This window comes from Staurois parvus, unplaced genomic scaffold, assembly GCF_062004578.1.
Source record: "Staurois parvus isolate SC_StPar_1 unplaced genomic scaffold, SC_StPar_1.0 ptg000053l, whole genome shotgun sequence".
NCBI classification, from domain to species: domain Eukaryota; kingdom Metazoa; phylum Chordata; class Amphibia; order Anura; family Ranidae; genus Staurois; species Staurois parvus.
In genome coordinates this window covers 1,063,612-1,207,790 of record NW_028317849.1, presented here as the reverse complement: position 1 = coordinate 1,207,790, position 144,179 = coordinate 1,063,612, and the positions used below count along the sequence as shown (strand labels likewise).

At 44.8% G+C, this 144,179-nt stretch overlaps 1 protein-coding gene across 4 annotated transcripts; it reads right to left on the bottom strand.

Annotated features, from left to right (window-relative positions):
* Positions 1 to 29,235: 29,235 nt before the first annotated feature.
* On the bottom strand, positions 29,236 to 95,789 carry LOC149470061 (uncharacterized). Of its 4 annotated transcripts, XM_089667038.1 has the most exons (8): positions 95,706 to 95,747; positions 95,544 to 95,617; positions 94,873 to 94,968; positions 71,521 to 71,567; positions 70,217 to 70,283; positions 63,779 to 63,905; positions 62,165 to 62,348; positions 29,236 to 29,585 (listed from the first exon to the last, which is right to left on the bottom strand). In XM_089667038.1, exons 2-8 carry the CDS (start codon positions 95,591 to 95,593, stop codon positions 29,338 to 29,340), a joined length of 819 nt encoding a protein of 272 aa, XP_089523164.1. In that variant the 5' UTR covers positions 95,594 to 95,617; positions 95,706 to 95,747; the 3' UTR covers positions 29,236 to 29,337. The 4 variants fall into 4 exon arrangements, with proteins under 4 accessions (XP_089523164.1, XP_089523172.1, XP_089523178.1 ...); XM_089667046.1 differs by lacking the exon at positions 95,544 to 95,617 and having other exon boundaries at positions 95,706 to 95,789; XM_089667052.1 differs by lacking the exons at positions 95,544 to 95,617; positions 95,706 to 95,747 and adding an exon at positions 95,183 to 95,277.
* Between the last annotated feature and the right edge of the window lie 48,390 nt (positions 95,790 to 144,179).

The window sequence follows — 144,179 nt, the reverse complement described above, 5'->3', positions numbered from 1 at the left end:
GAAGTCTGGAACGCATAGACATCACCAGACGCTGGGTTTCATCCCTGGTGATGCTCTGCCAGGCCTCTACTGCAACTGTCTTCAGTTCCTGCTTGTTCTTGGGGCATTTTCCCTTCAGTTTTGTCTTCAGCAAGTGAAATGCATGCTCAATCGGATTCAGGTCAGGTGATTGACTTGGCCATTGCAGAACATTCCACTTCTTTCCCTTAAAAAACTCTTTGGTTGCTTTTGCAGTGTGCTTTGGGTCATTGTCCATCTGCACTGTGAAGCGGCGTCCAATGAGGTCTGAAGCATTTGGCTGAATATGAACAGATAATATTCCCGAAACACTTCAGAATTCATCCGGCTGCTTTTGTCAGCAGTCACATCATCAATAAATACAAGAGAACCGGTTCCATTGGCAGCCATACATGCCCACGCCATGACACTACCACCACCATGCTTCACTGATGAGGTGGTATGCTTAGGATCATGAGCAGTTCCTTTCCTTCTCCATACTCTTCTCTTCCCATCGCTCTGGTACAAGTTGATCTTGGTCTCATCTGTCCATAGGATGTTGTTCCAGAACTGTGAAGGCTTTTTTAGATGTCTTTTGGCAAACTCTAATCTGGCCTTCCTGTGTTTGAGGCTCACCAATGGTTTACATCTTGTGGTGAACCCTCTGTATTCACTCTGGTGAAGTCTTCTCTTGATTGTTGACTTGACACACATACACCTACCTCCTGGAGAGTGTTCTTGATCTGGCCAACTGTTGTGAAGGGTGTTTTCTTCACCAGGGAAAGAATTCTTCGGTTATCCACCACAGTTGTTTTCCGTGGTCTTCCGGGTCTTTTGGTGTTGCTGAGCTCTCCGGTGCGTTCCTTCTTTTTAAGAATGTTCCAAACAGTTGTTTTGGCCACGCCTAATGTTTTTGCTATCTCTCTGATGGGTTTGTTTTGTTTTTTCAGCCTAATGATGGCTTGCTTCCCTGATAGTGACAGCTCTTTGGATCTCATCTTGAGAGTTGACAGCAACAGATTCCAAATGCAAATAGCACACTTGAAATGAACTCTGGACCTTTTATCTGCTCATTGTAATTGGGATAATGAGGAAATAACACACATCTGGCCATGGAACAGCTGAGAAGCCAATTGTCCCATTACTTTTGGTCCCTTAAGGAGTGGGAGGCACATATGCAAACTGTTGTAATTCCTACACCGTTCACCTGATTTGGATGTAAATACCCTCAAATTAAAGCTGACAGTCTGCAGTTAAATCACATCTTGTTCATTTCATTTCAAATCCATTGTGGTGGTGTATAGAGCCAGAAATGTTAGAATTTTGTTGATGTCCCAATATTTATGGACCTGACTGTAAGTCCACTGCAAGTCCAGTTCATAGAAACATGTCAAGTGACAAGTAGAAATTCAATGTTGGTGATCCGTGAGGAAGTGGCTGAAAAACGCACTCACCAGAAAGAAGATATATATAAGCAGTATATATCAAAAGCCCATGGATCCTCAATCCAGAAGGAACAAAGCTGGTCTGGTCACAGAAAGTGGGTCCCTCCTTTATGGATGCAGCAACAGATCTTCCTCCTCCCAGTTTGGTATTGGATTCCAAAGTCAGGGTTCTGCAAACAAAGTGAGGATGCCGGAGCAGGACGTGCACACGAACGAGCCCATCGTCATATTGGCGTAGGTCGGGCCGCGCTGGATTGAGGATCCATGGGCTTTTGATATATACTGCTTATATATATCTTCTTTCTGGTGAGTGTGTTTTTCAGCCACTTTCTCACGGATCACCAACATTGAATTTCTACTTGTCACTTGACATGTTTCTGACATGTTTCTATGAATACTCAAGTTGCATCAAGTCACCAGCAAATCACCAGGAAGTAGCCTGACAAAGTTGCACTATAAGACCTGCGGCTTTCAGGTCACAGTAGCGTGAACCGAGCCTCAGGGAGGGTAATAACCCGGTCCTATACAGGAAGTGAAAAGAAATCCTCCCAAATTAAGGGAATCCTGGGGTGTCACCGGGGGCACCTCACTGGAAGATTTCCCCTCTATTACTGTTCTGGAGTCAACTCAAAGTTTGTGATTTTCTTTTACTTTCACTTTCAATGATAATGGTAAACAAGAAAAACAGAGAGGGGGATCTCCTAATGAGGGCACAGACAGCAATAAAAACAGACAGGGGTTCTAATCCCTCTCCACTCTATCCAAATCGGACAAAAAAAAAGAGGTTTAGCCTTTAGTTACACTGTAATTATTATTAACATTATTATGATTGCTTTAGTGAAATGATTTTAATGAAGTCTTGCTGTCATTTATCTCACACAGCTTTTCTTCTCTTTATTTTATTCTGGTGATGCTGCCAGTAAGTCTGTTGTTTTTCAAAATAATAAGCTCTCCTTCAGATATATCAGCAATAGGGATGAGAAAAACAATTTACTACTAACAGAGAGTTTACAATGATCAGCTTTTATTTATTCATGTAAAACCTTTATCCCAAATGAGAAAAAAACAGTTTGCTGAAAATACTTAAGTGTTAGCTGGTGTTTAGCTTCAATTTGTTAGTGTATTTAAATCTGCTAGTATATCTAACACTTCCCTCCCCCAGACTGACAATGCTGCTGTCCAAATGTGCCACCTGTGCATCTTCATCCAGAGTGGAGGCACTCTAATACAGGAGGTGTGTTACTAGCCAGATCCCCAGAAAAGAACAGAGGGTAAAAGGGAAACTAAGGCTGCTTTCACACTGATCTGTTTTTCTTCTGCTTTTGCTTTAAAAAAAAATAGAGGAAAAATGTGTGACTGTGTAATCCATTGCAGGTCCGCTGCATTTTTTAAAATCCTACTTACTGCATTTTTGGTGCAGGTTTGGCGCTGAAAAAAAAACTGCACCAAAATTACACCTCACCATTGAAATGAATGGAAAATGTGGCAAAAACGCATAAAAATGTACCCACATTTTTTTTGGTACGAGTCACATATCCTGTAAGAAATGCACCACAAAAGCAGTAAAAACGAGGCAAAAGCATTTTTTCTAAAGATCAGTGTGAAGGTTGCCTAATGCAGGCACTATATCTAATGATTGGCAAGTTGCAGTATATTAAATTTTTGGTTTAATACTGCTTTAAATTATTGCATGCAATTCATTATTAAAATATGTCATGACACTAATATCACATTGTAACATCACTGCTCCACCTTGTCCAATCAGACAATGCCTTGTTTTCCTAAAAAAAAAATAAAATACAAGGCATTTTGTGAATGGCGGGGATTCCAAGCCCATATGGTCAATATGCAGAAGGAAAGTAATTTGACACTGTTACTGGAAGACTACGGCAATCGCTGTAGTAGTGGTGATTACTACAGTGATTGTCACCATCCACAGCATGTATACCAATGTTAATGGTATGGCATGATGCAATAAAGATCATACTTACAGGTGAAACTCAAAAAATTAGAATATCGTGCAAAAGTTCATTTATTTCAGTAATGCAACTTAAAAGGTGAAACTAATATATGAGATAGATTCATTACATGCAAAGCAAAATAGTTCAAGTCGTGATTTGTCATAATTGTGATGATTATGACTTACAGCTCATGAAAACCCCAAAATCCACAATCTCAGAAAATTAGAATATTACATGCACACAATAAAACTAGGATTGTACATAGAACAATATCGGACCTCTGAAAAGTATAAGCATGCATATGTACTCAGTACTTGGTTTGGGCCCCTTTTGCAGCAATTACTGCCTCAATACGTAGTGGCATTGAAGCTATCAGCCTGTGGCACTGCTGAGGTGTTTTGGAAGACCAGGATGCTTCAATAGCGGCCTTCAGCTCTTCTACATTGTTCGGTCTCATGTCTCTCATCTTTCTCTTGGCAATGCCCCATAGATTCTCTATGGGGTTCAGGTCAGGTGAGTTTGCTGGCCAATCAAGCACAGTAATCCCACGGTCATTGAACCAGGTTTTGGTGCTTTTGGCAGTGTGGGCAGGTGCCAAGTCCTGCTGGAAAATGAAGTCAGCATCCCCATAAAGCTCGTCTGCAGAAGAAAACATGAAGTGCTCCAAAATCTCCTGGTAGACGGCTTCGTTGACCCTGGACTTAATGAAGCACAGTGGACCAACACCAGCAGTTGACATGGCTCCCCAAATCAACACAGACTGTGGAAACTTCACACTGGACTTCAAGCATCTTGCAGTGTGTGCCTCTCCATTCTTCCTCCATACTCTGGGTCCTTGGTTACCAAATGAGATGCAAAAGTTGCTCTCATCAGAAAAGAGGACTTTGGACCACTGAGCAACAGACCAGCTCTGTTTTTCTTTAGCCCAGGTAAGACGCTTCTGACGTTGTTTATTGCTCAGGAGTGACTTGACAAGAGGAATACGACATTTGAAGCCCATGTCCAGGATCCGTCTGTGTTTGGTGGCTCTTGATGCACTGACTCCAGCCTCAGTCCACTTCTTGTGAAAGTCCCTAACACTTTTGAATGGCCTTTTCCTGACAATCCTCTCCAGGCTGCGGTCATCCCTGCTGCTTGTGCACCATTTTCTTCCACACTTTTCCCTTCCACATAACTTTCTATTAATGTGCTTTGATACAGCACTTTGTGAACATCCAACTTCTTTTGCAATTACCTTTTGAGGCTTTCCCTCCTTATGGAGGATGTCAATGATGGTTTTCTGCATAACTGTCAGGTCAGCAGTCTTTCCCATGATTGTGATTCCTACTGAACCAGACTGAGAGACCATTTAAAGGCTCAGGAACCCTTTGCAGGTGTTATGGCTTAATTAGCTGATTAGAGTGGGACACTTTGAGCCTAGAATATTGCACCTTTTCACAATATTCTAATTTTCTGAGATTGTGGATTTGGGGTTTTCATGAGCTGTAAGCCATGATCATCACAATTATGACAAATCACGGCTTGAACTATCTTGCTTTGCATGTAATGAGTCTATCTCATATATTAATTTCACCTTTTAAGTTGCATTACTGAAATAAATGAACTTTTGCACGATATTCTAATTTTTCGAGTTTCACCTGTAGACTTCAGTTCAGCAGAAAAAGGCAATAAAGTCCCCATCCAAATAAATGCTTAAAAGAATGGTTGTAATCAACGTTTCCTGAAACAGAAAGAGCTGACGGGGAACAATTCCCATTTTAAACTGCTGCAAATATAGGTACATTTTCAGGTATGGTACAGAAACATTTTTTCACAGTAATTAAAGCAAAACCAAGTCTGTGGAATAAATGTTGAGGAGAAAAGGCCAATTTCTTTGTCATATCTCAAGAAACTCAGCTGGAGTTGAGTTATGCAAGACTGTAGAAGACAGCAAGGCAAACAAAGGGAAAGGGATAAAAAAAATATGGTGTTTGATAACATCCAGAAAATAACAGAAAGCTCTGTTGTAAGGCAGAACATTAATCTGGGAGAAGACAAGGCCAAATGAAAAGCAATGTTGTAAACAAGTTCCAGGTTTGAAGTTCACCAAAGGCTGCATGCAGTCCTGGTAGCGTTAATAGAGTTCACTCCTGAAGGTCTGTTGCTAGATTTGAAAGTTGAACAAACAAAAACTGCTCCTTGTAGAGAAGAGAATCATTATTTATGATATTTACTCTCTTAAGGAGCTTCAGCAGCCAACACTTCCATGCGTGTGTGATGCCTGGGCCAATGTGGTTCCTTCCACTGGCCTCTATGTCACTACTGGGTTCTATAAATCCATAGGGACCTGGGGATGAACTACAGAGCGCAGAGTGGAAGTGGAGTTATCTGCGGCTCCCAGGAGAGTTGGATGCTGAAGATTTTTAAACCACTGTAGCTCTTTAGGAGAGCAAAGATTGGCACCATGGGTAGAAACAGTTAGGTAACATAGACCCTAAACAGCAGTAAAGTCAAAGCATTAAAATGACAGACAGGAAACTACTCAAAGAAGAGTTGAGTAATTGCAGACGAAACTAGGTCTACTAATAGACTATTAAAAAGGAGTGCTTCGCTGACTTTGGAGAGATTTTCTTCTAAACCCTGCTGTGTCTCCAAGTCTGGCAGCAAAGGAAATATTTCCAACTGGATATAGACAAATACACTATATTGCCAAAAGTATTGCCTTCCTTTACACGCACATGAACTCTACTGGCATCCCAGTCTTAGTCCATAGGGTTCAATATTGAGTTGTACAAAAAAGAAGGGTTTATGAAAAGAAATTCACAGGAAAGCGGCTACATTATGAACAGAATGTGATACTCAGAAAAATTTCCAAAAATTATACTTTATTACATATAAATATTTGACATATGGGCAGTCGCCCCGGTTACCATCACCTCAGTATGAGACAATATACACACAGACCTAAAACCATATAAAATCACCAAGACCGGTCTAAATAAATGTGCTGCCAAGACAATGACAAAAATGTCTAAAGTCTTTGCAGCACTGGCACATAGATTAACACTTCCCAAGGGAGGTGTACACAAAAATTATACCATAGGTATACAGTGTCACATGTAATAAGTGTAAAAACATGTGTCATAACCATATAGGTTCTATCCCATAAGGGGAATTCCCAAAAATTATACCGAAGGTATGAAATATCACATGTATGCAGTGCGGCGAGCACAGTGTGCGTCAGAAGAGAGGCATAACCATAAGCCTATGTTAGGCAGCAAAAGGATATCACATATGAAATACAGTACAGTCCCATGCCGGCACATGTGGTTGGGGCCCATTCATCTGTAATAGAAGTGACTGATATTTAGGACTCTTTAGATGTAAATAACGCCCCGATTGTTGCCTGGATGGAGAAACAGATGCAGATAGCAGAACACTATTTTAAGTGATTACTTCACCACAGCATGTGGACTACACATCACTTGTTGTTGAAAACAAGATAAGGCCCAGCGGCTCCTCCGCCCGTTGAAATATATATGGCATGCCTTGTTTCCTATGTAAAGCACCATAGTGTCCCCATCCTGTAGTAAGACAAACAATATGAGGGAAGTCACTGTAAGAGCTTTCAACTCTATAATAGACGTTTATGCCATATAGGTCACAGAGGACCTTAAATCTAATGTCCTGTAACAGTCCACTCACCACCTGTGCAATGGGTAGTAAGAAAGAAAAGGATATCCTTCATGAGTACTGCCCTTCAAAAAAGTACTGCTGTATGGAGCCAGGGAACCACCGCTTACATCAGCCGACGCACCGCGGGTTCCGACCTCTCCATGGCGCCTGTGCCGCCTAAGCCTGCCTCATGGCATGTGAAGATGGCTACCTCCTTGTGGGTCAGCGTGCGTTCCACCTAGTGCGCATGACCGGAAGTGACGTATCTGACGTATGACGTCAACGCGTTTCGCCGATGGGCGTATCTCACTCAGCTTTGTCAGGACCAATTTTTCTGAGTATCACATTCTGTTCATAATGTAGCCGCTTTCCTGTGAATTTCTTTTCACAAACCCTTCTTTTTTGTATGCCTCTTTGGGCTACTGAATGGAAGCCATATTTTGGGTGATACAGTAATTCATCTTGTAACCTCTATATTAACTAACTATCTTTATTCAATATTGAGTTGGCCCACCCTTTGCAGCTATACCAGCTTCAACTCTTCTGGGAAGGCTGTCCACAAGGTTTAGGCGTGTGTCTGGGAATGTTTATAGAACAGTAGCTGATACTGAGCACTATTGGTATAGAGCCAAATTTATAGTGACCAGTAAAGTATTAAAAATTAGTAAGGATGATGGCAATGTTATACAGAGTAAAAAAGAAGGATTTTATTATCCACTTGAAAGGAATTAAAACCATTGTTCGTAGTCATATGTCCAATGTACATGAAGGAAAAAGTGGGTGGTACAGCCCAAGTGTGTGAATGTGGTAAAAAAAATTGGCTTACTGCTGAGGAAACAGGTACAGTTGTGTTAAAATAATAGCAGTCAGACATCACTAACCTGATCAATCACTGTTTTTGGTAGAAATGATATTTCTACATGGCAAATAATTTACTAGCAGGTGTAGTAGAGTAATAGAAATCCAACAGACCCAACAGTCATGACATGCATGCTGCTGATTCTGTGTAATTGAATCATTAATTGAAAGGGGCATGTTCAAAATAATAGCAGTGTGGAGTTCTATTAGTGAGGTCATTCATTCTTTGAAAAACAGGTGGCAATTATTGCTCTTATTTAAGGAAGGAAGGCAGCAAATGTTGTACATGCTGGCTACAGTGCATTTCTCTCTGTAATTCTGAGGAAAATGGGTCGTTCCAGACATTGTTCAGAAGAACAGTGTACCTTGATTAAAAAGTTGATTGGATAGGGGAAAACATATAAAGAAGTGCAGAAAATGATAGGCTGCACAGCTAAAATGATCGCTAATGCTTTAAAATGGCAACCAAAACCTGAAAGACGTGGAAGAAAGCAAAAAACTACCATAAGAATGGATAGAAGAATAACCAAAATGGCAAGGACTCAGCCAACAATCAGCTCCAGGAAGATCAAAGAAGGTCTAAAGTTACCTGCGAGTACTGTTACAATTAGAAGACGCATATGTGAAGCCAAGCTATCTGCAAGAAGCCCCCGCAAAGTCCCACTGTTGAAAAAAAGACGTGCTGAAGAGGTTATAATTTGCCAAAGAGCACATTGACTGGCCTAAAGAGAAATGGCGCAATATAAGGTGGACTGATGAAAGTAAGATTGTTCTTTTTGGGTCTAGTGGCTGGAGACAGTTTGTCAGACGACCCCCAAACACTGAATTCAAGCCACAGTACACTGTGAAGACAGTGAAGCATGGTTGCGCAAGCATCATGATATGGGGATGTTTCTCATACTACGGTGTTGTGCCTATTTATCGCATACCAGGGATCATGGATCAGTTTGAATACATCAGAATACTTGAAGAGGTCATGCTGCCTTATGCTGAAGAGGAAATGCCCTTGAAATGGGTGTTCCAACAAGACAATGACCCCAAACACACCAGTAAACGTGCAACATCTTGGTTTCAGACCAACAAGATTGACGTTATGGAGTGGCCAGCCCAATCCCCTGATCTTAATCCAATAGAAAACTTGTGGGGTGACATAAAAAATGCAGTTTCTGAGGCAAAACCAAGAAATAGAGAAGAACTGTGGAATGTAGTCCAATCATCCTGGGCTGGAATACCTGTTCACAGATGCCAGAAGTTGGGTGACTCCATGCAACACAGATGTACAGCAGTTCTCAGAAACAGTGCTTATACAACTAAATATTAAGTGATTCAAAGGAAAGCAAAATCTTTAAACATTTTTCAGTTTATATAGTGAATGTTTGAGTTTGTAAAGAAGAATACAAACACTGCTATTTTTTTGAACAGTCTAATATTCACTTTTCTTCAATTTTCTTAGAGGAGCAACACAAATTTGATATATTTTTCTTCATGTTTTGATTTGGAATAGAATGTGTAGTTTTCCCAATGCATTTGTGTATATGGAAATAAAAGCTATTAGAAGGATTTTGAGCTTTATTCACATTTTTCAACACACTGTTATTATTGTGAACACAACTGTACATCCGGACCAGGGTGCAGGAGGCAGTGGAGAGGAATCCTGTGGGCTGCTCTGCTAGAAGATCGGTCACCAATTATGAGAAGGTACCACTCACAGAACAGGATGTTGCCTCGGATGTCCCTGGAACCCGTGCGCCGGAAATTACATCTGCACATGTGCATTTATTATTTTTGTCTGCAAGATTCTGTAAAGCATTGCACCAGTGATCAGCAGATCACTGGTACCATGCAGGTCTCCTGCAGACCTATCAGTATATCTGCTTGCCCATACAGGATGTAAGAGCAAGCAAATATACTGGCATGAAGAATGAATTAAATACCACCGCGATCCACAGCGCCCTGGTAGCTCATTGGGGACTACAAGTCGACAGCCGCTAAGGTTGCCGGGACTTGTAGTCTCTCATTCACAGTTAACTATGAATGAGTGATGCAGCCGTGCGTGACAGCTAGCGAGGGGGAAGAATATCCCCCACTAGCTGTCAAAGCAGAGAGCGGGGGCTGGTCTGATCATAGCATGTTACACCCTGAATATGGGTGTAACATGTTATGAAAGGTGAACTTTAATACCACTTTAAAATGAAAATTAAATTCCTTGACAATGGCGTATTTGTTCAACAACAGTACAAATATTGCAGGCTACAAGTGAAAAATGAATAAGCCAATCTTATCCTTTATTTGAGGCAACATTCCATTGTGTGTATGTGGTGAAGTGGCAGTTGGATTAATAGTGCTGACTATGGTCAGCTTTGATGCACACTTCATCAGCATGGATGTAAAAGTTGGAGCTCATGCAGCAGGGGCAGACTGACAACTCATGGGGCCCCCGGCCAATAGGGGATCATGGGGCCCCTGTGTCCTTGCCCAAACTCAAAAAAGCCTATAAAAAAGGTACCAGGGGTATCTCATGGGGCCCCCTACTGACCCCGGGCCCTCAAGTTTCCAAATGGTCAGTCCGCCCCTGTCATGCAGATGCACTTTGTTGATTCGACACACCAAACATCTATTTCACTGATTTCCTGAAGGATCAACAATGAACATAGCCAATGGCAGTGGCTCTCTATCCATGGCATATACCACTGAAAGTGGCTGGTGGAATACATTAGCCTACTTATTAGTTGTATTACCGGATTGCCTGCTTCCTGCAATACACTTGCTCAGTAACTGATCTTTGCAATATTGTAAATGTTTTCAAGCATCCTTCAGAATGAATGCTATGATAGCCACCTGGTTGATTTATTTACTCTGAACTGTTAGCACGATTGACACCCGTAAGATTCTGTATTCTGAATTATTGTATGAAAAGTCTGGAAAAAGAGGTTTGTTGGTTACAGTCAGCCTTTTATGCTGACAGTACAAACATATATTTCATGACATCATAGATTTCCAATTGAAAGTGATTTGAAAATAACGCTGACCATACACATACAGATTTTTTCCAATCAGCCTGCAAGCTATACAGTATGAATGAATCTCCCATTGTGGCTAAAGTATTTTAACAGCTGGCCCTGCAAGCTGTTTAAAATACCCAAACAGTGTTGAAACAAAAATAGGATAGAGCATACCCATTCACAATATCAGTGCATAAAGGGTTAATTGTAAAAATGTAGGTAGTAAAACTATAAAATGGGTTTCCTGAAGGAAAAACCCAAATATAATATACTCTAGTAATATAAATACTAGGCAGCACTCCAAACAGCTAGCTTTTCAGATTTCATTTATTTATGAAAGGAGGCATCATATAAAGACATAATACATTACAGTACATGCACAGGATCTCACCTTTCAGTTCATTTAGCTAGACAGAAGCAGATTCTAAGCCACAGACTTCATATATACTTTCAAAGAAATGGGAGGTGATCTGGGCAGAAATTACAGTAATTAACAAACATCAATGCACGTTGGGGTTGATTTACTAAAACTGGAGAGTGAAAAATCTGGTGAAACCAGCCAGCAGTTTATTTGTCAAAGCTTAAAGTATTACTGAACCCAAGACCCTGCATTCACTATATCTGATCTCCCACAGTACACACAATATGGAAATGCAATTATTTTAGTAAATATAAACTTTCAAATACCTTTTCTCATCAGCAGTTAGAGTAGTCTTGTGACTTCAGCAGGAGTTTTCTTTCTGCTCTAGGAGGATGTGAAACCTCTGACCCTCTGTCTGGACAGTGCTGGACAACTAAATAGTTGGAGATGTGATATGCAAAGATAGATATCTAAATATTTCTAAATATTTTGGCCACAGGCTGTGCAACACCTGGCAGACAGCATAGTGAGGATCTTGGGACAATGGTGTTTTAGGTTATTATAACATATGCTCAGATGGGTTAAGGTAAGGTAACTATGTATAAACCTTACAATAAATCAGGGTAGAGCACAGCAGAGCATTCTTAAAGCAGATGGTGTCAGCATGTTCCTTGTTCAATATATCTTTATTGTTTTTACAAGACAAGAAAAGAATTTACACATCAGGACACCATGATACAACTATCTGTCTCGGAGGTGTATGCCTAAATTGCCTTGAGTGGTGACACTGATAATATCAATGATCAAAAACATATAGTAGGTCATAGCAGAATGAGCGAATTCACTAAAATGGTATGAGACTAAACAGTAGTCATATTGGGAAACAGGTATGTACAAAAAAGCAAAAAGCAGTTAATAATTAACATGGGGAACGAGTTGGAAGGGAGGAAAGGGTGTTTCGGGGGTGTACTCAGTCGATATAGAAGGATAACATTTAGGAAAGAAGACAATGTCTCAGACACTAATGGTTCCAAAAGTGATGTCTTAAAGCTCCGGGGGAGAAAATGGAGGTTCCAGAGACATTATACCTTATTTCTGTACCCTATCTTGCAGTGTGGATTTGATTTTGCCATGGATCATGGCTTGGGTGAGCCTGTGTTTTGTCTCTGTAAGACAAAGCCTGGAGGTCTTCCAATCCTTGGTTATGGTTTGCTTTGAAGTAGTTGTTATGTGAAGAAGCAGCTCAAATTGTGCCATGGTGAGTTCTGGGGGTTGCCTGTTAAGGAGAGCTGCAGTAGGGTCTAGGATAAGAGGCTTGTCAAATAGTAAATTCTGTTTGGAAATTTTCCAGATCCTTTGAATTCTAACTATGGAGCAAGACCACCAAATATGATGGTATGTACCTGCTTTGTGGCAGCCCCGAAAGCAGGATGGTGAGTAAGTGGGTATAAACTTACTCATCACAATTTCCAAATGTCAGTTGTTTACTGCAAATTTTAGTATACTGGCTTCATGCAAATCATACTATTCTATTCATTCCGAACTGCTTACATCTGTTTCAGGCTTGTTGGCTATCATCAGTGCAGTGTATGAAAATCATAACTTCAACTGAATAGGGCTAGTGGAAAAATGAGAAAAAAGCCCCTCTCTATTAAAGTCATGGTTTCCATACACGGCAGTGGTTCCATAATTTTAGGTTGTATCTGTGTTGTAAACCACTGATTCTGGATGTACAGTTGAGCCAAGGGTATAAAAAAATGATTTGCATGTCTCCACACACTGTCCTAAAATAGGAAATACATCCCCTCTTTTTTGAATATGTGATAAAAGTATGACATGCAGGTATCTTCTTTTTTAAGAAGACTCATCTATAATACAGTACATGCTGAAGTGGTGGAGAAGGGGAGACTTGGTTAGAAACGAGTAAGTGTTCTAAATGTGTTAGATATGTCTTAGACATGCGGAGAGACTCTGATACCTCCCATATCTATGTGTCAAGGTCCTACCTTTTCCCAGAGGTTGTGCTGCTCCATGTGCTGGCATCCATCTTGGGTTTCTGCAAAGAGCATGGTGGGAGTCTTTTGTGCCTTCAGGCCTCTGAGGTCCATCCCCCAGAGGGGTGTGGTTGATTACATATAAGTCTGTTGGCCGCACATGCCCTTTGCATTCATGTCTTGTGTGTTAGTGTTGCAACAGCTCTGTGTATACTCTTGTGACTCTCCTGGAATCTGACTCGGCTTGTGACTAGACCATTCTCTGCATTTTCCTTTGATCTGACCTCCCGTTGCTGAACCCGGCCTGTGACCTGTGATTCTTGTCTACTGTTCTGTACCGTTTGTCCCATTGTTGTCGACCTGGCCTGCCCGACTACGCTATTGTCTGATTCCTACCAGCTACACGCCATTGGCGGTGGCCATTACCACAGCTGGGGTGTCTCGGGGGCCGCGACCTGGTTCCTGGCTGCGTCAAGTCCATCCCCACCATCAGGGGCCCTGGTGAAAGGCAGCCTGGGACTTAGACTCCGCGCCCTGAGGGACTCCGGTCTGGGGGTGGTGGTTGTCGTCAGTCAGTGCGTGACCCTGCCTCTAGGCCTGCCTGTCCGTTCCACAGCTCTTGCCCTGACATTACACGAATGCCATGAATCCTGACGGTGCAGGTACGCCTTCGCTTCCCATGTTAGTCGCCAGACTTGATCAACAGGATCTCCTGTTGGATCAGTTCGCTCAGGCGTTGCAGACTCTGCTTGCACGCACCGCGCACCTTACTCCTGGTACTATTAGGCCGGCTGTCACTCTGCGACTGTTGCGGTACCCGCGGCGCCCAGAGGTATGACTGGTTCAGCCGCTCTTCCACAGCGCTTTGGGGGTGAGCCGAGTCAGTGTCGTGGGTTCCTCAACCAGGTGGGCATTTATTTCGAATTAATACCCCACGCTTTTCCGACTGAGAGGTCGAAGGTGGGTTTCCTAATCTCGCTGCTCTCAGACAAAGCCTTGGCCTGAGCAAATCCATTATGGGAGAGGAATGACTCGGTGATTCATGAGTTTTCCGGTTTTGTCGACGCCTTCCATAGGGTATTCGACGTACCAGCTCACTCCGCCTCGGCTGCCAAGCTGCTCATGTCCATGCATCAGGGTTCACAGACCGTTGCCAAGTACGCCATAGAGTTTCATACCCTGGCGGCAGAGGTGGGTTGGAACAATGAGGCTCTGGTGGCTGCTTTTTCTCATGGTCTTTTTGATGCATTGAAGGACGAGATTGCAGCCAAGGAACTGCCTGTGGAGCTGGAGGCACTCATTTCCTTCCTGATCCTGATTGACACCAGGCTCAGGGAGAGGCCTTCACTCAAGGAATGCCTGCGGAGGCCTCCCAATTGACTGGCACCTGCGTTTTCTGTCCCACCCATTCCTTCCTCTCCTCGCACGCCTCCTGGGGATGGCTTGTTTGGTGGTGAGCCCATGCAGCTGGGGTTTGCTCGCCTTTCCAAAGGAGGGCGGACCACTCAGCGCCGGGAGGGTCGCTGCCTGTACTGTGGCCTTGGTGGGCACTTTCGACAGTCCTGTCCGGTCTGTCCCGGAAACGCTCGCACCTGAGATCCTGTTGGGGACAGATCTTGGGTGGAGTCTCCTCGTCCCCGGCGTTCCGCAAAGATAAACCACTGATCACCGTTGTCCTCTCTTGGGCGGAAGGCTCGGTGACGGCCCAGGCGTTGGTGGATTCTGGGGCCAGTTGTTTATGGACAGCTCGTTTGCCGCCCAGCACTCCATTCCCCTGCAGGCTCGAGTTACCCCATTGGTTCTCGAGGCGATAGATGGCAGGCCCCTGCAACCGCCGCAGGTTACCCACGAGACTCTGCCGGTTGAAGTAGCTATTGGGGCTGTTCACAGGGAGTTGGCCTGTTTTCAGGTAATTTCTTCCCCGCATTATTCTGTGGTTTTGGGGTATCCCTGGCTCCAGAGGCACAATCCAACCTTTAATTGGCGAACGGCCGAGATTCTCTTGTGGTCTCCACAGTGTGGGGCCGGGTGCATCCGTGGGCCGGTTAAGGTGTTGTGTGCCTCCTCGGACTCTGCCTTGCCCACCGACTATGGGGAGTACCTGGATGTGTTTGATAAGGTACGCGCTGGTGCCTTACCTCCCCATCATCCTTACGACTGCGCCATATCCTTGCAACCCGGAGCCACTCCTCCGCGTGGCAGGGTGTATCCTCTCTTGGTTGCGGAGAATAAGGCCATGGAGGAGTACGTTGCGGATGCACTTTCCCGGGGGCACATTCTTAAGTCTACTTCCCCAGCAGGAGCGGGCTTCTTCTTTGTAAAGAAGAGGGGTGGTGAATTGAGGCCTTGCATCGATTATAGGGGTCTCAATCGAATCACTATTAAGAATGCCTACCCAATTCCATTGATTACTGAGTTGTTCGACCGCCTTAAGAGAGCAGCAGTCTTTACCAAACTCGACCTTAGGGCGGTGTACAACCTAGTACAGATCAAACAGGTGGATGAGTGGAAGACCGCGTTTAACACCAGAACCGGTCACTATGAATACCTGGTGATGCCCTTCGGGTTGTGTAACGCGCCCGCGGTCTTTCAGGAATTCATAAATGATGTCCTTCGTGACTTGTTGTAGCAGTGCGTGGTGGTTTACTTGGATGACATCCTGGTTTACTCTGCCTCCATGGAGTCCCATATCCAGGATGTTAAGCGGGTGCTGCAATGATTACGTGAGAACAAACTTTTTTGTAAGCTTGAGAAGTGTGAATGCCATCGATCCCAAGTTGCCTTTTTGGGCTACATAATTTCTGCGGAGGGATTCTCCATGGACCCTCAGAAGGTTGCGGTGGCTCTGCAGTGGCCTCGTCCCAATGGTCTTCGGCCCATTCAGCGCTTTTTGGGTTTCGCCAACTATTATCGGAAGTTCATTAGGAACTTCTCCACGCTGGCAAAGCCTCTCTCAGACCTAAGAAGGGCAGTAATCCTCACGAGTGGCCATCCGAGGCCATCGTAGCTTTCGAGGCTCTGAAATCCGCCTTCGCTTCGGCTCCAATACTGTCTCATCCCAATCCTGGGTTGCCCTTCGTCCTCGAGGTTGATGCATCCGAGACGGGAGTAGGCGCTCTCCTGTCTCAGCGTCGGTCGCCCGATGGACCCCTACTTCCCTGTGGGTTCTACTCCAGAAAGCTTTCCTCTGCAGAGTGCAACTACCAGATTGGAGATAGGGAGTTGTTGGCCATCATTCTGGCTCTCAAGGAATGGAGGCACCTGCTCGAGGGCTAGCGGTTCCAGTCCTCATTCTTACCGATCACAAGAACCTGACGTATCTTTCGGAGGCCAAGAGATTGACACCCCATCAGGCCAGATGGGCCTTGTTCTTGTCACGGTTCAACTATGTGGTTTCCTATTTGCCTGGTTCCAAGAATGTCAGGGCTGATGCATTGTCGCGGCAATACTCTGAGTTGTCCAGGGAGGACTCTGAGCCAACCTCGGTCATACCTCAGATCCTGGCTGCCATTCGCACCAGTCTGACTTCTCCCCTTGGGGAGCAGATTCTGGTGGCTCAAACTGACGCTCCTCCCGAGAGACCGGAGGGTAGATGTTTTGTACCCAAGGGATTGCACACCCGCCTGCTGCGTACCTACCATAACTCCAAAACTGCTGGGCATCCGGGGAGGAACCAGTTGTCCTGGGTAGTCTCTCGTTTATTCTGGTGGCCAACTCTCCGTGCCGACATCGCCTCTTATGTAGCGGCATGTTCGGTCTGTGCCCAGAATAAATCTCCACGGCATCTCCCATTGGGCCTTCTGCAACCCATTCCCAATGGGGAGCGTTCTTGGTCACACCTGGGCATGGACTTTATTGTAGACCTCCCGGTGTCTCGGGGTCATACGGTCATTCTCATGGTCGTCGATCGTTTTTCCAAAATGTGCCATTGTGTTCCGCTCAAGAGATTACCAACGGCGCAAGAACTGGCCACGGTTTTTTCCAGGGAGATTTTTCGCCTGCATGGGTTGCCCAGGGTGATTGTCTTGGACCGCGGGAGTCAGTTCGTGTCCAGGTTCTGGCGCGCCTTCTGCTCCCAGTTGGGTATCAGGCTCACCTTCTCTTCGAAAAACTGATCCTTCTCTTCGGCCTACCACCCGCAGTCCAATGGGGCTGCGGAGCGTTCCAACCAGGCCTTGGAACAATTCCTTCGTTGCTATATCTCGGACCATCAGGACGATTGGGCCGATCTCCTGCCTTGGGCAGAGTTTGCCAGGAACTCGGCTGTCAACTCCTCCTCCGGGATGTCTCCCTTCATGGCCAACTATGGGTTCCAACCTGCGGTATTACCTGAGAGGTTCTCACCGCAGGACATTCCGACTGTGGAGAACCATCTTGCTGCCCTGCGTTCTTCATGGGGGCAGATCCAGAAGTCCTTGAGGGACTCAGCACAGCGGCAGAAGTTCCAGGCTGATCGCAGACGGCTGCCCGCTCCTTCATACCAGGTCGGCGATCGGGTGTGGTTGTCTACTTGCAACCTCAATCTTCGGGTGCCCGCACCCAAACTGGCTCCCCGTTTTGTTGGTCCTTTTCGCATCCTCCGCAAGGTGAATCCGGTGGCCTATGCCCTTGCCCTTCCTCCTGGGATGCGGATCTCCAATGTCTTCCATGTATCCCTGTTGAAGCCTTTAGTCTGCAATCGCTTCACTACCCCTCTGACTCGGCCCCATCCCATCCGGGTTGACGGTCATGAGGAGTATGAGGTGAGCCGGATCCTGGACTCTCGATTGGTGTGCGGTCAGGTGCAGTTCCTGGTTCATTGGCGTGGTTATGGTCCCGAGGAGCGTTCCTGGGTTCCTTCCGCGGATGTTCATGCTCCTGCCCTCCTCCATGCTTTTCATGCCCACTTTCCTCAGAAGCCTTTTGTTGAGCCGCGGAGGGGGAGGGGCCCTTGAGGAGGAGGTACTGTCAAGGTCCTTCCTTTTCCCAGAGGTTGTGCTGCTCCATGTGCTTGCATCCATCTTGGGTTTCTGCAAAGAGCATGGTGGGAGTCTTTTGTGCCTTCAGGCCTCTGAGATCCATCCCCCAGGGGGGTGTGGTTGATTACATATAAGTCTGTTGGCCGCACATGCCCTTTGCATTCGTGTCTTCTGTGTATACTCTCGTGACTCTCCTGGAATCTGACTCGGCTTGTGACTAGACCATTCTCTGTTTTCCTTTGATCTGACCTCCCGTTGCTGAGCCCTGAGGGACTCCGGTCTGTGGGTGGTGGTTGACGTCAGTCATTGCGTGACCCTACCTCTAGGCCTGCCTGTCCGTTCCACAGCTCCTGCCCTGACACTATGCACTGGTAGAACAAAGGACCTTTCAGCTTGCTTCTGGTATGTGAAATTGCAGCTGACAGCCAATAACGAAGCCTTATAAATATGAGTCCATCAGCAACAAACTCAGGGGTTTGCAGCCAGATGGCACCAAACCCAAGTGAAGTCTCCACCTTTCTCTAGTGTTTTTACACAGATGCCCCTGGAATTTCATCCAGCTTCCATTTTCACCAAAGTGGAAGGTCTGGTGGAAAAATAACTTTTTGAAAAATTTCTCTCCATCTGTTAACTATGGGTACAAAATGCAGCAGTTTCATTCAGGGAAGATAACTGTTCTATTTGAGAAAGAGGACTTTGAGACCTGGATAGATCAGTCTGTGCAGGTCTTAGATTATATAAATGCAGTGGTCACTATGAGGAGTCACAGGATTGTAGAGAGAAACAACAACAGAGTAACCATACACTTACAATGCAAAGAATCCATGAAAAGTGAAATAATTAAATGTAGCCCCATCCACAAACTGAAGATGTCATCAATGTATTATATCCAATTAATTTCTGGAGATGTACGAGGAGTTGCTTGTTTATATGGTTGCATTCTGGCACTGATATTGCTTGCATATGGTTTGATGATTGAAGTCAGCACAGCTTCACTTCATAAGATAAGTACCTCCACTCAGTACCTCACTCACCACCCACGAGATTGCCAATCATTTCCAAAACAAGACTGACTGTCAGGGATCACGGCCCATGGAGCCGCGATCGCGGCTCCGTCCCTCGCGCATGCGCGGTGGCGGCAGATCGCGCCGGGACACAGGCACCAGGGCCCGGCGAGCCGCGGCTGACAGGACGCCGCGCATGCGCAGTAGGAGCCGCGGGCGCGCCTCAGGCGTCCAATGACAGCCGGGGGCGCGTCCTAGCCGGCCAATGACAGTGCAGGGCGCACTATTTAAAGATGCCCTGCACTGTCACAAGTTGCCGCAAGGTCTTCCTGTGATCCTGAAGTTCCTGTACCTGCCTGAGACCCTGATTGACCCTGACTACGCTGCCTGCCCCTGTGATTGACCCGGATTGACCCTGACTATTCTGCCTGCCCCTGCGTTTTGACCTGGATTGACCCTGACTATTCTGCCTGCTCCTGCGTTTGACCCGGATTGCCCTGACCATTCTACGGATTGATACCCCCTGCTGACCCTGCGTGTGACCCGACTACTCTTGGCCTACCGATTCTGTACCCCGCTTACCCTCACGGGCTCACGATCAGTTGTTACCCTGCTAGGGCCGTTAGCCACTTCACATCTGGCTCTCCCGGTACCTGTCCCCAAAGGTCTCCTCGGCCACTGGGGGGCCTGCTCGGAGGTCGTGACCTGGCCCGGGACTGTTTTAAGTCCATCCCCACCATCAGGGGCCCTGGTGAAAGCACAGCCCGGGCTTAGACCCCACGCTCTGAGTAGGTCCGCCAGTTGGCAGCCTGAGGCACCACCGGCGGATCATAACAGTACCTTGCGGCCATGACAGAGCCAGGAAGTGTACCGGCGTCCCTAGAGGATATTTGTCAGCACCTGGCAACCTTGACCCAAGCTTTCCAGAACTTCCACAGTCGCTGCGCCCGACTGGAGGACCGCATGGATTCATTAGCTCCCCTGACTCCCCCTGCTCAGAGTCCTCCACCTGCAGAACCTCCCGCTAACCCGGGATCCAGAGCGGTTGCCACACCCCTAGCTCCCGAACCCCGCGTTCCCCTGCCAGAGCGATTCCGTGGTGACCGGAACCGCTTCCGAGCCTTCCGAAGTGCGTGTACCCTGTACTTTGACTTACAGCCCCGCACGTTCACCACCGAGTCCATCAAGGTGGGGTTTATAGTCTCTCTCCTGCAGGATGAGCCCCAGGATTGGGCTCATCGTCTGATGGAGGGGCACGACCCACATCTTGACTCCGTGACCGAGTTCTTTCGGGCCATGGCCGTCTTGTATGACGACCCTCAGCGGGCTGCATCCGCAGAGACTACCCTATACTCACTGCGGCAGGGCCGCCGGGCAGCCGAGGAATATGCGGCCGACTTTAGACGTTGCATGGGAGACACCAGATGGAACGATGCGGCCTTATGTCACCAGTTCCGCATCGGGCTGTCTGAGTCTCTCAAAGACGAACTCGCACGAGTAGGTCTACCTGACACCCTGGAAAAACTGATCGAATTGGCCATACAAATTGACCGTAGACTAAGGGAACGTCGGCTGGAAAGGAGCAGCCAGGGTCAAAGGGTGGCATGGATTCCGTCCAGAGATACAGCTCCAACCCCAGGGAACCATCCGCGAAGCACGGAAACAGGGGACAACCCGGAACCCATGCAACTGGGATTGGCCCGTTCCCACTTATCGGTCGAGGAACGTCAGAGGAGACTATCACGGAACCTATGTCTGTACTGCGGGGAAGCTGGTCATCAGGTGCGCTCGTGTCCTGCTAAAATGAGTAAGTCCACGCCCGTTTCTCTTACTTTACCTGCAGGAAGGGATGATCAGTCGAGTTACCTGGCCATTCCTGTGTCTTTGCAGCTCCCCGGAGGAACATTGTCGGTGACCGCAATCGTTGACTCAGGAGCCTGTAGTTGCTTCATCGACCTGACCTTTGCCCACCGGCAAAAGATCCCACTCCAGACCAAAGAAAGGGGGTTCAACATCTTCTTGGCAGATGGGTCCCGTATAAAATCAGGGGTGGTGGACCAGGAGACACCACCCATTTTCACCACAATGGCAGACCATCACCAGGAGTTCCTCCGCCTGGATGCCATCGCATCCCCCCTTTTTCCAGTCATTCTGGGACTCCCTTGGCTGAGGGCCCATAACCCCCAGATTGACTGGGAAAGGGGGACAATTCAATTTCGCTCCCCTTATTGTTTGAGTCACTGCCACGTCACAGGACCCATGGTGCCCCGGTTCCTCCTGTGCTTGGATGGCGACACCAATCTATCCCAGGTTATTCCTCCGGCCTACCACGACTTCTTAGACGTCTTTAGTAAGCGAGGAGCAGATGTTCTCCCTCCGCACCGTTCCTACGACTGCCCCATAGACCTCCTACCCGGATCTGAAATCTCATTCGGCCGTATCTTCCCCTTGTCCGAAACAGAATCGGGTGTGCTGAGGGATTATATTGACGAAAACCTACGGAAGGGATTTATTCGTCCATCCACATCCCCAGCCGGGGCCGGATTATTCTTCGTAGAGAAGAAAGACAAATCGTTACGGCCTTGCATTGACTACCGTGACCTGAACAAAATAACAGTAAAAAATCGTTATCCTTTGCCCCTAGTCCCCGAGCTCCTCCAGAGATTGAGATCCGCAACGATATTTACTAAATTAGACCTGCGGGGGGCCTATAACCTAGTCCGTATCAGGGAAGGGGATGAGTGGAAGACGGCATTCCGTACGAGATTCGGCCACTATGAATATTTGGTGATGCCGTTCGGGCTCTGTAATGCTCCGGCGACCTTTCAGCACTTTATCAACGATGTTTTTCGTGATTTTCTCGACATTTTCGTGGTGGTCTACTTGGATGACATCCTAATTTTTTCCCCCTCACGGGAGGTTCATCGGGGTCACGTAATACGGGTACTAGAACGGTTGCGTCTACACGGGCTATACGCGAAGGCAGAAAAATGCTGTTTTGAACAGCACGAGATAACGTTCTTGGGACTGGTTCTCTCTTCCGCGGGGGTCGCGATGGATCCCCAGAAGGTCACGGCGATCTTGGATTGGCCAATACCCGCTGACAAAAAAGGGGTACAGCGCTTCATTGGGTTCTCTAACTTTTACAGGAAGTTTATTAGGAACTTCTCCGGTCTGGTCTCCCCAATCACACAACTGACGAAACTAGGGGTCCGCTTTAAGTGGACTCCCGAAGCGCAGACGGCATTTGAAAGACTCAAAGAATTGTTCACCTCTGCTCCCATTCTCTGCCATCCAGATTCTTCCCTCCCATATGTTTTGGAAGTGGACGCCTCCGAAAATGCGGTAGGAGCGGTGTTATCCCAAAGGAATGGTACCAAGGAACTACTGCACCCCGTGGCGTTCTTCTCCAGGAAGTTGACACCAGCGGAACGTAACTATGACATTGGAGATCGGGAGCTTCTGGCCATAAAAACTGCTCTTGAAGAATGGAGGTATTTATTGGAGGGAGCCACGCACCCAATTCTAATATTCACAGATCACAAAAACCTTGAATATTTAAGAACGGCGAAACGACTGAGACCTCGCCAAGCAAGATGGGCCCTTTTCTTTTCTCGATTCTCATTCCATATAACGTACCGACCCGGGTCTAAGAACACTAAACCAGACGCTCTGTCCCGCATGTTCGAGGACCCCGACGACGCTGTGCTGCCGGACACCATCTTGCCTTCTGGGAGTTTCCTCGCTCTACAAACGGAACTTCGCTCCCGGCTTCTCGATGCTTCCGTAGGATTGCCAGTTCCGTCTGGGTCACCCCTCCAGAGCCAGGGGGGGCTGTTTTGGAAGGAAAACCGGATCATGGTCCCAGAAGAAGTGCGAACCTTGGTCCTGGGGCACTGCCACGACCATCCAATGGCGGGCCACTTCGGGGTAACGAAAACTCTGGATCTATTACGGCGCTCGTTCTGGTGGCCAGACATGATCAAGGATTGTGAGCATTACGTCCGAACTTGTCCCACCTGTCAAAGGAACAAGCCCTCCAGAACTAGGGCATGGGGACTGTTACGTCCATTGCCCATACCCAAGCGGTCCTGGCAGATGATAGCCATGGATTTCGTGGTCGAACTTCCACCATCCCAAGGCTACACTGCAATAATGGTGGTCGTCGACCGCTTTTCAAAGATGGCACATTTCGTGCCCTTGGAGAAGACCCCATCAGCACCAGAAACGGCACGGATCTTCATCAAGGAAGTGGTGAGGCTTCATGGGGTTCCCGAAGATATAGTGTCCGATCGGGGGGTCCAATTCACCTCCAGATTCTGGAAAGCCTTATGTAAATCGCTGGGAATCAAGCTTTCGCTTTCATCCGCCTACCATCCACAGACCAACGGCCAAACTGAGAGGACCAACCAGACGATGGAACAATACTTGCGGTGCTACACGTCTTACCTCCAGGATGACTGGCTGTCGTTGCTGCCTTCCGCGGAATTCTCGTACAATAACTCGAGTCATTCAGCTACGGGTCAATCCCCGTTCTATGCCAATTACGGGTATCATCCCACATTCCTCCCTGACCTTATGCCTGAGAATCCGGTACCGGCATCTCAAGACATCTTGGAATTCCTTTCAGTCAATAACAAGACAATTCAGGAAGCCATCGCTAAAGCCCAAGAGGACAGTAAACGAGCATTCGACGGTAAGAGAAGAGGAGAATTACTGCTTCGACCAGGAGATCGGGTTTGGCTAGCAACAACCAATTTGAAGATGCTGTGCCCTTCAAGGAAGCTGGGACCCAAGTACATTGGCCCGTTTCCTGTAAAACGAGTCATCAACAGGGTGGCCTACGAGCTCGAGCTTCCGCAGACACTCAGGATACATCCTGTGTTCCATGTGTCCCTCCTGAAGCCATCTAGACCGGATCCCTTCCCGGACCGTGAATCTAGACCTCCCGAGGCAGTCACCATAGGTGACCAGGAGGAATATGAAGTGGAGACTGTCCTCAGTTGCCGAAGGAGGGGAGGCCAGACGCAGTTCCTGATAAAATGGAAGGGGTATGGTCCTGAGGAGAACTCATGGGAACCCGCCCGGAACGTTCACGCGCCCAGGCTCATCCGGGAGTTTTTTCGTGCTCACCCGCGGTGGAGAGATCAGTGGGGCTCCCGGAGGGTGCCCATTGGGGGGGGGCAATGTCAGGGATCACGGCCCATGGAGCCGCGATCGCGGCTCCGTCCCTCCCGCATGCGCGGTGGCGGCAGATCGCGCCGGGACACAGGCACCAGGGCCCGGCGAGCCGCGGCTGACAGGACGCCGCGCATGCGCAGTAGGAGCCGCGGGCGCGCCTCAGGCGTCCAATGACAGCCGGGGGCGCGTCCTAGCCGGCCAATGACAGTGCAGGGCGCACTATTTAAAGATGCCCTGCACTGTCACAAGTTGCCGCAAGGTCTTCCTGTGATCCTGAAGTTCCTGTACCTGCCTGAGACCCTGATTGACCCTGACTACGCTGCCTGCCCCTGTGATTGACCCGGATTGACCCTGACTATTCTGCCTGCCCCTGCGTTTTGACCTGGATTGACCCTGACTATTCTGCCTGCTCCTGCGTTTGACCCGGATTGCCCTGACCATTCTACGGATTGATACCCCCTGCTGACCCTGCGTGTGACCCGACTACTCTTGGCCTACCGATTCTGTACCCCGCTTACCCTCACGGGCTCACGATCAGTTGTTACCCTGCTAGGGCCGTTAGCCACTTCACATCTGGCTCTCCCGGTACCTGTCCCCAAAGGTCTCCTCGGCCACTGGGGGGCCTGCTCGGAGGTCGTGACCTGGCCCGGGACTGTTTTAAGTCCATCCCCACCATCAGGGGCCCTGGTGAAAGCACAGCCCGGGCTTAGACCCCACGCTCTGAGTAGGTCCGCCAGTTGGCAGCCTGAGGCACCACCGGCGGATCATAACACTGACGCAATCCGTAAGGACATTGTCAATTCACAATCTACCTCTCCACCAAGCATCCCTCCCTCCATCACCCCCTTAACTCTCCCCTCCTCTGACCTCGCAACCGCACTGCCCCCCACCACACCTAACGTCCCGCACACTATAACCTCCCCAACACTCCGCTCCTTCAGCCCTGCTACCACTGAGGAGATCACTAAGGTCTTCTCAGAAGACCAAAGCTAATGGCCACTACTCTGTCCTCCTATTCCTCGACCTCTCCGCGGCCTTTTGACACAGTTGACCACCCCCTCCTCCTTAATAAACTACACTCCCTTGGCATCAGGGACTCTGCTCTCTCCTGGTTCTCCTCTTACCTATCCCAACGCTCCTTCAGCGTCACCTATAACGTTGCCACCTCCCCCTCTCTCCCCCTCTCTGTTGGGGTCCCCCAAGGCTCTGTCCTCAGACCCCTTCTCTTCTCCATCTACACCTCCTCACTTGGCAAACTGATACACTCCCACGGCTTCAACTATCACCTCTATGCCGATGACACACAAATTTACCTCTCCACCCCTCACCTCACCCCCTCAGTCTCTGCCCACATCACCCACCTCCTAAACGACATATCAGACTGGATGTCGCTCCATTTCCTTAAGTTAAACCTCTCCAAAACAAAGCTCCTAGTTTTCCCCCCAGCCCGAGCCCCCCCAACCATCCTCTCCATCACGACTAACAACGCCACCATCAATCCCACCCCGCAAGCCAAAGTCCTAGGTGTCACCCTGGACTCAAACCTTTCCTTCCAACCTCATGTCCAATCACTGTCAAATTCATGCAGGCTCCACCTCCGCAACATCTCCAAGATACCTACGTTCCTCACCCCAGACACCACTAAACTTGTACACTCCCTTATTATCTCACGCGTAGACTACTGCAACTCCCTTCTCACCGGCCTACCCCAACACAGGCTATCCCCGCTCCAGTCTATCCTGAACTCAGTGGCTAGACTCATCCACCTTACCAACCACTCCACTTCTGCCACCCCCCTCTGCCAATCCCTTCACTGGCTCCCGATTGCCCAACGCATTAAATTTAAATTACTAACTCTGACATACAAAGCCATTCATAACGCTGCCCCAAACTGCCTCACTGACCTGATACCCATATACCACCCTACCCGTGCTCTTCGCTTCTCACAGGACCTCCTACTCTCTAGCTCCCTGGTCTCCTCCTCCCACGCCCGACTCCAGGACTTCTCCAGGACTTCCCCCATCCTCTGGACCTCCCTACCCCAATCAATCAGACTGTCACCTACCCTCCTCACCTTCAGGCGCACCCTGAAAACCCATCTTTTCAGGGAAGCCTACCCCACCCTCACCTAACAGCCATTCTCCTCCACTCCTCCTACCACTCCATCCCCCACAGCCACTTTCTCCTGTACCTCTACCCCCTCCCTCCTAGATTGTAAGCGTGAAAGAGCAGGGCCCTCGAACCCCTTGTGTATTGTATTGTTACTGTATTGTCTCATGTACTGTCCCCCCACTTTAATGTACAGCGCTGAGCAAACCTTTTGGCGCTATATAAACAATGTATAATAATAATAAGAATAATAAGTGAAAGTTTACTTTGAAATGGAAATAAATCACTTAGAATGAGATGAAGTTTTTCTGACCTAACTCATGTTTTTCCTTGCATCATTTGGTGTTTTTTGCACCTTGTTTGACCTCCTGCACTAGGATAAGTGAAAATTCAGTGTGCAAAGGGAAAATTCCTTTTTTTTTTAAAATTCCAATAAATAAGAATCCTTTTAGCTAAATTAAGGTGATTGTAGTTGTATTGGTACACATAGATGAAAAAGAAATGGGCTGATGAGCAAAAGCTTGTCCTGAAAAATGAACTGGAATGATAAGTTTCACGTGTGGCTATACTTTTCCCCTAGCCATCTGTGCTGGATTGCATTTCAGGGGTGTTTGACAGGTGGTGAGGACGTGATATGTCATCTCTTCACCTCCTGTTTAAACCCTGAAAATCAGAGGTAGGCAAACTTAACCCCTTCACGCCGGCCGCACGCAAATGTGCGGCCTCCCAGCGTCTGGGCCTAGACGCCGAGCGACCGCATATTTGCGTTCATGTAGCAAAAAACATATGTGCTGAGAGCGCGCGTCCTGCGCGCTCCCAGCACACATGTGAAGTACTCACGGAAAGGTCCCGGTCCGCTCTTTCAATTGGGACCTTTCCCGATCATGTGACCGGCTGTGATATGACGTCACGGTGGCCACATGACACCAAGCCATGCCCCGTCCACCTCCCGGGGCAGGAACTCCTCTTCACGCCAGGACGATCCGGCGTGAAGGGGTTAAAGAGGTGGAGATCTAACAGAACAACATGGAAGAAGTTCTCCGGGCACAGTGTTGCACAGTGTCGCCTCCTCACATCCGATTTAAGGCTCTAATTGCCATACTACTGTATCGCAATTATGTGCAACTTTCCTGGGTTACCTGTGCTTTGCCATAGACTTCTATTATATCCTGCAGATGTGGTGCACTTTCTAAAAGTGCACCAAAACTCCTGCATTCAGGAGTTTTGGTACGTTTTCAAAAAGTGCACCAAACCCTCAGGATATAATAGAAGTATATGGCTAAGCGCAGCTAACCCATAGAAAAGCTGCAGGTACACTGCACTGCACCCGCAGTGTGGGTAAACCGCAGCCCTATTCTATTATGTCCAGTGTATTGTTTCACACTGACCTGAAGATCTCTTATTTCCTGCTGCTGGCACCACTCTGGAGACCTCTAACCGGGATAAGAGGTGGAGTGCAGTTGGTATCACTCCATATGGGACAGGAACCAGCTCTACAGAGGAGGCATCAGTTTATGCAGCTCTTGCTCCCTACTACAGCTCCAACTATACAAGTAGACCCTCTGCATTGCCCTCTGTTTGGGTCAGCAAGCCAAGACTACCAGCCACCTGGCTGCGATCTACTGGTAGATTGTGATCTATGGGTTGCTGACCCCCGCTGTAAATGCTGCCACATTGGGCTGTGTGCTGTGCCTCATTTACTTGAACAGGTTGCATTCAGCAGTAGTACTACCAGCTGAACACAATAGGAGGGATAACTTTGTATGTGGCATGTGTACACTCCTCAGAATAAAGCAGGGTGCAGATCCCAGATGAACTTCAAAAAATCCAATGGCTGGATCCGTGGGTGAGGTGATAGATGTGTAAAGATTGCGCACTCACCAGATACGCAATCACAATGCGCATTTAGAGTAGATAGCCTCAGGACATCAAGGATCCTTATGTGGGTCTGGTCAGATCTGGTCAAATACCCCTCACTGCTTGGTAGTGCTGCCACATTTGGAAATAGCCGCTAGTCTGAGCTCAGTGATTGTGAATCTGGTGAGTGCCCAATCTTTACACATCTATCACCTCACCCACGGATCCAGCCATTGGATTTTTGAAGATCATCTGGGATCTTTTTGTACTCACGCTATAGACTGTATTTGGTTTTGTGCCCAAACACCTACTAGTCACCAATTGGTGACGTTTCTATTTGCACCTTGTTATTGAATTTTCATTTTATTGTATTTTATATGAGGATGTTTGAATACAATATGTTCATATGATTTAACGGATCATTGTAGCGCTGCACCCTGCTTTATTCTGACTATTTTGGAGGTTCATATGGTGCCTTTTTGGTGTTCAGCTGCTGTTTTCTTCCTTTAACTCATTTATAATTTACTCTAGTGCTCACTCCTGTGGTTTAATGTGTACACTCCTGTTCGGATGCCATTGCTGCATAAGGAGAGCACTAAAAAAGATGACTCAACCAGCAGTTTTTACTGCCCCTTCTCCCTCATTTGCAAGTGAAAATTACCCCTTAGTGTAATTTACAAAAAAAGTCTCACCTTCAATGTTTTACTGTGTTTTTTCCAATAGTAAATTTCCATTCCCATGTCAGAATTCTGTACTTTCCAGGACACCTTTTCCAGTCTCTTTCTCTTCTATGGTGCTTCCCTAATTACTTAAGTGCTGTATCACTAATTTACTTCCAGACTTTCAGGTGGACATCCAATTTTGCTAATTTGCCAAATTTTATTTCACACTATTTTACACGCAACTTACATATAGAAATCAAGAACTGTAAACTGCTTTTGAGTGAATGCCATGTTTCAGATTTTCTTCTGACGTTGCCTGCGAGATGGGGGGGTGCAGAGCTCAACAATACGTGGAGAGGCCTCAGCATGCTTAGCTGCAGCTGAAATTCGGTAGGGGTCATATCCTTCAAAGAGAGACTTTCGAGTTTTTGGTTTTGCAAGCTGGCAAACTCTGTCTGAGGCTTGAGCTTGAAGGGCAGATGCAGAAACATGTCGTATGACTGAGAGATCATGATGGTACTGGGGGTGTTCTGCCTTAGGCACTGGAAAAAAAAATGCTTTTTTCAACAAATTACAGTGTATAATTTTTAAATATATATTTTTACCAAGGAATTGTATTCTACTAACTGAGGTGTACATTTGTTAAGCAGAGATAATTTATCTCATTTCAGTTCTCTGCAGTTCTCAGGGCAAAATCTCCTCTGTCCCCCTGTTTATGAAGTGGAGAACATTTGTTCTCAGAAGGAGAAGAGAGGAGTTTTTTCTCTGAGAACAGCTGAGATCTGTGTAGAAGGGGGAGGGCTGCATGTGATCTCGTGAAATAATTGTGTGACTACCGATCACCTGAGTTTAAACAGTGACACCAAAGTAAAAAAAGATCATGCAATTACATGAAAATAATAAGCACTTACCACTGGTATTTTTTAACGTACATATTGGCACATTCTTTAAATGTGTATTTTGGCTCCTTTTTATTGCACATTTTAGCATTATTTACATTCAGTTTGCCACTTTTTAACATGCTGTATTTTTTTAACACACATTTTGATGTGGGTTTTTTTTATGTGCATTTTGGCACTTTTCTAAACACACATTTACCCTAGGTTCGCACCTAAGCATTTTCTGCAGCATTTTTCAGAAACGCAGTTCAGTCCATTTCAAATAATTTCCTATGGGACATGTTCACACCTGTGCGTTTTCATCTGGTGCGTTTTTTGGAAAGGGTCAAAAAGGTGCATTTTTGGTTCTATAAACTTCAATGGAAACCTTGTAGAAAAGCATGTATTGCATATTTGCTGCGTTTTTGCTGCATTTTTGCTGTGTTTATGAGGCGTTTTGCTTTTTGCATTCTAAATCTGTCTAGCAACAAGAACAATTAAAAAAATTTAAAAACCGCAAAATGCATAAATAACACAGCAATAACGCAAGTGCAAAAATGCAACGCAAAACACAATGCAAAAACGGCTCAAACGCAACCTGCATAGGTGTGAACATTTTGAAACAGGTTATTTTAATATGCATTTTGCTGTGGTTTGTAACACATTTTGGCACTTTTCTTAGCACGTATTTTGGCACTTTTTAAAGTGCATTTTGATTTGGTTTTTATACATATTTTGGTAAACTGCACATCTGCTAGCCACTTTTGGGTGCCATTAACAAATAATGGCACCACAAACATGGCATGCATTTTGCATGCGTTTCCAGAACACACACAAAAATTGAGGTAAAAAAGGAGCCAATACATTAAAAAGCACCAAAATGCACATACAAATTTCAACAATTTAAAAAAAAAATGTGGGTTGAAAAAAATGCAAATATGTTTGTTAAAAACTTGTGCATTAAAAAGGCTCCAAGAAGCCAAACTGAACCTTTTTTTTGGTATGGAGTGTTGTGTGTTTTTTCTTTTTTTTTTTTTCAAAATTTCCATAAGAAGAGACACAATACATATAAATATCAATACATTTCTACTCTGTCCCTTCTATTTACCTCTTTTATTTCCCTTCCCTCCCAACCCACCATTTCCCCCCTTCCCCCCCTCCCTCCCTTCTGCAAGATCTCCAGTCTCTCTAGGCCCAATAACTTCGAATAACTGCCTAGTTTAGAGTTTTCTATATTTCTCTTTCAATCCCGATTTTTCCCATTTTTCCCATCGTGAATAGTATATTTTCATCCTGTCTTCCTGCATATGATAAGATTTTTCCATTCTGCTAATCTGGTTTACCCTATTGATCCAATCCTCCTCCGTTGGTACCTCTGTCTTCCGCCAAAACTTGGGGATCAACCCTTTTGCTGCACTTAAGTAGTACCATACACCTGATTCTTTATATTTATTTACTGTTGTCTCAACACTATGTAGGAGACACATGGTTGGGTCTAATCCTATGTCATTTCCAGTTATTATTTCTATTAATTTGACTATTGTCTTCCAGAAAACCTGAATTTTTGGACATTGCCACCATATGTGAAACACCGTGCCCTCTTCCCCACATCCTCTCCAACACATTTTTGAATTCTCCCCCCTCATCCTGTGCTCAGTGCTCGGTGTAATATGCCATCGTGTCAAACATTTGTAGTTAATCTCAACGTCTCTCATACTAACCCTCTCGTGAACTGATCTAAATATCTTATTCTGTTGATCTTCATCTATCCCCACCCCCATATCTCTTTCCCAATTTGTTATGAAAATTAACTTTGTGTCTGTGTCTAGTTCTGTAAGTATTCTATACATTTTTGTAACACCGTGTTTCCCATCTCTACGTGTTTCTAATAGCCTTTCAAACATATTCCACTCCGTTTTTAATCTCAAGGGTTTTGGGAGAGTTCCTATAAAACATTTTAATTGATGATATTTCCACTCATCTATTTTAGTAAACATATCTCCTCCCATCTCTTTTAATTCTTTAAATGTTCTCAGTTCCCCCTCTACCAATATGTCTCTTAATTGGATATCTTCCTTTTTAAACCATCTCCCTGATATCTCATCTTTTCCTGGGGGGAAAAACTCTGTGTTTGCAAGAGGCATTAATATAGAGTTGAATTCCCATTTCATGTGTTTATGTAAATTATCCCATATCCTTAAGACAATTAAGGTGTAAGTGCTTGTGCCCTCTTTAATTCTTCTATAGTGTGCTGGAACCCATATCATCCTACTCAAATTAATTCCACTCAGATCATTTTCCATTTTTACCCAACTTTTCCCCTTATGATTAAAAGTCCAGTCATAAATTCTTGCTAACATTACTGCTTTGTAATATCTCTTGACATCAGGTAGTCCCATCCCCCCTTTCTCTTTAGTCCTACTTAGTGTTTCATATGATACTCTTGGTTTTTTATTCCTCCATATATATCTTGTTAACATTTTTCTCATTATCTTAAAAAACGCCTCTGGGAGTTTGATCGGGATCATTTGAAATCTATAGAGTATTTTAGGTATAATTACCATTTTAATTAGGTTCATACGTCCTAACCATGATGGATTTCCTCCTTCTAATCTTTTTAGTTCGTCCTTAATCTCATTTATCAGAGAAATATAATTCAATCTATACAGTTGTTTATATGAGGTAGCAAGTTTTATTCCTAGGTATTTTATATCTTTTTCTCTCCAAATAAAGGGGAATTCTTTTTGTAGCTTTTCTTTTTCGCTCTTTGGTATATTAATGTTCAAAATCTCAATTTTTGTTGGGTTAATTTTTAGATTAGATAGTTCACCATATTCCTTCAGGATCTTCATTATATTTGGTAGTGTTATTCGGGGGTTGCCTACATAAAACAGTAGGTCGTCCGCAAAGGCCGCTACTTTATGTTCTATATTTTCTATCTGGATTCCCTTTACCGCTCCACTGTTCCTTATTATTGATAGCAGGGGTTCCAATGTCAATACATACAGCAAGGGGGACAATGGGCATCCTTGCCTTGTTCCATTGGACATCCCAATGGATTCCGACCTTTCCCCATTTACCGTGATGATTGCGGTGGGCTCCTTATATAGTTTACCTATCCATTCACGCATTCTCTCTCCAATCCCCAACACTTCCAAGTTGTCCATCATAAAGCCCCAGTCCACTCTATCAAACGCCTTTTCGGCATCAATTGACAAGAGCACTACCGGGGCTTTCCCTTTTCTACTTTTCTGGATAAGCATCAGAGTTCTCAAGCCATTATCTCTACCCTCTCTCCCCTGAACAAAGCCCACCTGGTCTCCATGAATCCATTCGGGCATTAGATCTTTCAGCCTGTTTGCTAGGACCTTTGCGTACAACTTAGTATCAGTGTTTAATAACGAAATTGGTCTGTAGCTAGAGCACTGAGAGGGATCTTTTCCCTCCTTATGGATGAGAACTACATGGGCCTGAAGGGATTCCCTCCTCCCCTCCATCCCACCTCCCAAGTCATTCATATATTTCCTTAACTTTGGTAACAGTACTTCACTAAATTTTTTATAGTACTTAACTGTATAACCATCCGGGCCTGGGCTTTTCCCTCCCCCTGTACTTCTTAATGCTGCTTCTATTTCTTCCTGAGAAATTTCTGCATCCAAGGAGTTCAGTTGTGTTTCACTAAGCTTTGGCAATCCCGCATTTTTTAAATATGTCCTCCTTTTTTCATTAATACCTTCCCTAATTTCTTTTGGTGATCCTTGGTGGCTGATGTTATACAACTTTCTATAATACTCCGTGAATACTTTAATAATTTCTTTAGTTGAGTGGACCATCTCCCCCTTACGGCTTTTTATCTTTTCTATATAATTCCTGTTCTTCTTCTTATTCAGGGCTCTCATTAAGTATTTTCCTGGTCTATCACCCCATCTATATCTTTCACTTAATACTTTATTATATACTCTTCTCCTCTCCTCTTCCATCAATCTCTCTAATTCGTCTTTTTTATCCCTTAACTTCTGTCTTGTTTCTATTGTTATTTTTTTCTTGTGTATCTGCTCCAATTCCAGGATTTCCTTTAAGAGTCCACTAACCCTCTCTCTTCTTTCTTTTTTCTTCCTTGCTCCCATCGCAATCAGGATTCCTCTTATATATACCTTATGACTTTCCCATACTGTAGCTGTCGATACTTCCTCTGTTTCATTCTCCTGGAAATATACCTTAATCTCTTCCCTGATCTTCTGCACAATATCCTCGTCCAAGAGAAGAGCCTCATTTAACCTCCATCCTAAACCTCCCGTCCACCTTTTTCCCCATCCCATTTTCATTACGACTGGGGCATGGTCCGAAAGAGTTCTTGTCTCTATTTCTATTTTAACCAGCATTTCAATGAGTTGATGATCTATTAGAATGTAATCCAGTCTCGAGTATGTCTCATGTGCATTAGAGAAGAAGGTATAGTCTCTGTCCTTCATGTGCATTATTCTCCAGGTGTCCACCAGCTGGTACTCATGGATCACCTTCCTCAAAGCTCTCAGGGACCTACCCCCTTCTCTCTGCACAAGGGAGGTTGCATCCATTTGTGGGTCCATACAGAGATTCAAATCTCCTGCTATTATCAAACGCCCTTTTTTAAAATCTATCAATTTTTTTAGCAAACCCTTCAGAAAGATCTCAGGTTTCTTGTTGGGGCAATATATATTGGCTAGTGTGCATTCAATTCCCTGTAGTTTACCTTTCAAAAACAGGAATCTCCCTTCCGGGTCAGTCCTTCTATCTTCCAACTCAAATCTCATATTTTTTGCCAATCCTATTGCCACCCCCTTTGCTCTTTTAATTGGAGAGTCAGCGTAATACCATGTAGGATAATATTTGGATTTTAGTTTCACATTAGATTCTATCTCAAAATGTGTCTCCTGCAAAAATACCACTGACATTGCCCTATGATGTAACTCTTTAAACAACTTAAATCTTTTCCCAGGGCAATTCAACCCATTTACATTATATGTTATAAACTGTATTTCTTCCATCCTTCTTGATTTTATTTATCTCTCTTCTAATTCGTCTCCTCCTATTAGGACCGAATGACTTGCAGAATATTAGCCCCACTCCCCCTCCCCCCTCCCCCCATCTCCCCCCCCACCCCCCCTCTCTTACTTTTCCCCTACCCATTTTTAGGCTTATAAACTGCCTACAAATCATTTGTGGAACTGTTTCTACAGTTGATTTAAAATATTGGGCGTAGACTCCGCCCATGGACAGCTCACCTTTCCTCCGACCTCCCTAGCACCCCTTTCTCTATCTACAAGGCTCTGCAATAGGCTTTACTTCCCCACCTCAACCGGAGCCTCCAGAGGGACTTCCACCTCAAAAAAGGGGGGTACTAGGGGGGCAAGGGAACAAGAGAGAGAAAAAAAAAAGCGTGTTTTTTTGCTCACTTCTCCCTCCCCCCTCTCCCCAACCCCAGAGCCTCTCTCCCCCTCCCCCCGACCCGCTGCCAATCCTCCCCTCCCGTATCATCCGAGTCTCCTTTTTCTTCTTCTTCTTCCCACCCAGTTATCTCCATTCTTTGCAGATCCAGTCTATCACAAAAATCTCTCAGTTCCTCCGGGAATCTCAGGTATGCTGTTACCCCATTTTTCCAGCCAATTAGAGATGCTGAAGTACCCCATCTATATTGCACGTTCTGTTTTCTCATTTGCTCTAACAGGGGTCTCAGGGATCTCCTTCTCCATAGAGTCTCTGGTGTTAAATCCGCAAAAATTTGAACAGTCAAATCTCCATATTTAATTAACGATCTTCCCTTGATCTTCTTCCAAATCTCATTTTTGACCCCAAATTTCTGGAACTGTACAACAATATCTCTCGGTCTTTCCCTCTCAGTATCTTGTTTGAACTTTCCTATTCTGAAAACTCCATCCAGTTCAATCACTTCTGTTTCAAGTCTGTCTCTTATGGAGTTTAAGATTTTTTTAACTAGTTCATTTAATGTTTCCCCTTTTGCTGCCTCTGGAATTCCTCTCACCCTAAGGTTAGACCTTCTTTCTTTATTTTCTCGAATTTCCATCCTGTAGAACAGTTTTTTCTGGGTTTTCTCCAAATGGGTGATTTTTTTCCTTAGCTTATCTATGGTTTGGGCCTGGGTTTTAACTTTCTCCTCTGTTTCTTCCATTCTCATTAGCAGATGCCCTAAATCGTTCCGAATTACTGTCATTTCATGTTTTATCGTTTTCTCCAAACTTTGGAACATTTCTATCATCTCCTTCTTATTCGGTATTTGTAGTTCACCATCAAGTTCTTTTTGTCCCAAGCCATCCGCTATTTGTTGGCTACAACTGCTGTTCATACCCAGTGATAGTCTCGGGCTGTTTCCTGAGCTAGTGTCCATTTCCCCTTTGGCGCTTACGCCTTGGGCCCTTTCTGGCGTAATGTTTCCATGTGATGTAAATTTCTTTATCGTGCCTGATTGAGACCCTTTGAGCCCTGCTCCCTTAGGACCTTTATTCTTGATATCCTCTATAAGTTTTTTGTCTTCTATATTCTCTAGATGGGGTTATACCTCTCCTCTATGGTTTGTAATCCAGACAGGTTTACTGAGTTTTACTTGTGCTCTCCTAGGGGAACGTGGGTCTCTTCTCTTCTGAACCCAGGGAATCCTCCCCTCTCCTCCTTAACCCCTTGTTCCCCACTGTCAATCAGGAGTCCACTATACAATACAATAGGCCCCCAGCAGGTCTCACTCACACTTCTCTTCCCCGGATGGTGGCTCCAAGCTTGGGTGGAGGGTCTTCACAGCAGCTCTGTCCTGGGGGGGATTCCTCTGGGCTTCCAACTCTGTACCTGGGTTTTTTTTTTCCTCTGGGCTTCGTCTCAGGGATGCAGGGTGGGTCTCCTGGCGCTCCCGGGCTCCCTGACCCAGAATCGAAGAGTCAGCTGGCCGGGGGCCCCAGGCAGCAATAGACCGGGGGCTACAGATAGTAGCCAGCCGGGGATTATGGGCAGTAGTTAGCCGGGGGTTGAGGGCATCAGAGAGCCGGTAACTGTAAGCCGGCGTCTCTCCGTCAGATCAGGCGGCCGGCCGGCTTTCTCCTCTCCCAGAGAGCCTCCGCGGCCGGTCACACACCCCCGCCACGTCACTCCGCTCTCCAGCCGTCCGGGTCCCTCTCTCACCAAGGACCGGAGAGGCCGGCCCGTCACTGCGACCCTCGTCTGGCTCCCATCTCCGGCTCTCCGGGCTCCACTCCACGGCCCTCCAGACTCCGGTGAGTCGGCTCCTAAGGGTCACCAGGGAGGTCGGGGAGCGGTACCTAACCGAAGGCTAGTGCCGCTCACTCCCCACAGCCGCCATGACCAGGCTCCTCCCACCAGCGTGTTGTGTGTTTTTTCAATACGTATTTTGGTGTGTTGATAGCGTATTTGTCAAATGACTAAATGTGTGGCAAAATGCATGTCTGCTAACAGCATTTGGAGTGCCATTAACAATGAATGGCACCCAAAAGCGCACTGCATATTTTACACCAATTTTGGCACAATTTGGAATTGCGGTAAGAATCCTGCAATTCTGCCAACAATTCTGCATTGCTCAGATATGAATTCGTCCCAAACAACAATACATTATAACTATACTGTATGCATGTGTGTGGGTGTACATACATATATATATATATATATATATATATATATATATATAGATATATAGATATACACTGTACTGTTGTGGGCTTTTGAATCATGTCTCAAAAATATGACTTTTATCAAGACATAATATTATATGGCAAACAGCTCAGCATAGCCGAATGCTAAGAGTTAACTTTGTCTTGGTTGAACCATCAAGAATTCTAGTTAAAGAAATATAGAGAATGGGGGAAGTGAGTCTTTTCCAAGACAATAAGCCTGTTTGAACTGTCAACAAGGATTATTTGTATATAGAGGTTGAGAAGAATGCACATACAGAGAAGTCAAACACATAGCCAGATAGGACTTTGACTTTTAAACATTTCAACAATAATGAGACGGGAACTCAACTGGTTGAAAGCTTAACCAAAACCTGTAGAGTGTGATGAACTAACAGACCTCTGAAACTATTACCATATACTATTGTTCACCAAGGGTGAAAGCATTAACAATTGTTTACCATGAGCCCAATACAAGGGCCATGCAAATAGAGAGTTTTTTCCCTACACAGAGAAAATGTTGATTCTGAAACAAAGGGGTGAAATTCAGGACATTTAAGTTTAAAAGTTCACTGTATATCATGACAAAAATATACTACAAAAACATATCATAAATAAGATGTTATAGATTTTAAACACCACTAAATACTCAGCAATGGGAACTATATATCACTAATTTGAGTATTGAGATGATGGGAAGTAAGATGTATTATAGACTAGCATTAGTTACATGTCTTATCAGGAAACAAACAGGATGGTACTTCAAGGAGGAATAACCGAATATACACCTATATTCCATGGTCCCTATTTAGAATAATATAGGTATCACTGCTATATCTGGATAGAGCCGTATATTTTATTCCTGAAATTACCTGAAGATTCCACCCAAGGTATGAGTCATCTCAAATACTCACATTGTTCTGTGATACATGACCGCCACCTGGCGGGCAGGTGAGAAATAGCTTATGTACACACATTTCTCAACTAGCCAATCAGGAAGCCTGGTGGGAAGGTATCTTAGAACAATGGACTAGTGGATATAAAAGCCCATGTGCTTTAAGAAAAGGGATCCCTCATAAAAACCTCATGGAAAGACCTGACATCTGAAGAAGATCTGCTGAATAACTACTCTTCCATCTTTTTAAAACTTCCTAAAACTTTTAACCTCTAATCTTATAACTTCCTACACTCTCCCCTACTGAGAATCTTTCACTTGCCCTATATATCAGTCTAAAGGCGTTCCACTGCCAGCTAAATCCACGGGAGAGTTGCCTAGTCTGAATTCCGGGTGTGGTGAGATATTTATTTGATTTTTGTATTAATTATTTTCTCTGTTGTGTGGAATCATAAAATTACCTCAGTGTATCATAACAATCTTGGGTAGTTAGATATATGTAGAAAGATACTGTGTTACTGTTAAAAATTGTTTATTGCCATATTATAAATTTTTCATATTTCATAATTTATTGAATATTAATAACCAGAGTATCATATATCAAGGGATTCCTTCTTGCAATCCTATGGCCACGGCTTGTAAGAATATAACCTTTGAGATATTCGGAATTATTAATTATTAATAAATTTAATAAATATCATATCATTTAAAATTTGTGATTGATGTAATTAGTTAGAGACCTTATTAGTGTGTCTTACATTGGTAGGATATATTTTTGATTGTGTGTACCAATATTCATTTATCACCAGTCTTTTGCGTTTTGTGTTAATATATATATAATTTTTGTACATAAATAAATTTTTATATTTATCTATTATAAGGCAAATTTTGTGTGTATGGTACGAAATCATATTGGCTAAAAGAATTCAAGGTATAATAATAAGTGGTGATCAAATTATCAAAGTGTCCAAATTATTGGTTTACTAAATATTTGCCGTATTTTAACGGCTGGAGGCACTGTAATATTTCATCTAAGGGAAAGGGACACGCCCTTTATAAATAATATATATCCTTACATAAACCACCACAACATAAATTTGGAGGCACTGCTGAGATTCATAGAAATCGTACCATAACACAAAACGCACTGGTGATTGTATATTTGTACACTTTATCAAACATATATTTTGTATCAAAATGGCATCCAGTAATCACGGATCCACCTCTTCCAAGCATAACGAGGAAAATATGGCGGCTCAAGGCATTGAGCAAGAAGCTATGAAGCCAGCTCGGAAAGCTGCCGGTGCTTGGCAGAAGTATGTTGAAAATGAAGTAATAGATTATCTCCGCAAGAGATTAAGTTTGGGGAATAGCAATAAGGAATTTGTGGATGAAGAGAAAAAGCAGGCTATTAGCACTTTTGAGGACCTGTTCAACCAAAAGGGCCAGGTTGTTGGGTTTTTAATAGCATTTGCTGGAGCAGAAAGTGATAGAAGCCGTGACAGACTTCTCCTAGAAGCTTGGCCCATGTTATGGTTCATGACCGCTGGAGCTGCCCAGCAGACCATGACTCTAAGGGAAGAGTTGTCAGAGGCCCGCCTCTTGTTAGAAAGCAAAAATCAGGACATTGAATCTTTGAAAGGGAAGCTTGGTCATGCCGGTGTTCGTTTAGACGAATCCGAGAAACATTATGATAGATTGGTCGGAGACTTTCGAAGTGCTCAAGACCTATATGAAAGAAACTTTCAGGAATTAAAACAACTTCAAAAGAAGTATCAGGACTTAAAAGATGAGGTGGAGTACTTCAGATCAGAGAGGTTATCTCCTGTCAAAATTAAAGTTCACCCAGGGGATAAGCATGACCAGTCAGAACTTACCTTGATAAAATCTGAGCAGAAAACTCTGGAGGAGCAGATTATAAGGTTGACGGCCCAAATAAATTCTGGGGTCCAAAGACGGACCAACCCAGTCAAGCCAGAGGCTGATGAGCGGAGATACCCGCATCACAGCGAAGTATCTGATAGTGAGTCAGGGTCAGAATATAGGTCACCTCCTAGGCTTTCAAGATACACTCCAGAGCGCTCTGAAGAAAAATATGAGGTTTCATATAGGCAGGAAGGGAAATCCCAGGGGTCATTCAGGAGATATGACACCCCAAAGGTTATTAAGTTCCTGAAGGACACTGTTCCTATGTTTTCTAAGAAAGGGTCCCTTGAGATCACCGAACACATGAGAACATATGAACAGACGTTAGCGATTCTGGGCATTAGAGATGACCACACCAAAATAGAATTGCTGCCATGGGTGTTTGAAGAGAAATACCGGCAATTCTTTGAGACCTTGAGGGCCTATTCCAATCAGTCCTGGAGAGAGGTTAAACATAAGTGCCACATGGAATTTGGGCCTTATAAAACTGTAACCTCTGCCAAGGCTGCGGCCTACAATTTAAAGTGTGGTCCTCACCAAAGCCCTGCAGAATTTCTGGCTGTCCTCAGAAATGCCTATTTCCTGGCTGAAAAGGATCCCAATCCTAACCAGCCGGAATTCAAGACACTATTCTATGAAGCATTACCTGCTTACATAAAATTGGGACTTGCAAAGGATTACAGAAAGGGATGCTCTCTTGATTGGTTGGTGAGAGAGAGTGACTATTTATTCTCGATCCAACAGTCCAGTGAGGGCGGGATAAAAAGAGAACCTAAAAATAGCCCCAAGATAGTAGCAGCCACTACCGTTTCCCCTCCAAATCCAAATTTGCAGGCAGAGAAGAAATCATATGCGGAAGTAGTCCGTGGGGGTAAAACCAATGGTTCCCCTAGATTTGTACCTCAAACCCAGCAAGTGAAGGAGGTCCATAACTTTGCACCCCAAAACCAGTGGGTGAGAAAGGATAGGCAAAAGCCAGGGAACTACGGTAGTGGAAGTGAGAAGAATAAAAAGTATGGTAAGGGTCAGTACAGTGATGAGAATCAAAGGAGGCAATGGTATCCTCAGAGGTTCTATTATCCTCGCCAAAACCAACATGGGAATTTTTATGGGAACCCCAATTTCAACAGGCCCCATAATTACAATAAGAATCCCAATTTTAATAAAAACTCCGACTTCCAAAGATTTCCTCCACGCCAAGAACACCCTCAAGCTCAAAGGGGGGATACAGTACCCCAGGCTCCCTTTAATAACAGGGAGACCCCAAAACCTCAGAGAGAACAATGGCGTCGGGACCAGAGCAGTAGTTCTGACTCTGAGTCTCATTACCAGTCTCGTCCAAAATACAAGCGCAAGTATAGGAAAAGGGAGAATCAACAGAATGACTCCTCTGAGCGTATTGGACAAATAGAGGCACAGGTCAGCAAAATGGCTGAACAAATGGACAGGCTTGTCACTCAATTTCCATCCAATCCTTTTTTAGGAGCAGCTCCTGTGACCAACCAAGGGTCACAGAATTAACAGGCAACCAAGCCTTAAACCAACAGGGGAGGACACTGAGTCAAATGACAGGAGATGTGTGCCCCGTCCCTGACACGCCTACTAATGGAGAAGCTAGTTCTCAGGCAAAGGGGGACCAGTTGTTGGGTATTAATGATTCTCCTGTTTTTCAGTGTCCATCTATTGCCCCTAATATAGTCGCGGCATCGGAAGTCGTCGGGATTGACAAGCCAGACGGAGCACCAACTTCTAGTTGTGCTTCTGTCTTGAGACAGTCCAAGAATCCCACCAGGGAGGATAAGGGTAATGTGTCCACCACATGCGGTGAGATAAGAGCTAGTCGCATGTTATTGAAGGGCCCACAGATCTTCAACCACACCAATTTCATGTGTGAGCTGACTGAATCTGATGGGAGATATTATGCCACGGTACAGGTGCAGGATGCCAGTGATCTTTCGATTGTCGGCTTAATAGACACTGGATCCCAAGCAACCATCATGTCACAGGAACATTTTGACAAAGTGGCGAATGTCATGCCCACCAAGCCGAGACTTAAAAGTTTTGACAGCTCATTGATTGGTGTAGGTGGAGACCCGTTACAAGTCATGGGTACCGCCTGGCTTAAATTGAAACTGGGTAACAAGGAACTGAGACACCCCATCATCATTGCTAGCATATCCCAGCACCACATGATAATTGGAATGGACTTCCTAAAAAGGCTGAACACCATAGTTGACTGTGTGAACCAAGTCCTATGGTCACAGGTAAATACCCCAATTAAATATGGGAAACTTAAAACTCCCCATTCCCGACAACACTGCCACCTGGTGGAAGAAAGGCCTGGATCATTAGAAATCCATTTCAGGAACAGCCAACTTCCTGATGTAACGGTTATCAAATCTGATGACCATAACCCTATCAGAAGAGATGAGGAACACATTTTTAGAATTCCCCAAGATAAAATAAAAGATATCTCCCTCCAAGATGACATCCTTACGATATCTTTTCATCAGGAGGATAAACCAAGAAAAGGGGGAGATCATACCCAATTCTTGACAGGTATTGAAAGGGTTAACAGCGACTTGTTTATCCCCACCCGGATAAATGGTCTTAATAGGTCAAAATATGCCAAACTAGATTTGAGACAGGAACACAGCTTTGTAAGCCATGGGTTGATAAAACACCTGACCGAAATGGAAATGATCCGTTTCTCCACACCTCAGCGTCATTGGATTTCAGACTCCCTTGATGACTCTGATGATCACAATTCAATGGCTAGGTGTCTCTTAAACGTCACTGTAGGAAACAAAACAGCCACCCATGTGTTCCTAGTCTTGGATAATCCCCAAACTAAAATTTATTTTGGCAACGATATATTACATCGCTTTGCAATGCAAGTCGACCTAATTAATGACTGTTTATGGAGTCGACTAAAGGGGGACCCCGAAAAATACCAAAATCTGGACTTAGCTTTAAAATCCCAGCAACAGATGCCTCATGCTGTTGAAGTCCAGGTAGCCCAAAAGATTACAATTCCTAAGGGCATAAATAATTTCATACTCCCCATCCAAGTCAAAAAGGGACATAGACTGAAGGGGTCAGATGCATTAGTATGCCTCTCCCATAAAATGCAGGGGGAGGGACTGAACATTACACACACGCCCCTAGTCAACACACATCAATCCCCGATGTACATTTACGTACATAATCTGTCCAATCAGGACATCGTCTTAACCAAAGAGACCCTTATTGGTCTAGCGGTAGAGACTGAATATTACACCTTTGGGGTCACTAACCAGGTGATTGGACTCATCCCCGATGAATATTTGTCGAAGGAACAATTAATTGAACAAACATTCCATTCACTACCAGAGGGTATTTTCACCATAGAGTCCATTTATCCATTCGATTCTAAAGATGGCACCTGTCGAATCGAAGAGACATCAATTGTCTTTGATCACCCAATCAAAGAACAAGAGTACCCCAAAGAACCTGGATGGCAGGAGAACACACACACACATCACATACCCAATGACCTCACCACAAAACTTGAAGAGGCATATGAGATAGGTCAGCCGGAAAGCTTTCCTGGATTCAAGGAGTTAGTGGAAGAGATGGTGGCCCTCGCCGATGCATGTGCCAGTGATCTCGACCGACAATTGCTCCGAGAGCTTCTCCTTGAATTCCAAGAGATCTTTGCCAAGGATTCTTACGATTGTGGGACTACTGACCTACACATCGCTAGGATCCAAACAGATCCAGATGCCCCACCAGTATTTGTAAGACAGTATAGGTTACCATTAGCTTCCTATGAATCTCTAGCTGAGATTATCAGGAAGTTACATGAAAGGGGTATAATTAGGCCCATCCACAGCTCCTACAACCACCCGATCCTGGGTATTTTAAAACCCAATGGACAATGGCGTTTGTGCGCTGACCTCCGTCAGCTAAACAAACGTGTGTACATGTCAGGATGGCCTGTCCCATACATAGACCAATGTCTCGCCCAGCTCCAAGGATCCCAGGTTTTTACAGCCTTGGATTGTGCACAGGGGTATTGGACCATAAAGGTGAGTGAGGAAGACCAATACAAACTGGCCTTTAGTTTTGGGAATCGACAATATTGTTGGGTGAGAATGCCTTTCGGATTCATAAATTCCGGACATGAATTTGCTGTGTTCATGCACAAGGCCATGCCAGACGCCTTCGAAAGGGGGACGTTGGCATATGTGGACGATATCCTGATCAAAAGTACTGATATGGCCAAACACATTACAGAACTTCGGCATGTCCTGGGCCAATTAAAAGCAGCAGGAGTAAAACTGTCCTTACAAAAAGCCCAGTGGTGTCGCACGAAGGTAAACTTCCTAGGCCATGAAGTTACTGCTGAAGGTTTGAACCCACAAAAGAAGAAAGTTGAGGCGGTTCTGAATTGTAAAGTCCCTACTAACCTTAAAGAATTGAGATCATTCCTAGGTATGGTGAACTACTCGCGTAAGTTTATTGATAATTACGCCGAGATAAGCAAGCCACTGCTTCACCTACTGAAGAAGGATGTCGAATGGTCGTGGGGTAAGAAACAGGAGGACGCCATGAAGGAATTAAAGGAACGTCTCACACAAGCCCCGTGTCTCGGATATCCCGAAGGGGGTAAAAATTTCTATCTAGAGACAGGGTTTACGCAGGTAAGTATGAGTTCTGTTCTTTACCAGAAACGTGATGATGTCAGTAAGGTGATTGCCTATGCCAGTAAAACTTTGTCCCCGGTTGAAGTAAAGTTCAGTGACTGTGAAAAAGCTCTATTGTCCACCGTGTGGGCATTACAGAATTTCCGCAGTTACATTCAGGGAGAGAGAATCATTGTTGAAACGGCACACCAGCCTTTACAGTATTTAAAGAGTGAACGTATCAAGGGAGGAAATGTGTCTAATAGCCGCATCACTGCTTGGACTTTGTCTTTGCAAGGGTGGCCGCTTGAAATTCGGTACAAACAGAACAAGGAAAGTCCAGTAGCCCAGGGCCTAGCCGAGCTCCATGATTGTTCCGCAACTACGCCTGTTATGGAGGCCCCGGACACTGACTTTCTGGAAGAACAACTGTTCTCTCCCTACAAGGTTTACGATGAAGAATACTGTAAACAGCTGCCGTGTGTATATGTGGATGGTTGTGCTTTTCATCACAAGGATGGGGAACAGCTCCAACTAGTGGCAGGTATTGGAATCGTTTGGACCCAAGGTGTCACCCCAATTTCTGTGGGATACAAACTTGGACCAAAAAGCAGTCAGGTTGCTGAACTTACTGCAATCCTTAGAGCAGTTGAGATGGCTATAGAGTTCAACATCAGAGAGTGTGCCATCATAACCGATTCCAATTATGTCAGGAATAGCTTTGTGGAGTATTTCCCTAGGTGGAAGCGAAACAACATGAACAAGAGTAATCACAAACCCGTGAAACATGGTAAGCTCTTTTGTCACATCGATGAACTGGTAAGGTCCAATGATCTCACCCTGCACTTCAAGAAGACCAAAGGCCACTCCAAGGTTCTAGGTGCCGAGAAAGAAGGGAACGATCTGGCCGATTCTCTAGCCAAGGAAGGGGCAATCACCGGTGAACTGTTAGACATTGATCAATTTTTAGGTACCGTACAGGTTGAAGCTGTCACCAGGCAACAGGCCAGAACAGCTGGTGATCCGAATGCAATACAGTGGAGTCACGATTCTCCTAGTGAGGATTTAATTACTGCCCAAAAAGAAGACCCAATAATTGGCTTGTTTTATAGTCATATAGAAGATCCCAACCAAAATCCCATAAATAAGGAAGTATGTAGTGGGAAGGAGGATTTACGTATCTTAATGAAATCCAAATCCCAATTCTCTTTATACCAGGGATTGTTGATATGAACCTCAAAGGGTGGCGTACAACAATGGGTCGTCCCACTTAAATTTAGAGGTTTGATGCTACAGCATGCCCATGATGCTCCCACTTCCGGTCATCGTGGGGAAAAGATCACGTATGAGATCCTGCGGGATTATGCCTACTGGCCTCATATGTTACGCGATGTGAAGGAGTACTGCCAAGGTTGCCTAATATGTCCCCAATTTCAACCTACCAAGCCAACTCACAGAGCACCTCTCCAGAAGAGGGGGATATGTATGCCTTGGTCAGACCTTCAAATGGATTTTATTGGGCCCGTAACAAAATCTTCACGAGGAAATCGGTATATGTTAACAGTTACATGTTTATTCACCAAGTATGTCGAATGTATACCAGCACCAAATAACAGCTCCGAGACATGTGCTGCATTGCTAATAAATCATGTATTTTCACGTTTTGGTTTACCTCAGAGGATAGAGTCTGATAGAGGATCACACTTCACTAGCGAAGTGATGGCCAAATTGTGGAAAATTTTGGGGGTTAAGAGGAAATTGCATATCGCCTATCGGCCAGCCTCTAGTGGTGGTGTAGAACGATACAATCAGACCATCGTTAATGTCCTTAAGAAATTTGTTAAGGAAACAGGCAAAGATTGGGATGTCAAACTCCCGCTGGTCCTGATGGCGTTGAGGGCTACTCCGAATACAGTTACAAAAATGTCATCTTTTGAACTGATGACAGGTAGACGGATGGTACTGCCCCAGCACTTATTGTATCGCACTACAGATCAAAATTTGATCAATGCTACCACCACACACCAGTACATAGAGGATTTACGTAAACATCTGCAATATGCTTTTGCCTTTGCCCAGCGAAATTTGGAAAGAGCTGCAACTAGTGCTAAGACATACTATGATCTCAAAACCTCCAAGAAGGAATATGAGATTGGTGACAAGGTCTATCTATACAACTTTGCAAGAGACCAGATCAAGGAACGGAAATTCCTTCCATCTTGGAAAGGTCCGTTCTCTATCATTGATAAAATCTCTCCGGTCGCATATAAATTGCAGGTTACCCGGTATGGTGAAATCAGTGATAGATGGGTGCACATCAATCAATTACGTGCTTGCCATCCGAAGTCTCAATTGCAGTTGTTGGAAGACTGAACCCACCAATTCCTATCTGGAGATATTGAGATCATTATTAAATTTCCTTTAAACATATAATTCATCTTTTGCCTTACAGGATCCAGTAACATAATTTTATGTATATCCCATACTTAAACTGTTCATTTTAATAATTTAGAAAGGAAGGCCCAGACTATGACCAGACCGGCGATCGGAGGTGTCAATGACCGGACCCTAGAAGGAAGCTATAATGTCCTGTGGGAAAGGCCAGATGCCAGAGATCGATCCGGAGACGATAACCTGATGTCCCAGGCCACCAAGGGCCAGTCCAGAGGAAAAGACCCGCCTAGGAGACCGTCTAAGAGACCTGTCGTGCGGAGGACCCATGGACCCCAAGGTGGATGTGCCAGGCCAGGCCGGCCTCATCACAAGACCAGGATCGTCATCGGAAGTGTCCATCTAAAGACGCCGAGTCAAGTTAAGGACCAACCAGCATTACCGCTGCCATTTTATTATAAAAAAAAAAAAAAAAAAAATTTTTTTATTATTTCATTCCCTTCACCGGAGAAGACGAACGATCACTCTAACCAAAAGTCCCACTCATGTTTTTCGATACAGACACCCCTCTACGCGTGCCTATACCCCAAAAACAAAGGGGGATTTGTTGTGGGCTTTTGAATCATGTCTCAAAAATATGACTTTTATCAAGACATAATATTATATGGCAAACAGCTCAGCATAGCCGAATGCTAAGAGTTAACTTTGTCTTGGTTGAACCATCAAGAATTCTAGTTAAAGAAATATAGAGAATGGGGGAAGTGAGTCTTTTCCAAGACAATAAGCCTGTTTGAACTGTCAACAAGGATTATTTGTATATAGAGGTTGAGAAGAATGCACATACAGAGAAGTCAAACACATAGCCAGATAGGACTTTGACTTTTAAACATTTCAACAATAATGAGACGGGAACTCAACTGGTTGAAAGCTTAACCAAAACCTGTAGAGTGTGATGAACTAACAGACCTCTGAAACTATTACCATATACTATTGTTCACCAAGGGTGAAAGCATTAACAATTGTTTACCATGAGCCCAATACAAGGGCCATGCAAATAGAGAGTTTTTTCCCTACACAGAGAAAATGTTGATTCTGAAACAAAGGGGTGAAATTCAGGACATTTAAGTTTAAAAGTTCACTGTATATCATGACAAAAATATACTACAAAAACATATCATAAATAAGATGTTATAGATTTTAAACACCACTAAATACTCAGCAATGGGAACTATATATCACTAATTTGAGTATTGAGATGATGGGAAGTAAGATGTATTATAGACTAGCATTAGTTACATGTCTTATCAGGAAACAAACAGGATGGTACTTCAAGGAGGAATAACCGAATATACACCTATATTCCATGGTCCCTATTTAGAATAATATAGGTATCACTGCTATATCTGGATAGAGCCGTATATTTTATTCCTGAAATTACCTGAAGATTCCACCCAAGGTATGAGTCATCTCAAATACTCACATTGTTCTGTGATACATGACCGCCACCTGGCGGGCAGGTGAGAAATAGCTTATGTACACACATTTCTCAACTAGCCAATCAGGAAGCCTGGTGGGAAGGTATCTTAGAACAATGGACTAGTGGATATAAAAGCCCATGTGCTTTAAGAAAAGGGATCCCTCATAAAAACCTCATGGAAAGACCTGACATCTGAAGAAGATCTGCTGAATAACTACTCTTCCATCTTTTTAAAACTTCCTAAAACTTTTAACCTCTAATCTTATAACTTCCTACACTCTCCCCTACTGAGAATCTTTCACTTGCCCTATATATCAGTCTAAAGGCGTTCCACTGCCAGCTAAATCCACGGGAGAGTTGCCTAGTCTGAATTCCGGGTGTGGTGAGATATTTATTTGATTTTTGTATTAATTATTTTCTCTGTTGTGTGGAATCATAAAATTACCTCAGTGTATCATAACAATCTTGGGTAGTTAGATATATGTAGAAAGATACTGTGTTACTGTTAAAAATTGTTTATTGCCATATTATAAATTTTTCATATTTCATAATTTATTGAATATTAATAACCAGAGTATCATATATCAAGGGATTCCTTCTTGCAATCCTATGGCCACGGCTTGTAAGAATATAACCTTTGAGATATTCGGAATTATTAATTATTAATAAATTTAATAAATATCATATCATTTAAAATTTGTGATTGATGTAATTAGTTAGAGACCTTATTAGTGTGTCTTACATTGGTAGGATATATTTTTGATTGTGTGTACCAATATTCATTTATCACCAGTCTTTTGCGTTTTGTGTTAATATATATATAATTTTTGTACATAAATAAATTTTTATATTTATCTATTATAAGGCAAATTTTGTGTGTATGGTACGAAATCATATTGGCTAAAAGAATTCAAGGTATAATAATAAGTGGTGATCAAATTATCAAAGTGTCCAAATTATTGGTTTACTAAATATTTGCCGTATTTTAACGGCTGGAGGCACTGTAATATTTCATCTAAGGGAAAGGGACACGCCCTTTATAAATAATATATATCCTTACATAAACCACCACAACAGTACACAAAACATATATACATACATAAACATAGTTATAATTTATATCAATGTTTAACCCCGCTGGTGCTGATATTAGGAAGAAAGAAGCCTTCTCCCTCACATAACAGCAGCTTCTCACCAAGATTCTCCAGCTCCAGATATTTTAAAGAGATGGCCAGTGAGATCTTCAGATCTCACTGGCCATCTCCGTAAAAGTGAATGACAGAAGGGTGTATCCTGTGATGAGAAGTGAAGAAAATGTTCTCCGCTCCTCACCTCAGCTTCATAAACTGGCACACCTGAGAGATCAGCTGTGATCCTCAGGATCTCAGCTTTTCTCTCTTTCTTAACCACCTCCCGCCCGCCATATAGTCCAATGACAGGCGCAAGGTGGTTCTGTCATTCTGGGAGGACGTCATATGATGTCCTCCCATTCTCACCGCGCATGCGCGGCTCACGGATCACTGATCTACGGAAAGAGCCGAAGATGTCGGCTCGGTCATGTGATCAGCTGTGTCCAATCACAGCTGATCACATGTAAACAGGGAAATGCCGGTTATCAGCATTTCTCTTCTCACGAGCTGTCACGCTGACAGCTCGAGAGGAGAGTCAGTAATCGGCATTCTGCGGAGGGGACATGTACACTGATCATCAGGGCACTGATGATCAGTGTGGCCCCAGAAGTGCCATCAGTGCTGCCTATCAGTGCCAGTCAGTGCCGCCTATCAGTGTGCATCAGTGCCGCCTATCAGTGCCCGTCAGTGCTGCCTATCAGTGCCAGTCAGTGCCACCCAACAGTGCCAGTCAGTGCCGCCTATCAGTGCCCGCCTATCAGTGCTGCTTTTCAGTATCCATCAGTGATGCCTGTCAATGCCCATCAGTGCCACCTACCAGTGCCTCCTCATCAGTGCCCATCAGTGCCACCTATAATTGTCCATTACTGCAGCCTATCAGTACCCATCACTGCAGCCTCATTAGCGCACATCAGTGAAGGAGAAAAATCACTTATTTACAAAATTTTACAACAAAAACTAAGAAAAAAAGTTTTTTTCTCAAAATTTTCAGCAGTTTTTGGTTTGTTTAAGAAAAAAATAAAAAAAACCAGAGGTGATTAAATACCACCAAAATAAAGCTATATCTGTCACAAAAAATGATAAAAATTTCATATGGGTACAGTGTTGCATGATCGCGCAATTGTCAAAGTGTGACAGCGCAGAAAGCTGGAAATTGGCCTGGGCAGGAAGGGGGTATAAAGTGCCCTGTAGGCAAGCAGTTAACAGACACCTAAATAGGTTTCAGTAGGTATAAAAACGATGATGCTCAATGAAACTGTGCTTTGCCCAAGCAGGGTAAAGCTACCTGTTCACTTTATTAGCAGCTCAAGAAGTTGCATATACAGTACTTACTTCCCTTCTGCTCCCATGCTGCTTTGTTCAGCAACTTGGTGCTTATACAGGTTTGAGGATTCTCTCTCTGTCTGCATGTGACAAAACTTTGTGCCTGAGCGGTCAATGACCAAGTATGTGGGGCATAAATACAGTGGGCATAAGGGGGTTCAAAACCCCCAGAGCATCGACAGTATAGGAGGCTGGACACTCAGAGCATGTGCCCTACATCTCTTACCTGGTGCCTTGGGTCTCAAAACCGCTGCTGCACATGTTTCTCTGTAACCTTTTGCCTGCACCTTCCAATATGTTGCTGGGTGACCTTATGGCACAGCCCTACATGCCACTCCTCCTAAGCACCCTCATATCTTCCTGCCAGTATGCACAGCGGAGGTGCCAGCCAGCTATGTGGCGAGAGGGGTAAGGGATTTTGTGTGAGTGTGTGTGTACAGTATTTGTATACTATATGTGTGTGGGTTTCTGTGAGTTTGACTGTACTGTATATATTTCTGACCCCTGCACACATTAAATATTACCTGACCCCTGAACTTTGTGCATTACCCTCTCCTAAACCCTACACTTTGTACATTACATACACCTGACCACTGCATTATGTACATTACATACACCTGACCCCTACACTATGCACATTACATACTCCTTACCCCTACACTTGTACATCACATACACCTGGCCCCTACACTATGTACAATATATATTCCAGACCCTTGCACTTTGTACATTACACACACCTGACCACTGCACTCTGTGTGTTACCCTTTCTTGACCCCTGTATTCTATACATTACATACTCGTGTATCCCCATACGCTGTACTTAGGTTAAGGTTGGCTTCATTGAGTCTGCATACAAGGAGAACGCTGATGTATGATTGATTTCACCCATATAGATGCCTAGTGGTACAAAATGTTATAATAGTACTTCATGACTAGTCTTTCTTTTTCATTGAAGCAATTAAAGGTAATGTGTAATCTTTTCAATGCTTTCTTAGATATACTGTATATGTAAAAGAGATTAATATAGTATACTATTATTTGTGCTTGGTAATGTTTATGGCTAATGTTTTAACTTAAAGGTTTTTAGGTAGAGAACAGGGGCGGACTGACAACTCATGGGGCCACTGGGCAATAGGAGATCATAGGGCCTTCTGTGTCCCAACCCACACTCATGCCACACCCACACAAAGCCCCACCCACATATTAAACTACCCACATGACGCGTGTTCATCACAGAATTTTTCTACACTATGTTAAAAAAGATGTTTAATAAGTTAAGAAAATAAAGAAAAATAAACATGGTTGTAAAGGCTCAAGGTTTTTTACCCTCATGCATTCTATGCACCTTCTGTGTGCAGCTGCCCTCTTGCTACTTATCTGAGCCCCATCGTGATCCAGCGATGTGCATGAGAGTCTTGGCTCTCCAAGGACTCTCCCTCCTCATTGGCCACTGGTTCCCACTGCTGTAAATCACAGCCTGTGAGCCAATGAAGAGAGAGAGAGGGGGGTCGAGAGAAATGGGGGTGCAGAAGAGGAGAGTCTGGGGTACACAGAGTGCACACACTAAGTTTCTGGGCTGGCGATCACTAACCTGCTGCACACAAGGCAGGTTGCTACTGGTTGCCTCCGAGTTCACTCCGCAGTGCACTCGGACTCCTGCAGGCTCCAGCCCTCTTCAGCACCAAGTCCAACTCAGTGTTTCTCAACCTTTTTTCGGTTAAGGCACCCTTTATAATTATAGACAGTCCCGAGGCACCTTTTAAAATATGGACAGTCTTGAGGCACCCCATTCTAAAATGGGGTGCCTGTAGGCTTTCCATAATTTTAAAAGGGCAAACCATTCTAAAATGTGAAAAACTATTCTAATAGTTTTATATAATGCAGCAACATCCACACGTATGGGACTCCCAACATTAGAGGTGATTTTTTCTTCCAAAGCAAATATACTTTTGCACGCTGGTATTCCAGTGTTTCTCTTCTCTCTCAGTTTTTCTCCATCACTGAGCTCATGGGACCCCAGCACTGATGGAGAGGGGAAGGGGAGGTTCAAATTAGGTTGCTGTGCAGGTAGCTGACATCCTCCTTATCAACTGATGATGTCATTTGTTGTCAAGATGCCGGTGCATAGTAGGTCGTAATAGTGCACAATGAAAACCTGTGGCTTGCTCCATCTGCTGGCTTGTATACAAGTTTTGGGCAATTTTTAGACATCTTGCCAAGGCACCCCTGAACAAACCTCAAGGCACCCTGGTTGAGAAAGGCTGGTTCAACTTGCTGTTCCCCACGGGGCCGTTTGGCCCCGCCCCTCCACTGAACTCCCCATGAGGAGATGTAACCACAGCAGTGGACTGCAGACAATGGACTGCAGACACAGTACAGGGGATGACCAGAGACTGCGGACACAGCACAGGAGATGACCAGAGACTGCGGACATAGTACAGGAGATGACCAGAGACTGCGGACATAGTACAGGAGATGACCAGAGACTGCAGACAGTGCAGGGAATGACCAGAGACTGCGGACACAGTACAGGAGATGACCAGAGACTGCAGACACAGTACAGGAGATGACCAGAGACTGCAGACACAGTACAGGAGATGACCAGAGACTGCGGACACAGTACAGGAGATGACCAGAGACTGCGGACACAGTACAGGAGATGACCAGAGACTGCGGACACAGTACAGGAGATGACCAGAGACTGCGGACACAGTACAGGAGATGACCAGAGACTGCGGACACAGTACAGGAGATGACCAGAGACTGCGGACACAGTACAGGAGATGACCAGAGACTGCGGACACAGTACAGGAGATGACCAGAGACTGCGGACATAGTACAGGAGATGACCAGAGACTGCAGACAGTGCAGGGAATGACCAGAGACTGCGGACACAGTACAGGAGATGACCAGAGACTGCGGACATAGTACAGGAGATGACCAGAGACTGCGGACACAGTACAGGAGATGAGCAGAGACTGCGGACACAGTACAGGAGATGACCAGAGACTGCGGACACAGTACAGGAGATGACCAGAGACTGCGGACACAGTACAGGAGATGACCAGAGACTGCGGACACAGTACAGGAGATGACCAGAGACTGCGGACACAGTACAGGAGATGACCAGAGACTGCGGACATAGTACAGGAGATGACCAGAGACTGCAGACAGTGCAGGGAATGACCAGAGACTGCGGACACAGTACAGGAGATGAGCAGAGACTGCGGACACAGTACAGGAGATGACCAGAGACTGCAGACAGTGCAGGGAATGACCAGAGACTGCGGACATAGTACAGGGGATGACCAGAGACTGCGGACACAGTACAGGAGATGACCAGAGACTGCGGACACAGTGCAGGGGATGACCAGAGACTGCGGACCCAGTGCAGGGGATGACCAGAGACTGCGGACACAGTGCAGGGGATGACCAGAGACTGCAGACAGTACAGGGGATGACCAGAGACTGCAGACAGTGCAGGGAATGACCAGAGACTGCAGACAGTGCAGGGAATGACCAGAGACTGCGGACACAGTGCAGGGAATGACCAGAGACTGCGGACACAGTGCAGGGAATGACCAGAGACTGCTGACCTTTGGGGAGGGAGGGGGAGCGGGTACCTGAATTTGACAGGTACCCGCTCCCACTTCCGTGGAGATGTCCTTCCTTCCTTCTTCCCGGGCCGGCTTCTGTGACAGCTGGGTGCCCACTGCGCATGCGGGAGAAGCGCTGCGCTTTGTGAATGGCCCGGCGCCTTCTGGGACCGGTCATGTGTCCCAGAAGACACCGGATCATTCACAAAGCGCAGCACATGCGCAGTGGGCACCCGGCTGTCACAGAAACCAGCGCGGGAAGACCGTGCAGCGCTGGAGCGAGGAACAGGTAAGGCCCTGCAGGAGAGAACAGCTGAGCGGTCGGCCCGGTATTCTGACATGGTGGCGGCAGAAATACCGGACCGGCCGCTTTATATTCGCTCCATAAGACGCACTGACATTTTCCCCCCTTTTTTTGGGGGAAAAAAGTGCGTCTTATGGAGCGAAAAATACGGTATATATAATATTTCTTTATTTTTAATATACTGGTGGCAATATCAAAACTATATGGACTTAAAAGCTGAAAACCAGTGAAGGGGATCAGGCTTTATTACTAGTATAAAATTAGTTTTTCATAAAAGAATGTTAGGGTGTTGAATTTTCTGCCATGGGGTTTGAGCAAGGACCATTTTATGGCTATTTAGGCATACCTCCCAACTTTTGAACCTCAGAATGAGTGACACTTGAGGGAGGAAGTGACCTGTGGTATGCGTAGCACGCCATGGCAATATGGGTGTGGCAAAATGATGGTGGGAGGTGCTTAAGGGGCGTGGTTAAACAAACCTAGGCTTCCTTGTACCTATAAAATATGCTTTGATTGCTGTGCCACAAGCAAGAGTCTCATGGACACAAACCCCAGCACAATCATTTAAAAAAAGAATAAAAAGCTTCCATTACAAATGGTTTTGCACAAATTGTGGAAGAGTGTGTTACATAAAGCATGGAAGGATTCAGGAATTAATTTCTTACAGAGTGCAGGATTCAGGGATGCGTTACGTGCAGAGTGCAAGGTTCAGGAATGCATTTCATACAGAGTGCAGGATTCAGGAGTGCATTTCATACAGAGTGCAGGATTCAGGAGTGCATTTCATACAGAGTGCAGGATTCAGGAGTGCATTTCATACAGAGTGCAGGATTCAGGAGTGCGTTTCATACAGAGTACAGGATTCAGGAGTGCGTTTCATACAGAGTACAGGATTCAGGGATGCATTGCATACAGGGTGCAGGATTCAGGAGTGCATTTCATACAGAATGCAGGATTCAGGAATGCGTTACGTACAGAGTGAAAGGTTCAGAAGTTAGTTAAACCGCAAAGACACCAATTAAACATACGCTTACGCTCTAAAATCTTGATTAACAACATACATAAGCCGAGGCAAGAATGCAGGCATCAGATGGATAATAAATGAGTGCAACCTAGCAGGACCTGCAGCAGTGTGAATATCTAGCACAGCCAGGGATTGGTGAACAAGCTGGCGGGGGTACGGCAGCTGTCAAGTCCAACCTATGATGTTGGGAAGGGGCAGGAACAATATGCATTTCAGGAGCTCTGCCCCCTTTTAAACAACCCGTTCATAGGGAAACAGCCGGCATTACAGTGCCAACAAGGAAAAAGTGGAAAAAAGTAGTGGGAAAACATAGTTCCAGTTGGTGTATAATACAGGTTTATTATACACCGCTGCAGGTGCACATGCAGTAGTTCCAATTGGTCCTGCCAATTGTCACTGTCTTCACTGGCCAGCAATTGATAAATGCCGGCTGTTTGTCTATGCAGTGCTTGCTTGAAAAGGGGGTGGAGCCCCTGAAATGCATATTACCCCGATATCACAGGTTGGAGTTGACAGCTGCATGCTCTCTCTCATTGTGGCTGCAAGCCCCACTGGCCTGCCCGCCAATCCCTGGCTGTGCTAAATGTTCACACTGTTCACACTGCTGCAGGTCTTGCTCAGCTGGAAGTTATCATATAAAGAATAGATATAGTAATGTGGGGCAAAACCCCCGCACACCGGGACCATGGGACAAAGGTGAAAATGTGGGAAAGTCCAACCTGATCCAGGAATGTTGGGAGGTATAATTTAGGTACCTTTGACTAGAAAATGCAGTGGTGACTTCCAGCTTTCTCCCATAGATATGTTTAGTCTTTCTCCTAACTCAGATGCTTAAATACATTTGCAGTTGTATACTGCAACTCCATAATGTGCCCATACCTTCTCCCATGTTGAATGCCCTCCTCTAAATTCCTATTATATACATAGCATATTTCTCTGCTTCTTTTGTCCACCTTGTACTAGATTAAAAAAAAAACAAACTGACAGCTGGCGGCAGTCCAGGAGCGCCGACTTTTGGAGCTTCATTCTCTCCTGGCCTCTGCGGATGCACGTTGGAAGTCATCTACATCCGCGGCCCATAAACATGCTCGGGACGCTCTGGCGGCAGAGTTGGACCTACTTGCCTCTTCAGAGGCAGAACGGGCCCTGCTTTGGACCAAACACAAATTTTATTCCTGTGCTAATAAGCCGGGCCCGATGCTGGCTAGGAAACTTAATTCTGTGTGGAAACCCCATAAACCGATCTGACTGCGACTTCCCACAGGTGGCTGTACTTCTAATCCCCAGCAGATTGTTTCCTGTTTCTCAGACTTCCTTTCGCGCCTCTACGCTAAACCAGATCCCTTCCCTGTGGCTCAAGCAGAGGCATTCTTTCAAGATCTCCGACTTCCTGGGTTATCCGAGGCAGCTCAGGTGGCCCTCAACGCCGGTGTCACCGTACCGGAAGTGCTCCAAGCTATCAAATCTTTACGTTCCATCGCGGCCCCAGGTCCCAACGGCTTCTCCGGTCCCTATTATAAGAAATTTTCGGCCCTGTTGGCGCCCTTTTTGGCTGACTATTTTAATGAGTTACGACGGGGCTCCTTGCCCTCTCCATACGCATTTAGAGCACATATCTCCATGATTCCTAAGACGACTGATGATGTACAGGAACCGCAAGCCTTCTGGCCCATTTCTCTTCTTAATGAAGACCTGAAGATATTGGGCAAGATCTTTAGTTTTCGCATCAATAAATATTTGCGTAGCCTGGTCCACAGGGACCAAGTAGGGTGATAACATTCGTAAGGTGGTCCATCTTATACATTTTCTGCAACAGTCCTTACTGTCCTTAGACATATATAAAGCCGTTGATTCTCTATCCTGGGAATATCTGCGGTTTGTGCTGTCTCGTTAGGGTTTTGGGAATTCTATTCTTTCTTGGATTCAAGCCTTGTATTCTTCTCCTTCGGCCTCCGTTAAATACGCTGGGTATTTCTCGGATCCCTTTCCTATTGGGCGAGGGACAAGACAGGGTTGCCCCCTGTCCCCGGCGCTCTTAGTCCTGGCGCTTGATCCACTGGCTTTAGCGCTCCGGACCGATTGCAATGTATCGGGTGTTCCATACGCGGAACAGGAGTTCAAGCTGAATCTTTTTACAGACGATGCTCTCTTGACTCTTACTAATCCCTTGACGACGCTTCCTAATTTGCAACAAGTTCTTGAGCGCTTCTCCTTGATTTCGGGTCTCCGTATTAACTTGGAAAAGACTGTCGCTCTCAATATTACTTTGGCTTCAGATTTGGTTTCGTGCCTACAATCCCACTTCCCTTACAAATGGGCTTCCTCTTCTCTTGAATACTTAGGCATTCGCTTGACCCCCACCTATGACTCCCTGTTTGCTGCAAATTATTATCCATTGCTTAGCACTCTATCTTCTCTTATGCATTCTTGGCAATTTCCACACCTGTCTTGGATAGGACGGGTTAATTCGGTGAAAATGACCATCTTGCCGAAATTGTTATATTATTTTCGCACCCTCCCAGTGCGGGTTCCCCCTCATTTTCTTCAGTTGCTTCAGGCAAAGTTTATGCGTTTTATCTGGGCCGATAAGCACCCCAGAGTCTCCAGAAATACGCTCTTTGCTCATAGACTCCAGGGTGGTCTTGGGGTGCCTAATGTAAATAAGTATTATCAGGCGAGCCAGATTGCCCCGCTGTCTATGTTGCACGCTTCCTCTGATGTTCCTCTCTGGGTCCTGCTGGAACTACCTAATTGTGCCCCTATCGCAACGTCGACACTTCTATGGCTTCCCCCTGCCCTGCGTTCTATGGCACTGAGTCCAATGTTGCTCCATGGCTTACAAGTCTGGGACTCGGTACGTTACTCCAGTGTCCTGACATCACCTTTTCTGCCTTTGCTCCCAATTATTAACAACCCTCTTTTCCCACCGGGTTAAGATCACCCAAGGGCGTTTTCTTGGTGGGTGACTAATGTTTTTTTGCAGGTGCGACACTTTTTGATTTTTCGGTCCTTCCCCACCTGGAATTCTCTTCGGGAGTCCCGGGATGTCCCCCCAGCGGAATTAGTTCGATACCTTCAATTGCGGCACTGGCTGCTCTCGCTGCAGGACACTTCTGCTTTCCCGTACCAGAAATCTGCCTTTGAACAGCTTTGCCAGCAGCGTCCAGGCGCCCCGGGCCTTATATCCCTTCTTTATGCAGCTCTGAACAGACGCTCATCACATACTTCTCTTTCATATGTTGTTCAGTGGGAGCGCGACCTGGGAGTGGCTGTGGATCCGGAGGACTGGAATAAGGCCTGGTCACTCATAGCTAAATGCTCATTTAATACGACCATGCTGGAGGCAGCCTATAAGGTATTGTTTTGTTGGTATTGGGTTCCGGCTCATTTGGCCCAGGCTAACCCTGCCTGTAGTGATTGATGCTTTCGGGGTTGTGGCCATTGTGGAGATGTATTGCATATCTGGTGGTCATGCCCGAGACTGTTTCGTTTTTGGTCTCGTGTGTTTGGCCTCCTTTTCACCTTGTTCCATCCCTCTATACGCCGGGATGCTCGGTATGCCTTGCTTCATTGCCCCATACCTCTTGGCTCACAAGCAGATTTTGGCTTCCTATTTGTTTTTATCGGCTACTAGAACAATTGCTCAGGCCTGGAAGAGTCCGTTTGTCCCTCTTCAGGGGGTTCCAGATCGTATGATCACTGTGATGCTCAACGAACAGATGTCGAGTATCTGCAACGACTCCCAACGTAAATCTTTGAAAATATGGGAGCCGTGGTTGCAGTATGCCTTTTCCATGCTCCCCCCGGCTAGTCTGGGGATGTAATGGCATTCGGTATTGGCGATCTTGGACCCCTGCTCTTTGTTTGTTTTTTTTGTTTTGTTTTTTTTTCCTTTCTCTGTTGGTTTTTGGTGTGACAGTAGACAGCTGCCTTTAGTTGTTAGAGTCAGAGTTACATTGATAGCCCCTGCGTGGGCATACCTTTTGCCCTGTTGGCGTTAGAGCACTGTTTTTTCTATTTTGCATTTTTTATCTGTGCTATTGATAGCCCCTGCGTGGGCGTGTTTTGTTACCTCTGTTTTATACTGTTTAAAAATTAATAAAAACCATTGAAATATAAAAAAACAAACTGGAGAAAGAAGAGTTTTTATTGTTTATGAGCTGGGCAATATTGCACCAATTGTTCACACAGTTGGCCATATTGTACTGCAGGCTTCTATCCATACACATGAAATGACAAATACAGGGGTGTATTTACCACAACGCAAACAAGGCATTTGCCTAGGGCGGCATTTTTCAGGGGGACCTGGTGGGTTCCGAGAGATGCTGTGGGTTTCATGACGGTGTATGCACAGCCTGACTCTCATTCCTGGGAATGTCCGGAGCTGTGAATGTGAGTGTCTTTCTCTCTCTCACCATAGGGTATGGTGACTGCTGTATGGGGGCAGTGGTAGTGGAAGGCTAGGGTGGAGGGCAGGGGTGTTCTTGGTCAATGTCAGCCACTTTCTGCGGTGGGGGGCGCCAATTTTTGTGTTGCCTAGGGCAGCACAAAACCTAAATACACCACTGGACAAATATACACATTTTCCATCAATAAATGTGCACCCACTGGGGTAAACTCACTCATTGTTGGTTACAGTGATAAGAAGTAAGTGGAAACCTCTCATTTGGGGCTAACGCTTTCCCAATACATTGAAAGGTGTTTTTTCTCTCAGTGGCCCCCCTTGGAGGTATTTCTACTAATTTTCTGCCCTGGTTTCCACACAAGATGTGGAGATCTCCCCAATAGGTTTATAGGCAGATGTAAAAACCTATTTATACAAAATTTCTGTGCTCAATAGTCTCCTCAAGTCCTTTTAACAGTCCATATGTAAGTAATAGTAATAGTCTTCTTATGCTCTCACCAGATGCTTGATGTAATACAGCCTTGTATGTTATCTCCAACTCTTCATTCTCTTTGTCTCATCTGCTGCATACACTCCCAAATTACACCAAAAAAAACAAACAAAAAACATATAGTGTAGTACGTTCAACACTTCTATAAATATACAATAAACTACGGTGCTCTCATCAAAAATGAAAAAATGTGCCAAAAATCCATCACCACGTATTATCACAAACGATATGCCTTCTTTACTATGTACTCTTTCTCTCAATAAAAAAATTCTTCACCTCAATGTTTTTCTATATATGTATGTCTCCTCACAACATATTAGTATCCTCTTCTTCCAAGATTTTGCTCCCCAAAACGGAAAAAAACGTAGATAGTGTAATATGCCTTTAACATTCACCAACTCGCCTTTGAAGTGCCACTCACATGAAATAAATAATCATATCACCATATGTGCAAGTTCCAATCATCATCTGTACTCCGCACCGTTCCCTTTAGGTCATGCACCTTACCTAACTGTGGTTATAAACACACATATCTAATATATCCAAAAGATTCTCCGTTCTCTGATATCTTCCAAAATCTTCCAAGTGTTCCACCTCCCCTCAAGCTCCCGACATATGTAATTAGAACATAGGGACCAGCAGTATGCCTATAAACCTGCATTGGTTGTGAGGACACTGAGAGACAGCCCACTGCCAGAGTGTAGGGGAATAGAAGAGAACACAATCTGCTGGAGAAGCAGAGGATTGGGTAAGAAAAACTGCTTCCTGCAGCCCTCTAGACCTAAAAAAGCATTGGACCCTTGCAGTGGGTTTTATTTAATAAATAACGCATGTAATAAATGTGTGTTTTGGAAAAGGAACATGAATTCTATGGGCCAGTTATTGCTGTTATCAGTATATATATATATATATATATATATACTGTGTTAATAAATGTATTACCTGCTAGCTCTTCTGTTCTAGCTGAAGCAGTCACTGATTTATTAGATCTGGGACTCTCTTTTTCTTTTTCTTCATCTTGATGACTCTCTGGTCTGCTGGTCATCCCATTGTCTGTATGCCTCTTTGGCTTGGCTAGCTGCACAATGCGTGGACTAGCAGATGTTCTCTTAGCTCCTTCAGTTATCTGCAACAAACATGGAATCACCATTGGTTGCACATGATTATTCTAAATTCACAATATAACATGTAAGCATGGTTGGATTTCCTATTATGCCTATAGCCAGCAGAGGCAAAGAGGCAGATTTTCACTATATTGATCACATATTAGTTTTCACCATTAGTTAGAATAGTCATTTTATGTAAGATTATTTACACATTATCACAATATGTTAATCCCTTCGTGACCACATAACACATACATATATGTGTATCCAAGAAGTAGGCTTTATTCCTGTGTGCCGCATGTATGTATTCCTCTGTTTGTGCTGGAATCACACTCAATTACGTGCTCCCAATGCTGAGACCAAGGTGTCAGTGACAGCTCTGAGTCTCATACTACTGATTGGGAACTGGAAGAACAGGTTTCAATCACATGATCGCTGTGATAGCCTGCCATTGGCTATCACAGTTATTATTAATTCTGTAGCACACCCCTATATAGTTTCTCCTCTACAATGAGGAGAAACAACAGACTTTGCCTCTAGCAAGGGGGCTTAATCTACATCAGTGAATGTTAGTGGCAGTTAGTGTTAATGTCAGTTAGTGTCAGTGTTATTGTCAGTGTCAGTTAGTGTCAGTGGCAGGGCTAGTTTCAGTTAGTGGCAGTGTTAGGGTTGGTGTATTTTAGGTAACAAAAAAAGATTTTACATGTGGTGCCAGTGCAAGTGTTAGTGTCTATGTGTTTAGGTAGGCTAAAAAAAACCCAAAAAACAAAATGTGTATTATTGTGTCTCGGCTCTACTATGGGTACAAAGAGCGCACACATATCAAAATTGTCAGGAGTAGGAGAATTAATTTAGCATTTTTATGGTGGTAGGTCAAGGTAATGGCAAAAAATATACTGCTAAATGTAAAAAAAAAATTACACTTACCAGGACATTTTGGGCCAGTTTTCCTTTAATAATACCACAAAATCAGGAGATATCCATTAACATTTACCACCAAATGAAAGCCAAAAAACAAGGTATAATTCACCTGGATACACAAAGTAGTTGTGATGATATGTACACTTATGCTAACAAATGTCAAAGTTGCAAAATTGGATTTGGGGGTTAAGGGTTGTTTGACTCTGGTTGTGTAGGGGGGAAGACCTGGAAAACAAGGAAATGTCCTGAATAAATGATATAATCCTGGCAGAGGAATATTACATATGAAGCCAAAAGTTGTGAACCTACAGTATCTGGTGACAGAAATCCAGCCCTGTATATAGGGGTCGCAAAGCTAAAAACACCAGGATAAGGATCCTTGTTTTTAAAAATGACAGTTATTTTCAGGTTACAGCTGACAGATTTAAAATGTACAGTCACAACTCAAAATAAAGATACTTAATCTGGTGCTAAAACTTTGTGAATTGAGCCAATATTTCTTAAAAGTCCTAGTAGACCATGCACTTACAATACTGTAAACAGATCGGTCTTTCATCCAGTACTGATTAACACTCCTAGGCTCTGCAAGTTTCTCCACTCGTGGGGAAGGGACAGCCTGCAGTGCACTGGAACTAACAGGCCATATAGGAGATGGTCTGTAAAATAAAATACAAAAAGAGTATCAGTTTGTTTCCAGAGTTCTTTCCCTAGCAGCATGCCCATCCACTATTCTATGCATGCAAGGCAAACTTCTTATATGGAGTAAAAGATGAAATCTTATCTCTGCAACTGGGAAATATTGAATGCACACATATTTTCCAACAATCTCTCAGTCTCCTGCTCAGTAATACTATGCCACAATCTCTCCTTTTGTATGGCTATCTATAGCAATTTTACACATTGACAATGAGTTACCAAAATAGTTGGGAAGCTTCAATAATAAATTAGAGGTGTGCTCATTTTAAATATCCACAGCTAACACAGGAACTTGCTTTTCACATGACTAATGCACCATAGATAGGCTTGTCCACTCCTACTTCCACCATTACCTATCCATACCACTCCACACCCCCTTAACCAACTAAACTTTACAAAAAACATGACACCATTTGGAGTAAATGGCCAACATGGCCTTTTATTAACAACTTCACATTTTAGCATACATCAACCGTTCCTTAACGGAAACCAAAGAATTGTTGTTGGTCTTCAAAGGCACCCACAAACGATCCAAAATGCACCTGCGGACAACCCTATACACTAGGCCTCCAGCCGCAACCAACCAGCTTGGAGACAACCATACCGTCCGCAGTGCAGCACCACCACCTTCCAGTTAAACCTTGGTTAACTGGGAATATCCACCAGGCCCCCCATACCACGGATGGGGTCCCACACCATTGTTTTACCTTCCAAGATGAGAACCGCCTCCAAAGACCAACAACTGCCACAGCACGCTGGGTAAGCCCTTACCCATGCGTGCCACGCCACAAACGAACCGCCCGTAGTATGCCATCCTGCAGCTCCAGGGACCACAAATCCGTGCCCACCACATTCAAATGCACTCCATCACTGCGAAGATACCGCCAAGTATCCACCTCCAACTCCACATGCCGGACCACCAACCCTCCATTGCGACTAAAAAAGCGCCCCACCTCCCGGTTGACCTTAATCCTGGCCTTGTTGAGCCGCTCCACTGACCGCGCCAAGCGCCAAGAAGTGCGGGCGACCATGTCAGACCACACCATCACCATCCCCGGAAACTCCCGCCGCAACTGAAGAAAATCCAGCTTGACATTGCGAACCAGCTCCCGCATGGACCTACCCCCCAAATCATTGCCACCCGCGTGAATCACCAACACATCCGGTGGTCTATCCAGCCGCGCAAAACGCCGCACCTCGGGCATGACACGACTCCACAACATGCCCGGCACAGCTAACCAGCGGACACAAACCTCCCTTCTATCCAACCCCAGCTGCCTGCCATTGGGCCGAACATCAGCCCGCCTGGCCCCCCAAAACACATACAAGTGACCCAGGATCCACACCAGGCACACCTCTCCACCTGAAAGAAAAGAAACAATACCGCCAGAACAATACAGCACAGGGACAGAACAGCAACTACCACCCACAACCCAAACAAACAAAACACAGGACCGCCCACTAATCCCGCAACAAATGCGGCCGAATGTACAGGCGAAATCTCTGGGAATCCCACCTACCAATGCGCTTCACCACATCATCCGACAGCCCCCACCTGGCCGCGTCCGTAGCAGCCCCGATCCGAAACGAGTGCGAAGCATACAAAGACGCATCTAATCCAGCAGCCGTCAAACACCGGCGAAAAACTGCCACAAATTGAAAACGCGTTAAAGGGGATCCATCAATGTGCCTGAAAAAGGACCCCCGCCCCCCAGGGCGACGGGACAAAAATTCCCGAACCGCCTGAACCGGGCACACCAGTGACCCCGGAAGAGCGAAAAAACGCACCTTCGCACCCCTGCCCAATTGATCCGTCTTAGACCGACGGACAAGCACCTCCACCCATTCACCGGAGCACACAACCTCCTCCCCCAACAACCCCCCAAGAACCGACTTGGACGGACTAACGAGCTCCCCAATCCGCAACGCCCCAAAAAAGGCCACCGCAAAGGCAGCCCGAAATAAAACCACCTCAAAATCCGAAGAACACACAGTCCGCAAATGCTCAAACAAAGACCCCAACAACTCGAACGACACCGGACGACGAGAATCCCTACAACGATGAGCCCTCCGATAACCCCGAAGAGCCTGTCGAACCCAAAAATCTTTAGTGAAATCCCGACACCCTTGTAACTTAAAGAAAAACGCCAATCCCGCCAGTCGGCGATCCACCGCGGACGCCGACACCCCCCGCTCCAAACTCTGCGCCAAGAAGTACAACACTGCCACACGCACCTCCGGCCCCCAGGGATCAATAGCGGCCAATCGCAACAGATCCATCCACTCCCGCCAGACCGTAGAGTAAGCGGACCAAGTCACCTCACTCACCGACCGCCGGATCCAGCCCGCAACGACTCCAAGGCAATCTCCCACAGCCAGTCGGGACAAGGAACCCCGTGTTGCTCCGCCGCCGGCGCCAACTCTCGGAATTTGTCCCACTGAAAACGAGACAAAGCGTCAGCTAAGGTGTTGTCAACCCCAGGGAGATGTACCGCATGGAGAAAAACATTCAGCTGCAAGCAACGCAACACTAAGTGGCGAAGCAGGGCCACCACCGGTCGGGAAGAAGCCGAGACCCTATTGATGACCTGAACCACCCCCAAATTGTCACAGTGAAAACGCACCTTTTGATTCCGAAAATTCTCCCCCCAAACCTCAACTGCCAAAACCACTGGAAAAAGTTCCAACAGCGCTAAGTTACTGAGAAAACCTGCCTCCCGCCAGGAAGCCGGCCACGAGGCCGCACTCCACCGACCCCGGAAAAAGGCCCCGTATCCCGCAGAAGCCGCCGCGTCCGTGAACAGTTCCAAGTCAAAATTACTAACCGGGCCAGACATCCAAAGTGCCCGCCCGTTGAAAGAATCCAAAAAGGTGTGCCACAACTGCAAATCCTCCCGATGCTCCCGAGTCAGCCGAATGAAATGAAAAGGGGAGGCAATTCCCGCCGTCGCCGCCGCCAGCCGGCGGCAGAACACCAGACCCATCGGCAGGATCCGACAAGCGAAATTAAGTTTTCCCAACAATGACTGCAAGGGCCGCAGCTGAATTTTTCGCTTCCCCTGAACCGCGCGAATTTCACCCTGAAGGGCCAACAGCTTCTCTGCAGGCAGCCGGCACTCCATTGCGCCAGAATCCAAAACGATGCCCAAGAAAGTCATCACCGAAGCCGGACCCTCTGTCTTATCAGCCGCCAAAGGAATCCCGAAACGTTCAGCAACGTGCTGCAACGTAGCGAGCAAGACCGCGCACACCCCGGAAGCCGACGGACCCACGCAAAGAAAATCATCCAAATAATGGATGACCGAATTCACCCCCGAAACATCCCGAACCACCCACTCCACAAACTAACTGAACTTTTCAAACAACGCACCAGAGATAGAACACCCCATGGGCAAACGTAAAACGCGCCCTGCCAACGGCAACCCAAAAAACTAAAACTGTCCGGATGAACCGGCAACAGCCGGAACGCCGACTCAATGTCGGACTTCGCCATGAGTGCACCGCACCCATACCGACGAACCAAGAACACTGCCGCATCAAAGGACGTGTAAGACACCGAACACGACTCCGGATCTATAGCGTCATTCACCGACCCCCCCTTAGGGAAGGACAGGTGGTGAATTAACCGAAACACATTCGGCTCTTTCTTAGGCACAACCCCCAAGGGAGAAACTACCAGATCCGCAAACGGAGCACAAGGAAACGGACCACCCATACGACCTAACCCCACTTCCTTCCGCAACTTAGCCAAAACCACCTCAGCATGCTGCAAGGCCGATCGTAAATTCCGAGCTAAGGGGGGGACCAAAGTCAAAGTACAGGGGATGCGAAAACCCTCCGAAAAACCTGCCGCCAGCAGGACCGCCGCAGCCCGATCAGGATATCTATTTAAGAAAGGCCCCATCCTTTCCACCCGCACCGGCGTCGTCCCTCTTACCCGCAGGCTCTCCGGGAGGGCCTCTACCCCGCCTGAAACAGCGCGAGAAAGGGTGGGATCCACCGCACCCGGAACACTCGTGCCTAAACCGGCAGGACCCTCCAAAACGACAAGTGCCCTCCTGGAACTGCCAGCAGAAACCCCTACGCTTGGCGGCCGATTGTCCCGGGGAAAACGAACCACCGGCCCCGCCCTGAAAAAACGGACCAGGGGCCCTCGGCGGTGCCATGAGCCGCATCCAGAGGCCAATGTCCTTATGGTCCCAACGCAACGACGGGCGAACAGCTCTCCGCTGCCTAAACTGGTCATCATACCGAAGCCACGCAGACCCGCCGTAAACCCTGTGAGCCTCACTAATGGCGTCCAGGTAACAGAACAACGCCGAGCAATGCTCCGGAGCTTTCTCCCCAATGACACTGGCCATGATTGCGAAAGCCTGCAACCAATTCGCAAAAGTACGGGGGATAAGCCGAAAACGCCGCCGCTCCGCATCCTCCCGTCTACCGTCATCAACCCGGGACCCATCGAACGGAAACGCTCCAAAGGCAAGAGTGTGAATATGTCCACATACTCCCCTTTCCAAATTTGTTCCCGTACGTCCGACTGCAAATGCGCACCCAAGGGGCCCTCAAAACACACATGCACTTCCCCCTTCGCAGAGTCCACCACGCCGACAGGTCCGGACACCCCCGAACCCTCCCCCAAAACCGCGGAAGGAACCGCAGAGCCCAGAACCCCAGACTCCGCGGTAACCAACCCAGTCCCAGAACTAAGCGGAGAAGAGACCCCCAGGCCCCGCACCACCCCTCTGTCCTGTCCAGGAACCGCGAGCCCGTCCCCACCGGCCGGCGGGAGCCACGCAGAAGCAGGCCCAGGGGTCCCAACACCGACCCACTCCAGCCGCCGCAACAAGTCCCGCAAACCGGAAATCACCTCCCCGAGACCCCCACCTAAACCGGACAGGGGAACGCCGCCAACGAACGCCGCCGAGGCCGCACCCACCGGGGCGGCCTGACCGCCCCCCAGCAGATCCCGCAACGCAGAAGAAAGGGAGACAGACACAGGAACAGATAACTCACCAGGCTGCCCAGGAGATGCTCCATCGATGAAGAGCGGCGAGCCGTCGCCCCCGCATCGGGTTCCAACAGCTCGCCCTCCGACCTCTCGTCCACTGCTCGACGTCCGGATGGCCTCCCGGTCCCATGAGCCACGGGTCCCACAGGGTTGTGCCGCTCCTGACTCCGCCTCTGGGCACCAGCCACGCCAGTCGCCGTCCCTGGGCTCCGTCCTGCAGCACTCCCAGCTGCACTCCGCCCAGCGCTGCACCTCTTCCTCCGTCTTCCCGGAGCCCCAGCTCCCGACTGTCCAGGAGGCCCACCAGCCGCATCAGGGGACAGCCCGGCAGCCGCAGCCGAACGTCTCCCACGCCGAGCTCCCTCCCTGACAGACACCCTGTCAGCGGAGGAGCCGGTACCTGCGCTTCCTCTGCCTCCTCTTCGCCGTGCGGGCGGGGGGGAGGGGCTACCTCGCGAAACCCTGCCCGCCGAGCTCACTCTGCGTCCTCCTCGCTGTGCGGGTGGATGGAGGGGCCACTTAGCGAAACCCCGCCCGCCGAGCTCCGCCATCGCTGGGGATTCCTCCCGGCACCTCCGCTAGCAGAGGCAAGTGAGCGCCCTGCCAGTAGGGCCGGAGGGTCCCGAGGGGGGCTCCCATTGCGGCGCTGAGCTCCAACAGGGGGTGGGGCCGGACTGAAGCGCTCCGGAGGCCTAGACCTCCGAGCACGTGGGCGCACCCGTCCCCCTGCAGCTGGTGACAAGCCCCGGTCTCCCAACAGCTCAGAGACCCGGCCCTGCAACCAGCCCGTACCTTTTTCTTCCGCTGCCACCCGCAGCTGTGCCAAAAGGTCCTCCATGCTGCACAAGTCTGATAGGGGGAAAAAAAAATAACAGGACCCAGCTCACATGAAGCTCCGGTCCTTGCACCAAGCTCTGGTCCTTGCCACGTCCAGCTCCACTGACGCCCCTTCCGCAGAACCCCCCACCCTAAGGTACCACAGACCCCTCCTACACTCCACATCTATATACTATAATTCCCCAATCAATTCCCCACCCCCTGGAGCTAAATTTAACCCTTTCCGTTCCCTACACCACTCTGGGCCTAGTCATGTATGCCCTGCGCTATTTCCATTCTTCCCTATTCGCTACGGGCATTTCTTGATTGAGTAACTGAAGTAAATCCTCTTTCAATTTTATGAGTGACGATTCCCAACTCCTTTAGTAAATTAGCCACACTGTCTTCAATTTATTATCCAGCTCCCACAGCTGTTCATATTACCTGTCTTCTATATACATATTGCTCATTGTTTTATGCTTCGCCAGCTCCTCCTGTCTTGCTGTCAGACCTGTTGAACACAGTTAGCAAAAGGAGATTGGCATGTTGTCTTTTAAAGGAAATACATATTTACAGCTTTGTTAGTCATCACTTCTGTCAACACATCTGCTGTGTACAGGCTGCTGCCCAAATCTTCCAATATATTTAATTTAGACAAAAAATGTAGGTTTAAGCAGAAAAACATCAGTGTGCATACTGCATGTATACCTGTTGATGTTGTACAAGACTTCTTGCCTGGGGTCAGAGCTATATTTACTATAATGACACATGCGGGCCAGTGCTTAGGTCAACAGGGTTAGAAAAGGCAAACGGTGGTAATTTTTTTCTTGTTTTATTTCACTCGTCTCACTCATCTTACCATTTCTGGCTAAATTCAGGAAAAGGGGGTGCAGGGGATTTTTAAAGGTGTTCGAACACTCACTATAGTTCAGAAATGTGATAGTAACTCTCCTCTTTCTTGTTTGTTGGTCTGTACAGTTACACTACATAAAGCAGTGAGTATAAATCAGACATAAATCTAGCATTATTGCAACTAGCATTATAAAAGGTCAGTGAGTATAAATCAGACATAAATCTAGCATTATTGCAACTAGCATTATAAAAGGTGATGATGGAAGCTTGTACAAAGGTGCCATTATCATGCTGGTATGTCTAGGTTATTATTATTATTATACAGGATTTATATAGCGTCAACAGTTTGCTCAGCGCTTTACAATATAAAGGGAGACAATACAGTAACAATACAGTTCAATACAAGAGGGATTTGAGGGCCCTGCTCCTCAGAGCTTACAATCTAGGATAGCGTAATATGTAACTAAAGCTAGGGCCACACTACACCATAGACATAACATTTAAAGCAGAGCTAAACTTACCTCTCCTTCAATGGTCCTTTCCAACACGTACTGGTCTTTGGCCATCGTCATTGCCTGGCCTGGGATGATGTCATTACTCCGGTGAGCTGCGGAGCGGCAATGACACATCATTGGAGTATAAAAAGAACGTGGTTCAGAGTTTGGCTAGAGATGAGTTTGCAGGATGCCCAAGCTTAGCTCCATTTTAATGTCCGTGAACTTGTGCTTTGCTAAGTGAACAGCCTCTATTACTTTAGCAAGTCAGCCTCAATGTGTTTATGTTATGTATCTAGCCATATGGACCTACAATAAAACCCCATTATATACTATTTTTTCTGCATGTGCAGAGGGATGTAAGTAGGTTAGGGATAGAGGATAACAAAACACTTGACTTACCACAAACAGAAGACATTTTTGGTTTGTCCTGCCAATAAACTGATGGCCTGGAAGCAAAAATGAACATATATTCTAGTATATATTTAAAACAGTTAAATATAGAAAGACATATAAAAGTATATATATTCCTAAAAGAAATATATATGTTGCTGACTTGCTCTGAGAAAAGAAATGGACATAATGGAGTTTATTTACTAAAGTTGGAGTGCAAAATCATGCTCACTTCTGCATCGAAACCTATCATTTTCCAGGTTGTAATGCCAAAGCTTCATTGAACAAGCTGAGGTTAGAAGTTGATTGGTTTCTATGCAGAAGTGAGCCTGATTTTGCACTCTCCAGCTTTAGTAAATAAAAACCATTAGGTCACAAACATCATTCTGCCAATTTTAGGGCACAATTGATTTGAGATGTACCTACTCTGTCTTAATACTCTGATGTCCATTCTAAAACCTTCATCTTTTGTTGGGGCTGTCATTACTGTAGGTATTAAGCTGTGATTAGGATCATTAGCTTGTTAAAATAGCAATGGTCCCTCTTTCACTGATTATGAGACCTTGACTATCAAGACAGGTACCCGCTCCCATTTCCGCTGCAATCTCCTAGGCAATCGGAAGCAGAAGTTGTCCTCCCCCCCTCCCTGTAGTCTTCTGGGATACGTGACAGGTCCCAGAAGACTATGGGACCATTCACAAAGCGCGGTGCTTCTCACGCATGTGCCTTGGGCACCCGGCTGTGATGCCACAAGCTGTCACAGATGGATGCCCACACTAAAGATGCCGGCGCCAGGGAGAGAAGACGGCTGGTGAAACCAGCGGTGGTGAGGACACCGCTGGACCGCGGGACAGGTAAGTGGCTTTATTTTAAGAGTCAGCGGCTACAGTTTTTGTAGCTGCTGACTTTTATTTTTTTTTTCAGCTGGAACTCTGCTTTAATTTGGCCTAACACCCATTTGCTTGACAATTCACAAAAATATTCCCTACAGTGCAGAAGTTTCCCTCGTAATTTTTCCTCTGCTGGCTGAATGTTCTTCTTCGTCTTATTATTATTATTATTATTAATAGCCTATAGTGTTTGGCTGTTTTCTCTTTTGATAAATGTTAACTCTCATCGTAAAATGTTCTTATAGTTATTTTTCCCTTAGAATCTAATTTTAGGGAATTTTACATTTGCACAATGAAAGGCAACAAGGAATCTAATACCCACAGATTACAAACATTACTAGCATTATTCATTACTCTTGCACAAATGTTGAGAAATTTGCAAACCAATTTTTTTGTATAAATAGACCCCATTCTTTTCCATCAAGCGTAGCATAGGCTTGCTGTTACTGGCGAATCGAAATTGTCCAGTAGTTTGCAGAGACTGTCTCTGTTCTCATTGCAAAACTGTACTGACACTGCCAATTTCTACCAAGTCCTCATTAAGAATTAAGAGGCCACAGATAATACAGCAGTATAAAATTGGCCAGCAGCAGGATATTTTTGAGGGAGAATTGACTAAAATGTACTAGAGACCCAGAGTCCAGCAAGCGTTTTGCTACAAGAACTAATAGACTGAATATAATACAGCAGTATGAAATTGGCCAGCTGCATGGAATTTTTAATAAGCAAGGCTAAGGCCAAAATTTACTAGAGACAAAGAGCACAGGCTGGGGCTTTACTACAAGCATTAGTAACTTTTAGAGGAAATAACAGTGCAAAATGGAGGAGCAATAGGACAGATTTAAATCAGGGATAAGAAGCTTAACTGAGGTATGCCTAACTTATTTTATCTATGGAGTTAGAAGTGTGTCGTGAATGTGAGTGAAATATGTTTGCTGGTTTAGTTGCACAATGTTCTTGCACTTTTTTGTTACTTTGAAATGATGTAGTGGCATACTGCGAACATAAGGCAGCTCCAAGAGCAGATGGTACAACCACATGAAAGAAAAGCACATTTTAAAGAGAAGCCTTGTAACATAAAATCTATATACACTATAGATGGAGTAGCATTTAAAAGCCACTAACTTCAAATCAACCATAAAATAAAATAAAAGACGAAAAGCCCCATACAAAAAAAAAGGCCAGCAAAGGAGTACATTGACTAAAGAGCTAGCAATGAGAAATACAGTTTGGTTTCCTGAGTGGTCATAATCTCACACTATGCAGTGTGTTAGCTTTCCTTAGAGCAGCTTCTAATACACTAACACTATGGATGTTCTGTGCCCCCCCCTTCATAGTGAGGGGACTGGCTTATTCAAAAGTACCCTTATTAGCCCTTTCTAAGCCTGCTTGCCTTGCAGATAAACTTTTTGGGCCCAGTGGCGGAACTACCAGGGTCGCAGAGGTCGCATTTGCGACTGGGCTCTAGTGTTCCGCCAAAGTGGGGGGCCCCAAGCAGTCTGTAAATTTAGGGCCCGGTGGTTGCAGCTGTGCCGAGTATCTGTGACACTCTCACAGACACAGCCCAGCCACCCCCCCCCTCTCCTCACAGATGCCCCTGTTCCCCCTGTGTCTGTTCGACCCACCTACACACCGGTCCCCAGCATACAGCTGTGCCTGAGAGAAAGGGGTGTATGGGTGGGAAATATGAAAAACAGCAGCCAGCAGCTATAGATTTCTGGCTGTAGGATTGATGCTTCTGCCTGAGCTACCAACCTCAGCCCTTGGGTGAGTGAACACTTGCACTTGCGACCAGGCCCTGGCATTCTGCCCCCCCTGGGGTTTCCCAGCCTCCTCTTGCTGTCCTGTCCCTGCTATTGACAGCACTGGTCTGGCATCTCTGTCTCCATTGCAGCAGCAGCAGCAGCAGCAGCAGCGCATTAGGGCCCAATGCTGGTTATATCATGGGGCTGAGGGGTGCATGTGTGTAAGGGCCCACACTATTGGTTGTAGACAGCTGAGCCCCCTGCCGGTCACCTAGCAGGGGTGACAGTGCATAGCCTTCTCTGTTGACATGCTGATCGGGATGAGATACAGGCGATGCCAGTCATAAAATCTAGTATTCTAAATTTTTTTCGGCCCTGCAAGTCATTGGTACATGCTTTTATTCTCATGCGAATGAGAGATATTGATGTATTACAAACAGGGTGGTTGCCAGCAAGAGGTTCTACAGTTTAGTAGAAAAAAATAAAATATTTCAGCTCTCACAAAAGTCAGGAACTCACAGACAGTAAGAAGAACCAAGTACAGGAGGGCAACAGGCTTTATTCACAAAGCTTTAACACAAGGATCTTTATTTTTAGTCAAATGGCTGTAATTTTTAAATGCCATTGACTTCAGCTTAAAATAGCTAGACGTTTTAAAAATAATTTTTAGGTATGCTTAATTTGTCAACTGAGCCTAATGTGTCTGTACATTTAAACGAAAAAAAAAAGGTTTGGGAGCCTTTTGTAAGGTCTGACAGCTTTCCGATGCTTACGGAATTTGAGTATTTTATGGTTCATAGGTCACACATGGTCACGGAATGCCTTCAGTATGAAAAATGATATAACACATGCTGCAGCTTAGTCCTTATGTTTCCATTCAGAAAGAAATTCAAAGGTCAAATCAAGATGTATCATCTGTCTATTACAGTTTGATATTGTATGGCAGAGCAGTAAAATAACTAACCTTATCAACAGTAATTATTAACTAATACCTATTGATTTGTTGCATTATGCCTTACTGATTTATGTCTAAATTTCCTGTCTTTGTGAATGTTCCACAAAAAAAAAAAAAAAAGCTTTAATTTTTTTAAACAGGAACAAACTAAATTTGAGCACTTCCTACTGGGTCTATAAAAATAAAGGAAAACTATAGGCAATGCATGCTAATTTCATTGTTTGTTATTTTGCTACATATCCATACTGTATGAAATTTTTCATTAAGAGATAAGTGTAAGCCCTTTATTTTTGTAGTAACTTTATGTAGTAACAAAATATACTTAAAGCAGTAATAAACCCCAAACCAAAAATGTAATATATTGCAGGCTACTAATCCTTAGATGTGATGGCTGCATTAGTTTTCCTCTTTTTTTTTGTAAGAAGACAATGACTTTCCTAAATCCTGTCTCTATGAAGTACTGACACGGACTGAGTGAACATGGAAGAAACAGGAAGGGCCTAGCTAGAACTGAACTAACTAGCACTAAACAGGACAGAAGAACAGAGGAGGATACCAAATGACATAAGTAAATATGTTGTAGTGGCTCTAAACAGCCACTAGGCATCAGTATACTAGAGAATAATAATAACCTGATGCAGTTCAATACAACAACAGAAAAAAATAGCGGATGATTCAAACCACTAGCATCACTTTGGTGGACGTGGTATACTTGGATTTTGCAAAAGCATTTGACACAGTTAATGTGTACGGTAAAGTCTACGGGCTTGGAAAAATCCATATGTAAATGGATAGAAAACTGGCTAAAAGATCGTATTCAGAGAGTAGTGGTTAATGATTCATACTCTGAATGGTCTAGGGTCATCAGTGGTGTACCCCAAGGTCCATTGTTGGGACCCTTAATTTTTAATATATTTATAATAATATAGGGTCTGAGATTAAAAATCCCATTTCCGTCTTTGCAGATGACACCAAGCTGTGCAGTGGAATAACGTCCTTACAGGATGTCTTCAACTTACAAGCCGACCTCAATGCACTGTTTAATTGGGCAATTATGTGGCAAATGAGGTTTAATGTTGATAAATGTAAGGTTATGCACTTGGGGGCTAAGAATATGCATGCATCATACATACTGGGGGGGGGGTACAACTGGGGGAATCAATGGTGGAGAAGGATCTGGGTATTCTGGTAGATCACAGGCTTAATAATGACATGCAATGCCAAGCTGCAATTTCTAAAGCGAGCAAAATCCTCTGTTGTATTAAAAGAGGTATAGACTCCAGAGAGAGATATCATTTTACCCTTGTACAAATTATTAGTAACACCTCATCTGGAATATGTAGTTCAGTTTTGGGCACCAAGTCACAAAAAGAACATTGGGGAACTGGAGAAAGTACAGACAAGGGCAACCAAACTGATAAGAGGCATGGAGGAGATCAGCTATGAGGAAAGATTAGAGGAACTGAATTTATTCTCTCTTGAGAAGAGGAGATTAAGGGGGGATATGATCAACATGTATAAACTCATCAGTGGTTCATATAGTGAACTCGGTGTAGAGCTATTCACCCTGAGGTCATCACAGAGGACAAGGGGGCACTCTTTACGTCTGGGTGAAAATAAATTTAATCTCCAAACACGGAAAGGTTTCTTCACAGTGAGAGCTGTGAAAATGTGGAATAGACACCCTCAAGAGTTGGTTCTGGCCAGCTCAGTGGATTGCTTCAAAAAAGGCCTGGATTGTTTCTTAGGTACACAGAATATAACTGGATATTAACATCTATAGGTAAAGTTGATCCAGGGAATATCCGATTGCCTCTCGGGGGATCAGGAGGAATTTTTTTCCCAGCAGGAGCAAATTGCATCATGCTTTGCTGGGTTTTTTTGCCTTACTCTGAATCAACTGTGGGTATAGGATTATAACTATTTTTTTTTCTATGGTTGAACTAGATGGACTTTTGTCTTTTTTCAGCCAGATTAACTATGTAACTATGTAACTATGTAACTTTAACCGCTTAAGGTCCGCCCTATAGCAGTAATACTGCTACAGGGCAAAATCTCTGCACAAAATCATGTATATAATCATAATTCGTGCTCCCACCGTGATCGCGGGCCGGGGGCTCGTGCACCCACCAACCTGGCAGTACAGGTATTCGGTGCCCAAGAGATCAATCAACAGATTCAGGACAGTGATGTTTGGCCTGGATCTGCTGATTGATCCCTGCTCTATCACACATCATCCTGTACCTGTGTTTACATTTACACAAGTACAAGAAATGATGCAATCTTCTCTCCCTGGGCACATTCTGTCCCAGAGAGAGAAGAAAGCAGATCCACGTGCGTCAAAGCACTACACTGAGACAGTAAAATCACAGCTAAGTCATGTTTAACCCCCTGATCTCCCCCAGTTAGCCCCTTCACTGCCCTGTCACCAGTGTCATTAGTACAGTGTACAGATTTTTTTCACTGGTCACTGTATTAGTGTCACTGGCAACTTCAGATAGCATTAGAGTCAGTTAGCGTCCCTCTCAAGTTGCTGGCCACTATATCAGTCATCACATTTAACCCCTTGATTGCCAGGAACACGCTTACATGCACAATAAACCTCCATTGGTAGTGCTAGCATAGTATCTGAACGGATCAATATCTTTGATCAGATCAGCACTATAACAGCGTTCATATTAGTATAGTGTCCCCAAAAACACAGCGTTAGCGGGATCAGCCCCGGCACCTGCTAGCACCTATGCTTAACCCCCCCTTCTCAGTATCAGTAGGTTACTGTCACTTGATACATTAAATACAAAACCGCAGTGTTTGCAGAATCAGGCCTGACCTCTGTTAGCACTTACAGGTAAATGTTTTTGCAGTCCCTGACAGCCAGACACTCTTTTTCCCGTGCGTCACACTAAGTACCTATAAATTTAGTGGCCAAAATGTCAATGGAAAGGTACTCTAGTGAAGAGGCCTACAGGATTCTGAACATGTCAGATGAGAGCAAACGGGAAGCCTCACTGACAGAATCAGGCTCAGAGTACGGACTTGTAGACAGCAGCGGCACCCTGACAGATAGCTCAGATGATAGAGAAGAGGTCCCTGCTAAGGTAAGGCGTACCCAACCCCGTTCACAGGTTGCTGAGGTGGTACTCATGATGATTCTCATATGCAGCAGAGTGCCAGTACTAATGCCACTCTACCTTTTGGTGAACTGGCAAACAACAGCAGCCTAGTACGTCCTGGTCTTATACATACTAGCACTGCAGTGTCACTTGGTAATGTGGAGAGTCCCAAAAGTACAGTACAAGCTGGTGCAGTGGCGAGCACAAGTGTTGTCCCGCAGCCACCAAGAATTTGAACACAGGCCCATAGAGCCCATAGTGTCCTCCTGAATGTGCTTCCAAATCCTGATTGGCAGCCCACAAATTCTGCAGCTTCCGTACTTCCGCCATTCAATGCCCAACCTGGAATTCAGGTGGAAACAGCAAATTTAACTACCCTTGATTTTTTTGGAGCTGTTTTTTACAGAAGATCTGAATGCATTGATTGTGGATTAAAGCAATTTATATATACAACAGTTTATTGCCGCCAACCCAAATTCAAACCTTGCCAGACCATTCACATGGAAACCCATTACGGTTTCCGAATTTAAAGTTTTTTGGGCCTAATCCTCAACATGGGTATTACTAAAAAAATGAATTGCGGTTGTATTGGTCCACAGATCCGATTCATCATATGCCCGTGTTCTCTGCTCCCATGGCCAGGCATAGATATAAGAATATAATATGATTTATGCATTTCTTTGTCAGAAATTTTTATTGAAACGCTGTTCAGTACAAACAGCTTATCACCCGCACAGGGGTTCCATGTAATAAACAACCAAGAAAGTGAACAGGCGATGATCATAACATTTTAAAACTTTATAAGCAATACAATGTCGCCTAGAGACCAAGGTTCTATTGCGGATTCCATGGTTTGGGAGCGATGCCCGAGAGGTACTAGCAGCCAGATAATGGCATTTCATTTAACCTGAGGATAGAGGTAGAGGGTAAGCTAGAAAAAGAGGGAAAGGAAAGGAAATCAGACAGCCAGAAATTAAGGAGGAGGAAGGAAGTTTTTTTCCCGCAAGCCTGAGTTACCGCTAAGAGTCCCCAAACCCAGTGGGGATAGATTGGGAAACTCGTATGTCCACTAAGTATGCCAGATCTTCAAGAATTTAGCATGAGTATCATCAACAATACTGGTTATTTTTCATGTAACATCAGGGTGGTCAAGGTGGGCTTGACCTTATAGAAAGGGACGGAGAGTGATCTCCAAGCCTTGGCAATGACCCGTTAAGCGGCAATGAAGAAATGGGTGGCAAGCTTCTGTTGGTGAGCAAACAAACCCATAACTGGGCAATGGAGTAATACCAATTTCGCGTCTTTCGGAATGGGAACATGGAAGATAGAGTATAAAAGGCCAAAAACTCTAGACCAGAACCCAATGAGGCCAGCTTCCATAGTAGTCGTATTAAAGGAGCAGCGAGATATAATCAACCATGCTTTAGTTCAATCAGCTGGGTCTATGGATGCTCCCAGGTCCCTCTCCCAACGTGAAACATAGGATAGAGAAAGAGAAAAAGCAATTGAGTGAAGAGTAAAGAAGGGAGATAGTGCTTGGGCCCCCAGAGACGACCGACAGAGATGCTCAAAAGCCGATGACCTATAAGGAAACATGGAGGCACCTCTAAGAGAAGATACCCAGTGGCGCACTTGGAGATAGTGAAAAAATTCATTCTGAGGGGCCTGATAAATTTCCTGTATGGAAGCCCCTGAGGAAACGTTTATGAAGAAAGAAAATGTCGAACTTGAGTGAAACCGTGATCGGCCCACCATTTGAAGGCGGTCAGCTGATCCAAACCGGGGGAGGAGAAGAGGGGGTTATTAAACAAGGATATTAAAAAGGTAGGTATGGTGACATAAGGCCACCCAAAAACCTAACAGAGTCCCAAATCTTCAGTTTGTGTAACATAATAAGGCTTAGTGCGGTAAGGCGAAGCTTATGAGGGAGCCACAGCAGAGTCTTGACTTGGACCAGGGTACAGTTAGGGAATTCCAAAAGAGTCCAAAGTGGAACATCAGACGTCGCAAACAGTTATGTAAGTGGGGCTATCTGTGCGGTCTGGTAATATTTAGAAATATTCGGAACACCTAAGCCCTCTTTAAGTCTATGGGAAAACATAGTGAGGCACGAGACCCTTGGTCGCTTAAAGGCCGTGATGACAATACACTCTGTCGTCCTCGGGGTGACTCTGGATTTGACCGGCTCCACAAAATTCTCCCCATTGTAAATCACCTTAACCAAAAATTTGCAGATGTTTATACTCCCCAGCAAAACATTGGTGTTGATGAGTCCCTCATTAGTTTTTCTGGCCACCTTGCATTCACACAATTTCTCCCCAGCAAGCGTTCCAGATATGGGGTCAAGATTTGTGAGACCTGTGAGAGGGCAACATGCTGTACATATAAGTTTTGGATTTACGAGGGAAAAGATAGTCACGTGGAGCCCCTCAGATGCCCAGAGTACATGGGGAGCAATGGCAAGATAGTTTGGGACTTGGTGTCATCTTTTTTCCATATGGGGTACCACTTATACGTGGACAATTTGTATTCAAGCATGCCACTATTTAGACAGTTGAAGAATCTTGGAACTGGCGCATGTGGCAGCGTGCGACCTAATCCCCAGGGCTTCCCCCAACGGCTTGTAAATACCAGTCTTAGAAATGGGGAAAAAGCCTGCTAGAGAAATGATGAACTGCTCGTAGTGAAGTGGAGGGACAAATGGGATGTTTTTGTCCTGTCTTCCATTAACGCAGACACGTCCATCCAAATTTCCATGGAAGCTGGTGTTGTTGAGAAGCCCCTCTGTGTCCACGACTATAACCTTAAAGTGTTACTAAACCCAGGACCCTGCATTCACTATATCTGGTCTCCCACAGTACAGAGAACATGGAAGTGCCATTATTTTAGTAAATATAACCTAAATACCTTTTCTCAGTAGTAAGAGCAGTCTTGTGACTTCTACCTGTGTCCAGCCCATCACTAGCCAAAACTTGTAGGAGTTTTCTTTCTGCTGTAGGAGAATGGAAATCCCCTGACCTCTGTCTGGACAGTGCTGATTGGCTCTGTGCTAATCACATGCAATACACACCAAACTGAGCATGTGCATGCCTATGGTTCAGTCAGGAGATAAGAGGTGGTCACTTGAAAAAGGGGAGGAACAGAGAAGAAAGGATCAACAGCCTTTTTACACAATTCAGAGGATTAACCCTTTAGGTTCCTCAGTGAGTATAAACAGCATGCTTTACTGCAGTGGTTTTCAACCTTTTTTGTGCAAAGGCACACTTTTTTCATGAAAAAAATCACGAGGCACACCACCATTAGAAAATGTTAAAAAAATTTACCTCTGTGCCTATATTGACTATATATAAAGTAATTCTCTTGAATAGGAATCAAACACAAAGAAATTATTTTATAATTACTTTATTATGAAATAATAAAGTATTTTATAATTGGACCCGGGGGCCGGACCAAGAGTAGATGAATGATGTGTATGTGTCATCCATAGTAAGTATAGTAATATTCCCCCATAGTAAGCATAGTAATTAATCCCCCATATAGTAATTCATCCCCCATAGTAATTAATCCCCCATATAGTAATTCATCCCCCATAGTAATTCATCCTCCATATAGTAATTCATCCCCCATAGTAATTCATCCCCCATAGTAATTAATCCCCCATATAGTAATTCATCCCCCATAGTAATTCATCCCCCATAGTAATTAATCCCCCATATAGTAATTCATCCCCCATAGTAATTAATCCCCCATATAGTAATTCATCCCCCATATAGTAATTCATCCCCCATAGTAATTCATCCCCCATATAGTAATTCATCCCCCATAGTGTAATTCATCCCCCATAGTGTAATTCATCCCCCATAGTAATTCATCCCCCATAGTAATTCATCCCCCATATAGTAATTCATCCCCCATATAGTAATTCATCCTCCATATAGTAATTCATCCCCCATAGTAATTCATCCCCCATATAGTAATTCATCCCCCATAGCAATTCATCCCCCGTATAGTATTTCATCCCTCGTATAGTATTTCATCCCCCGTATAGTATTTCATCCCCCGTATAGTATTTCATCCCCCATATAGTATTTCATCCCCCATATAGTATTTCATCCCTCATATAGTATTTCATCCCCCATATAGTAATTCATCCCTCATATAGTATTTCATCCCTCATATAGTATTTCATCCCCCCATATAGTATTTCATCCCTCATATAGTATTTCATCCCCCCATATAGTATTTCATCCCTCATATAGTATTTCATCCCTCATATAGTAATTCATCCCTCATATAGTATTTCATCCCCCCATATAGTAATTCATCCCTCATATAGTATTTCATCCCCCCATATAGTATTTCATCCCCCCATATAGTATTTCATCCCTCATATAGTAATTCATCCCTCATATAGTATTTCATCCCCCCATATAGTATTTCATCCCCCCATATAGTATTTCATCCCCCCATATAGTATTTCATCCCTCATATAGTAATTCATCCCTCATATAGTATTTCATCCCTCATATAGTATTTCATCCCTCATATAGTATTTCATCCCCCATATAGTATTTCATCCCCCCATATAGTATTTCATCCCCTCATATAGTATTTCATCCCTCATATAGTATTTCATCCCCCCATATAGTATTTCATCCCTCATACAGTAATTCATCCCTCATATAGTAATTCATCCCCCATATAGTATTTCATCCCTCATATAGTATTTCATCCCCCCATATAGTATTTCATCCCTCATATAGTAATTCATCCCCCCATATAGTATTTCATCCCCCCATATAGTATTTCATCCCCCCATATAGTATTTCATCCCTCATATAGTAATTCATCCCTGATATAGTAATTCATCCCCCATATAGTATTTCATCCCCCCATATAGTATTTCATCCCTCATAAAGTAATTCATCCCTCATATAGTATTTCATCCCCCACAGTACTATTCCCCCCCCCCCCTTCTAGTAAGCCAAGTCCCCCGTGTCAATTCACTTACCTTTTGCGTTCCTCTCGCTGTCTTCCCGCGCCGTTCGGGTCTTCAGGGCGGACTGTGAGAGGAGCCTAGCTCCCCTCCCCTCACGTTCGGCACGCTGCCCCGCCTACACACATCCTGACAGCCACATCCGCAAGCCGGATTAAAAGGTCCGCGTGGACTTTTGGGGCTGCCAACCGAGAGGAGGCAGGGGAGCGGCCGACCGAGAGGAGGGAGGGGAGCAGGCGCCCGGCACACAGAAGAGCCGCATTAGACTGGGTAAAGAGCCGCATGTGGCTCGCGAGCCGCGGCTTGCCGACCACTGAATCATTAGATTCTAATGATTGGTCTATTTGTGAGCCGAAGCCACATGTTACAGATGAAATTGGAATTTTTCCCACGGCACACCAGACAATATCTCACGGCACACTAGTGTGCCGCGGCACAGTGGTTGAAAAACGCTGCTTTACTGCATATACAGACTGATTTTACTGTTGTGGATTTAGTAACACTATAACATGGGAGGGTGGACTTCAACGATCAGATGACGAAGCCGTACATAGTTTCCCGAAAATCCAGACGCTGGTACAAAAATAGTATCTGTTTATTTATTTCAATTGGCTCTATATAACGCTTTTGTGCTTTACAAAGCAACTGGAAGTATTGGATCCTTCCTAAAATTCCAGGAAGAGATCATCATGGCCCTTTTGTATCCAGAAGGATTCCATTCCTGGTACCCCAACCCAAAGGACACCCCAAAAAAGATGTCGTGTCTGTAGCAGACACGGAATTAGGCGTGACACTCGCTTTTTTTGTCCCTCCTGTCCTGACCAACTTGGTCTTTGCCTCAAGAACTGCTTCTGTCGCTACCATACACTAGTGGACTATCAATATAGGGTACAGCATGGCACAGTCTAGGGTACACATTTACACAGGGTCTCAAAAGATGTTAGGTAGTCAGGAAACTGGCTAATGCCTTTTGAGAGACCCTAACATCTGGAAGTTTAAAAAAGTAAAAAAAAGAAAAATGAAAAAAAAAAACGATAAAAAAAGGAAAAAAATATTAAAAAGTAAAAAAACTAAAATAGTCATTTTATTGTTTTCGAGTTACTGTTTTACTGTTATGGGTTTACTGTTACTGTTTTATTGAGTTACTGTTTAATTGTTAACCATTGCTGTTTTCTTTGCAGGAATGCCATTCAGCTGCAGCACCTATCTAGTTATTCTGACAGCAACAGGGTCTTGCTCTCAGAATATATGTAAATGTGTGCAGCTCTGTTGGATGAAATTTTTCATCCACAAAGAGCATATATGCCCAAGCATGGGGGCCTGGGGTGGCCAGTGGGTGGATGGCCCCTATGCTTCAGCATATATATTCTATAATATTTTTGGCACATATTTCAATAAAAAAGTTGTTTTATTAAGTTACTGTTTTATTGTTAACCATTGCTGTTTTTTTGAAGGAATGCCATTCAGCTGTAGCACCAATTTGTTCTATTCTGACAGTAACAGGGTCTTGCTCTCAGAATATACCTAACTGTGTGCAGTCTAAGATCGGAAGTTACGAGCATTTCATCACTCCAGTTTCACAGGATATAAACAGCAACATTTTTAAATTGGGAAAGCATCTGATCACACTGATCTTGGTGAGATCAGATGATATAAGGGCAGAGGAGATATCTAATAGAGTCTAATAGACCCCAGATTTCTCATAGAAGAATACCTGTCAATGCCCATTGCTGTCATAGGGGATATTTACATTCTCTGTGATAGCATTAAAAGTGATTAAAAAAATGAAAAGGGACAGTGTAGAAATAATAAAAAATTATTTTTTACTTTGTGCGCAAGCGTTGACCCTGTGATGATATGTAAACAGTGGTTGCACCATGCATGTGAGTTATTGCCGCGAACGTCAGATCAAGGGATAGTAATTCTAGCACTAGACCGCCTGTGTAAATCTAAAAGGGTAGCCTGTAAAGGCTTTTAAAGCATCACCTATGGATATTAAAAATGTATGCAGCTTGTCACCATTGCAGTTTTAAAGCATGTCATGATTGGTATCTATTCACTAGACATACCATCATATTTTATAGTTTACCAAACAATTGTCCAATATATTGTGTTTTTGTACATTAAAAGTAAAAAAAAGTGTATTTTTTTTTTTTTAAAAATTGCATTTGAAAAATCGCTGTGTGTGTACTATAAAGTACATAGTGACATAACAAATTGCAGCACCCACCATTTTATTCACTAGGGTGTCTGCTTTAAAAATATATATAATGTTTGGGGGTTCAAAGTAATTTCCTAGCAGAAAATACTGATTTTTTTCATGTGAACAAAAAGTCAGAAAAGACTTGGTCTTCAGGTTAGAAGAGTGAGTGATGTGTGCAATAAACTTCTAATCCTGGGCATAAAATGCCCCCCCCAAAATGACCCCTTTTTGGAATGTAGACACCCCAAACTATTTGCTGGCAGGGATGTTGTGTCAATAGAAGAGGTTTTTTTTACCACAAGTTTTTGGAATTTTTGACAAAGAAATTTTTTTTTTTTTACACAAAGTTGTCTCGTAAATGATATATTGCTCACACATGCCATGGGTATATGTAGAATTACTCCAGAAAATACATTCTGCTACTTCTCCCGAGTATGGGGATACCATATGTGAGAGACTTTTTGGCAGTCTAGCTGCGTACAAGACCCTAAAATCCAATAAGCACCTTTAGGCTTTTACAGGGCTTTATTTCCTCATTACACTTCCTTACTACCTATCACAGTTTTGGAGGCCCTGAAATGCCAGAATAGTATGATAAGAAGTATGGTGAGTATTTTGCAGATCTCATTTGTTGCCACAAATTTTTGGAAAATGAATAAAGAAAATAAAAACATATTTTTCTTTTCCTTTTTTTCCTTTTCAAAACCTTGTGAGAAAAAAAATTAGATCTGCAAAATACTCATCATGCCTCTTTTTAAATTGCTTTGGGTGTCTACTTTCCAAAAAGGGGTCCTTTGGGAGGGGGGGGGGGGTGTTGGTGCTATCCTGGCATTTCAGGGCCTCTGAAACTGTGATAGGTAGTGAGGAAGTGAAATGAGGAAGTTATGCACCTTCAGGATTTCAAAGTGGTCATTGGATTTCAGGCTCCTGTATGTGGCTAGCCATCCATAAAGTCTCACACATGTGGTATCCCCGTACTCGGTAGAAGTAGAAGAATGTATTTTGGGGTGTAATTCCACATATGCCCATGGCATGTGTGAGCAATATATCATTTAAGTGACAACTTTGTGTAAAAAAAGAAAAAAGAAATTTTTCAAAAACTTGTGGAAAAAAATAAATCTTCCATGAACTCAACATGCCTGCAGTCAGAAAGTAAAAGCTGTGTAAATACCAGTATCTATACCATAGTTTGCAGATGCTATAACTTTCACACAAACCAATTAATATACAGTTATTGGGATTTTTTTTTACCAAAGACATGTAGAAAAGTACATTTTGGCCTAAATTTATGACAAAATTTTAGAAAATATAATTTTTTTTCACAATTTTTGGTCTTTTTTGTTTATAGCGTGAAAAATAAAAAGCCACCAAAAGAAAGCTCTATTTATGTACATTATTGCATGACTGCACAACTGTCAGTTAAACTAGCGCAACGCTGTATAGCAAAAAAATGGCATAAATTGCAGTATCTATACCATAGTTTGTAGATGCTATAACTATAAGCAATTAAAATACACTTATTGGGATTTTTTTCCAAAGACATGTAGCAGAATACATTTTTGCCTAAATTTATGACTAACTTTGAGTTTACAATATATTTTTTATAACTGGAATGTTTTTTTTTGTTTATAGTGCAAAAAATAAGAAACCCGGAGGTGATTAAATACCACCAAAATAAAGCTCTATTTGTGTGAAAAAAGGACATACATTTCGGTTGGGTAAAGCATTGCATGACCGCGCAATTACCAGTTGAAATAGAGCAGCCCCATAACGAAAAAATGGTCTTGTCAGGGAGGGGGGTAAATCCTCTTGAGGGCAAGTGGTTAAAATTAAAATTTCAGCTTTGGATATAGAAACATTTATCTCAGATTTGTTTTAGCCAATTTATAAGCTTACATGAAAATCTCCCTTCATGTTGTGAGCACTGCCTGGGTGTTGGCCATCTCTTGCCACAACTTCCTGGATTAACTGCATGGTTAATAGCCTCTCCACTGCTGTTTACTTTAAATTTCTGGTCAGAGATGTAGCTTAAAACTTGTAAGCTCCAATGCAGAAGTTGACCTGGGGCCCCCCCCATTACCACACGGTGCTTCCATTGCGTACCAAGATACTCCCACTGCACGCCAAGATACTCTAAGTTGCTAAAGTGTTATTTCAGATCTTTATTTTCATATTGAGACAGTAATTCAAAAGATTTTGGAGGAACTGTCCACATTTTTACCTCTCCAATTCTGTTGAATACCCTGGAGCAGGGATAGGCAATCTTTAAGAGAAATTAACTAGCGAGACCTAATTATATGGCAAGGAAAACTTAGAAAAGTATAATAAAACAAATGTCACTTTAAAAATATAAACATAGCCTACCTTAAAAGTGTACAGTGTCAGTAGGGCAGTGGACGGTATGTGGATGGTGTCAGTATTGCTGTGGACAGTGCCAGAATAGCAGTGGATGCTGTCAGTAAACCAGTGGATGTGTCAGTAGAAAAAGAGGATGGGGTCAGTAGAGCAGTGGATGGTGTCAGTAGAGCAGTGGATGCTGTCATCAGGGCAGTAGACAATGTCAGTAGTTTTTTAATTACAAATAAAAAAAAATTACCATTTTAATTTACTTATTTCTTTTACAATTTGATTTATTTTTTGTTTTTTCACATTTTTTATAGCAGCCATGTTGGGGGTTTTGGTGTTATAACAGACCCGATTTCTCACGTTTGAGACACAGCCCTCAGTCTCCATCTCTGCAGCCTCAGCTGCACAGAATGAACAGGAGTAGCTCTGTACAGTTTACTATGCTTCAGTTATGAATGAACACACATTACCGATCACTCGCTGTGTTCATTCAGAAAAGGAAGGGGCTGGTAAATTATATATTTACCAGCCTCTTCCCCACTCTCCATCCTGAATCATCCCCTGCAGCAACTGGCAGGAGAGGAGAGGGGGAAGCCAGCAGTGCTGCAGGAAGCTGTCGGGGGGGGGGGGAGCACACAGGGGGCCTGGGAAGCAGAAATAAGAGTAACCTGGACAGGAGGGGTGGTGGGGGCAGCATATACAGGAAGCATTCCCCTCCATTCTCCTACTGTAGCAGCTGAATGCTGGTGGGAGAGAGAGTAGGAGTAGCAGGCTTTCAGCAGCTGCAGGAGGAAAATTAGGGGATCTGTTTCTGTATATGCAGCCCTTGACACCCCTACTGTCCATGTGTAAAACTGAATGTGACACAGGCCCCCTGGAGCATGGGCAGGGTCACCATTTAGACCCCTGATGCTAAGCCAGTGCCTATGATATCTTGCTAGCTGCAAACGGATAATAATGATTTTACATTTTGACTATAGACAAACTTTAAAGGGTATCCATAGTCAAAATGCCAAAACATATATTCATTTACACATTGTATTTCAATTATTTCTAACCCACGCCTATTAATGACAACAATGTTGAAGTCTATAAACTTGCTTTGTGAAGAATCCCACACATTTACGTCCTTCAATTCTGTGCCACATTTATTCATGATGCTTCATGAATAGGGACTGCTATGTCACACAGAGCAAAGAGCCTGTTGTGTGAACAAGAGGTGCTCAGGGATGCAGTGGGAGTCAGTGCAGGAATCACCAGGGCTGTAGATCTGTAGATCCTTTTTATTTCTGGGGGTGTTTCAGTCATGGGCACCTGGAATAAGACAATAGTGGCAAGCTGTGTACACTGAGGCAGATTGTGGGTGTGGCAAAATTGTACAAATATTGGAAAGGGCTTAAAATGTTAGCCTACTCACTATGTACATGTAACATATTGCACAGTCCTTGTACCCAAATTAATTTTAAATTACTGTGCCACAACCACCAGTCTATCAGGGATTGTAATACTCAGAGTGCAGAGTTCAGGAGTCAGTAGACAACAAAAAAATAACTCCCTCCTAAAGCCAAAATCTCCATCCAGTACAGAATCCCCCTCCCACTAGTAAAGATCCTCTACCCCCAGTACCAATCTCTCCAGTACAGATTCCCACCCCCAGTACATATCCCCCCTCCATCCTCACCAGTACAGATCTGTCCTCCCCCAGTACAGATCTCCCCACACCATCAATACAGCTCCTTCTGGCACAGATTTCCTCCTCCCCCATCCATGAAATCCATCCACCAGACCCAGCAGTTCCGAGTGAGGAGTGCCATGTGAAAAGGAAAGCTCTGCAGATGCTCCAGAGGAAATATTGGACCCCCCTATCCCCCTCCTTATCTGTGCACCTGGGAATCACTGCTTGCGGTCAGCAAGGGATTATGGGATATGCATTCCATAGAAGTTGTGGAAAAAGATGGCCAGCAGATGGACAGCACTCACATGAAAGGATATTTTTCAAGTGAGCTTGGATTGTCAAATAAAACTACTGTTAGTGTTGCTATTACAATGCTGATGTTCTAAAATGATATGCTATGCCCTTAGAACTCCTTTAACTGATTCCAGGCTGCATCTATAATAAATGGAGTAAACAAATGCTATTGTCTGCTTCTAAAAGTTACTTTGATGCCTATTGGTGACCAGTGCTGACAGCAATTTGAGAGCTTCTGTGTTTGCTGTATACAAGGTGGGGGTTGATGTAGAATGGATATACAAGAGAGTGACACAGTAATTACAGGTTTTCCAAGCATTCTGGCATTTCAAATGCTTGTTAGTAAGGGTCACCTGTAATTACAGCCTTATTGCGCGCTTTAGGGGATCTGCGATTAATAAGCTGTAATTAAATGACAAATAATAAGAAATAATAAGTACCTGGCAACAAATAATAACTGTTATTGTCAATCCAGTGGCTGGTATTTATATTTAACAGTGTAGGTTTTAAATGTGATTAGTGCTGAATGGCATGAAGAACAATTCTGAAACAACTGGGGTTAAAAAACTTGGATCTGTTAGGGAAACAAGCAAAAACAAGAAATGAATGGGCAGCTAAAACATTGCAGAGCATGTGTAGTCAAGTAGTGTAATGTGCAAAATTAGAAAATAGAAACAGAGCTCTTGGATATGCACGTAATCTAATATAGAGTTTTGCAGAAAGCTGTGTAACTTAACTCTCCCGAAAATCTCCTGTGACCATTCATGGCTACACACATTCATAAAACAGTGGCCCACTGATAACAGCAAACAGTCACTTGATTTGATGATTTGAGTGATTTGAGTTACACAATTCACGTAAATAAAAAATGTTCCTGTAGCTCATACATTGGTCATTTTTTATCGTTCAATCAGTGGGTTGAACAATAAAAAAAATGACCTCATTCATTCATCCACACATTCTAGGTAGGGTTGCCACCTCATCCCTTTAAAACCGAATAAATATTAATTGCACAGGTTCTGAGGCTAATTTAATGCAGACAAGGCATTAAATGAGTTTAATTACCACTTTAATCAGCAACAGAACCTGTGTAACTAATATGTGTTCGGTTTTAAAGGGTTGAGGAACAACCCTAATTCCAGGTGAATGGGGGAATCCTGCCAACTGAGTTAATGGATTCTGACTTCCCCGCCATCAGAATACACTGATCAGTGCTGCCAACTAAAGGAGGCAGCACTGATCGATTGGGGAAAACCCAACAGGGTGGTTGTACAGAAGTCAATTGGTAGATCAACTTCTGTACATTTAGCCTGCCCACTCATGGATCGAAATTCAGCCGGTCCCTGCTGAACCGGCCAAATTTAGATCCATGCTTAGCCAGCTTAAGGGGCCATTCACACCACAGAAATGTCCTCAAGATCTGTTCTGGTTGCATTTCTGCATGAGCGTTTTAAAGCTTTTTCTATGTGTTCCAGTGCATTTTTGTTGCTTTTTGCATGCGTTTTTGATGTGTCTCCAGATGCATTCCACATGCTTTTTTTCATTTTTTATTCCCTGTACTAGAGTCCAGTAGATTTTCTTATGCCCTTTACCATGTTCCAGTACAGTCCTGTGCAGGAAAAATGTACAAAGAAAGCATGTTGTACTTTTTTTCTGGAACTGAAACATACTGGAACTGACTGCCCTGGTGTAAACTATGCTATTAGAGCTCATATAGGCTACTTTCCATGCTTTTGTTATGCAAAAAAAAGCACTGCACTGCATATGGTGTGAACGGGCCCTTCATCAGTGGATGGGAAAGGGGGGGCGGGGGGTAGATGTACAGACAAGAGCTGTCCCATTCCAGGTGAATCGCATAAATCTCCTTGCCAAACTGCTCAGACACGTCACATGGCAGCAGGCTTGCAGGATCTAAAGCTGGTCATATACTAGTAGAATTTTAGTTGAAAATTTTAGTTTTAAGAGCCTACTTTTTATTTCCAAACTCTTAGTGGGGTCAAATTGATACTTCATGTTTGACTGCAGTGATGAGAAAATTCGAAGGAGCAGGCTGGAAAATTTTTCTTGAACGATTGAATTTCTAACAATGTATGTGATTTTCATTTGGGAAACTCCATTCACTTAATGAAATCAAATGTATAAGCAAATGTTTTTTTTAAATACTTTTGAATGACATTGATCAAGTCATCAAATGAACTGAGAATTTTCGTACAAATTTTTGTTTAAAATCTACTAGTGTATGGCCAGCTTAAAGTATAAGTTCACCTTTTAACAAAAAATAATAAATGCACTTTTTTTGCAGGTAAAAAAATGTGTATTTACTATTTTTTGTTTTAGTAGCCTGGAAAGCAGTGCATCTCTAATCAGCAGATTACGGGTGCCATGCAGGACTCCTGCAGACTCTCAGTGTAATCAGTCTGCTCGTACATTTTACGGGCAGGCAGTTTTACACTAACAGGAAGAATCCATGAGCTACCACGGCTACTTTGTAAGCTGTGTTCTACATTACATACACTCAACTGCTGCATTCTGTAAGCTGTGCTGTGCATATTTCTGACCACTCCACTGTGTATCTTGTGCTGTAAGTTGCATACACCTTTTTGCTGCACTGTTCTGTTTTTTTTTACATACTCCTGATTGCTGCACTCTTTAAGTAGTTCTGCACAATAAATACTGCTGACCACTGCCTTTTATACACTGTGTTGTGTTTTACATAGTCATGACTGCTGCAATTTGTAAGCTGTGCTGTGCATTATATGCTCCTGACTGCTCAACTTGATAAGTAGTTATGTACAATACATAATGCTCACCAGTGCAATGTAGACACTATGACGAACATCACGCAGTCCTAACAGTTTCTGGTTGCTAAGCAGTCACTGACTTTTTTAATGAAGTTCTTTTTAAGGTAGGCTCAGGCTACATCTTCCATAAAAATATGACTAAGCATAATTATCCTGCAGAGAAATGCAGAGGTTCTGATATGTTACATAATCTCTAACAAGAGATTTTCCATCACTGGATATGTAAAGCCTAAGCTTAAGAAAAAATGTTTTTAAATAATAAGCATGCAGGGTGATGCTTGCATTCAATCCAAAGAGTTCCTTGTGCTTGTACCAGCCGTAATAGTGGAAATCCAAAGTTCTCTGACCCCCTTTCATACCTTGCCGCTGTAATCTTCTAGTTCTGTGGGGCAGATACCAGTGTTGTACCTGTGACAGGCACTCATCAAGAGTGATGATTATGCCCACCCTTTTCTCAACCCCTCCTCCATTTATAGAAGATGTACTATAGCATTCACCAATAAAAAGCAATCTATGAATGGAAAGGGTGGACCTTTCGTTCATCCACACCTGTCCTCCATTCACAGATCACTTTTCATTGATGGAAGATATAGTACAACATCTATGTTGAGGGCAGAGGAAAGGTTGGGGATAATTGTCCAGTGCTGGTATTAACCCCCGTAGCACCAGAAGATTACAGCTGTGGGGTACGAGAGGAGGGCAGAGGACTTCAGATTTTCACTATTACAGCTGCCATCAGCACAAGGGACAATTCAGATTAAATTAAATTAATACCCTTTGTGCTGATTTTTTAAAACATTTTTGTCTAAATGTAAGTTTTAAAACTTGGATTAAAATGACTGCAGTCATACATACAACAGTCAACAACCATAAAGGCACATGCTAAAAAAGGAAAACTGGCAATTAACCAAATGTTAAACTATATATATTTCTATATACAAAACAAAAATCAACAAGGATGTAACAGCCGATTTCTATCATTTGTAAAAGAAATTAAAAACAACTAATACAAAGCTCATAGTTGAAAGTAATATATTATTTTAATTTTCAGTGTGTATATTATAGATGTTACAGTGTATTACATTTACCCTTGGACTTATTCAGATGGGCAATGAAGCCCATCCTCCATGCAAGACTGTTGGCAGAAGCATGTGCATCTACCTTGGAGCTGCATGCAGGCAGCCCATATAAGAAGTGAATGTAGATGAAGTGGTTGCACGGACAACATTTCATGTCAAAGTTTGACACGTGGGCAGGAGCAAGTGCTTGGATCCAAATGTAGAAACTCTGTACTTGAATCAGTGCACCCTTTCTTGCTTGCATGCCAAACTTTATATGCAATTGTGTCAGTGCAGCCACCTCTATGGGCTGCCTGCACACAGCTTCAATGTGGATGCACATGCATCTGCCAGTTGTTCTTCATGGAGGACAGGCTTAATCTCCTGTCTGAATGAGCCCTTATTTTTTGTAACAACCAGGCACACAGCATTGTTGAACCTATTTACTTCATGGATAGGCTGTAACTGTAAGAGTGGGAAATTTAAGAATAAGCACCAACATTTTTTACCACTCTGCAATGGCATCATAAATTAAAAAAAAAAAGATTTCTACAGTATTTCAACTTGTGCTGCAATGTTATCTTATTTAAAGTAGTTGTAAACCCTTACTTATGAAATGAAACATGAGATTACTTATGAGATGAAACAAATATATAATGTATCTGCATTCTTCTTTTCTCCACATCCATTCAAAGTGCAGCTTGTTTGAGCTTCCAGAAAACAGGGGGCGGAAAACTGAAAGTACACACCGCAGATCTCAGTGAGATGGGCTGTGAGAGCTGATTGGAAGGAAAAGACACACCCATTCCACACAGCTCACAGGAACAGAACTGAGGCTCTCAATCTGCAGGAGGTCCCTCCCCTGTCACCATTTTTCTCTTGCTGTCAGGAAAACTTGTCAGAAGTGACTCATGCTAATAGCAGAGAAGCAAAGCGGCGGGCAGAAATGACACTTAGGGGTTTATTTACTAAACCTGGTTGACTGAGAATCTTGTCCACTTCTGCATAAAAACCAATCAGCTTCCAGGTTTTATTGCTGAAGCTTAACTGAACATGCTAAGGTTAGAAGCTGATTGGCTACCATGCACAGGTGCCCAAGATTCTGAGTCAACCAGGTTTAGTAAATAAACCCTTTAGTGTTCTGGACAGAGACAGGTGCACACTATAAAGGAATATGCTTTGTTCATAGTTCATGTCTGAGGTTTACAACCACTTTAACAGAAGACTGAATAAGATATATTACATTTATATATAATTTAGGAAAACCTAATTGCCCATCTCTCACCTGTCTTGGTATTTCAGGAAATTTGCCTTTGGTCGAGCAAGGATGTCCAGACTACTTTCTTGAGACCCAGAGACCCGAGCTGCACACATGCTGAGCCTGAAAGAAAAGTGGTAGAACCAGTTAGGAGAAGCAGAGAAAGGGTTAATGTGACAGCATAAATCCCATGCAAAGGTATTAGGTATTTGTAACATATCCTACACACAGGCACATTTATGTAAGTCTCAGCTAAAAATAAATACTTTGTAAGGTGATAATTATTCTCTTTCAAAAAATGTTACAGTGAAGGTACTGTATTAAAGCAGAATAATACGCTAAAAGCAGGCACTGGGAAGCTGGTTCCTTTCCTATTGAATTCCTAAATCTCCTGGGCTCCCCAACTCGGGTGTGCTCAGCATTCAAATGTAGTCTTCAGCCTGAAGTCTGTGCTGTGACAACCATCTCCTTGCACAACATCAGGGCATCAGAATACTTACTGATTTATTAAAAAGGCACACACCATAGTGCAGGTGGGAGCTAATTTTACATTTTGCGCACAAGAAAAAAAAAAGTGCAGGTACCTTGTAGTGCCTGATTTTACATTACAATGACAAATGTATATATATCCTAAGCTCAATCTAGATCACCCTTTTCTGTTTGCTCAGCTGTCTGTGACATTCAATAATTGTATTTACACAGTGACTTCCTGATCTGTCAATACTTCATGTACTTGCCAGACAGACATCTAGTGAGCAGTCCATGGCAGCATCTAAAGAGAAAAACATAGTGCACATAATACCAATTTGCATATATAAACTATATACAGGTTACTCAATGTGTATGCTGCAAGAACTTACCCTATTCATCAGTGTCTGGATGTTCTCATGTTCCGAGTCTAGCCTTCACTCTACTTTTTCTGTTGCTAAGAGACTGAGTATGCTCTGGTTTCCAGGGGAACTAATAAATGTCACGTGGGGAGCACCAGGGTGTCATGTGACAAAGCAGGATAGGCATGACAAGCAAAATATGGTACCAAAATGACTTTTAGGTGAAAGCTGACATACTTTGTACGTTGTTACAGATCTATTTATATATATTTATGGTTACAAACAGAGGCTGGATTAGTGACAGTTTTGGTATGTATGCTCCTTTGCAAGACAAAAGATGTAGGTATAAAGTTTCCACCATACATATGATTTTTTAAGGAGGTGCAAGGACTTTTAACGTACAGCTTGCAATCAGAGTTTAAACTAAATGATAAATGTGGCAAGGTTTTTTTAGCCTGCACTACAAACAGTTAATCACTTATTGGTTGCCTTGACTTGTGTGGTTTGTTTTAAGCTCCTGTTTTCCAATGCATTGCAGACACAATAGAATACATTACAGAATGCTAACAATGAGTATATACTCAAGAAACCTTTGTGCTTAGCTGCTTACATTTAATAGCAGAGGACAATGATGTCCAGTATGCTGTAGCAACCAGACAGATTTCAAAAGACTAAATGTATTGGGATGAATGAAAAAACAATTCTGAAGTGGAACTAAAGGCAACATTTTAAAACTTATGAGCAGGTAGGCAATTTATCACAAAAAATAATTGCAATGTCTCCTTTGCAATGAAATAAACCTTCCTGCCTGCTCACCTTCTTCTACCTCATCCCATGCTGGCCACTCAAGACAGCCAAAGACCAGCATGTTGCAAGGGGGGGGGCAGATGGGTGATACTGTCTCCATGTTCCCCTCCTCATTGGGCACGAAGTGTGGATCACAAGAGAGGCATACCCCAGGGAGTTCTTCTGGGCTATGCTAGGCACTTGAGATGGGTCACATGGGGTACCTTTATTTGCATGGCCGATTGAACTCTAATGAACTCTCCTGATGTTAACATACACAACTACTTCACTTCTTGCATTTAGATGGGACAAAGCTGAGTCTATGCCCTCTCCACCTGTCCAATGTACAATCTCTCCACTACTTCACTCCCAGTAGCAGAATGGAACCCAACCATGCACCAGCACAGACTCCATGCATTCAAGCACTTAACTTTCCTTCTGCCGTACCTAGTGCCTAGGCTAGGAACCTCTGGGAGCTAATCTGCTCCTATTGCTATGGGAGATGGACCACCAGAGGAGATATGCTGACAACCCTCCCTCGCTCCAAGAGGATGTCCCATCTGTCACAGGTACACACTTAATGACAGGCTGCCCGACTAACTGATTGCTTCAGTTACCCCTAATGTCTTCACACACCAATGTGTCCTAACTGAACCAGTTCTTAGACTAAGTGCAGATTGTGCCGGTTACTTGCATTACACCTCTTTAATGACTTCAGACCAGGCAGACAGTTTTACTGAGAAAATTTGAACATAACAGAGTTCAAGGTACAATACAGTTCTTTCTCTACATCCCCGGTCCCTATCTCAGGCTTGTGTGCTGCCCTGGTGTACCTGCATAGGTCAAGTCCATTCGTGGCATGTCCATGGTTGGCAGAGTCGGATGGTGTCTTCAGGGTGGACTATCATTTCCTACATGATATAAGGCTACATTAGGTCAGCGACCTTGAACCCTGTCCTCAGTAGTGATATCCAGCTTATGGGCCAGGAACTCCAGAATGTGGACACGAATACCCCATGGCTACTCTGCTCTTAGGCTCTGGACTACTCTCCCTATTTATAGGCACAGAATCAGTGAGTTGAATCCAAGAAAACCCACCAAAGAAAATCCGGGAAATAACAGTAATCCTAACCTTTCCATCTGGGGCAGCGCCTAGCTATAAACAACCTGCTTACAAGCACCTGGAAGGGGAGAAGACACCGGCATTGGTGAGGAATCCTTTGCGAACTTCAGACCGTTGGAGAGGAGGTGAGTATAGTGCCTTCAGTTCCACTTTAATGTGGAACTAAACCCTTTCTATCCTTTACAGCCAAGGAAACTACCATTTAAGCCTCTGTTTGATCTACAGTTGCCATGGTGCTGCACATGTGCTCAGTGAAGAGACCAGCCATTGATAGCCTATTAATTTGATTGAGAGCACAAGCAACTGAGTCAGATATGGCATACCTTGAATATAACTGTTTTTTTGAAACATTTAAACTGATGGGTTTAGTTCTGTTTTAATGGTTGTAAGGAGGTTCCTGAACCTGGCTTTTTGATATTTAGAAAAAACAAACTATTGTGTGTTAACTTTGTCTTTCAGTTTGAAAGTATCAGACTTATTTCCTAAGGTAGTATAAAGAGGTACAGCTGAGCAACTATAAATAACAGTAGCAAGCAAAATCCAATCTTTCGCTGCAGGCACTGCTCTCCAACAAACCTGGACTCCAGGAGAAGGCTCCCAGTGGTTGCTGGCTGCTCGTACAACTACAAACTGTAGCTTTCAAAGAAAAGGGGAGCCACTCATCATATAAAAACCTCCAGTTCAATATATTTAGACTCTCCAAAGAATGGAAAGTTCTATCTGTGTGTTGGCGAGTGTCTCTCCTTTTCTTTTGAAAGTTGTAGTTTGGAGTATGAAGTATAGTACATTTACTCAAAGTAAGCAGCACACACCTCTGACTAGGAGAGCAGTCAAAGCAAAAGCATATGATTGCAGTTTGGTTGCTATAATTTCTGCACATTGCTCTTTGTCTTGATAAATAGGATCTTTCATTTTGTCCAGTGAAAACAAAACACCTTTTCTTTCTTTCCCACTTTCTTTCCTTCTAGATGTGGAGGTTTATATGCCCTTCTCCTCTTGCTCCCAGGATGCAGTGCACATGTAAGAAGGCTGAAATGTTAGTTGGCAGCTGTTGCTAAACTGGGAGGGAACAGGTTAACTGTATTCCCTGGGTTTGGCGGGCTTTTGCTTGGCTCTGCCCCCCTTCCTGTTCATATAAAATCAGGAGTGAGCTCTGCCCAGATGAGACCAACCACATGGGAGCAGGACAGGCTGGCTGCTGCTATGTAATCTGTTCCTCTAGCAGTCCACCAGCCTGGAGGGACTCTGCTCATCCCTGCTTTAGATATTCTCTCTTCCAACTGTCCTCACTGGAGACTGCCTGCCTGAGAAGCCTGCTGACATGCCTGGGGCTGCTGAGACCTGTAGTCCCACAACACACAGCCTGCTGCATGGGAAGGAGACACAGAAAGCTGTCAAGGTGTGTGAGAGTGGTTCTGTTCCTGATTCCAGTAAAGCTGCTACAAACCTGTGCCCTGGAGCCTTCCACATGATGGGGGATTGCTGAAACTTCCAGTCTTCCCAGAAGATGCTCTTTCCTAAGCAGGTATGCCGGGGCAGTACGCAAGCCTGTAATTAGGAACTAGAGATGTTAGGGAAGGATAGCACTTTATGTTGAACTGTTATCTCACATTATTCAAGTAAAGCTTTTGAAACATTGCTATGCCTGGTCTGAAGTTACTTAAAGGGGTGCATGGTGGTAATGGTGTATAGAACAAGGCTGTGATACACACAAGGGGTGAAGTGGTGACAAGCTGTTGCTAGGGGCAACAAGCACAAGAGAAGGAGGATATGACAGCCAGCCCAGTCCCCTGCATCAGGTGTCCCCATCACAGTGTCCCCTGACATCAGGTGACTTCATCCATCAGTTGTCCCCATCACAGTGTTCTCTTACATCAGGACCCCCCCATCCATCAGAGTTATACACCCCTTCCCCCTTGTACTCAAAGATCCCAAGTGCTGTTTCCTTCTTTAATGACGTCAGCTTGTTCCTTCCAATCCCCTGCTGAGCCTGAGATTGTCACTCCCAGTGTGGGCTCTCTTCTGCTCCCTGCAGCTGCTTCTTCTGACTGGAGAAACAGTCACTCCTGTCAAAAAAAGATTGGCATAAGCGGCCAAATCGCCAGTGCACCCCACCGCCAACATGTAACAGCACCCTGGCTTTCCCCTTGTCTTAGCCCTGATTATGGGGCCCCCATGCACCTGGAGCCCCGGTGTTCCTATTCATTAGGACGACCCTTAGAGAAAGGCCTTGAGGACAGTGGTCCCCAATCCTTTGTCTGCAGCCTCAGCTGTACTGCAGATGAATAAACAGAGTGCACTCTGTACAGAGGCTTCTTATTCATTAAATGAATGAACACAGGACTAATCACTCACGGTGTTCATTCATAAAAAGAAGGGGATGGTAAATATGACATATTTACTGGCTCCCCCACTCTTTATCCTGGAATGATCCTCTTGTGTGTCCGCAGCAGCCAGTGGGAAGAAGAGGAGGGGAAGCTGGCAGCACTGTGGGAGAAAGGTTCACACTGGGGGGCCTGGGCAGTAGGGGGGATCTGGAGGAGAAGCCAAATTTCAGCGGCTGCTGGGAGAGCCACACAGAGGGATTGATTCCAGGAATTGCACCCCCGCACTTACCATGTGAGGATACAATTTAATTTATTTGTCTTACAACATAAAACATTTAAATAATTATTAGATATACATGAATAGACCTGATCAGATTTGTGTAAAGTGTACGTTTTCCTCTTCATATCATCTGTCCTTCCCTTCCTGTATCTTCACAAAAATGTTAAATCCTAACTGAATCTCCCCTGAAGTAAAAAACATCTCAGGGTGCAACCAAAACAGTAAGGCTAGGTTCACATCTGTGCGGGTGGTGCTGCTGTGGATCCGCACAAAAATCCGTGTAGCTGCACCATAGAGGACTGCGGACCCGCGGGCGGGTGCCATTAGTTCTAATAGCATGCCGCCCGCACTGGAAAACACAACCGTACTGGGAACCGAGGTTCCTGTGCGGGCTGCGTTTTCCAAAGAAGTGCAGGGATTTCTTCCCTGCGTGTCACGGGGCACGGGAGTCGATTCAAATAAATGGGGTCTCGTGACTGCTCAAAACGCAGCCCGCACAGCCGCATATATGTGAACCAGGGCTAAATGATGACATTCTGTGTGTGAAAGCAGCAGCTTCTCTGCAGCAGCCTGACATTCCCCTGTGCTGAGCCATAGATGGAGCTCTGCTGTCAGCAAAAATGCACACTCTCTACTGATTGCAGATCATAGTACTCTGTCATCTTTTCAGACCAATGCAGAGAGGCTGCTGCTCACACATAAAGTGACAGAGAATGCAGCCTGCTGGCAAATAGGAAGAGGAATGGAAGAGTAGCTTGAAAAAGCTTGATACAGCTTAAACATGTACCTGTGATAGAAGTAAGATTAAGCTCAGAAGCAATTTTAGCTGATGTCAAATGCACATGGAATGCACCTGAAAGTACATGGCATTTGCCTATACAAGCTCTGAGCTATTCTTTGTCTGATGCTCCAGGTGGTTTAAATTATGGTCATGCATGGTATATGGCAATAGACTTTGGGTTAAAGGAGAAGTATACTTCCACATGAGTGCAGTTTGTTTTGCTCGGAAGACAGAGAGGTAAGCGATCAGTTGTCTTTGACCAATCCGTTCTTGGTCTTAGAGTCACGGGGGGACAGCTGCAGCACTGGATCGATGCTGCATCTACTTAGGTGAGTATAAAATATTTATTAAAAAAAAAAAACAGAATATTTCTTGTGTAATATTATGTTAGACATGCATAGTCTGTTTGTTTAACCATTTTGTCCCTACCTTGCTCTGTAACTAGTCCCACCCTTCTTCATGCTTTAGCCTCCACTCACCACATGTACTGTTTTCTACTTCAGCTAGACACACAATGAATGTTTCATCTGTCTGATGTTCATCTGTTATGCTTTACACAAGTTTAGGATTGAAACTTTCTATGATCTGCAACATGTCCTTTGGATTGAGTCACTGCCTGCCAAGCTACTGAGACTAAGTTAAGCGATCTCACCACAACTGGATTCACTATAGAAATCACACTTTCAGTGCTTAGATTGTGGAAGTAGGACATGTAACCAAAGGCAAAACTTTTTTTTTGTTTTAGTTAGAGTAGAAGAGAGGGATTAGAACACCTGTCAGTTTTTATTGCTGGTTGTGCCCCCTTTACGGAAATTTTGAGGTGATATGAAATCAAACCAAATATATAAAAATATAAAGCTCATTTTATTTTTTAAAGATTAAAAACTTGACATAATTACATTGAAAACATTCTAAAACAGCACATATGACTATACATTTCCAACTGTTTAATCAAGTTTACTTGTTTTCAAGTTCCCAGACATAGGTTCATCAAATATTCTGGTAATCAGCTCAATCACACAGTGTTCTCCGCACATACAGTTGCAAGAAAAAGTATGTGAACCCCTTGGGATTATGTAGAGTTTTGCATGAATTGGGCATAAAATATGCTCTGAATGTCATCTAAGTCACAACAATAGAAGAACACAGTCTGCTGAACATAATACTACACAAACATTAGATGTTGCCATGGTTTAATTGCACATAACATGTAAACATTCACAGTGCAGGGAGGAAAAAGTATGTGAGGCCCTAGCTTAATGACTTCTCCCAGAGCTAATTGGAGCCAGGAGTGAGCCAACCTTGACTCCAATCAGTGTGATGATATTGGATGTGTTGCTGACAGCTGTCCTGCCCTTAAAAAACACACACCTGTTTTGGGTTTACTGGTTTCAAGAAGCACTGTCTGATGTGAACCATGCCTTGCAGAAAAGAGCTCTCAGAAGACCTACGATCAAGAATTACATAAAAATAGTGCAGCGCTAAGAGTAGTGATCATAAAACAGATATGAGTCCACTTAAAGTCTTGGTCATAAGAACGTGTCCAGTGACAAGTAAGGATTCAAAGTTGGTGATCCGTGTGGAAACGGCTGAAAAACGCACTCACCAGAAAAAAGACACATAAACGCAGTGTGCATCTAGAGCTCATGGATCCTCAATCCAGAAGGGAATAAAGCTGGTCTGGTTACAGGAAAAATGGATCCCTCCTCTATGGATGCAGCAACAGATCCTCCTCTTCCTAGTTAGGTGTAGGATTCCAAGATCAGGGTTCTGCAAGCAAAAAGCTCCTCAAGGGAGTTTAGGGAAGGACACCCATAGTGTAGTAGATTATAAAAAGCAGCTTTATTAAAGAAAAAGTAGCATCCAATTCAAAGTAGGCAGGTATCATCAAGATGTGTCAGCAAGACAAACTAACCCTGACACTCTGAATGATGGCCGCCGGGCCTCCACGTGGCTCCGGCGGCGTAGCGTCTCGACGTCCAGGCTCCTCCTTTTTATAATCTATGATCCCAGAGTGTCAGCTAAAGACCTACAGAAATCTCTGGCACATGCTAACATTTTTGTTGACACATCTACAATAATGAAAACATTAAACAAGAATGGAGTACATGGGAGGATACCACGGAGGAAGCCATTGCTGTCCAAAAAGAATATTGCAGCACGTTTGAAGTTTGCAAAAGAGCACCTGGATGTTCCACAGCACTACTGGCAAAATATACTGTGGACAGATGAAACCAAGATTGAGTTGTTTGGGAAGAACACACAACACTATGTGTGGAGAAAAAAAAGGCACAGCACACCAACATCAAAACCTCATCCCCACTGTAAAACATGGTGGAGGGAGCATCATGGTTTGGGGCTGCTTTGCTGCCTCAGGGCCTGGACGGATTGTTGTCATTGATGGGAAAATGAATTCCAGAGTTTATCAAGACATTTTGCAGGAAAACGTACGACCATCTGTCCGCCAACTGAAGCTCCGCAGAGGATGGGTGATGCAACAGGACAATGACCCAAAGCATACAAGTAATTCAACAAAACAATGGCTGCAACAGCACAGAATACGCCTTCTGGAGTGGCCCAGTCAGAGTCCTGGCCTCAACCCGATTGAAATGCTGTGGCATGACCTTAAGAGAGCGATTCACACCAGACATCCCAAGAATATTGCTACACTGAAACAGTTTTGTGAAGAGGAGTGGTCCAAAATTACTCCAGATCGTTGTGCAGGTCTGATCTGCAAGTACAGGAAACGTTTGGTTGAGGTTATTGCTGTCAAAGGAGGGTCAACCAGCTATTAAGTCAAAAGGTTCACATACATTTTCCTCCCTGCACTGTGAATGTTTACATGTTATGTGCAATTAAACCATGGCAACATCTAATGTTTGTGTAGTATTATGTTCAGCAGACTGTGTTCTTCTATGGTTGTGACTTAGATGACGTTCAGAGCACATTTTATGCCCAATTCATTCAAAACTCCTTGTAATCCCAAGGGGTTCACATACTTTTTCTTGCAACTGTATCACAGAAATCTGATTCCTCAAGAATCAGTATTGTATCCATTGGCTAAGGCTGGGTTCAAATCTGTGCAATGTGCCAGTGCATGTGTGTTGCTCTGCATGTTTTTAAGCATATTACCATTCATTGTAGTAGCTGCCTACTGCATCTAAAGTGAATTTATGGCTTTTTCACACTGCTCCACTGAAAAAATGCATATGTGTTTTTACAGCATTTTTATGCATTTTCAATGCATTTTTGGTGATGCTTTTCTTCGATCCGTGATTCCCAGCATGCACCTGTAAAACTCAGATGTGTGATTTAAAATAACACACCAAAAACACTGCAGGTGCATTTTTTCACGTGTTTTTAATGGGTTTTCTATTCATATCAATAGGGAGATGCATTTTTACTGTGCTTTTTGAACATGCACCAAAATGCAGCATGCTGGGCTTTTAAAAATGCACCACACCCGCAGCACATTGGCGTGTAGAGTTCCTTAAGATTTAAACAGATACATTTTTCATGCATTTTTGTTCCGTTATTTAAACACCAAAAGCGCATCAAAAACTGATCAGTGTGAAAGGGCTGTAAGTCTCTTTTTAAATGTGTTGGACTTTGTTGGAATATCTAAAGTAGTTTCAGGGGTTCTGTTTGCTAACTTAAATTCCAACAGCTGTAAGTATGCTAAATGTAGTATTTGTATTATTCTTATACATACAAAAAATGTCTTGATCCTGTATGTACAGTACTTCATACATTTGAAATTGGGTACACCTTACGAGGGACTTAATATTTGTATTCAAGCCCAAGTTCCTTTTCTAAAATAGTGTAATTTACTTTTGAAATAATAATCCTTTTCATTGAGTTGTCACCCAAGTAATTGAATTGCTGTACAGCATTGCATGACAGCAAACATCAAACATGCAAACAGCTAAAATAAGACAGTTTAGGTTCTGAATTTGTTTTTTGAAAATATAGAACACGAACAGCTGTAAATGAAATCCTTTACAGATTCATCTTTATTGCATTATTAATGTGTGTTCTGCCTAATACACAGAAAGCACTCTTGTTATAAAAATGTGTACACTAATATTAAAGCTTTTAAAGAGGAACAGTCACTGTTAGGTATCTGTAAAAATATGACTCTACACTTTTGAGCTATTGTGATTGCAGATTTACCTCTCAGGGTTTACTTGATTTTTAATTTTTACTTGCATTCTTTCCCAGCCAGAGCAGATGTGTAAAACATTAGGGCCATCTATCATCCACTCTGACCTCAGCAGTGATCAGAAACACTCAAAAATGTGTTGTATTATAAGTGTTGTCAGGATTATATAAAAGACTTACGTTACCTGACAATTTAGCCTTAGACAAAGTATCCAAAATCATTTGTGATATTAAAGGTTCCTTTTTCAAAAAAATAAAATAATAAACATGTCATACTTACCTGCTCTGGGCAATGGCTTTGCACAGAGTAGCCCTGATCCTCTTCTTCTCGGGTCTCCCGCCGGCATCCTTGGCTCCTCCTGTTCGGTGAATGCCCCCATAAGTAGCCACTTCCTATGGGGGCACTCATGTGAGCTCACTCCCGAGCCACCCTGTCTGAGTCTATTGACACAGACTGGGCTCCTCGTCACAGCATTTGATTGACATCAATATCAATCTGCCCAGAAAAGAGGGACAGAGCTGAGAGAGTCTTGACTCACATGCACAGCTCTGGATTGTGAACGGGCTCAGGTAAGTGGGAGGGTTGCAGGGGGGGTTCTGTTGCACAGAAGGTTTTTTATCTTAACCATTTGGCCTCCGTAAGATTTACCCCCTTCCTACCTAGGCCATTATTATTTGCTATACGGCACTGCATTATTTTAACTGACAATTGCGCAGTCATTCAACACTGTACATAAATTACATTTATGTAATTTTTTTCCTACAGATCTTTGTTTTGGTGGTATTTGATCACCACTGGGTTTTTTTGCGATATGAACAAAAAAAGACCAACAATTTTGAGAAAAGAAACAATATTTTGTACTTTCTGCTATAGAACATATCCAATAAAAAAAAAAAATCTAATTTCTTTAAATGTAGGCCAATATGTATTCTGCTACATATTTTTGGTACAAAAAATTCCAATAGGCGTATATTGATTGGTTTGTGCAAAAGTTATAGCGTCTACAAACTATGTTATACTGTATATAGTGGAATGTTTATTTATTTTATACTAGTAATGACGGCAATCAGTGACTTATAGCGGACTGCGATATTGCGGCAGACAATCTGACACTAACAGCTTGTTTGGCTGTACTTCTGTGGAGCACAACAGTGCAGTTTGTTCTGCACTCCTGTGACCTGTTTTCAACCACAGGAATCGCTGTGAGCTGATATCACTCAGTCGGTCCAGGCTGGGGAAAGATCCCGTCAGGATATCTGGGGATCCACCCAGATATCTGTACCAGCACCTGGCTCAGCCTCTCAGTGCTCCTCTGGGGCTGGGGCCTCCACATGTCAGCTTATAGTTTTCAATGAATTACCACGGCACTGTGGAGCACTGTGGTAGTTCATTGAAGCTTCCTGTCAGTATATCTGCTTACTCGTTCATCCTGTATGGGCAAGCAGATACATTGACAGATCTGCAGGAGACCTGCTTTACAGGTTTCTGCAGACAAAAATAATTTATGCACATTTTTTTACCTGCAAAAAAAGGTGCATTCATTATTTTTGTGCAAAAGATGAAATTATCCTTTAACCGCCTCCCACCCGCCATATAAGGTAATGACGGGAGCGCGGTGGTTCTCTCATTCTGGAAGGACGTCATATGACATTCTCCCACTCTAACTGCATGTGTGCGCCCCCGAGGGCACGCAGCATGGCGATCGGTGGTGCGCTGTGTTCCTGGGATACAGCGGATCACCGATCAGCGGAAAGAGCCGATGACGCTGGTTCTGTCATGTGATCAGCTGTCCAGTCACAGCTGATCACATGTAAATAAGAAAATGCCAGTTATCGGCATTCCTGTTGTCACGAGCTGTCACACTGACAGTTCGTGAGGAGAGGAGAGACGGTAATCGGCATTCCTCAGAGGGGACATGTACACTGATCATCAGGGCACTGATGATCAGTGCCCTAATGATCAGTGTATTCCAATCAGTGCCACCAGTCAGTGCCCATCAGTGCCACATATCAGTGCCTACCAGTGCACATAAATGCCACATATCAGTGCCCATCTGAGCTGTTTTTCGGTGCCAGTCAGTGCCGCCTATCAGTGCTGCCAATCAGTGCCGCCTAACATTGCCAGTCAGTTCCACCTCTCAGTGCCAATCAGTGTCGCCTATCAGTGCCATATATATGAGTGCTGCCTTTCAGTACCCATCAGTGATGCCTGTCAATGCCCATCAGTGCCACCTACCAGTGCTTTCTCATCAGAGCTGCCTATCAGTGCTCATCACTGCCCATCACTGCAGCCTCATTAACGCACATCAGTGGTGGTGAAAAATTACTTATTTACCAAATTTTATAACAGAAACTAAGAAAACTTTTTTTTTCAAAATTTTCAGTCGTTTTTGGTTTGCTTAGCAAAAAATAAAAAACCCAAAAGGTGATTAAATACCACCAAAAGAAAGCTCTATCTGTCTAAAAAAAATGATAAAAATTTCATACGAGTACAGTGTTGCATGACTGCACAATTGTCATTCAAAGTTTGACAGTGCTGAAAGCTAAAAATTGGCCTGGGCAGGAAGGGGGTATAAGTGCCCAATAGGCAAGTGGTTAAGCACAGACAAAAGATATCAGGACGTCGGTCTCCATGGATTACCATTGCTTTTCTAATAGGAAGAGATTGCAGGTTTTAAGTGTGTGTGCTGTGCTTGTAAAGTAAACGTGCAATATTTAAACGTATCTGCTTTGCAGTGCTATTCACTTAGAATTATACCGCTAAAAGGGTTGTGAGAACCACAATCGGGTTCAGAGTAGGATGTCTGCTGCTATTCCTAATTTTGATAAATGGATTGCACGTCCACGCCGGAAATAATCACACTGACACCTCTTCAGTTCGACTACTTCCTCATTTCTGTTTATTGCAGGGTGGTGCTTAACCTTTTATACACAGAGAACAATAGGGTATACATCACTATTATGTAAATGTGGTCATAGTCTAAAAGGCACATCTTGATTGGCTGAAATATAGAAAGAAGGCAGGAACTTGATGCTTGAGGTTTGCTTGTCGCTCGTTATCTCTTTTTACTCCCTCACATGTCCAGAGGGGTTGAGAACATTGCTGAACAGATATTTTCTGAGTTAAGGAGAACTACAAAGCCCAGTAGACAAAAGATATACGCACAACATATATATTTAGAAATATGAAAAAGTATAAAAGTAGATATGTATAAAATGTATAAAAAAATGTATATGTTCAACAGAAAGACAAATAGGCATTTTACCAAATCCATTACACCCCAATCCACAACAACAGTAATGGGTAAAAGGCCTGCACTGGAGTGTGGTTCAACTCACATGTCAGGAGCTGTAACAGGTTGTGTTAAAAAAAAAGGCCATGTGCATTTGTTTTGTATATTAAGGTGTGCTGCATAGTATAAATAGTTCCTTATTATTTGGTAGCCAGCTACAAACTACCAGCTCTGAGTGTGTAATAATAGAAAGCACATTTATGTGCCTAGACTCCCCTGTATCATCTGCTGCCATTCACCCCTTCTATTTGTAAGAGTATTAATAGTTAAAGTGTTACTAAACCCACAACAGTAAAATCAGTCTGTATATGCAGTAAAGCATGCTTGTTATACTAGCTATGGAACCTAAGAGGTTAATCCTTTCGCAATGTGCAAAATAGGATGTTTGATTCTGTCTTCTCTGATCCTCCCCTTCATCTATTGTCCCCAATCCTTCTGCTGATAGTACAGAGCTCTAGGAGTCACTCTTAATATGCTCAATTTGAAGTGATTTACTAGAGAGTTTTTTCTTTCTTGGAAGAGTGCATGTGATCAGCACAGGGCCAATCAGCGCTGCCCAGAAAGAGGGTCAGGGGTCCTGCAGCCTCATAGGACAATCAAGGGAGAATAAAAACTCCTCCTACAAGCTGTAACCAGTGCTCTGCTGGACACTGATAGAAGTTATAAGACTGCTCTAACCGCTGATGAGAAAAGGTATTTAGCAGTTTATATTTACTAAAACAATTGTATTTCCATGTTCTGTGTACTGTGGGAGACCAGATAGAGTGAATGCAGGGTTCTGGGTATGTAACAATTTCACCTATGCCAGTTCCAGGGCGTAAATGCTGACACACAAATGAAGAACACAGGAACTCAGATGACAAAGTGGGCATGGTGGATTTTACCAGAGATCAATGCAAATCACTTGTAGGAAGATGCAATCTGTACTGCTCTCTGTAGGTGGCTCTAGGCTTTAGCGGCAATGCAGAAGGAGAAGGAAAGTGTGAGGAGCTGGGTTTCTCTGTGACTTCCTGCCTGTCATGTACCCGGTGGAGATCGAGCTGGGAATGGGGGCTTCTCTTGCACCTCTTGTCCAACTCCCTGGTAGTGATGAAAGGAAGTGTGAGGACACAGAGTGGCTTGAGGGTTGGTGTAACAGGTAGCGTCAGCTGGAGTTTGGAAGTAGGTGACTGAAGATCATCAGGCAGGAACCAGGAACTGGAATATGGTGAAAATTAAAAAAACATAGGAATGCGCTAATAATTATAAAAACAAACAATTATAGTGTCCATAAATCAATATGTGAAAGTCCAAACATATCCCAAAATCATCATGTGAAAAATCATAACACCGTGGATGTTGACGTCAGCATGCTCCCTGTGATTGCCGGAGGTGTACCGCAGTGAGCGGAGCTCTTTCATTGTCTGTGCTATTGATACTGCTGTCGGTCTGGACACCTTTTTTGTGAGTGTTATGATCTTTTATTAAACAAGTATTGTTTTAAACATGCTGCACCATCATGCCTTTTCTTTGTCCCTGAGTGTGGTCCCAATATGTACGGAGATATGGTGATATATGGAAATTACTCATCTACGCAAGAGTGGCTGCAGAGTATTTCTCCTTAAAGCTTGTAATCTGTCTATACTACATAGGGGTGTTTCTCAAATACCTGGAAAGTTACTTACTACTTCAGAGCATTGCACTAAAGAGTCTGGAAATTGCTACATTCATCGCTCCCAGAGCAATAGCACTTATGCTGGTCTATAATTTGATCGGCATTTAGCTCTGGTGAGTTTATTTAATTTATTCGGTGGTGGATTGATCACGGTGTTATGATTTTTCACATTATTATTTTTTTTATTATTATTCAGTATTTATAAAGCGCCAATAGTTCGCTCAGCGCTGTACATTACAAAGGGGGACAGAACATGTGACAGAACAATACCAATACAATGCAAAACATGAGGGGATCGAGGGCCCTGCTCTTTCAAGCTTACAATCTAGGAGGGAGGGGATGGTGGCACAGGAGGAGATAGCTGTGGGGGATGGAGTGGTAGGAAGAGTGGAGGAGGTCGGCAAGTTAGCAGGGGGCGGGGTAGGCTTCCCTGAAGAGATGGGTTTTCAGGGTGCGCCTAAAGGAGAGGAGAGTAGGTGATAATCTGATGGGTTGGGGCAGGGAGTTCCAGAGGATGGGTGACACCCTGGAGAAGTCCTGGAGGCGGGCATGGGAGGAGGAGACCAGGGAACTAGAGAGAAGGAGGTCTTGTGAGGAGCGGAGTGTGCGTGCTGGGCGGTACTTGGATATTAGGTCAGTGATGTAGTTCGGGGCAGTATGGTGGACAGCTTTGTACGTCAGTGTTAGGATTTTGAATTTGATCCGTTGCGCAATCGGAAGCCAGTGGAGGGATTGGCAGAGGGGGGTGGCGGAAACGGAGCGGTTGGAAAGGTGAATGAGTCTGGCAGCCGTATTCAGGATGGACTGAAGCGGGGATAGCCAGCGGCGAGGCAGGCCAGTGAGGAGGGAGTTGCAGTAGTCGAGTCGCGATATGATGAGGGAGTGGATGAGCTGTTTAGTGGTTTCTGGAGTTAGGAACGTGCGGATTTTGGCGATGTTGCGGAGGTGGAGTCTGCATGAGTTTGTTAAAGAGTGGACTTGGGGCTGGAAGGATAGGTTGGAGTCCAAAATGACACCAAGTACTCTGGCCTGCGGGGCGGGTTTGATGGTGGCGTTGTTGGACATGATGGAGAAGTCAATGGGGGGAGGTGTCCGGGCTGGAGGGAAGACAAGAAACTCGGTTTTGGAGAGGTTCAGTTTAAGGAAGTGGAGCGACATCCAGTCTGATATGTCGCTCAACAGGTGTGTGATTCGGGCGGAGACCGAGGGGGTGAGGTGGGGGGTTGAGAGATAGATTTGTGTGTCGTCGGCATAGAGGTGGTAGTTGAAGCCGTGAGAGTGTATGAGTTGGCCAAGGGAGGAGGTGTAGATGGAGAAGAGAAGGGGCCCGAGGACAGAGCCTTGGGGGACCCCAACAGAGAGGGGGAGTGAGAGGGAGGTGGTGGCATTATAGGTAACGCTGAAAGAGCGTTGTGACAGGTAGGATGAGAGCCAGGAGAGAGCAGAATCTCTGAGGCCGAGGGAGTGTAGTTTTTTGAGGAGGAGGGGGTGGTCGACTGTGTCAAAGGCCGCAGAGAGGTCAAGGAGTAGGAGCACTGAATAGTGGCCATTAGCTTTGGCGGTTAGCAGGTCGTTGGAGAGTTTGAGTAAGGCAGTTTCGGTGGAGTGTAGGGGACGGAAGCCGGACTGTAGGGGATCGAGGAGGTTGTTGTCGTTGAGGTGAGAGCATAGGCGGGCGTAGACTAGGCGCTCGAGGAGTTTAGATGTAAATGGGAGCAGGGAGATGGGTCTGAGGTTGTTCGGGTCATTGGGGTCCAGGGAGGGCTTTTTAAGTATGGGGGTGATGTGTGCATGTTTCAGAGGGGAAGGGAAAGTGCCGGAGGAGAGGGAGAGATTGAAGATGTGGGTGAGGGAGCGTAGGATGGAGGGGGAGGGAGGTTGTAGGAGTTGTGTGGGGATAGGGTCAAGGGGGCAGGTGGTGAGGCGGGCATCAGAGAGGATCTTGGAGACTTCTTCGATGGTAGTAAGGTCAAAGGTGCGGAGTGTTGGGGGAGCTTCAGTATGAGGAATGTAGGGTGGGGTGGGAGAGGAGGTCAGAGCAGTGGTGGGGCCGTGGGAGAGGGGTGTAGAGGGGGTAGCTGAGTGAGGGGGAAGGGGGTTGGAGGGAGTTTGAGCAGCAACAAAGTCCCTGTGGGTTATGTCGAGGGGGAGGGGGGATGAGGGGGTAGCTGTGTGAGAGGGGACGGGTTGAGAAGGCGTGTGAGTTGCGGCAATGTCCTTGCGAATTGTGTCAATCTTGTTTTTGAAGTGATTGGCAATCTCAAGGGCAGTGAGTGAGGTGCTGGGTGGAGGTGGGGGTGGCGAGAGTAGAGAGTTGAAGGTGGAGAAGAGTCGGCGAGGATTGGAGGAGAGGGCCTTGATGAGGGTCAGGAAGTAGGCTTGTTTGGCAGTATGGAGGAAGGAGGTGTAGGTGTGGAAGGCAGATTTGTATCGGGTGAAGGCTTGTTGGGATTTGGTTTTGCGCCATAGTCGCTCCAGGGCACGACTGTGTCGTTTGAGGGTTTTGGTGTGATCAGTCTGCCAGGGCTGGAGCGGTCGGGGTCTGATGTTGCGTGTGGTTAAAGGCGCTAGTGAGTCAAGGGCTGTTGACAGCGCATTGTTGTAGGCGGTCATAGCCAAGTCGGGGCAGGACAGGGGGAGGATGCTGTCATGGAGTTGATCAACTGCGGAGTGGAGGGAGGCAGGGTTAAGGTTGCGGAGGTTACGGCTGGTAGTAGTGTGACATTTGGAGGGGTAGGCGTTGGAGGACGAGGAGATAGAGAAGGTGATCAGGTTGTGGTCAGAGAGAGGGAAGGGGGTGTTAGTGAGGTTGTGGGGAGCGCAGTTCTGCCTCGCCGCTGGCTATCCCCGCTTCAGTCCATCCTGAATACGGCTGCCAGACTCATTCACCTTTCCTTTTGTGAGTGTTATGATCTTTTATTAAACAAGTATTGTTTTAAACATGCTGCACCATCATGCCTTTTCTTTGTCCCTGAGTGTGGTCCCAATATGTACGGAGATATGGTGATATATGGAAATTACTCATCTACGCAAGAGTGGCTGCAGAGTATTTCTCCTTAAAGCTTGTAATCTGTCTATACTACATAGGGGTGTTTCTCAAATACCTGGAAAGTTACTTACTACTTCAGAGCATTGCACTAAAGAGTCTGGAAATTGCTACATTCATCGCTCCCAGAGCAATAGCACTTATGCTGGTCTATAATTTGATCGGCATTTAGCTCTGGTGAGTTTATTTAATTTATTCGGTGGTGGATTGATCACGGTGTTATGATTTTTCACATTATTATTTTTTTTATTATTATTCAGTATTTATAAAGCGCCAATAGTTCGCTCAGCGCTGTACATTACAAAGGGGGACAGAACATGTGACAGAACAATACCAATACAATGCAAAACATGAGGGTTATGATCCAAACATATCCCAAAATCATCATGTGAAAAATCATAACACCGTGGATGTTGACGTCAGCATGCTCCCTGTGATTGCCGGAGGTGTACCGCAGTGAGCGGAGCTCTTTCATTGTCTGTGCTATTGATACTGCTGTCGGTCTGGACACCTTTTTTGTGAGTGTTATGATCTTTTATTAAACAAGTATTGTTTTAAACATGCTGCACCATCATGCCTTTTCTTTGTCCCTGAGTGTGGTCCCAATATGTACGGAGATATGGTGATATATGGAAATTACTCATCTACGCAAGAGTGGCTGCAGAGTATTTCTCCTTAAAGCTTGTAATCTGTCTATACTACATAGGGGTGTTTCTCAAATACCTGGAAAGTTACTTACTACTTCAGAGCATTGCACTAAAGAGTCTGGAAATTGCTACATTCATCGCTCCCAGAGCAATAGCACTTATGCTGGTCTATAATTTGATCGGCATTTAGCTCTGGTGAGTTTATTTAATTTATTCGGTGGTGGATTGATCACGGTGTTATGATTTTTCACATGATGATTTTGGGATATGTTTGGACTTTCACATATTGATTTATGGACACTATAATTGTTTGTTTTTATAATTATTAGCGCATTCCTATGTTTATTTAATTTTATGCCAAAAATCTTTTTGGATTTGGAGTTGCTGCTATATAGATCATTTATTATTAAGGGTGTGGCGCTTTTCTAATACTTACCCTGGAATATGGTGACACTTGCTTGGCAGACATGAGTATAGCCAGAACACAACCCAGTCATCCAACGTCCGGTCAGCGAGGTACAGGAACATAAGGCAGAGACAAGAGTCAGGGTACAAGCTGGGATTGGTACACAGCAGGACAACGAGGTACTGGAGCACAGTCAGAATACAAGCCAAGGTCACAGTAGGAAGGCAGAGAACCAAGCGCAGGTCAGAGACAAGCAGAGTCGAACACAAGTAAGCAGGTATGGCACGTCAAGGCTCAGGTAAAGCAGAAACTAGATGAAGACCACTCACCAATCCATCCATGTCAGAGTGCAGCTTAAATTGACCGTTTGGCGCCAGTGCTCATACGTGTGTGCGTGCATGTGCTGATTTGGTTTCTGCACACGCTAATACATTTGCGAGTGTGACAATGTCTGTTTTGCATTAAGCTTTTGCTTAGAATTGTGAGAATGCACATAAGTATGAGCATGTTCCGACCTTCTTGTTGCAACATGTACTGAGGTTCCCTTACACTGCCGACATTGGAGACAGTTGTCTGATTGGACATTAGGCCTTGACTAACCTTCACAGCCATCTTGGGTGAGAGCAGAGCTTATTTAAGACACTAGCCCCTTGATTTGGGGAACATTTTGTGAGTGGCTAGTGTAGGGAAGGGTTCCCTGTCTGTCAGGGAAAGTATAGAGAGTTAGGGAGAGGTTCTGGAGGAGTAGGGACAGTGCAGGGACCACGCTATCCTCCACCACAGGAAGCCTCCTAGTTAGGTGTGGACCGGCCAGGCTGCATTCCAACTCCTTGCTGCAAATGCTGTCAGCATGATCGCTAACTAATCAACCACTGCTACAAGTTCTGTAAGTGGCTCTGGACAGTTGTGTATACCCGCCAGGCCTAGTTGTACCTTGTCTGAGCTTTCTGTAATACACAGTTCACGTTACCTTTGCCGCCGACACACCACGCTGCGCCCTGCTCACACACTGATTAAATGAATGATCTGCTATTTGAAAATTTAGAATGTTTGGAAGCAATCTGTAACGGAACTGTCCCAGCCTGCGCTGAGTACTTCCGTTAGAATACTGCTTCCCCATCCAAACACTGACAACAGACACCACAGATTTGAAGTAAGCCAGAAAAAAGACTAGTTTAACATAGATACAAGATATATACACTCAAGGGACAGATCCCCCTCCCTTCATAATGTCACAGGGCGGGGCAATCTGCATTTAGTAACAAGAGACAGACAGGTATTCAAACTTCACTCCAGCAGACAGTCCCATCAGGAGGGAGGGCTGCTGGAGACAACCCCCCACCAAGCCAATACACATAAACGCATACATCCCATAATAGTTTTCTCCCAAGCAAGACAAACAATAGAACAATGGGATGCAACCACATAACACCAAACAATCCACAACCCCCACCCCACTTATCTCCTAGACATGTCTACACAATATTAGGACAGATCACCCTGTACCCCTAACAGGCACAGGTTGACTTACACATAAGAGGGATATGGGGAGCTGAGACAGGGGTCTCCCCACCTCTCCAAAGTGAGCTGGGTTCCATGGGCTCCCCAACAAAAGTGACTCCCATCACACTATTAATGCCAGCAAATGTAATATAACGAAGAAAAATGTACTGAGACCACTGAAGAATGGAATATCCATAAATTAAGTGAAGAGTACCAAATGTGACTCATTTAGGCACAGACATAAGGGGGTGGCAAATGTCCTCTAAAAGTGCAACAAATTGGTGGTGAAAAAGCCGAAAATAATGGGTTAACTTATTCAGCCCTTTTTTAAATACAGTATATACAATTATAAAGTCTTGCTTGCGTGTTTTACTACTTCACTAGCTACCTCAAAGGTACTTATGCCAGACACACAGAGAACACTGTACAGAGAACTATACAGAGACCACTGAGCCAGTCACATCTGCACCAAAGAAATTGCATGTGTTGTAGCTTTTTCTCTCCCGACACTAGGGGGGCCGGGTCTGCCTGCCTGACCCCAGAGAGGATTGATGATTCTGGGAATGACCCAGGCAGTGTTCCCCCTGAAATACCCAACCTGCGCTCTCAAGCTTCATCTTCACCTGAAGACCTTGGCTGTGGCCCTAAAAAAAGGGGAATCTTTTCCTGCCTTTAGAGAGTGGGTTCCTGACTGTTTGGGTAGAATTGCAAAGGAGGAGGAAAAGCTGGTGAGCCTGAAATCAGATTAAAAGTAAAATAAAGTTTTACACGATAAAGCATGGAGCAGCAAGCGACAGTCTGAAGCCAGAGCTGAACGTTTTGGAGGACTCCATAAAGAAGCAGCAGAGTATGATTAAAGCATTGAAGCAAAAGTGCGGAGCATTCATCCATTGGCAGTGACAGTACGGGTGGAGAGCGAGGAGGGGGTCTTAGATTCTGCCCCTGGTATGCCACCTCAGGATATGTTGCACAGGAGGAAATGGCGGCCTCTGCCTCACTCCCTCCCCAGCAAGCTGGAGGAATAGCACAGGGGGTAAAGGAAAATGGCTGAGAGCTGCTAAAGTTTATTAATGAGATGGAGTCTCCCTTAAGTGGAAGAACCTTTCGGTTTCAGAGGATTCAGATGGACTCTGCTGATACCAAGGAACTTTTGACTGTGGACTCTGCTGGTGGGAAGGTAAAGGTGAGTCGGTGTCAGTGGATATTGTGTCTGACCCTCCTGTGTCAGTCTCCCCAGAGGTAGTGGGGGCTGTGGAGGAAACTGGACCAGTGTGTATGGTTGCACTGACCCCCGCTCACTGGCATCTGAGGATTGGAGAGCACGAAGCATCAGGGGATGGAATGAATGATAGTGGGGGTGCTGGGGTGAAGGTTGGGGGACAGCTGTGATGAGTGGAGAGAGTGAGGTGGATGATGTTGTGGGTGATGGTGGAATGGAAGGGGAGGGGGCTTTGCACTCAGGGTTGTCATATGATGATATGTAGTGGTTGGAGGCAAAAGGAAAGCCTGGTAAGAGGAAGAAGGATGTGCTTGTACCTGAACCTGGCAGGGTGGAGGTGTCTAACACATTTAATGTATTATCAGGGGTGGAGGGTGAGGGTTCTTTGAGTGATCAGTCAGTGATTTTCATGGACGAGGAATCACAAAGGACACTGAAGCATGTAAGGTCTCAGAGTAGGGAAGGGAGTAAGCAGTAGAAACTTGTAGCTCAATCATCCTGATGCTGGTTCCCACTCCTTTGAAGATGGCTTCCATTTATGTATAAAATCAGTAAATGCTCTTAATATGGCCTTATTTTTGCTCAGCAGGTTTGATGCTGATATTTTCTTTTTGCAAGAGACCAGGTTGTCTAGTTTGGCGGATATTCATCTGGCGAAGGAGTGGAGGCATGGCCCTTCCTTCTGGTCTCTTGCAGCCATGCCTTTTATTGGAGTTGTGGTACTTTTTTCAACATAGTAACCTATCGGCTGATTATTGAGGTAGAGATGGGGAGATGCATGGTCTTAGATGTCTCCATGGGGGGGGGGGGGAGCAGGACCTGCACCTGATCAACATCTATGGGCCACAGACAAGGTGGGACAGGAAATGCCTCTTCATGAAGATCAAGCCTTTTCCTTTTACAGTCCAGCAAGTTGTCTTCAGTGGTGATTTTAACACCGTCACCAGGTATAAGGATAGGAAGGGTACCGGAGGCAGGCTTGACTTGACAGATTTTTTTTAAAAACAAAATAGCTAGAGAGGCAGGTCTGGTTGATGTGCACATTCATTGCTGCCCAGATGACACTTTTCAGCGAGGTGCTAGTAAGAGCAGAATAGATAGTTTTTTTTTTTTAAAGGGGAACTCCTTCTTGACACCAGTGTGTCAGGTGGTGGAGTTCTCTGATCACTGTATTCTGTCTGTGACTCTGTATAGCCCTAACACTTACCTTCCCCACCTAGGGGGAAGGGTACCTGGAAGTTGAATTCGGCGCTCCTGGTCGATGAGAAGGTGAGTCAGTCCTTTGAGGATTTTTTTCAGGCACAATTATCCACCATGGACCTTTTCAGCAGTAAGTCGGAGTGGTGGGAGCTTACAAAATAAAGGATCATTGGGGTTTTCAAGGCCATAGGAAGAAATAAACAGCTTGACTAGTATGTCACCTACCAGTGCCTACAGAAGAAGCTTGATAGGCTTGTCTCAAATATTAGAGAACCGCGGGGCGATCTCTGAGGTAAAACACCTGCTTAGGACGTGTCAATATGACAGGCATGCCTCTTTGGTTCTGGAGAGGGATTATGGGAAATATCTCACCCCCCTTACCAGAATTGCAAACAAGGTAGAGCCGTTAAGTCAGTTGTAGGCCTGGTTGACAGTACAAGTCCTGGAAGTCGCCTGGTCATATTATACTGACCTCCTGGGTAGGAGGAACCTTCGATCGGGCAAGCATGCCGGGTTTTCCGTATTCTGCTCCAGGACTGGGAAATAGCAGTTCTCATGTGAGTTTGACAGAGGACATCACGGCAGATGAGGGGGTTAAGGCTATTGATAAGCTTGCCATTAAGAAGTTGCCTGGGGCAGATGGATTGACAGCCAAGTTTTATAAGCACTTTAGTGTTACTCTGACCCCATATTTAATGGAGGTTTTTAATGGCTGTCTGAGAGAGGGTTCACTCTGTCTCTCCATATGACAATCTGCAGTGATTGTTCTGTCAAAGGGTAAAGACTCTTTGAGAATTGAGAATTGATGCCCCATTAGCCTTCTCAGTCTTGATATGAAGATATTGGCAAAAATTATTTTCTTCCATTTACCGTCTGTTGTAGGCAATTTACTTTCTCACCATCTGTACTGTTCAGTTCAGGGTAGAAGTACTTTTTCAGCTGTCTGGGAGGCCCTGGAATGGTGCAGGACTGCAGGTGGAAAAAGTATCTGCTGGCATTGGATCAGGCTAAAGCCTTTGATCGGGTCATTCCTGAGTACCTATGGCTGCTTTTGGCAAGTATGGCCTAGAGGGGGGCTTAATCAATTGGCTGAACACTTTATACAGGGGGACTAAAATCTTCATGCTTGTGAATGGCTCTTTGAGGTTGGCACAGGTGTGCATCAAGGGTGTCATTTGAGTCCTCTGCTATACGTGTTCACAATAGATCCCTTCATTTGGAAGTTAGAGCATGGACCGTTGTGCGGTATGTCTTTGGGCATTCCTGGTAAGCCTCCTCTGAGGCACGTGGCCTATTCTGATGATGTGTCTGTATTCATCTCTGGGACAGAGAAGGCAGGGGAGGTGTTCTTTGGTGATGGAACAGTATTCTGAGGCATCTGGCTCAAAGATCAATCAGGATCATCTGGGCTGGAAAGGAAGGCGAAAGCTTTGAGCTACCGGACGCGTTCCCAGATCCCTTGCAGGAAATTAAAGTTTTAGGCATTAGATTTGGTCCCAGTGATTACAGCCTTGCAAATTAGGTAAGCAGGCTAGAAGATGTCGATGCCAAGGTTGGCAGCTGGAAGGACTGGAAACTCTTCTACACGGAAAGGATTGACCTGATTAAAAACTTACCTGATTCCAGTATTTCTGTATGCCAGCTTTGTCTAGGTTTTTCCAGTGTCTCTCTATGTGAAGATCTACAGTTGTTTCTTTCAGCTGTTATGGGGGGATAAACCTTATTAAAAGGTCTGTAACCTACCTTTCCAGGTGGATGGGTGGCCTAGGTATGGTCAACCCAGTGAAATTCTTTTTTTGAAAACCTAATTTTGGTAGTATGCTGGAAGAGGAACCGCCTGGGTGCGTTGGTATTTTTCAGTCCTGGTTTAGGCCTTTTCTGTGGAGCTGGGAAAATGGTGGGCCAGTGAAATTCCTGAGGGTCCAACATGGTAAGCTTTCGGCTTATGTTGCCTAAAAATGCTTCAGCAGTGGCAAGTGATGGAGGAGGAAATTAAGTCTCTTCCTAGGAAGGCTCTGGGAAGGAGGGCTGTTGAATCCACCTTTAGTGAGCCGCTGGCCTTAATGGATTGCCCAGGCGTTGTTACATGGGAGAGTCTGCGTTTGCTTAATCTGGAGATAATCCCTTTAAAGTTTTGGGATTTGGCCTGGCTCTCCTTCCATGGCAGACTCTATTAAAGGAGTACCTGAAGCATCACACTCCGGAGAACCGTGGTTGTCCAAGAGGGGAGTGTGGTGGGGTGGAGGAGACGATGGACAATTTCTTGCTTCAGTGCCCCTTTAATATAAAAGTCTATAAGCGGGTGAGTGGGGCTATGATATCACTTTCCTTTCTCGCTTGAGTTATGTGAAGTGGTCATATAGACCTTATGAGATTTATTGGGATGTTGAGACACTTTTTATAGTTAACGTAGTAGTCCATTACTTCACGTGGAATGCACAGTGTCAGGATTCCATTCGCAAAAAAAGACCTTCCTGTCGAAGTGGTGGTGCATAACATTCTGGGTGAGGTTGGGAAGATTCAAGGTCTTGAGATGGGCAGGTGGCAGCCGGGAGCCTGGACAAAAGGCATGGAGGAATGTCAGGTTGCCTAGATTTTTGTAAGATCATATTTTTTTAAAAAGGTTACATGCATTGGGTTCAATGTTTAATCATTTCTTAGCCTGAGGGTGTTTTTGTAAGTGGAGGTTAGGGTTTTTTGAGGTGCTTTATAATGATAATTATATTAAAATATGATTCGTTCTGTTAAGGGGCGGGCTGACAACTCATGGGGCGCCCAGGCAACAGGGGATCATGGGGCCCCTGTGTCCTTGCCCAAACTCAAAAAAGCCTATGAAAAAGGTACCAGGGGCGTCCCATGGGGCCCTCTACTGACCCGAGTTTCCAAATGGTCAGTATGCCCCTGGTCTGCACATTTTATTAGTATCAATGGTGTGTTCATTCTTTGCACGCCCAGTAGTTCAGTGGACCCGCATGTGCTCAATGTAGCTGAATACAGAAAAACAACTGAATATATATATTTTCAAATAAAAGTGCATATTTCTATATATGCCTTACAATAACCATTTCTAAAGCAATAAACTGCGCTCTAAAGCACACATAATATATATATATATATATATATATATATATACATATATATATATATTGACTTAGTTGAGCACTCTTATTATTGTTAATTCACTATATATATATTGTTATGATGTAGGATATAGTAAGGATCGCCTTTATTCCTATTCATTATTCCCTCCTTTTGATCCTTATTAATCATACATCTCACTTCTAGTACACAAATGTGCACTGGAGGGCATATTCCTTATTTCCAGTATTCTTAACTTCTTATCATACAGGTGAAACTCGAAAAATTAGAATATCGTGCAAAAGTTAATTTGTTTCAGTAATGCAACTTAAAAGGTGAAACTAATATAAGAGATAGACTCATTACATGCAAAGCAAGATTGTTCAAGCCGTGATTTCTCATAATTGTGATGATTATGGTTTACGGCTCATGAAAACCCCAAATCCACAATCTCAGAAAATTAGAATATTGTGAAAAGGTGCAATATTCTGGGCTCAAAGTGTCCCACTCTAAACAGCTAATTAAGCCATAACACCTTCAAAGGGTTCCTGAGCCTTTAAATGGTCTCTGTCTGGTTCAGTAGGAATCACAATCATGGGAAAGACTGCTGACCTGACAGTTGTACAGAAAACCATCATTGACACCCTCCATAAGGAGGGAAAGCCTCAAAAGAAGTTGGATGTTCCCAAAGTGCTGTATCAAAGCATATTAATTGAAAGTTATGTGGAAGGGAAAAGTGTGGAAGAAAAAGGTGCACAAGCAGCAGGGATGACCGCAGCCTGGAGAGGATTGTCAGGAAAAGGCCATTCAACAGTGTTGGGGACTTTCACAAGGAGTGGACTGAGGCTGGAGTCAGTGCATCAAGAGCCACCACGCACAGACGGATCCTGGACATGGGCTTCAAATGTCGTATTCCTCTTGTCAAGCCGCACCTGAACAACAAACAACGTCAGAAGCGTCTTACCTGGGCTAAAGAAAAACAGAGCTGGTCTGTTGCTCAGTGGTCCAAAGTCCTCTTTTCTGATGAGAGCAACTTTTGCATCTCATTTTGAAACCAAGGACCCAGAGTATGAAGGAAGAATGGAAAGGCACACACTGCAAGATGCTTGAAGTCCAATATGAAGTTTCCACAGTCTGTGTTGATTTGGGGAGCCATGTCATCTGCTGGTGTTTTTCCACTGTGCTTCATTAAGTCCAGGGTCAACGCAGCCGTCTACCAGGAGATTTTGGAGCACTTCATGCTTCCTTCCGCAGACGTGCTTTATGGAAGATGTCATTACCCACGTCATTCAGGTGCACTCTATCAGACCCGAATAGATGTCAGTCCTGCTCATCTCTTATGGCATGTATTGTGCATCCTTCAATTGAACTCATTGCCTTGATACATTCCTCATTGAATATATGAGCTTTCTCAATCCTGGCTTCTCTCCATAGGGGCCTGATTATAATTAATGACATCACTATGTGGGCGTTAGTGAACCTTCCCCTTATCCAATATGCATCCTCCATCATTCTTCTCACTAGGCCCTCCACTCGATCTCGATTGGATCTGAAATCATTACCCCCCAGGTGTATAATAACAGCATATGGGTGTGGGTGGTGATAGGGTACTACTTTGTTTATGATGTCTCGTAATCCTCTCCACACTAACCCTGGCCTCCCCTCCCACCTTAATCTGACTTAGTGTTTTTCACACCCCAATTTCTCTAGGCCCATCCAAAGAGCCCTAGCATATGCTCTATATCTAAATATATATATGTCCGACATTTAAAGATATCTCTGTGGTTCTGCAGTTCCTGGATGAAATCAAACCTGCCAGTGACTGTCAGTGAGGCCACACTAAATGCGATGTTTTGGGACCATACTTACTCATTAATGGCCAGAAGAACCTTTTGGCTTAAGCCATGGACTACAGTTACCTCAAATTGGTGAAGAATTCAATTTGTTCAGCAACAAGTTAGAAGCTGCAATATCTAAAGTCAAAAGGCGGCAAGTCAAGATTAATCCCTCATTATGGAGAACCCTGTTACTAACACCAACAAATAGGTAGAAAGGAAAGTAGTGAAAGATATGGAAATACCAAATCTGGGTCTGGGAAAGACTACAGAAGGGGATGGAAGAGTTCATCCCTTTTCGTTTGACCAAAGCCAAGCCCATTCCCTCTCAGGATCACCAAAACGTTTTTGGAGGGTTCCTCTGCCCGAACTTGCCCAATAGAGTCAGATTGCAGGAGTCTGAGTCAGATTTGGGTAGATCATGTTCAGAATTCCTCTTGCCATGAGAGAGCCCTGAGAGTGCACATCACAGTCCAGTGTGCACCACCATCACTGCTGCATAATGGCACCCTGAGCAGGATCTGGAATGCTGAGTCCAGGTGTGCAGACAGCAAGAGTCACCTGGATTCAGGGCAGAGAGTGGACTAATTGCTATGTCTGGCCAGATGATGAGCTGCAATATTGCTGGAGCTGGTGAGCTGCTGCTTTGTGGATTTACTATTAGCTGCTAGAGAGACTGAGCCATTTAGGAACTGATCATACAGGCAACTGAAGAGTTAAAGACTGCCCCTTTACAAGCTGATACACAGAGACCTTTACCTATTGATTATGCTTAGGTACCTTTCAGGGGATATTGCACCATATCCTAGCCATGCTCCTAGAGTGCACCCTAGACTATTTAAAGTATTATAATACATATTGCAGTTAATGCTTATACACAATGTTAATTGCTGTCTTTGTTGATTTATATGTTGATTCCAGTCTAGTGGAATAGAATTCTATTGTAAGTTACCTTTGCACAGTGATTATATTGTGTAGCGTAGTGTCTGAAGCTACCTTTTATGTGTTCATTGATGCTCCAACCACCATTTATTCTAACCCGTACCAATATATTGAACATATTGATGGTGACACACACACTTCAGCACCAAAAGTCTCTCAATATTCACCATTTATCTTATTTTTTACCCCTTTCTCTCCTCTCAATTTCTCTATCAATGAAGTCCAAAAAAAAAGGAAAAAGATACTTTAATAATCTGTTCTAATATGCTATTGAACATATTACCACTAAACAGTCTTGTGTCTATTTTCTGGTATTAATTCAAAGCCGAGTTAAAGGTATCTATACTGGTGTTCTTATTAGTGCTTGCAGTAACTGTCATCCAATCTAGTATGTCAGAGGGGCTGAGGGTGTTCTTGGAGTCAAGGTGCAGAACAGAGAACTCAAATTACCAAGAGGCTCCTTTGGGGGTAGCGTTACATACATACATATATTTACATCACGCCACCCCCACCCCAATTCCTACAATAAACCTTCCCTTCGCCCTTTCCCTAATAAATACCAATATACTCTGTGCTTTCACTCCACTGTAGCACAAATTTCCCCTCTAAAAAAACAAAATAAATAAGATGAAATGAAAGCCATAACTTATACCTCTATGTACATATTTTACTCAACATCCCAAGTTTTCCAGTCTTTACGCTTCCAGATTTATTTTGCTCATTTTCTCCCAGTTTTCTATAGTTAAAGTAAGCAAAAGTAGAGATCCTTCTATGAACCATTGCTACACATTCTCTCGCACTCACCTAATCATTTCTGAATACCAAAATGTTCCTTACATCCCACAGATACTCCTTTACACCATTCACCACTATCCACAACACCCTTGCTCCACATCTCCCTAAATCACACAATCCACACATTGTTATGTCAAACATTAACTTATAAACATTCAATAATCCTTTCACCATTCCCTCCAAACACCTCCATACTTCCCTAACAAACCCGCATTCCCAAAACACGTGTCACATGCTCAACTCTCACACACCCTTCCCTTGGACATTTTTCATTATTCCCAAACTACCCCTGCTTTGAAATTGTCTGGTTGGTAAACACCTACGTTTCTACACACATCCATGCAATATGTTTTTGCCGATTATCCAGTTCTCTATTGCACACAGTGTTCCACACTCAGTTGTTCTGCAGCAGTCAGACCACCAATCTCCTCAAATTCTTCCCTTCTTTCTAACACATTTATCACCTTCCTACTTTCATGCCACAGTGACCTCTTGCAAATCCAACCTTCTTATTATACACCTATCAATCCTCCTATAGAACCACAGGGAGTTAAAACCTACCAGTCTCCTTGAATCACTGTCATACAATGTATACTTCCTCAGCACACTCCCACTTGAATACCTTAATATACATTCCACCAAGCTCTCCTTCTTACTTAAAAGAGAAGAATGGTCAAAGCTCTTTTAGCTATTCTTCTCTTCTGAGTCACAGGAAATCACTTAGTTTTACACTCCTGTGACCCAGAGTCAGCAGACAGTGGGCGAAAGCCTGCTGTCAACTGACATCACAGTCCTGGCTCTGCAGAGATCCCAACTTTAACATTGGGATCCACCCAGATGACTGACTGGGCAGCTGGTTCAGCCTCTCATCGAGCTCCTGAGAGCCTGAGCTAACAGCTCCCTTCCTCTCTTCTGCCCAGCACTCCTTTAAGCGAAGAAAGGGAAGAGCAGAGAGCAAGCAGTTGACAGTCACCACTCTCTGCTTAGTGAAGACTAAGAACTTAGTGATTGGTGGTCATGTGATTGCTCCATTCTTCGTCTTAGAGATGACAGGGAACAGCTGCAGCATCAAACCAATGCTGCATCTACATAGGTCAGTATGCAAGTTTGTTTTCTTTTGTCTTCTTTAATTTCACACACACACACACACACATATATATATATATATATATATATATATATATACACACCCATACTTCAGCACCAAAAGTCTCTCAATATTCACCATTTATCTTATTTTTTACCCCTTTCTCTCCTCTCAATTTCTCTATCAATGAAGTCCAAAAAAAAGGAAAAAGATACTTTAATAATCTGTTCTAATATGCTATCTAAGTCCAGAAAAACATAAAACAAAAATGAAAGAAGGGCAACCAAACAGACTTAACAATTAATTATTTTTCTTCCAACGGTAAAGTCCTTAACCACTTTTGGGCCACCTGCCTGCAATGTACTGCAGACAGGCGGTACCAGCAGGACCAGCGACGTATCTGTATATCGCTGTTTACTTCCTGTTTTGGAGCACGCATGTGTGAGCCTCCCCCACTGCTGACCCCTGCTGTCATTTTAATGGAGAAGCAGAGGTGTGCCTGTATTTGTAAATACAGGCACAGGATCTAGCTGGATCTTCTCTCCCTGGAACCATTTTGTTCCAGGGAGAGAAGATAGACACCCCACATGTGAGTATAAGCAGCACACTGCACCCAAACTCCTTAGCTAGAGACATTTTAACCCTTTGATTGCCACATTAACTATTTAATTGTCCCATCACCCTGCAAGTGCCATTAGTAAAGTGTTAGTGTACAGTATTTTTCATTGACCACTGTATTAGCGCCACTAGCAACTTCAGATAGTGTCAGATAGCATCAGGGTCACTTAGCGCCCCTCCCAGCTAGGGTCAGCTAGCGTTAGATTGCGCGCACACTATCGCACTTACGCTATAGGTCACTGATCACCGTCATTACTAGTATAGTGTGTGTATGGATCAATATATTGATCCTGAAAAAAACTATACCAGTGCCTCCTTAGTATTAGTGTCCCCAAAAATGCAGTGTTAGCAGGATCAGCCCCATTCACTGCCAGCACTTATGTTTAGCTCCAGCACTCCTCCCCACCCCTAACAAAAAGTGCAGTGTTGTGTAATTTCTGATCACTGTCACCTGTGATACATTGCACACAAAACTGCAGCATTAGCAGAATCAGGCCTGATCTCTGTTAGCACTAGCAGGTGAATTTTATTGGTAGTGGTTCAAGCAGTCCCTAACAGCCAGACGCTCTTTTTCCCATGAGTCGCACTAGGTACCTGTAAATTTAGAGTCCAAAATGTCCCAAAAAAGGTACACTAATGAACAGGCCTACAGGATTCTGAGCATGTCAGATGAGAGCGAAGGGGAAGCCTCTCTGACAGAATCTGCCTCAGAACATAAACCTGTAGAAAGCAGAGGCACCCTGACAGGTAGCTGGGATGATGGAGAAGAGGTCCCTGTTAAGATCAAGCATACTCGACCCCATTCCCAGGTTGCTGAGATGTTCCAAACGCATGATGACTCTCATATGCAACAGAGTGCCAGACTAGTGCCGCACTACCTTTTGGTGAACTGGCAAGCACCAGCTGCCTAGTATATCCTGGCCTTTTTCATACCAGCACTGCAGTATCACTTGGTGATGTGGCGAGTGCCATAAGTGCAGTACAAGCTGGTGTGGTGGCTAGCACAAGTAGTGTCCTGCAGCCACCAAGAATTCACACACCAGGCCTGTAGAGCCCATAGTGTCCTTCTGGACATGCTTGCAAATCCTGATTGGACGGATTTTGCAGCACCCGTACTTCCCCCCGTTCACTGCCCAACCCAGAATTCAGGTGGAAACAGCAAATTTAACTACTCCCCTTGATTTTATGGAGCTGTTTTTCAGAGAAGATTTGTATACTTTGATTGTGGGCCAAAGCAATTTATACCCACAACAAAATATTGCTGCCAACCCAAATTCAGCTCTTGCCACATAATTTGCGTGGAAACCTATTTTGGTTTCTGAATTTAAAACTTTTTTGGGCCTAACCCTCAACATGGGCATTACAAAAAAGAATGTTCATCATATACCCATGTTCTCTGCTGCCATGGCCAGGCGTAGATATAAGACAATAATGTGCTTCATGCATTTCAGTAATAATACACTGTCATGTTTCACATGACTGTCATATGCCTTTAAGTGTTCTCTGTATTTTGTCTCTGCTCCTCCCTTTCCTTTGGTTTAGTTCATGCTGTATAGATAGCCTACCCCTTTTCCCAGTAAGGCATTTCAGCTTCAAGCCTCATGTCATGAAGCAGATCACATTTTGATCTTTTGACCTATCAGATGTTCATTGTTGTAAGATTCTCTCAGTTTATGGAATAAACTTCACAAGATATACAAGGTGTCATCTAGATCGAGTCACTGCCTGTGTTATTCAACTGAGATTGGAGCTATCGCTATCTCATTACAACTGTAAGTTACAGAGATCACACTTTCAATGCTTAGATTGGAGAGACAGAACATACACTCTGTCATCCTCGGGGTGACCCTGAACATGACTGGCTTTACAAAATTCAGCCCCTCATAAACCAACTCACTGAGAAATTTGCAGATGTGTATACGAAACATCTACGTGGATGAGTCCCTTGTTCATGTTACTGGCCGCCTTACATTCAAATAGTACCTCCCCAGTAAGTGTGCCAGATATGGGGTCAAATTGTATAAGCTCTGTGAGAGAGCAACAGGCTATACATATATTTTTAGGCTTTATGAGTGAAGAGACAGTGAAGTAGAGCCCCCCGACTGCCCAGAGTACATGAGGAGCAGTTGCAAGATAGTATGAGACTTGGTGTCATCTTTGTTCCACAAGGGGTGCCACTATATGTGGAAAATTTCTATACAAGCGTGCTACTATTTAGACATCTGTACAATCTTGGAATTAGCTCATATGGCACCGTGCGACAGAATCGCCAAGTCTTCCCCCAACAGCTTGTAAACACCCAGCTTAGAAGGGGGAGAAAGCCTGCTTGAGAAATGATGAATTGCTTGCAGTGAAGTGGAATGACAAATGAGATGTTATCGTCCTGTCTTCCATTTATGCAGACACGCTCATCCAAATTTCAACGGCATCTGGCGTTCTTGAGAAACCCCTCTGTGTCCACGACTATAACCTTTAACAAGGGAGGGGTGGACTTCAATGACCAAATGATGAATCTGTATCTAGTTTCCCACAAAGTTTGATACTGGTACAAAAAGGTGCCAATTTATTTAAATTGGCTATATATAACGCTTTTGTAATTTACAAAGCAACTGGATGAAGTGGATCCTTCAGGAAGAGACCATCATGGCCTTTTTGTATCCAGAAAGTGCTGTGGCCCAATCCCCAAAACAAGATGCAGTTAGCTGGCTGCATGAGAGGCATTTTCCTGAATGTCCTCTCTGGTACCCCAACCCAAAGGTCACCCGAAAGAATATATTGTGTATGTAGCAGGCACGGAATAAGACGCAACACCAGCTTTTTTTGTCCCTCCTGTCCTGGCCAACCTGGGCTCTGCCTCAAGGACTGCTTCTGTCGCTACCACACGCTAGTGGAGTGTTAGTATAGGGTACAGCATGGCACAGTCTAGGGCACATATTTACTATTTTCAAATAGGGTCTCAAAAGATGTTAGATAGTCAGGAAACTGTCTATCGCATTTTGAGAGACCCAAAAATCAGAGGCTGTTAAAAGATTTAAAAAAAACCCAACAACACAAAGTTAAAAAAAAAAACATTAAAAATTAAAAAGTAAATAAATAAAAAAACTCCAAATAAAAGTTGTTGTTTTTATTGAGTTAATGCTCTACTGTTTTTTTATAATTAATCGTTGTTTGCTTTGCAGGAATACAATTCAGTTATTGTTTTATTGAGTTAACGTTCTATTGTTACTGTCTTTTATTGTTAATTGTTGTTTGCTTTGCAGGAACATCATTCAGCTGCTGCACCGATCTGTTTATTCTGACAGCAGCAGGGTCTTGCCCTCTGAATAAACGTCAGTGTGTGCAGTGCTGTTGGATGAAATTTTTCATCTGCAGTTAAAAAAAGAACATATATGTCCAAGCATGGGGGCCTGGGGTAGTCAGTTGCCCCTATGCTTTGGCATGTATTTTTTTTATTTTTTCTGGCAGAGATTTCAGTAAAAAAAGTTGTCATTTTATTGAGTTAATGTTCTATTGTTACTGTGTTTTATTGTTAACTATTGTTGTTTGCTTTGCAGGAACACCATTCAGCTGCAGCACCGATCTGTTTATTCTGACAGCAACTGGGTCTTACTCTCAGACTATACGTCAGTGTGTGCAGCGTTGTTGGATGTGATTTTTCATCCACAGTTAATAAAAGAACATATATGTTCAAGCATGGGGGCCTGGGTGATCAATGGGTGAATTGCCCCTATGCTTCAGCATATATTTTTTAAATTTTTTCTGGCAGAGATTTCTTCATTCACAATGGAGGAATCTCTTAGGGTCTTTTTTTGTTCAGCCCACGGGCTGAATGAAAAAAAAGAACATTACATGTATATCCAACATTAGATGTGGGTGATTACAGGGCGGTATATTCTAATGGTGGGCATACCTCACACTTTTTCTGGCAGAGATTTCTTCATCCACATTGATGTGAATGGAGGAATCTGTTAGGTTCTCTTTTTTTGTTCAGCCCACAGGTTACATGAAAAAAAGAGCATTAAATATATACCCAACAAGGACCAGTGAAGTACTGGTATGTCGCTGGACTTTGAGTGAATATACTGGGATGATTCCTACAGCTACAGGCATCATCCTGGTATTGTTTCTTTCAGCCGAAGGTCGGCTTTCATGTAAAATCAATCCTAGTGGCTTTCTTTGGCTCTCCCATCCCACCAGGGAACCCAGGAATGCAGCCAGTGGTTCTGCCTGCTGACCATAGAGCTGATCAGAAACCAGAATGGCTCCAATCATCTCTATGGTCTAAGAAACCAGAACACCAAGCATTTCATCAGTTTTGCCAGATATAAACAGCACCATTTTCAGAATAGGAAAGCATTTGATTACACTAATCTTGGTGGGATCAGATACTTTAAGGACAGAGGAGAGATATACAGTCTAATAGACTCCAGATTTCTCAGAAAAAAATACCTGTCACTGCCTATTGCTATCATAGGGGATATCTACATTCCCTGTGATAACAAAAAAAAGTGATAAAAATAAATTAATAAAGGACAGTGTCAAATGAAAAAAAAGCAAAATAAATAAATAAAAAAAAATTAAAGCACCCCTGTCCTCCCCCCCTTCCCTCGTGCTTGCACACAAAAGGTGTATGCAAGTGTTGGCCCTGTGTCAATATGTAAACAGCAGTTGCACCACACGAACATTAGATTGAGGGCAGTAATTCTAGCACTAGAACTCTTCTGTAAATCTAAAGTGGTTGCCTGTAAAGGCTTTTAAAGCATCACCTATGGATATTAAAAATGTGTGTAGTTTTTCGCTGTTGCACAGGGTGTGCACAGTTTTAAAGCATTTCATGTTTGGTATCTATTTACTCAGCATAACATCGTCTTTTATATTTTACCAAACAATTTGCCAATATATTGTGCTTTTGTGCAGTAAATTTCAAAAGAGTGTATTTTTTCCAAAAAATGTGTGTTTCAAAAATCGCGGCACTACTAAAATTATATATCGCTGCATTACTATCAATATATCATTTAAGTGACCACTTTGTGTAAAAAAAAAAAAAGTTTTGCCATTTTTCAAAAACGTTTGGTAAAAGAAAAATCTTCCATTGACTCAACATGCCTCTCAGTAAATAGTTTGGGGTGACTACTTTCCAAAAAGGGATCATTTGGAGGTAGGGGGGTGGTACAATTCTGGAATTTCAGAGCCTCTGAAACTGTAATAGGTAGTGAGGAAGTGAAACGAGGAAACTACAAACTTTCAGGCTTTCAAAGAGGTTAGTGCATTTCGGGCTCCTGTATATAACTAGGCTTCCAAAAAGTCTCTCACTTGTGGTATCCTCATACTCAGGAGAAGTAGCAGAATATATTTTGGAGTGTAATTCCACATATACGAATGGCATGTGTGAGAAATATATCCTTTAAGTGACAACTTTGTGTAAAAAATAAATAAATGTTTGTCATTTTCCAAAAACTTGTGGAAAAAAATAAATATTCCTTGGACTCAACATACCTCTCAGCAAATAGCTTAGGGTGTCTCCTTTTGGAAAATGGGTCATGTGGAGGGTGTTTGTACTGCTCTGGCATTTTGGCACCTCAAGAAATGTGATAGGCAGTCAGAAAGTCAAAGCTGCGTTTCATGATCAGGGGTCATGTTCAGAGACCAGTTGCTATAGCAGTGTAAGGCTTACCTGAAACCAGCAGGATAGGTACACCAGCAGGTCACCTTGGGAAATGACACAGGCTCACCTGAGGTGCGGGGTCTAAGCACTAACCGGTCTTCACCAGAGCTCCTAATGGTGGAGATGGATTTGGCTGTGTGTTAGTACCAGGTCGCAGGTCTCAGGATCACCCCAACAGGGAATGAGCAAGCTGGAATCCAATAGCAGATAGAGCAGGTAGGGATCTAGCAGAAGTAGAGTCAGTCAACAAGCCATGGGTCGGTAACAAGCGGTAGTAGATGGGATGAGGCAGAATCGTAGTCCAGGAACAAGCCAAAAGTCGGTAGCGAAGGTTTAGATGGCAGCAGGAGAGACAAGCGAGATACTGGCTGGAGAAGGCACAATCTGGCAAACAGGAAATGCAGAGACATGGCTTTTATCGGGAAAGACATGGCAGGAGCAAGGGGTTTAAGGTTCAAGATAAATAAGGTCAAGGTAGGATCATCCAAAAATGTGTCAAAGGAGCTGTCCAGCATTCCAGGTGGCTCAGCAAGAAGAAACATTGCCTCTCACCGCAGAAAGCCCAGGTTCGGACCCAGGCTCTGACACTGCATGATTTCCAATATATATACCGTAGTTTGTAGATGCTAAAACTATCACACAAACCAATGAATATATACTTATTGGGATTTTTTTTTACCAAAGACATGTGGCAGAATACATTTTGGCCTAAATGTATGACTAATGTTGAGTTTATTTGATACTTTTTATAACAGAAAGTAGAAAACGTTTTTTTTTTTTAAATTAGGTCTTTTTTCATTTCTATCACAAAAAATAAAAACCCAGTGGTGATCAAATCCCACTAAACAAAAACCTCTGTTTGTCTGTAAAAAAGGACATAAATTTTGTTTGCATACAGCGTTGCATGACTGCGCAATTACCAGTTGAAATAGCACAGTGCCGAATAGGAAAAAATGGCCTGGTCATTAAGGAGGGAAAATTTTCTGGAGGGCAAGTGGTTACGGACTAAAAACCCACCTTCTTGCTTACTATCAGCCAACTTATTTTCCTAACCTTCTTTCCCATACAGACTTATGTGATGGGAGTGTAAAGATATAGAAAGCAAAATTTACTATATCTTCCAATCACTCTAATCAATTCCTTCCAATTTTCAAAAAAACCTTACATTCACTCTTTATTACGTCACTCCCCATATTAATACCACAATTGCAGTCATGTCATCTATATAGCCTATCACTTTTACACTCATACCCCCACTCCCTTGAAACACTATTCTTACACATTTATCTTTTGCAATCATCCTCACCAAAGTGGACCCCTGCCTTACACCTGATCCCAAATATGCTTCTTTTGTTAATCATCCATTCAGTTCATGATCGGTTCCTTCAGCTGTCTGCGGGATTCCCCCTGACAGCTGAAAAAAAGAAAAAAGCCGGAAATTACTGGTTAAGGAGCGGCACCACCAGCCACCACCTTAACAACTGATGACTCATTCAGTTGTCAGCTCACTTCCCCTGCTGACAGCTGAAGTACAAACATGTCCAGGCAATTGGGACTGTCAAAAAAAAGCAGCCTGACAAGGTGTATTAACAACATTGCTTAGACAGAAAGATAAAAAGAAACATTGTTTCATTTTGTATCTGTTTATTCATCTACAGATCAAAGGGATTAACTGACTTCATCTGCAGATGAAGTCAATTAAAAGTAACCTGTCAAGTAAAAAAAAAAGTGTTTTTTTTTTAAATTAAATGTTCCTCTGTTTAACCCCTTATTAACCCTTAATTTACTCTAATCATCACTAATTAACTCCTTACTCTCCTTCTCCATGAAATTAATATTTTCCTGCTGATTTTTTTTGTTCATTTCTATTTTCTAAATTAATGAGTAAAACCAGAATCATAATTTTAGTGTAATTTTAAACAGGACAAATTACAGAATAAAATGTGCACTTTTTATGTGCAGTATCACTATTTATTTTTAAACAAACACTGCACAAAAAAGAAAAAGTGTTTTTTTTTCTAGTTTTGCTAAATTTTTATTGTCTAAGGATTGTGAAAAAAATATTGTTGCAAGATAATATTCACAAAAAGAAAGCCTTGTTTCTCTTTAAAAAACAATATATGTATTACATTGTTATTTTAAGTAATGACAAAGTTATCGCTGTATAAATAGGTCCATAGCAGAAATGTAAAATTTGCTCTGGTTAGCAAGAGGTGAACGAGTGTGAGAGCCGAAGTGGTTAACCACTTGCCTACTGGGCACTTTTACTCCCCTTCCTGCCAGGCCAATTTTCAGCTTTCGGCGCTGTTGAACTTTGAATGACAATTACGCGGTAATGCAACATTGTATCCATATGAATTTTTTATAATTTTTTTCACACAAATAGAGCTTTCTTTTGGTGGTAGTTAATTGCCACTGGGCACTTTAATTTTTGCACTATAAACAAAAAAATGCAAAAAATAATAAAGTTTTTCTTTGTTTCTACTATAAAAATTTGCAAACAGGTAATTTTTCTCCTTCACTGATGTCCATTGATGAGGCAGCACTGATGGGCACTGATAGGCAGCACTGATAGGTGGCACTGATGAGGTAGCATGGATAGGCAGCACTGATGGGCACTGATAGGCAACACTGATAGGTGGCACTGTTGAGCTGGCACTGATGATGCTGCAATGATATGCAGCAATGATGGGCATTGATAGGTGGCACTGATGGGCATTGATAGGTGGCACTGATGCGCAGCACTGATGGGTGGCACAGACTGAGGGCACTGACTGGTGGCACTGCTGGGCAGCACTGATGGGTGGCGCTGATGGGGGGCATTGCTGGGCACAGGTGAGTGGTACTGCTAGGCACTGCTGGGCACAGGTGGGTGGCACTGCTTGGCACTTGTGGGTGGCACTTCTGGGCACAGGTGGGTGGCACTGCTGGGCACTGATCACCAGTGCTCTGATAATCAGTGCCAATCTGCTTTCTGACAATTGCCAGTTATCGGAAGTACTTTCCTCACGCTGTGACAGCATGAGGAAAGTGCAGCTGGTAACCGGAAACTGCATTGTTGTCATTGGACACAGCTGTGACTGGCCTTTTACCACATCATGGGACACAGCGATCACAGAGATCGCTGGGTGATCACCCCAGCTTGCTGTGGGGGCACCTGCTGCTCCGTGTGTCCATTCTCACATGGAGCCGCTTGGCTCTTCCCCCTCTCTCCTCACTGGCTCAATGACTCCCACTTGCTGTCTCAGGGAATGAGGAGGCAGAGACTGTCATTCACATTGCTGGATTGTGATTTGGCTCAGGTAAGTATTGAGGGGGCTGGAAGCACTGCTGCACAAGGCAGGTTTTTCACCTTCATGCATAGAATGCATGAAGATAAAAAAACGTAAGCCTTTACAACCACTTTAACAACTGATCACTCATTCAGCTGTCTGTGGGATCCCCCCACTGACAGCTGAAGTGTAAACTAAACAGTTGTCAGCAGGTATCGGTAATTGGTATCGGCGAGTACAAAAAAAGTGTATTGGTACTCATACTCACTGTAAAAAAATGGTATCCGTGCATCTTTGCTTTTTACACAACAATACTATCAAACTGTTAGTCATAGACACAGGTATCATTCATCCAGTCAAAACCTCATATATACATTCCCCAATCACATTCCAAAACATGCCATAAAAATCCACAGACAGTCCATCACTTTCTTTCTGCATGCTTTTCAAACATTCATCATCCTGCCCTCTATTCACGCTTTTACCTATCCTTTAAACCCCAAACTGTCTCCACATGCTACATTACTCTCCACATATATGTTTCTGTTACTTTCAGTAAACAATTTTGAATAAAAATGTTATACTTTTTTCACTTTCTTACTCCTACGCACTTCATGACCACTTCTGTCCAACACACTCAGCATCTTCTTCCTCCCACTATACATGCTTTTAAAGAAAAATCTTGTACAATTCTCACCCTGTTCTTTCACCACTGTTCTTTCACCACTGGGAAATAGTACCCCTCCCTTTTTTGTACTATAAACATTATCAGATTCTCCCTTGCTTCAACAATCTCACTTCCCACTTTCTCACCCACTCCTTTGTCTCTGGTGGCAAAAAAGATTATAATTAGAGATGAGCGAAGTATTCAAAAATTAGATTCGACTGATTCGGCGAATTCGTAGAAAAATTTCGATTCGAGTCGAATATATTCGCTGTGAATTTAACTTAAAAAAGGGTGTTTCTAGGCTTCAGAGAGACTTAATATTAGTGCTGAACACTGTACCTTTAATTTAAATGCCCTTGGAGTCTGCTGGGGAAGAGAAATAATACTGTCAGGCAGTATGACATGCAGATGAGTGCCGTCGATCTTAGAATCACCGCACACTTCACTCATTTGGCCAGTCACGGGGCCAAAACCAGAGTGTGGAGCCACAGTGTGGCGGTGGAGGCAGCAGCAATGGGAGGCCATACAGCACCCTATGACAAAAATGGAAACCACCAGCAGTGTGAGGAGACCTGAAAGTGGCACATGGCAGAGTGTGGCGATAGAGACAGCAGCAATGGGAGGCCGTACAGGGACCCATGACACACTCTGGACCTGGCAGCAGCATGAGGAGGCGGTACAGGGGCCCATGGCAGATTACGGGCCTGGCAGCAGCATGAGGAGTCGGTACGGGGGCCCATGGCAGATTACAGGCCTGGCAGCAGCAATGGGAGGCCGTACAGGGACCCATGACACAATCTGGACCTGGCAGCAGCATGGGGAGGCGGTACAGGGGCCCATGACAGATTACGGGCCTGGCAGCAGCATTTGGAGTCGGTACGGGGGCCCATGACACACTCTGGACCTGGCAGCAGCATGAGGAGGCGGTACAGGGGCGCATGACAGATTACGAGCCTGGCAGCAGCAACTTGGACAGGAGGACGTTCAGTTTCTGCACCGTCTGGTGCGTGCTCGCAAACTGTTGTCTCTTGGAAACGGATTCCAAGAAAGACTGCTGACGGAATCCGTGAAGAGGAGTAGCAGGAGAAGGAGCATCTGAACGAGCGGAATATGCCAACAAGCGACAACAGGGGCCCATGACAGATTACGGGCCTGGCAGCAGCATGAGGAGTCGGTACGGGGGCCCATGGCAGATTAGGGGCCTGGCAGCAGCTATGGGAGGCCCGTAATCTGCCAGCACCCTATGACAAAAAATGGAACCCACCAGCAGTGTGAGGAGACCTGAAAGTGGCACATGGCAGAGTGTGGCGATGGAGACAGCAGCAATGGGAGGCCGTACAGGGACCCATGAGAGACTCTGGACCTGGCAGCAGCATGAGGAGGCAGTATAGGGGCCCATGGCAGATTAGGGGCCTGGCAGCAGCTATGGGAGGCCCGTAATCTGCCAGCACCCTATGACAAAAAATGGAATACACCAGCAGTGTGAGGATACCTGAAAGTGGCACATGGCAGAGTGTGGCGATGGAGACAGCAGCAATGGGAGGCCGTACAGGGACCCATGAGAGACTCTGGACTTGGCAGCAGCATGAGGAGGCGGTATAGGGGCCCATGGCAGATTAGGGGCCTGGCAGCAGCTATGGGAGGCCCGTAATCTGCCAGCACCCTATGACAAAAAATGGAACACACCAGCAGTGTGAGGAGACCTGAAAGTGGCACATGTTTGGGGCATGATTCATGGCGGATTTAGTCAGTTGTGTCAGGAACTGGTGGTTTGAAATCCAGACTAATCCACGCCTGATTCATTTTCACAAACGTCAGTCTCTCCACACTTTGGGTGGACAGTCGTGTCCTCCGCGGAGTTGCAATACCTCCTGCCGCACTAAACACGCGCTCCGATGCCACGCTACTGGCCGGGCATGACAGCCTTTCAAGGGCAAATTCAGCTAGTTGGGGCCAAAGGTCAAGTTTTGTTGCCCAGTAGTCAAGGGGATTGTCTACCTCGGTTGGCAGGGTGCTGTCCAAGTAGGCCTAAGCCTGTTGTTTGAGGTCCTGCTCCAGGTCCACCTGATGCTGCTGCTGCTGCTGCTGCGGCTGGTTAGTAGTTTCCTCACTGCGCTGGTGAAGAAAGCTACTCATCATCGACTGCAGACTGAGGCAGCCGCTGCTGGTGGAGCTGCCACTGCTCCTACCACCCCACCCCTCCCCTGCTGCCATGGCAGCGGAACGCGAGCGCACAGGGCCCACAGTATCTGAGGATGGACGTTGGCGCAGACAGGCAGAGACCAGCTGACTACATAGGTGGTTTTTATAGTACGTTATTTTGGCCTCCCTCTCAGCAGGTGTGAAAAAGGCCACCATTTTTGAACGGTAGCGAGGGTCCAACAAGGTGGACAGCCAAAAGTCATCCCTCTGTCTGATGGTTATTATTCGGCTGTCGCTACGCAAGCAAGCGAGCATGCTATGGGCCATTTGTGCCAAGGAATGCGAGGGACTCCCTGCCTCCATCTCCACAGCATACTGCCACGGTGCGTCTGGGTCCTCTGTCTCCTCCTCCTCCTCCTCTACCAGATGCTCCTGCTCCTCCACTCCTGTCCGCTGAGTGGAAAAACCACCCATTTCACTCAATAATTCCTGAGCACCAATGTCCTCCTCTACCTCCTCCTCTTCTTCCTGTCCTGCCCCCACAGGGGTCATGTGGCGTTGAGATCTGTGCGCCACGTCTACCGCACCCTGACCAGCCATTGTTAACAGCATTTGTTCCAGGACGTGCAACAGAGGAATGACGTCGTTCATCCCATAGTCCTGCCGACTCACGAATAGCGTGGCCTCCTCAAAGGGCCTGAGCAAGCGCAGGTGTCACGCATGAGCTGCCAATGGCTGACATCTAAGTTACACAGGGAGTACCTTTATCCGCTTTTAACATCAGGAAATCGGTGATGGCCTTTCGCTGTTCGTAAAGGCGGTCTAACATATGTAGGGTTGAATTCCACCTTGTTGCAACGTCACAGCATGAGGAGTCGGTACGGGGGCCCATGGCAGATTACGTGCCTGGCAGCAGCAATGGGAGGCCCGTAATCTGCCAGCACCCTATGTCAAAAAATTCAACACACCAGCAGTGTGAGGAGACCTGAAAGTGGCACATGGCAGAGTGTGGCTATGGAGACAGCAGCAATGGGAGGCCGTACAGGGACCCATGACACACTCTGGACTTGGCAGCAGCATGAGGAGGCGGTATAGGGGCCCATGGCAGATTAGGGGCCTGGCAGCAGCAATGGGAGGCCCGTAATCTGCCAGCACCCTATGTCAAAAAATTCTACACACCAGCAGTGTGTGAGGAGACCTGAAAGTGGCACATGGCAGAGTGTGGCGATGGAGACAGCAGCAATGGGAGGCCGTACAGGGACCCATGACAGACTCTGGACCTGGCAGCAGCATGAGGAGGCGGTATATAGGGGCCCATGGCAGATTAGGGGCCTGGCAGCAGCAATGGGAGGCCCGTAATCTGCCAACACCCTATGTCAAAAAATTCAACACACCAGCAGTGTGAGGAGACCTGAAAGTGGCACATGGCAGAGTGTGGCTATGGAGACAGCAGCAATGGGAGGCCGTACAGGGACCCATGACAGACTCTGGACCTGGCAGCAGCATGAGGAGGCGGTATATAGGGGCCTATGGCAGATTAGGGGCCTGGCAGCAGCTATGGGAGGCCCATAATCTGCCAGCACCCTATGTCAAAAAATTCTACACACCAGCAGTGTGTGAGGAGACCTGAAAGTGGCACATGGCAGAGTGTGGCGATGGAGACAGCAGCAATGGGAGGCCGTACAGGGACCCATGACAGACTCTGGACCTGGCAGCAGCATGAGGAGGCGGTATATAGGGGCCCATGGCAGATTAGGGGCCTGGCAGCAGCAATGGGAGGCCCGTAATCTGCCAACACCCTATGTCAAAAAATTCTACACACCAGCAGTGTGTGAGGAGACCTGAAAGTGGCACATGGCAGAGTGTGGCGATGGAGACAGCAGCAATGGGAGGCCGTACAGGGACCCATGAGAGACTCTGGACCTGGCAGCAGCATGAGGAGGCGGTATATAGGGGCCTATGGCAGATTAGGGGCCTGGCAGCAGCTATGGGAGGCCCGTAATTTGCAAGCACCCTATGTCAAAAAATTCTACACACCAGCAGTGTGTGAGGAGACCTGAAAGTGGCACATGGCAGAGTGTGGCGATGGAGACAGCAGCAATGGGAGGCCGTACAGGGACCCATGACAGACTCTGGACCTGGCAGCAGCATGAGGAGGCGGTATATAGGGGCCTATGGCAGATTAGGGGCCTGGCAGCAGCTATGGGAGGCCCATAATCTGCCAGCACCCTATGTCAAAAAATTCTACACACCAGCAGTGTGTGAGGAGACCTGAAAGTGGCACATGGCAGAGTGTGGCGATGGAGACAGCAGCAATGGGAGGCCGTACAGGGACCCATGAGAGACTCTGGACCTGGCAGCAGCATGAGGAGGCGGTATATAGGGGCCCATGGCAGATTAGGGGCCTCGCAGCAGCTATGGGAGGCCCGTAATCTGCCAGCACCCTATGTCAAAAAATTCAACACACCAGCAGTGTGTGAGGAGACCTGAAAGTGGCACATGGCAGAGTGTGGCGATGGAGACAGCAGCAATGGGAGGCCGTACAGGGACCCATGAGAGACTCTGGACCTGGCAGCAGCATGAGGAGGCGGTATATAGGGGCCCATGGCAGATTAGGGGCCTGGCAGCAGCAATGGGAGGCCCGTAATCTGCCAACACCCTATGTCAAAAAATTCTACACACCAGCAGTGTGTGAGGAGACCTGAAAGTGGCACATGGCAGAGTGTGGCGATGGAGACAGCAGCAATGGGAGGCCGTACAGGGACCCATGAGAGACTCTGGACCTGGCAGCAGCATGAGGAGGCGGTATATAGGGGCCTATGGCAGATTAGGGGCCTGGCAGCAGCTATGGGAGGCCCGTAATCTGCCAGCACCCTGTGTCAAAAAATTCTACACACCAGCAGTGTGTGAGGAGACCTGAAAGTGGCACATGGCAGAGTGTGGCGATGGAGACAGCAGCAATGGGAGGCCGTACAGGGACCCATGACAGACTCTGGACCTGGCAGCAGCATGAGGAGGCGGTATATAGGGGCCTATGGCAGATTAGGGGCCTGGCAGCAGCTATGGGAGGCCCGTAATCTGCCAGCACCCTATGTCAAAAAATTCTACACACCAGCAGTGTGTGAGGAGACCTGAAAGTGGCACATGGCAGAGTGTGGCGATGGAGACAGCAGCAATGGGAGGCCGTACAGGGACCCATGAGAGACTCTGGACCTGGCAGCAGCATGAGGAAGCGGTATATAGGGGCCTATGGCAGATTAGGGGCCTGGCAGCAGCTATAGGAGGCCCATAATCTGCCAGCACCCTATGTCAAAAAATTCAACACACCAGCAGTGTGAGGAGACCTGAAAGTGGCACATGGCATGAGACACTGTGGACCTGGCAGCAGCATGAGGAGGCGGTATATAGGGGCCCATGGCAGATTAGGGGCCTGGCAGCAGCTATGGGAGGCCCGTAATCTGCCAGCACCCTATGTCAAAAAATTCTACACACCAGCAGTGTGTGAGGAGACCTGAAAGTGGCACATGGCAGAGTGTGGCGATGGAGACAGCAGCAATGGGAGGCCGTACAGGGACCCATGACAGACTCTGGACCTGGCAGCAGCATGAGGAGGCGGTATATAGGGGCCTATGGCAGATTAGGGGCCTGGCAGCAGCTATGGGAGGCCCATAATCTGCCAGCACCCTATGTCAAAAAATTCTACACACCAGCAGTGTGTGAGGAGACCTGAAAGTGGCACATGGCAGAGTGTGGCGATGGAGACAGCAGCAATGGGAGGCCGTACAGGGACCCATGACAGACTCTGGACCTGGCAGCAGCATGAGGAGGCGGTATATAGGGGCCCATGGCAGATTAGGGGCCTGGCAGCAGCAATGGGAGGCCCGTAATCTGCCAACACCCTATGTCAAAAAATTCTACACACCAGCAGTGTGTGAGGAGACCTGAAAGTGGCACATGGCAGAGTGTGGCGATGGAGACAGCAGCAATGGGAGGCCGTACAGGGACCCATGAGAGACTCTGGACCTGGCAGCAGCATGAGGAGGCGGTATATAGGGGCCTATGGCAGATTAGGGGCCTGGCAGCAGCTATGGGAGGCCCGTAATCTGCCAGCACCCTATGTCAAAAAATTCTACACACCAGCAGTGTGTGAGGAGACCTGAAAGTGGCACATGGCAGAGTGTGGCGATGGAGACAGCAGCAATGGGAGGCCGTACAGGGACCCATGACAGACTCTGGACCTGGCAGCAGCATGAGGAGGCGGTATATAGGGGCCTATGGCAGATTAGGGGCCTGGCAGCAGCTATGGGAGGCCCATAATCTGCCAGCACCCTATGTCAAAAAATTCTACACACCAGCAGTGTGTGAGGAGACCTGAAAGTGGCACATGGCAGAGTGTGGCGATGGAGACAGCAGCAATGGGAGGCCGTACAGGGACCCATGAGAGACTCTGGACCTGGCAGCAGCATGAGGAGGCGGTATATAGGGGCCCATGGCAGATTAGGGGCCTCGCAGCAGCTATGGGAGGCCCGTAATCTGCCAGCACCCTATGTCAAAAAATTCAACACACCAGCAGTGTGTGAGGAGACCTGAAAGTGGCACATGGCAGAGTGTGGCGATGGAGACAGCAGCAATGGGAGGCCGTACAGGGACCCATGAGAGACTCTGGACCTGGCAGCAGCATGAGGAGGCGGTATATAGGGGCCCATGGCAGATTAGGGGCCTGGCAGCAGCAATGGGAGGCCCGTAATCTGCCAACACCCTATGTCAAAAAATTCTACACACCAGCAGTGTGTGAGGAGACCTGAAAGTGGCACATGGCAGAGTGTGGCGATGGAGACAGCAGCAATGGGAGGCCGTACAGGGACCCATGAGAGACTCTGGACCTGGCAGCAGCATGAGGAGGCGGTATATAGGGGCCTATGGCAGATTAGGGGCCTGGCAGCAGCTATGGGAGGCCCGTAATCTGCCAGCACCCTATGTCAAAAAATTCTACACACCAGCAGTGTGTGAGGAGACCTGAAAGTGGCACATGGCAGAGTGTGGCGATGGAGACAGCAGCAATGGGAGGCCGTACAGGGACCCATGACAGACTCTGGACCTGGCAGCAGCATGAGGAGGCGGTATATAGGGGCCTATGGCAGATTAGGGGCCTGGCAGCAGCTATGGGAGGCCCATAATCTGCCAGCACCCTATGTCAAAAAATTCTACACACCAGCAGTGTGTGAGGAGACCTGAAAGTGGCACATGGCAGAGTGTGGCGATGGAGACAGCAGCAATGGGAGGCCGTACAGGGACCCATGACAGACTCTGGACCTGGCAGCAGCATGAGGAGGCGGTATATAGGGGCCTATGGCAGATTAGGGGCCTGGCAGCAGCTATGGGAGGCCCATAATCTGCCAGCACCCTATGTCAAAAAATTCTACACACCAGCAGTGTGTGAGGAGACCTGAAAGTGGCACATGGCAGAGTGTGGCGATGGAGACAGCAGCAATGGGAGGCCGTACAGGGACCCATGAGAGACTCTGGACCTGGCAGCAGCATGAGGAGGCGGTATATAGGGGCCCATGGCAGATTAGGGGCCTGGCAGCAGCTATGGGAGGCCCGTAATCTGCCAGCACCCTATGTCAAAAAATTCAACACACCAGCAGTGTGTGAGGAGACCTGAAAGTGGCACATGGCAGAGTGTGGCGATGGAGACAGCAGCAATGGGAGGCCGTACAGGGACCCATGACAGACTCTGGACCTGGCAGCAGCATGAGGAGGCGGTATATAGGGGCCTATGGCAGCTTAGGGGCCTGGCAGCAGCTATGGGAGGCCCGTAATCTGCCAGCACCCTATGTCAAAAAATTCTACACACCAGCAGTGTGTGAGGAGACCTGAAGGTGGCACATGGCAGAGTGTGGCGATGGAGACAGCAGCAATGGGAGGCCGTACAGGGACCCATGACAGACTCTGGACCTGGCAGCAGCATGAGGAG

What these genes read in the sequence shown, in the direction of transcription:
- LOC149470061 (XM_089667031.1), bottom strand. Translation starts at nt 67,103, where the DNA reads ATGACTTTCTTGGGCATCGTTTTGGATTCTGGCGCAATGGAGTGCCGG. An exon ending in ACCGATCTGTTTACAGTATT is followed by an intron (nt 62,349 to 63,778) that starts GTAAGTGCATGG and finishes TGTTTGTTGCAG; the next exon opens with ATAACTGAAGGAGCTAAGAG. An exon ending in TAGAACAGAAGAGCTAGCAG is followed by an intron (nt 29,586 to 62,164) that starts GTAATACATTTA and finishes TTTTTTTTCCAG; the next exon opens with TGCCTAAGGCAGAACACCCC.